This window comes from Scyliorhinus torazame, chromosome 13 (assembly GCF_047496885.1).
Source record: "Scyliorhinus torazame isolate Kashiwa2021f chromosome 13, sScyTor2.1, whole genome shotgun sequence".
NCBI classification, from domain to species: Eukaryota; Metazoa; Chordata; class Chondrichthyes; order Carcharhiniformes; family Scyliorhinidae; genus Scyliorhinus; species Scyliorhinus torazame.
This window is the reverse complement of record NC_092719.1, coordinates 195,531,390-195,643,031: the sequence shown is the minus strand read 5'-3', so window position 1 is coordinate 195,643,031 and position 111,642 is coordinate 195,531,390. Positions and strand designations below refer to the sequence as shown.

Genomic DNA, 111,642 nt, shown 5'->3' with positions numbered 1-111,642 from the left:
CACAGCCTCAACGATAGCCTGGGCCTCCTTTTCAACGGATGAGTACCGAATTTCGGAGGCATGGAGGGTGCGGGAAAAGAATGCCACAGGCCTGCCTGCCTGGTTGAGGGTGGCAGCAAGGGCGACGTCCGATGCGTCACTTTCTACTTGGAAAGGAAGTGCTTCGTCTACAGCGTGCATTGTGGCCTTGGCAATATCAGCTCTAATCCGGGCGAAGGCCTGTTGGGCCTCTGCCGTCAGGGGGAAATGAGTGGACTCTATGAGTGGGCGGGCCTTGTCCGCATAGTTTGGGGCCCACTGAGCGTAATACGAGAAGAATCTCAGGCAGCGTTTGGGGGCCTTGGGGCAGTGGGGGAGGGGAAGCTCCTTGAGGAGGCGCATGCGGTCGGGATCGTGCCCCAGAACTCCGTTCTGGACTACGTAGCCGAGGATGGCTAAGCGGTTTGTACAGAACACAGACTTCTCCTTGTTGTGCGTGAGGTTAAGGAGAGTGGCGGTGCGGAGAAATTTAGCGAGGTTGGCGTCGTGGTCCTGCTGATCATGGCCGCAGATTGTCACATTGTCTAGGTACGGAAACGTGGCCCGCAAGCCGTACCGGTCAACCATTCGGTCCATCTCCCTTTGGAAGACCGAAACCCCATTGGTGACGCCGAAGGGGACCCTAAGGAAGTGATATAGCCGGCCGTCTGCCTCGAAGGCGGTGTACGGCCGGTCCGACTTATGTATGGGGAGCTGGTGGTAAGCGGACTTCAGGTCCACCGTTGAGAAGACCCGGCACTGCGCAATCTGGTTAACCATGTCAGATATGCGTGAGAGGGGGTACGCGTCAAGCTGCGTGTACCTATTGATGGTCTGGCTGTCGTCCACGACCATTCGATTTTTCTCCCCAGACTTAACCACTACCATTTGAGCTCTCCAGGGGCTGTTGCTGGCCTCGATAACTCCCTCCTGAAGCAACCGCTGGACCTCGGACCTGATTAAGGCCTTACTCTGGGCGCTGTACCGTCTGCTCCTGGTGGCGACGGGTTTGCAATCTGGAGTTAGATTGGCAAAGAGGGAAGGAGGATCGACCTTTCGGGTCGCGAGGCCGCACATAGTGAGGGGTGGTAAGGGTCCACCGAATTTTTTTTTTAATAAATATTTTATTGAAAATTTTTGGTCAACCAACACAGTACATTGTGCATCCTTTACACAATATTATAACAACACAAATAACAATGACCTATTTTATGAACAAAAAATGAATAAATAATAAATAACAAAAATGAAAACTAACCCTAATTGGCAACTGCCTTATCACAAGTAACACTCTCCAAAAATATAATTTAACAGTCCAATATATAATTATCTGTCGCAACGACCTATACATATTATACAGTATATGTTAACAACCCTGAGAGTCCTTCTGGTTCCTCCCCCCCCCCCCCCCCCCCCCCGATCCTGGGCTGCTGCTGCTGCCTTCCTTCTTCCATTCCATCTATCTTTCTGCGAGGTATTCGACGAACGGTTGCCACCGCCTGGTGAACCCTTGAGCCGACCCCCTTAGAACGAACTTAAACTCTTCATAAACCCTGCCATGTCATTTATCCAGGTCTCCACCCCCGGGGGCTTGGCTTCTTTCCACATTAACAATATCCTGCGCCGGGCTACTAGGGACGCAAAGGCCAAAACATCGGCCTCTCTCGCCTCCTGCACTCCCGGCTCTTGTGCAACCCCAAATATAGCCAACCCCCAGCTTGGTTCGACCCGGACCCCCACTACTTTTGAAAGCACCTTTGTCACCCCCATCCAAAACCCCTGTAGTGCCGGGCATGACCAAAACATATGGGTATGATTCGCTGGGCTTCTCGAGCATCTCGCACACCTATCCTCCACCCCAAAAAATTTACTGAGCCGTGCTCCAGTCATATGCGCCCTGTGTAATACCTTAAACTGAATCAGGCTTAGCCTGGCACACGAGGACGACGAGTTTACCCTGCTTAGGGCATCTGCCCACAGCCCCTCCTCGATCTCCTCCCCCAGCTCTTCTTCCCATTTCCCTTTTAGTTCATCTACCATAGTCTCCCCTTCGTCCCTCATTTCCCTATATATATCTGACACCTTACCATCCCCCACCCATGTCTTTGAGATCACTCTGTCCTGCACCTCTTGTGTCGGGAACTGCGGGAATTCCCTCACCTGTTGCCTCGCAAAAGCCCTCAGTTGCATATACCTGAATGCATTCCCTTGGGGCAACCCATATTTCTCGGTCAGCGCTCCCAGACTCGCGAACTTCCCATCCACAAACAGATCTTTCAGTTGCGTTATTCCTGCTCTTTGCCACATTCCATATCCCCCATCCATTCCCCCCGGGGCAAACCTATGGTTGTTTCTTATCGGGGACCCCCCTAAGGCTCCAGTCTTTCCCCTATGCCGTCTCCACTGTCCCCAAATCTTCAGTGTAGCCACCACACCGGGCTTGTGGTGTAGTTCCTCGGTGAGAACGGCAATGGGGCTGTCACCATAGCCTGTAGGCTAGTCCCCCTACAGGACGCCCTCTCTAATCTCTTCCACGCCGCTCCCTCCTCCTCTCCCATCCACTTACTCACCATTGAAATATTAGCGGCCCAATAATACTCACTTAGGCTCGGTAGTGCCAGCCCCCCCCCCTATCCCTGCTATCCCTATCCCTTCCTCACTCTCGGGGTCTTCCCGGCCCACACAAAACCCATGATGCTCTTTTCAATCCTTTTAAAAAAAGCCTTCGTGATCACCAACGGGAGGCACTGAAACACAAAGAGGAATCTCGGGAGGACCACCATCTTAACCGCCTGCACCCTCCCTGCCAGTGACAGGGATACCATATCCCATCTCTTGAAATCCTCCTCCATTTGTTCCACCAACCGCGTTAAATTTAACCTATGCAATGTGCCCCAATTCTTGGCTATCTGGATCCCCAGGTAACGAAAGTCCCTTGTTACCTTCCTCAACGGTAGGTCCTCTATTTCTCTACTCTGCTCCCCTGGATGCACCACAAACAACTCACTTTTCCCCATGTTCAATTTATACCCTGAAAAATCCCCAAACTCCCCAAGTATCCGCATTATTTCTGGCATCCCCTCCGCCGGGTCTGCCACGTATAGTAGCAAATCGTCCGCATACAAAGATACCCGGTGCTCTTCTCCTCCTCTAAGTACTCCCCTCCACTTCTTGGAACCCCTCAACGCTCTCGCCAGGGGCTCAATCGCCAGTGCAAACAATAATGGGGACAGAGGGCATCCCTGCCTTGTCCCTCTATGGAGCCGAAAATATGCAGATCCCCGTCCATTCGTGACTACGCTCGCCATCGGGGCCCTATACAACAGCTGCACCCATCTAACATACCCCTCTCCAAAACCAAATCTCCTCAACACCTCCCACAAATAATCCCACTCCACTCTATCAAATGCTTTCTCGGCATCCATCGCCACTACTATCTCCGTTTCCCCCTCTGGTGGGGCCATCATCATTACCCCTAACAGCCTCCGTATATTCGTGTTCAGCTGTCTCCCCTTCACAAACCCAGTTTGGTCCTCATGGACCACCCCCGGGACACCTTCCCCTATTCTTATTGCCATTACCTTGGCCAGGATCTTGGCATCTACATTTAGGAGGGAAATAGGTCTATAGGACCCGCATTGTAGCGGGTCCTTTTCCTTCTTTAAGAGAAGCGATATCGTTGCTTCAGACATAGTCGGGGGCAGCTGTCCCCTTTCCTTTGCCTCATTAAAGGTCCTCGTCAATACCGGGGCGAGCAAGTCCACATATTTTCTATAGAATTCGACTGGGAATCCATCCGGTCCCGGGGCCTTTCCCGCCTGCATGTTCCTAATTCCTTTCACCACTTCTTCTACCTCGATCTGTGCTCCCAGTCCCACCCTTTCCTGCTCTTCCACCTTGGGAAATTCCAGCCGATCCAAGAAGCCCATCATTCTCTCCCTCCCATCCGGGGGTTGAGCTTCATATAATTTTTTATAAAATGTCTTGAACACTCCATTCACTCTCTCCGCTCCCCGCTCCATCTCTCCTTCCTCATCCCTCACTCCCCCTATTTTCCTCGCTGCTCCCCTTTTCCTCAATTGGTGTGCCAGCAACCTGCTCGCCTTCTCCCCATATTCCTACTGTACACCCTGTGCCTTCCTCCATTGTGCCTCTGCAGTGCCCGTAGTCAGCAAGTCAAATTCTACATGTAGCCTTTGCCTTTCCCTGTACAGTCCCTCCTCCGGTGCTTCCGCATATTGTCTGTCCACCCTCAAAAGTTCTTGCAGCAACCGCTCCCGTTCCTTACTCTCCTGCTTCCCTTTATGTGCCCTTATTGATATCAGCTCCCCTCTAACCACCGCCTTCAACGCCCCCCAGACCACTCCCACCTGGACCTCCCCATTATCATTGAGTTCCAGGTACTTTTCAATGCACCCCCTCACCCTTAGACACACCCCCTCATCTGCCATTAGTCCCATGTCCATTCTCCAGGGTGGGCGCCCTCCTGTTTCCTCCCCTATCTGCAAGTCTACCCAGTGTGGAGCGTGATCCGAAATGGCTATAGCCGTATACTCCGTTCCCCTCACCTTCGGGATCAACGCCCTTCCCAGCACAAAAAAGTCTATTCGCGAGTAGACTTTATGGACATAGGAGAAAAATGAGAACTCCTTACTCCTAGGTCTGCTAAATCACCTCCCATCTGCTCCATAAAATCTTTAAGTACCTTGGCTGCTGCTGGCCTCCTTCCAGTCCTGGACTTCGACCTATCCAGCCCTGGTTCCAACACCGTATTAAAATCTCCCCCCATTATCAGCTTTCCCATCTCTAGGTCCGGAATGCGTCCTAGCATACGCCTCATAAAATTGGCATCATCCCAGTTCGGGGCATATACGTTTACCAAAACCACCGTCTCCCCCTGTAGTTTGCCACTCACCATCACGTATCTGCCCCCGTTATCCGCCACTATAGTCTTTGCCTCGAACATTACCCGCTTCCCCACTAATATAGCCACCCCCCTGTTTTTCGCATCTAGCCCCGAATAGAACACCTGCCCCACCCATCCTTTGCGTAGCCTAACCTGGTCTATCAGTTTCAGGTGCGTTTCCTGTAACATAACCACATCTGCCTTAAGTTTCTTAAGGTGTGCGAGTACCCGTGCCCTCTTTATCGGCCCGTTCAGCCCTCTCACGTTCCACGTGATCAGCCGGGTTGGGGGGCTTCCTACCCCCCCCCCCCCCCCTTGTCGATTAGCCATCCCCTTTTTCCAGCTCCTCACCCGGTTCCCACGCAGCTGTATCTCCCCCAGGCGGTGCCCCCCCGCCCATCCCCTCCCATACCAGCTCCCCCCTCTCCCCAGCAGCAGCAACCCAGTAATTCCCCCCTCCCACCCCCCCCGCTAGATCCCCCGCTAGCGTAATTACTCCCCCCATGTTGCTCCCAGAAGTCAGCAAACTCTGGCCGACCTCGGCTTCCCCCCGTGACCTCGGCTCGCACCGTGCGACGCCCCCTCCTTCCTGCTTCTCTATTCCCGCCATGATTATCATAGCGCGGGAACCAAGCCCGCGCTTCTCCCTTGGCCCCGCCCCCAATGGCCAACGCCCCATCTCCTCCACCTCCCCTCCTCCCCCCATCACCACCTGTGGAAGAGAGAAAAGTTACCACATCGCAGGATTCGTACATAAAACTCCTCTTTCCCCCCTTTTTAACCCACCTCTTCGCCCCCCACATTCGCCCCACCACTTTGTTCAAACGTTCTTTTTAATAACCCGCTCATTCCAGTTTTTCTTCCACAATAAAAGTCCACGCTTCATCCGCCGTCTCAAAGTAGTGGTGCCTCCCTCGATATGTGACCCACAGTCTTGCCGGTTGCAGCATTCCAAATTTTATCTTCTTTTTATGAAGCACTGCCTTGGCCCGATTAAAGCTCGCCCTCCTTCTCGCCACCTCCGCACTCCAGTCTTGATAAACGCGGATCACCGCGTTCTCCCATTTACTGCTCCGAGTTTTCTTTGCCCATCTAAGGACCGTTTCTCTATCCTTAAAACGGAGGAATCTCACCACTATGGCTCTGGGAATTTCTCCTGCTCTCGGTCCTCGCGCCATCACTCGGTATGCTCCCTCCACCTTCAATGGACCCGCCGGGGCCTCCGCTCCCACTAACGAGTGCAGCATCGTGCTCACATATGCCCCGACGTCCGCTCCCTCCGCACCTTCAGGAAGACCAAGAATCCTCAGGTTGTTCCTCCTTGCGTTGTTCTCCAGTGCCTCCAACCTTTCCACACATCGTTTCTGATGTGCCTCATGCGTCTCCGTCTTCACCACCAGGCCCTGTATGTCGTCCTCATTCTCGGCTGCCTTTGCCTTCACGACCCGAAGCTTCCGCTCCTGGGTCTTTGTTCCTCCTTTAGCCCTTCGATCGCCTGTAGTATCGGGGCCAACAGCTCTTTCTTCATTTCCTTTTTGAGCTCTTCCACACAGCATTTCAAGAACTCTTGTTGTTCAGGGCCCCATGTTAAACTGCCACCTTCCGACGCCATCTTGGTTTTTGCTTGCCTTCCTTGCCGCTGTTCTAAAGGATCCACTGCAATCCGGCCACTTTCTCCTCTTTTCATCCGTATTCAGGGGGGATTCCCTTCTGGTTTACCGCACAGTGTTTTTAGCCGTCAAAATTGCCGTTGGGGCTCCTATCAAGAGCCCAAAAGTCCGTTTCACCGGGAGCTGCCGAAATGTGCGACTCAGCTGGTCATCGCCGCACCCGGAAGCCCAGAAATTTTTTAAAGCAGGTTTCTTGGACGCTTAAAGAAAAGGCCAAACTACAGTGCAAAGTATGACATTCGTCAGTATTGTTTAAGCTATAGATGTGCAGATCTAAAAACGTGCAGGTTAGGTGGATTGGCCATGCTAAATTGTCCAGGGATGTACAGGTTAGGTTACAGGGATACGGAGGAGGAATGAACCTAGGTAGGTTGCTTTTTCAGAGGGTCGGTGCAGACTTGATGGGCCAAATGGTCTCCTCCTGCACTGAAGGAATTCCATGGTTCTATACATATGTATGCACAATTAAGCTAAGTTAAAACCTCTGGATAGAAGATTCAGTTCTGAACTAAACTAAATTATTTTTTAAATTAATGTCAGCTAATGAGCCTGGCATTTTTAGATGGTTAATAAGGGAATACAAATGATAGGATTTACCCCAAATCTCAACAGAGTGGAGTCAGGGCCCCATGTTAAACTGCCACCTTCCGATGCCATCTTGGTTTTTGCTTGCCTTCCTTGCCGCTGTTCTAAAGGATCCACTGCAATCCGGCCACTTTCTCCTCCTTTTTTCATCCGGATCCGGGGGGGGTTCCCTTCTGGTTTACCGCACAGTGTTTTTAGCCGTCAAAATTGCCGTTGGGGCTCCTATCAAGAGCCCAAAAGTCCGTTTCACCGGGAGCTGCCGAAACGTGCGACTCAGCTGATCATCGCCGCACCCGGAAGTCCTGGGTCCACCGAATTTAAGGGTCAGGCTCTGGAGGTTGCACTGAAAATCCAGGCCAAGGATAAGTGCAGCGCAGAGGTTAGGGAGGGCATAGAGGCGAAAACCGTGGAACTCTACGCCTTGGACTGTGAGTGTGACCGTGCAGTACCCCTGGATCGCTACGCGATGGGATCCAGAGGCCAGGGAGATAGTTTGATTGGTAGGGTGTACCTTAAGGGAGCAGCACCTTACCGTATTTGGATGTACAAAGCTCTCGGTGCTCCCGGAGTCCAGTAGGCAGGAGGTCACGTGGCCGTTGACTTTCACGCTGGTGGATGCGTTGGTCAGAGTGTGTGGTCTGGGCTGGTCGATTACCATGGATGCGAGTCGTGGTTGATCATTGGGTAGTGAGGCGGCCGGTGCGTTGGGGTCCTGAAACGCTGTCGGTCTCCGTGTGCTGCGGGGTAGACAAGATGGCGGCGCCTGGAGGTCCTGGGGGTCACAAAATGGCGACGCCCATGAAACGCACGTTGCGGGGATGGAGCAAGGTGGCGGCGCCCATGAAACGCACGTGTTGTGCGAGGGAGAAGATGGCGGCGACCATTGCTCGCATATGGCCTGGAGAGGATAGCGGCGCCCATTGTCCGTGACCGGGGGGGTGGGGGGTGGGGGCGGCTGTTGCTGCTGAGCGGGCCTGGTGTGGGGGAGAAGATGGCGGCGCCCATTGCCCGCACATGGCCTGGAGAGGATAGCGGCGCCCATTGTCCATGACCGGGGGGGTGGGGGCGAACGCTGCTGCTGAGCGGGACTGGCACACCGCTGCATAGTGGCCCTTCTTCCTGCAGGCCTTACAAAGGGCAGCGCAGGCCGGGCAACGTTGGCGAGGGTGTCTTTGTTGGCCGCAAAAATAGCATCGGGCCCCCCCGGAGATCACCGGCTGGCGCGTAGCGCAGGCGTAATGGGTGGGTAGCGCCCCCGCTGGGGCGGCTGCCTGTGGGGCCCATGAAGCATAGGAGGAGTGGGCCGTGCGGTTGGGGGCTTAGGACTGTACATTGCGCAGGGCAACCGTCATGGAAAACGCTAGTGTTTTAGTCTCTGCGGGGTCGCGCGTGGCCCCTTCTCGGAGCCGCTGCCAGATAACATCGGACCCAATCCCAGTTACAAAAGCGTCCCTCATAAGGAGATCTGAGTGTTCCTTAGCTGCAACGTCCTGGCAGTCCCAGTCCCGAACTAGTGGGATCAGGGCCCTCCAGAAGTCCTCGATTGACTCACCAGGTAGTTGAGTACGCGTTGCGAGCGCATGTCTGGCGAAGAGTGTGTTCGTCTTCTGCTCATAACTCTCTTTGAGTCGAGTCATAGCGTCAGCGTAATTGGGCACATCCTGGATCACCGGGAAGATTTTAGAGCTGAGTCTGGAGTACAAGATTTGAATCTTCTGAGCCTCTGGAACAGGGGTTGGCGCCGCGTTGATATATGCTTCAAAACAAGCTAGCCAGTGCTGAAAGTCCTTTCTGGCATCACTTGCGTGTGGATCCAGCTGCAGTTGATCTAGTTTAATCCGGAGGTCCATCTTCTGAATCAGATACTAATAAAGTGAGGCACGACCTAGTTGGCTGGAGACAAAGTTGAATTCAAACTGAGGCTTTATTAGTACCTGAAGTGTGGCCTCCTACAGCAGCTGACAAAATGGCTGCTAGCTGAAGGCCACGCATATTTATAACCCGGCTCCTGGGCGGAGCTGGCATGCAGGGGCCTAGGTGAACCTGTAGTGCAGGTTCTACCGTACAACCCTTAATAAAGGAACACAGTGGTTTACAACACGTAAACACCATTTCCATATCATTAACAGGCCCGAACCCGGTACTCTCCGGGGCCTCCGCGATTCTCCTCCAATGGGCCGAGTTCACTCATGCTTTCAAAAATCATAAAACAGGGGCAAAATTCTCCCCCAACGGCGCGATGTCTGCCGACTGGCGCCAAAAACGGCGCCAATCAGACGGGCATCGCGCCGGCCCAAAGGTGCGGAATGCTCCGCATCTTTGGGGGCCGAGCCCCAACATTGAGGGGCTAGGCCGACGCCGGAGGGATTTCTGCCCCGCCAGCTGGCGGAAATGGCGTTTGTTGCCCCGCCAGCTGGCGCGGAAATGCGGCGCATGCGCGGGAGTGTCAGCGGCCGCTGACAGTTTCCCGGCGCATGCGCGGGAGCGTCAGCGGCCGCTGACAGTTTCCCGCGCATGCGCAGTGGGGAGAGTCACTTCCGCCTCCGCCATGGTGGAGGCCGTGGCGGAGGCGGAAGGGAAAAAGTGCCCCCACGGCACAGGCCCGCCCGCGGATCGGTGGGCCCCGATCGCGGGCCAGGCCACCGTGGGGGCACCCCCCGGGGTCAGATCGCCCCGCGCCCCCCCCAGGACCCCGGAGCCCGCCCATGCCGCCTGGTCCCGCCGGTAAATAACAGCTTTGATTTACACCGGTGGGACAGGCAATTTCTGGGCGGGACTTCGGCCCATCCGGGCCGGAGAATTGAGCGGGGGGCCCCGCCAACCGGCGCGGCCCGATTCCCGCCCCCGCCCAATCTCCAGTACCGGAGACTTCGGCGGGGGCGGGGGCGGGATTCACGGCGGCCAACGGCCATTATCCGACCCGCTGGGGGGTCGGAGAATGACGCCCATTGTCTTTCTGCAAAGAAAAACCAAGGACGGGATTCACTGATCCTGAGGCTAAGCGTTTCTCGACGGCGTTAACATGGCCTCAGGAGCAGCAATTCTGGCTCCCTTCTCCGCGCCGGCCCCGATGCAACATGGCGTAGGGCTACAGGGGCCGGCGCAGAACAAAAGAGCCCCCCAGGGATTCGGGGGCGGTATTCACGGCGGCCAACGGCCATTCTCCGACCCGGTGGGGGGTCGGAGAATGACGCCCCTGATGTGGAGCTGATGATGGGGAGAGACGGAGGAGGTAGGACATGACGAGAAGTGACTGCAGGCTGCCAGCCCAGACACTGGCCGTGCTGGCTGGGGTGGGGGTGTCCTGCCAGGGCTGGAGAGGTGGGGGGCGGGGGGGGGGGGGAAGAGTAAAACCAGGCCAAGTTGCCAGGGTGACCCCCGCCCCAAGGGGCTGGGGTGATGTCCAGTCCCGGACCGCCGTTACCGCGGCCTGCAAGGCAGCCATCTTGCTGCACACCCCACTAATCACCCACCCTGGCCCCGGTTCTGCAGAGTGACACCAACCATACCTACTGGACCGGGCATGTCGTCAAAGACTCCGGCTGAGTGGAGAGACAGTGCGAGATATCTGCCAGATGATGGAACACTTGGCACCACGGGGGAGGACAGCCGTTCCCGGTGGCCGTCAAGGTGACGGTCGCCCTGAACGTTTATGCCACGGGGTCCTTCCAGGCACGGAGTGGGGATCTGTCTGGGACCTCAACAGACTTCAGTGCACAGGTGCATCCACGCCATCACAGAGGCCTATATGTCCAGGCACCTCAATACATCCACTTCAATGTGGACTGAGCCCACCAGAATGCCCGGTCAGCGGGATTCACCGCCATGGACGGTATGTCCCAGGTCCAGGTGGTGATCGACGGGATTCATGACCCCCTACGTGTACCTGCGGATAACAGGCTGCTAAACACAAACCGAAAGGGGTACCACTCAATGAACGTGCAGCTGATTTGTGACCATCAGCAACGCATCATATGCGTCTGTGCCCGATACCCAGACATTGTGCGTTACTCCTTCATCCTGGCATACTCGACAATTCCTGACAGGTTTTAGATGCTCCCCCAGCTGGGGGTTGGCTCCAGGGTGACAGGGGTTATCCACTGCGGATGTAGCTGATGACGTCTATCCGGAGGCCACAGACTAACGCAGAGACTAGCGACAACAAAGCCCATGCAGCATCCAGGAGCATGATCGAGCGATACGTCGGCCTCCTGAGGATGTGGTTCAGGTGCCGGGACCGCTCGGGGGCCCTCGAGTATGATGCTGACACAGTTGCCCACACTGTGGTGGCCTGTTGCGTCCTCCACAACATCGCACAGCAGAGGGGCGATGTGCCAGGAGGAACGCCAGGCTTTATCCGACAATGTGGGGGAGGGTACTGATGGGCAGGACATGGGGCTCAGCCAGGCACGGGAGGCCGCTTAACGTGTCCCAGGACCAACAGGCACAGGGAACATCACCTTCAGGTTCACCGACTAGGCAGGGGTGGAGGGGGAGGGGGACTGGCTATGGGCATGGACACCGCATCCCAACCCCACAGTCTCTCATTTCCCCCCCCCCGCCACTCCCCGGAAAACCCCCGCTTGCAACTCCCTGTGTGATACATATCTGGGTGTGGGCCCTGGGTTGGCAGTAACAGCGGATCTGGTCCACGGGATGGAGGATGATGACAACCCGCTTTGCGATGAGCTCTGGTGCTCCGCATCGTTTGACAATGTCTGACTCCTGCTCATGGGCATGCGAGCTGGCCATTCCATCTCACGTCCCATCGGATCCCTGGGGGGTCGGTGGTGGGAACGGTCGGGGGGGGGGGGGGGAGGGCGTGGTGGTGAAACCCGGGCCACCCACAGGATCCGCCCATTCCCCCCCTCAACGTTTGCCCATTTCCAAATACCACCCCCCCCCCGACCAGCCCACCCCTCATACCCATCAGACAGAGCACAGAGGCATGTTGTAACGGTGGCAACAGGTGTTTGATGTGAACGGATATATACAGATTTGTGCCCTACCCCTATAAGTAAACTGCCCTACACCCGTGCCAACTTAACTAGTCACGAGGTGGAGATGCTGGCGTTGGACTGGTGTGAGCACAGTAAGAAGTCTTACAACACCAAGTTAAAGTCCAACAGGTTTGTTTCGAATCACTAGCTTTCGGAGCACTGCTTCCTCAGGTGAATGAAGACCTCTTCATTCACCTGAGGAAGGAGCAGTGCTCCGAAAGCTAATGATTCGAACCAAATCTGTTGGATTAACCTGGTGTTGTAAGACTTCTCACTGAACTTAACTAGTGCCTAACATCCTGGCCTTACGGGCCCTAACACTACACCTTGACGGTTCCCCAGTGAAGGTGGCCTGCTGCAATTCCCGCCTTGCGATCTAGGTCCCAGTTGGCGGGCGTCTTCTGGGGCGACCAGGCCTGGATGGCCCCGGCTGCTGCTCGGGTGTCCTAGGTGGCCTGGTGTCGCCTCGTTCTGCTGCTGCCCACCAGATGCACCAAGGACGGGGGGGGGAGTCCGGGGGGGGGGGAGTCCAAGGTGCTGCGGTGTTCCGGCACCTCCCCTGCCGGAGTCACCGGCAAGGGCCCCATCACCTCCTCCTTCCTCGGGGTGCCCGATTGGCCCCGGGCTACTCCATGGGATGGGGATGGCGAGGGAGCTATCCCGAAGCTCCCCCGCCACCTGGCGCTGCCAGTTCCAGAGGCCCGCTCTGCTCTCGACCAGGGTCTGCATGCTCGTGGCCATGGAGCATAGCGAGTGGACCATCTCCGTCTGGGACTACGACACATCACGCTGCGACTGTGCCACCACCTTCTGAGTTTGTGTCACAGCCAGTGACTGCAGCATTTCCCTCTGGGACTGGGCCACCTCGCTCTGTGGCTGCACCATGTTGGCCAGCGCCTGGGTAATACTCCGACGTTCCCAGCCCTGGCCTACTGTGACTGGGCCACAATCAGGAGCGCCACAGCGATTTCCAAGAGGCTCTGGGGCATAGTCGTCTGTGAGGCTGCAACCCTGTCCTGAGCCTTGACTAGTGCCTGCACAGAATGTCCATGTTTTAGACATGCTGATCCAATACCAAAACCGTCGCCCCAATGCCTGCACCACAGACGTGTGGTGTTGGCCTGGGCGGGACGCATTGTCAGCATCACCATCAGCTACTGCAAGTGGTTGGACTCCTCCAACTGTACCTGCAGGTGCTGGATGCTCGCCAGCAACCCCTCATGTAGTCCCTGGCTCTGCGACTGCATCGCCACGATTGATGGAACTGTTTGTTTCAGAAGCTCGAGACCTGTCTGGGATGGCAGCTGGGTCCTGGAGCCGGCCTGCCCTCCAACTGTCCGCCCCCTCTGGTGCTCCTACCTCCACCTGCTGTACCGGATTAGCTGTGTGGTGTGCACCATGAGCCTCTTCACTAAAGTTCCCAACTCGGAATGTCTCCGGGATGGTGGATGCTGGAGGCAGCTTTAACGGGAAATCACTGTCACACTCCGACTCAAGCTCCGGGGTCTCCTGAGTTTCGGGCGGAGGGCTGGTGTCCGAGCTGCTCTCCTCCTTCGTGCTCGGTTCACGGGGAGGGCTAGCGGCTGTGGCACTGGCTGGGGACGGGGAATGCCAGATGGACCCGCCCCATCACCAGCAGGTCCTGCAAGGTACAGGACAAGAAGCATGATTAGACTGGGGGCGGGGGGTGAGGGGGGGTGACACAAAGGCAATGATCATGATACTCTGCGCGATCCAACTGAAAGGTCTCTAAGCGCGGTAGCGAGTGAGAATTGCAGGGTGCTTCCCAACGGCCTACCTGGCCACACCGCCACCAGTACCTAACGCTAATTAGGGTCAGTACTGATGCCCCATGGGCTTCACACTGAAAATGACTGCCCTGCCAGCTTATTCACCTGGACCGCGCCCGACAGCTCACGCTAACGAGGGGAACAACTCCTAAACCGATCCTGCAGAGCAAACCCCAGATAGCACGTAGCCATGCCACTGTGCAGACTCACTCTGCATTTTGGAGATGACGAACTGGCCAGATTGTTGGATGAGGTGGAGTCTAGATGGGTTACTCTGTTCAGCCGAAGGGGTGGAAGGGTCAGCCAGTGCCGCCTGGGAGACAACGGTCATCAACGCGCAAAGTGTCACCAGGTGGATCGCCACCCAGTGCCTCAAGAAGTTCAACGACCTCCACCGGGTTGCACGGGTGAGTTGGCATTGGCCCCTGGCACTGGTTCTGCCTGCCAACCCCATCCACTCCCTCTTCCTGATGACCCTGTGGTTGGCACCGCACGACCCCTCACCCCGAGCACAATACCATGCCTGTACCCTGCCACCCACTAGCACACCCCACCCATTCTCAGCAACGGTGGCTATGCCTGACCCATACCATACCAGCCCCCCCACCGCCATGCATGAAGCGTGCGGCTCACATTCACAATCCCCCCCTCTCTCTATCCCGCAGGAGAGGTTGGCCCATAAAAGATGGGAAAGGGCCCAGATGGGTGGCAGGGTGACAGACATCAGAGTCCTTACCCACTTTGAGGAGATTTTAGAGCTGAGTCTGGAGTTCAAGATTTGAATCTTCTGAGCCTCTGGAACAGGGGTTGGCGCCGCGTTGATATATGCTTCAAAACAAGCTAGCCAGTGCTGAAAGTCCTTTCTGGCATCACTTGCGTGTGGATCCAGCTGCAGTTGATCTAGTTTAATCCGGAGGTCCATCTTCTGAATCAGACACTAATAAAGTGAGGCACGACCTAGTTGGCTGGAGACAAAGTTGAATTCAAACTGAGGCTTTATTAGTACCTGAAGTGTGGCCTCCTACAGCAGCTGACAAAATGGCTGCTAGCTGAAGGCCACGCATATTTATAACCCGGCTCCTGGGCGGAGCTGGCATGCAGGGGCCTAGGTGAACCTGTAGTGCAGGTTCTACCGTACAACCCTTAATAAAGGAACACAGTGGTTTACAACACGTAAACACCATTTCCATATCATTAACAGGCCCGAACCCGGTACTCTCCGGGGCCTCCGCGATTCTCCTCCAATGGGCCGAGTTCACTCATGCTTTCAAAAATCATAAAACATTCTCCCCCAACGGCGCGATGTCTGCCGACTGGCGCCAAAAATGGCGCCAATCAGACGGGCATCGCGCCGGCCCAAAGGGCCCAGACGGGTGGCGGGGTGACAGACATCAGAGTCCTCACCCACTTTGAGGAACGGACCCTGGGGGTTTGGGGGTGTTCGCTGAAGACAGATTGGTCACTGACATCGAGCATGACCTGCACTGCAGAGTTGAGTATCCACCGGCCCCCATCCAAATGACAGGTCACATGTGTGCTGTTCATGCCAGACATAATGATCCTTCCCTTTCACTGACCACATGTCCATTATCCCACATGATCTCCACCTGATGGTGCCGGTCCATCTGGGGTGCTCCACCACGCTACCCCCCCCCCCCCCCCCACCACCACCACCACCCCGGCTTCCAAGGAGCATCGCGGAGGAGAGCTCCGAGGATGTCATCGTTAAGGTGTCACAGCTGTCATCCCCACCTTCCACCAGCGCAGAGACCCATCTCAGTGGGCAAAAGTAGTGGACAGGCTTCTGGGGCACAATCTGGTGATCACCACACAGTTGCTGATGCACATCAGGTAGAGGCAGGAACTTCCAGGGGAGACAGCAGTTGGAAGTCTGCTGCATGCCTAGCTGGGTCCCAATCGGATGTCGAACTTCTGGACCTGGTTATCCTAGAGCTGATGCAGACGCTAGGGTGCAGCCGTGAGATTCAGAGTGAGATGTCAATGACCTCCAGCAGTTCCATAGCTGACTGGATGAGTCCCAAAGGCCACAGGCACAGGAGATGGCGGCGGCAATGCATGACACCGAGGCCAACACTGCTAGGGTAGCGATCAAAGTGGAAAGCCTGCAGCACAACGTCAGCAACAAGAGTGGTGGTGTCCAAGACATTGCGGAGTAAGTGAAGGCCAGGGCTGAGAACCTTGACAGCATGCCCTGGTTGCTGGAGGAGCGTGTCCCTGATGTAGATGGACCTTGCAGAGGCGCTGCGGAGAAATCCCAGTCTCAGGTGGGCATTGCCAAGGTGTTTTGGTGCATGGGGAGACCGTTGAACAGCAATGGCAGGGATTTTTGGAGACCCTGCCAATCTCAGAGAACCCCCTCCATATCAGAGACCCCCATATCAGAGACACCCTATATCAGAGACCCTTCCATCAGTTACCCTTTCCTGGAAGCTAAAGCTCAGTCCAGGCAAAAACATTACCAGACATTTGCAATGACCCTTAAATTCCATTAAACGCAAAGTCCATTCAGTACCTGTGCAATTAAGTTTACAGCCCCTCATGTCTAACATGAGACATTTGTGTGCCCTATGTTCAAAGGATATTTATCACTTATGCTGTAGTATTAAATTACTGAGTCCTCTTCAATTGCTGGAATAAATTCTGTTTGTCCTCATCCTCATCCTTCCAACTATGAAATCTGACAGACATGTAGAAAACAATTTATTTCAGTTGTGGTGTCTTCTAAAGCTGCACCTTTGCTGATGGCAGAAAAGGGCAATGAACGGCAGGTTCTGCCACAAGTGCAAAACAGGAAGATTCCCAATACGGATTTGGGTTGTTGTTTTTGGCATTACCACCTTTTGTCTAGCCACTGGTCATCATGACACCCACAGCATGATGCCAGTTTCATCTTTTGGCAACTAGTGATTCCTAAGTGTCATAATCGATATTTAGGGCCTTCATGTCACATTTGCAAGCATTTTGCGCATCCCACTGGTCATCTAACTCCGACTGCCTCACTTCAGAAAGTCCTCGGGTATGCAAATATCTTCCATTCCAGTCATGCCCAAGCCAACAAAGCCTTCACTGTTTATCATTGAAATTCTATGTCAGCTGTTATATATTTATATCACTGAAATAAAGTTGTTTATTTTATAGAAATTTGGACTAGGGAGATGGGATCCTACAGCAATAACTGACCAGTAACTGATGGAATAGATTGTTACATTCCATGACATGTTGCATGTCAGTGGTCATTTAAGTTTCACAAATGATTCACACATTCAACTCATGTTTAGTAAGTTTTGGTATTTACTGCATTGTCAGAGGTACCATATTGATGAGCTGTTAAACTAATACCACAAATGTTTTTTTAGACCTAAAAAAAAATCACATGGCAATATTCAAAGAGCTGGGAATTCTTCTTCTGTCTCATCCAAAAGCACCCTCCTCCCCCAACTAAAAATTGTCCAATCATGTATGTCCAAAACTGTTTCAAAACCTTCCTGTCCTCAAATTGCTGACATAACAACGTTACATTTCAAAGTAATTCATCGTTCACTGGCTGCTTTAATCATGCGAGTCCCTGACAGGAGTGGTATGTTCATCAACCATGTGGGAGGGAGTCTTTCCAAATTAATATTGCAATTTTCTGAGACTCAAATATATAAGACCTTTGTTCATAAATTAGAATTATTTTCATCTCTTTATCTAACAATTTCTCCTGTGCCTATGTTGCTATTATTTTATTTGTGGTCAGTACTGAATTCTCATTAACACCCAAATGAACACCACTTCTCCATAAACACATTTTCCTGAGTATTACCATTTCTGCTTGCTGTGAATCTTTATTTGCATGATCTACAAAATAGAGCCATCTAAAACTCTCTTAAAGATATGTTTTGTAAGGAAAATACCAAGAATGACTTTCACTCTAAAACATTATTGACTGTCACCAAGTACCATTACTTTGCTTGCATTAGCTTAGCTACTGTCCATGCTTAGTATTCCAAAGGTAAATAAGTATCAACACCCTTTTAGTTTTACTGTGTCTTCGACAGTTGGACAGTTCTTGGAATCCTATTTGTTTCAACATAGCCATATCTTGGAATATAATTCTTAATAACTATTAGAGACTTCACAAATACTGAATCAGTCCATGTCCAAATACAGCAAGACCTGGCAATATTCAGGCTTGGGCTGACAAATGGCAAGTGACATTCGCGCCACATAAGTGCCACACAACGACCATCTCCAACAAAAGAGAATCTAACCATCACCCTTGACATTCAATGGAATTATCATAACTAAATCCCCCACTATCAGCATCCTGTAGGTTATCATTGACCAGAAACTGAACTGAACGGGCTGTATAAAAAGTGTAGTTACAGGGGTATAGTGGTTTGTAATATTACCATTGTATTATACCAGTGGTATTTGCAATCTACAGACTTGGGGCAATGCTTTGGGGACCCAGGTGCACATCCTACCATGGCAGATTGTGAGATTTGAATTCACTAAAAATCTGGAATTAAAAGTCTGATGAGGACCATGAAACCATTGTCAATTGTGGTAAAAACCCATCTGGTTCATTACCGTACCTGGTCTGGCCTATACATGACTCCAGATCAGCAATGTGGTTGACTCTTAATTTGAAGAGTTTCTAGGAATGGGCAATAAATGCTGGCACAGCCAACGATGGCATGACAAAAAAAGAGGTCAGAGACTAGGAATTCTGTGTTGAGTAACTAACCTCCGACTCCACAAAGCTTGTTCAGGCACAAGTCAGGAGTGTTATGGCATACTCTCCACTTGCTTGGTTGAGTGCAGCTCCAACACTCAACAAGCTAGACACCATCCAGAGCAAAGCAGCCGCTAGATTGGCACCCCTTCCACATTCACTCTCTCCACCACAGACGAACAATGGCAGCAGTGTGTACCAAGACTCCTGCTGAGGCAGTCCCTTCCAAACCCACAGCCGCTACCATCTGGAAGGACAAGGGCAGAAGACACATGGGAATACCACAACCTGGAAGTTCCCTTCCAAGTCACTCACCATCCTGGCTTGGAAATATATCTGTTGTTTCACAGTTGCTGAGTCAAAATCTTGGAGCTCACACATCCCCTGCAGTCTAACACCATTCTGGGTGCACCTACACTACAGGGACTGCAGCCCTTCTCACGGGCAATTAAGGATGAACCTTGCACATGGGGCTGAATCTGGCCAGGCATAGCCAGCAACACCCACATCTCATAAATTAATTTTAAAATAACAGAATGTTTGTGCCACATCTGTAGTTACTGAATTTGTAATTTAAAGCAACAGCAAAAAGAAAATCTCGAATGTTTTGGGAATTGAAGTACATGGAAATATCAGCTGTGGTTCAGTAGGTTCATATTCCAATCCAGAACTTGAGCGCAAAAATGACATTGCATTGCAATACTGAGGGCTGCATTTCAAGAGGCACCCGAGATGTTAAACCAAGGCCTTATCTGCTCTTGCTGATGGGTGTAAAAGGTCCCATGACATTATTTCAAAGAAGTTATCCCTGAACCCTTGTCAATATTTATCCCTCCAACTTCCGGGTGCGGCGATGACCAGCTGAGTCGCACGTTTCGGCAGCTCCCGGTGGAACGGACTTTTGGGCTCTTAATAAGAGCCCCAACGGCAACTTTAACGGCTAAAAGTACTGTGCGGTGAACCAGAAGGGAATCCCCCCTGGATACGGATGAAAAAAGGAGAGGAAGGTGGCCGGATTGCGGTGGATCCTTTAGAGCAGCGGCAAAGAAGGCAAGCAAAAACCAAGATGGCGTCGGAAGGTGGCAGTTTAATATGGGGCCCTGACCAACAAGAGTTCCTGCGGCGCTGCGTGGAAGAACTCAAAAAGGAAATGAAGAAGGAGCTGTTGGCCCCGATACTACAGGCGACCGAAGGGCTAAAGGAGGAGCAAAAGACCCAGGGGCAGGAACTCCGGGTCGTGAAGGCAAAGGCTGCCGAGAATGAGGACGACATACAGGACCTGGTGGTGAAGACGGAGATGCACGAGGCACACAATAAACGATGTGTGGAAAGGCTGGAGGCGCTGGAGAACAACGCGAGGAGGAACGACTTAAGGATTCTTGGTCTTCCTGAAGGTGCGGAGGGAGCGGACGTCGGGGCATATGTGAGCACGATGCTGCACTCATTAATGGGAGCGGAGGTCCCGGCGGTCCGCTGGAGGTGGAGGGAGCATACCGAGTGATGGCGCGAGGACCGAGAGCAGGAGAAATTCCTAGAGCCATAGTGATGAGATTCCTCCGTTTTAAGGATAGAGAGATGGTCCTTAGATGGGCAAAGAAAACTCGGAGCAGTAAGTGGGAGAACGCGGTGATCCGCGTATACCAAGACTGGAGTGCGGAGGTGGCGAGAAGGAGGGCGAGCTTTAATCGGGCCAAGGCGGTGCTTCACAAAAAGAAGATAAAATTCGGAATGCTGCAACCGGCAAGACTGTGGGTCACATATCAAGGGAGGCACCACTACTTTGAGACGGCGGATGAGGCGTGGACTTTTATCGTGGAAGAAAAATTGGAATGAGCGGGTTATTAAAAAAGAACGTTTGAAACAAAGTGGTGGGGCGAGTATGGGGGGCGAAGAGGGGGGTAAAAAGGGGGGAAAGAGGAGTTTTATGTTATTAATCCTGCAATGTGGTAACTTTTCTCTCTTCCACAGGAGGTGGGGGGGGGAGGAAAGGAGGTGGAGGAGATGGGGCGTTGGCCATTGGGGGCGGGGCCAAGGGGGAAGCCCGGGCTCGGTTCCCGCGCTATGATAATCATGGCGGGAATAGGGAAGCAGGAAGGAGGGGGCGTCGCACGGTGCGAGCCGAGGTCACGGGGGGAAGCCGAGGTCGGCCAGAGTTGGTGACTTCTGGGAGCAACATGGGGGGTGTAACTACGCGAGTGGGGGATCTAGCGGGGGGGGTGGGAGGGGGGAATTATTGGGCTGCTGCTGCTGGGGAGAGGGGGGAGCTGGTATGGGGTGGGATGGGTGGGGGGCACCGCCTGGGGGGGACACAGCTGCGTGGGAACCGGGTGAGGAGCTGGAAAAAAGGGGATGGCTGATCGACAAGGGGGGGGGGGGGGGTAAAAAGCCCCCCAACCCGGCTGATTACGTGGAACGTGAGAGGGCTGAACGGCCGATAAAGAGGGCACAGGTACTCGCACACCTTAAGAAACTTAAGGCAGACGTGGTTATGTTACAGGAAACGCACTTGAAACTGATAGACCAGGTGAGACTACGCAAAGGTTGGGTGGGGCAGGTGTTCCATTCGGGGCTAGATGCGAAAAACAGGGGGGTGGCTATATTAGTAGGGAAGCGGGTAATGTTTGAGGCAAAGACTATAGTGGCGGATAGCGGGGGCAGATACGTGATGCTGAGTGGCAAACTACAGGGGGAGACGGTGGTTTTGGTAAACGTATATGCCCCGAACTGGGATAATGCCAATTTTATGAGGCATATGCTAGGACGCATCCCGGACCTAGAGGTGGGAAAGTTGGTAATGGGGGGAGATTTCAATACGGTGTTGGAACCAGGGCTGGACAGGTCGAGGTCCAGGACTGGAAGGAGGCCGGCAGCAGCCAAGGTGCTTAAAGATTTTATGGAGCAGATGGGAGGAGTAGACCCGTGGAGATTTAGCAGACCTAGGAGTAAGGAGTTTTCGTTTTTCTCCTATGTGCACAAAGTCTATTCGCGAATAGACTTTTTTGTTTTGGGAAGGGCGTTGATCCCGAAGGTGAGGGGAACGGAGTATACGGCTATAGCCATTTCGGATCACGCTCCACATTGGGTGGACTTGGAGATAGGGGAGGAAACAGAAGGGCGCCCACCCTGGAGAATGGACATGGGACTAATGGCAGATGAGGGGGTGTGTCTAAGGGTGAGGGGGTGCATTGAAAAGTACTTGGAACACAATGATAATGGGGAGGTCCAGGTGGGAGTGGTCTGGGAGGCGCTGAAGGCAGTGGTTAGAGGGGAGCTGATATCAATAAGGGCACATAAAGGAAAGCAGGAGAGTAGGGAACGGGAGCGGTTGCTGCAAGAACTTCTGAGGGTGGACAGGCACTATGCGGAGGCACCAGAGGAGGGACTGTACAGGGAAAGGCAAAGGCTACACGTAGAATTTGACTTGCTGACAACGGGTACTGCAGAGGCACAGTGGAGGAAGGCACAGGGTGTACAGTACGAATATGGGGAGAAGACGAGCAGGTTGCTGGCCCACCAATTGAGGAAAAGGGGAGCAGCGAGGGAAATAGGGGGAGTGAGGGATGAGGAAGGAGAGATGGAGCGGGGAGCGGAGAGAGTGAATGGAGTGTTCAAGGCATTTTATCAAAAATTATACGAAGCTCAACCCCCGGATGGGAGGGAGAGAATGATGGGCTTTCTGGACCGGCTGGAATTTCCCAAGGTGGAGGAGCAGGAAAGGGTGGGACTGGGAGCACAGATTGAAATAGAGGAAATAGTGAAAGGAATTAGGAGCATGCAGACGGGGAAGGCTCCGGGACCGGATGGATTCCCAGTTGAATTTTACAGGAAATATGTGGACTTGCTCGCCCCGCTAATGATGAGGACCTTTAATGAGGCAAAGGAAAGGGGACAGCTGCCCCCGACTATGTCTGAGGCAACGATATCGCTTCTCCTAAAGAAGGAAAAGGACCCGCTGCAATGCGGGTCCTATAGACCTATTTCCCTCCTAAATGTAGACGCTAAGATTCTGGCCAAGGTAATGGCAATGAGGATAGAGGATTGTGTCCTGAGGGTGGTCCATGAGGACCAAACTGGGTTTGTGAAGGGGAGACAGCTGAATACGAATATACGGAGGCTGCTAGGGGTAATGATGATGCCCCCACCAGAGGGGGAAGCGGAGATAGTGGTGGCGATGGATGCCGAGAAAGCATTTGATAGAGTGGAGTGGGATTATCTGTGGGAGGTGCTAAGGAGATTTGGTTTTGGAGATGAATATGTTGGATGGGTGGAGCTGTTGTATAGGGCCCCAGTGGCGAGTGTGGTCACGAATGGACGGGGATCTGCATACTTTCGGCTCCATAGAGGGACAAGGCAGGGATGCCCTCTGTCCCCATTATTGTTTGCACTGGCGATTGAGCCCCTGGCAATAGCATTGCAGGGTTCCAAGAAGTGGAGGGGAGTACTTAGAGGAGGAGAAGAACACCGGGTATCTCTGTATGCGGATGATTTGTTGTTATATGTAGCGGACCCGGCGGAGGGGATGCCAGAGATAATGCGGACACTTCGGGAGTTTGGAGAATTCTCAGGATATAAACTGAACATGGGGAAAAGTGAGTTGTTTGTGGTGCATCCAGGGGAGCAGAGCAGAGAAATAGAGGACATTCCGCTGAGGAAGGTAACAAGGGACTTTCGTTACTTGGGGATCCAGATAGCCAAGAATTGGGGTACATTGCATAGGTTAAATTTAACGCGATTGGTGGAACAAATGGAGGAGGACTTCAAGAGATGGGACATGGTATCCCTGTCACTGGCAGGGAGGGTGCAGGCGGTTAAAATGGTAGTCCTCCCGAGATGTCTCTTTGTGTTTCAGTGCCACCCGGTGGTGATCACGAAGGTTTTTTTCAAAAGGATCGAAAAGAGTATCATGAGTTTTGTGTGGGCCGGGAAGACCCCGAGAGTGAGGAAGGGATTCTTACAGCGTAGTAGGGATAGGGGGGGGCTGGCACTACCGAGCCTAAGTGAGTACTACTGGGCCGCCAATATCTCAATGGTGAGTAAGTGGATGGGAGAAGAGGAGGGAGCGGCGTGGAAGAGATTGGAGAGGGCGTCCTGTAGGGGGACTAGCCTACAAGCTATGGTGACGGCCCCATTGCCGTTCTCACCGAAGAAATACACCACAAGCCCGGTGGTGGTGGTGACTTTGAAAATTTGGGGACAGTGGAGACGGCATAGGGGAAAGACGGGAGCCTTGGTGGGGTCCCCGATAAGAAATAACCATAGGTTTGCCCCGGGGAGAATGGATGGGGGATTTGGAAAATGGCAAAGAGCAGGAGTAACGCAACTGAAAGATCTGTTTGTGGATGGGAAGTTCGCGGGTCTGGGAGCGCTGACCGAGAAATATGGGTTGCCCCAAGGGAATACATTCCGGTATATGCAACTGAGGGCTTTTGCGAGGCAACAGGTGAGGGAATTCCCGCAGCTCCCGACGCATGAGGTGCAGGACAGAGTGATCTCGAAGACATGGGTGGGGGACGGTAAGGTGTCAGATATATATAGGGAAATGAGGGACGAGGGGGAGATTATGGTAGATGAGCTGAAAGGGAAATGGGAAGAGCTGGGGGAGGAGATTGAGGAGGGGCTGTGGGCGGATGCCCTAAGCAGGGTAAACTCATCGTCCTCGTGTGCCAGGCTAAGCCTGATTCAATTTAAGGTGTTACACAGGGCGCATATGACTGGAGCACGGCTCAGTAAATTTTTTGGGGTAGAGAATAGGTGTGCGAGATGCTCGAGAAGCCCAGCGAATCACACCCACATGTTCTGGTCATGTCCGGCACTACAGGGGTTCTGGGTGGGGGTGACAAAGGGGCTTTCGAAAGTAGTGGGGGTCCAGGTCGAACCAAGCTGGGGGTTGGCTATATTTGGGGTTGCACAAGAGCCGGGAGTACAGGAGGCGAGAGAAGCCGATGTTTTGGCCTTTGCGTCCCTAGTAGCCCGGCGCAGGATACTGTTGATGTGGAAGGAAACCAAGCCCCCGGGGGTGGAGACCTGGATAAATGACATGGCAGGGTTTATAAAGCTGGAACGGATTAAGTTCGTCCTAAGGGGATCGGCTCAAGGGTTCACCAGGCGGTGGCAACCGTTCATCGAATACCTCACAGAAAGATAGAGGGAATGGAAAAGAAGAAGGTAGCAGCAGCAGCCCAGGGGGGGGGGGGGGGGGGGGGGGGGGGAGGAACCAGAAGGACTCTCAGGGTTGTTAATATATATGTATAATATGTATAGGTCGTTGCTATAAATAATTGTATATTGGACTGTTAAATCATATTTTTGGAGAGTGTTTATCTGAGACAAGGCAGTTGCCATTTAGTTTTAGTTTTCGTTTTTGTTATATATTATTTATTCTTTGTTTATAAAACAGGTCATTGTTATTTATACTGTTATATTATTGTGTAAAGGATACACAATGTACTGTGATGGTTGACCAAAAATTTTCAATAAAATATTTAAAAAAAATAAAAAATATTTATCCCTCCACCAATATCACACAAAAAACCACACTATCGGGTCATAATCACATTGCTTTTGTGGAAGCTTGATGTGCAAACAGGCTGCCACATTTCCTACACTGCAGTGACTACACTTCAAAAGTACGGTTGATTTTTGGATGTCTAATGGTTGCAAAAGGTACGATAATGCAAGTTTTCCTTGTCTTTTTATGGGGGAAAACAAGAAGTTATAAAAACAACAAAAATCACAAAATCTGATTTGGATTGTGACTGATAAACATTTGTTCAAAAAAAGTCGCACTTTATTACTCCATCTTATATTTACTTATGAGAATCTTCTCTTCACAAGTCAGTCCACAGTGTTCATAATTTATGATGGCAATCCTTTCGAAAGTAAATAATTATGTTTGCTTCTCCAGGTCTATCAATATTATGCAATCTATTCCATAAGGGATAATATTGTTAAATTTTCAACCATCAGTCCCACGCCACAACAGCATCATAATCTTCCACAAAACCATTGTTAAAATTCCCTTTCAGCTTTGAAGAAGTTTCTGCAAAATGATTGAAGGATATTCTTTCAAACTATCTTTATCACACAGGAAAAAGACAATGTTGTCGAGGAGAATACTGAGATTCAGGCTACTAGACTAGAAGGGCTTGAGGTTCATAAGGAGGAGGTGTTAGCAATTCTGGAAAGTGTGAAAATAGATAAGTGCCCTGGCGGATGGGATTTATCCTAGGATTCTCTGGGAAGCTAGGGAGGAGATTGCTGAGCCTTTGCCTTTGAGCTTTAAGTCATCTTTGTCTACAGGAATAGAGCCAGAAGACTGTAGGATAGCAAATGCTGTCCCCCTGTTCAAGAAGGGGAGTAGAGACAACCCAGGTAACTATAGACCAGTGAGCCTTACTTCTGTTGTGGGCAAAATCTTGGAAAGGTTTATAAGAGATAGGATGTATAATCATCTGGAAAGGAATAATTTGATTAGAGATAGTCAACACGGTTTTGTGAAGGGTAGGTCGTGCCTCACAAACGAGTTCTTTGAGACGGTGACCATACAGGTGGATGAGGGTATGCAGTTGATGAGGTGTATATGGATTTCAATAAAGCGTTTGATAAGGTTCCCCATGGTAGGCTACTATAGAAAATACGGAGGCATGGGATTCAGGGTGATTTAGCAGTTTGAATCAGAAATTGGCTAGCTGGAAGAAGACAAAGGGTGGTGGTTGATGGGAAATGTTCAGACTGGAGTCCAGTTACTAGTGGTGTACCACAAGGATCTGTTTTGGGGCCATTGCTGTTTGTCATTTTTATAAATGACCTGGACGAGGGCATAGAAGGATGGGTGAGTAAATTTGCAGATGACACTAAAGTTGGTGGAGTTGTGGACAGTGCGGAAGGATGTTACAAGGATGTTACAAGTTACAGAGGGACATAGATAAGCTGCAGTGCTGGGCTGAGAGGTGGCAAATGGAGTTTAATGCAGAAAAGTGTGAGGTGATTCATTTTGGAAGAAATAACAGGAAGACAGAGTACTGGGCTAATGGTAAGATTCTTGGCAGTGTGGATGAGCAGAGAGATCTCGGTGTCCATGTACATAGATCCCTGAAAGTTGCCACCCAGGTTGAGAGAGTTGTTAAGAAGGTGTCGGGTGTGTTAGCTTTTTATTGGTAGAGGGATTGAGTTTCGGAGCCATGAGGTCATGTTGCAGCTGTACAAAACTCTGGTGCAGCCGCATTTGGAATATTGCGTGCAATTCTGGTCGCCGCATTTTAGGAAGGATGTGGAAGCATTGGAAAGGGTGCAGAGATTTACCAGAATGTTGCCTGGTATGGAGGGATCGTCTTATGAGGAAAGGCTGAGAGACTTGAGGCTGTTTTCGTTAGAGAGGTCAAGAGGTGACTTAATTGAGACATACAAGATGATCAGAGGATTGGATAGGGTGGACAGTGAGAGCCTGTTTCCTCAGATGGTGATGTCTAGCATGAGGGGACATAGCTTTAAATTGAGGGGAGATAGATATGAGAGATGTCAGAGGTAGGTTCTTTACTCAGAGAGTAGTAAGGGTGTGAAATGCCCTGCCTGCAACAGTAGTGGACTCGCCAACACTAAGGGCATTCAAATGGTCATTGGATAGACATATGGACGATAAGGGAATAGTGTAGATGGGCTTTAGAGTGGTTTCACCGGTCGGTGCAACATCGAGGGCCATAGGGCCTGCACTGCGCTGTAATGTTCTATGTTCTAACGTAATCATAATTTCCGAAGTAATCAAAAGAACAATCACAGACTTCTGAAAAGCTCCCAAAGCTCCTGTACTGAATGTCTAGTAGGAAGGACATATTTTAAACAAAATGCTGCTGCGATTGTCTAGTCTACTTCATTTGAGGTATTTACCTGAAAAACAATTTGGCTTAGTTATCAACAGCTTTCACTATAACCTCAAAACATGAAGATGGCACTCACTCACAACAGTTGATCATCGGCAATGGCAGAATGAGACTCTTAAGTGGACATCAAGAGCCCACTTAAGAGACTCAGTTGGCTTTGGGTGGAAAGGCCACCATGAACCTTGCACATGGGGCTGAATCTGGCCAGAGATAGTAAGTAATGGGGTTACCGCCCAACACCCTCCTGTCTGATGAAATGCCGTCCCCAAACCTTGCCTCCAAGAGGGAATTAAATTTTTCTAATTTTTGTTGATACTGAAGGGAACACTTTCCGCTTCGTTACTCCCAGCATCAGTGAGAAATTGCACGCTTTGGCCTGTGATTTTCTATCTGTGCAGATGAATGGATCAAACTCATGGCATGCAGGCACTGAAGCAGAAAATCACCCTCAGATGCCCCAGATATAAAACTGTTTAATTCCTCATCACTCAAAATAAATCTCTTATTCTCTTCAACAGGCTTAAGGTTTTCAGCAATAGCTAGTATTTATATATCATCTTTATTGTAAAAAAAATGCCCACGGTGCTTCACAGGAATTTTGAAAAGCAATATTTAACACCAAGCCACCAAAAGATATGTCAAAGCTTGGTTTTAAGGAGCCTCTTAAAGAAGGAAAGGGTGGTAAAATAGCACAGGGAATTCGAAGGGAATTCAGCTTTGCAAGCTGAAAGCACAGTTGCCAATCGTGACTAATTAAAATTAGGGGTGCTCTTGATAACAGAATCAGAGGAGCACAGATGTCTGAAGACAATTGTGGGACTAAAGGAGATAGGGTAGGGACCATGGAGGAATTTGACAACAATAATGAGCATTTTTAAACTAGAGGCATTGCTTAACTGAGAGCCCGTTTAGATCAGTGAGCACATGTGTGATGGGTGAACAGGACCAGGCGCAAGAACACAGACAAGAGTTTTGGCCGGCCTCAAATTTACATAGGATGCAATGCAGAACGGCCAGGAGTGCAGTCGAACAGTCAAATCTAGAGGCAACACAGGCATTATTGAGGGCTCTGGCAACAGATAAGCTGCGGCAAGATATAGTGAGGCAATGTTATGGAGGTGGAAGTAGACGCTCTCAGTGATGGTGCTAATTAAATGAACACCTCATCTCAGGGTCAAATATGATACCAGGGTTGCAAACAGCTTGGTTCAGCCTTAGAAAGTTGCCAGCACAGGGATGGAGTCAGTGGCTAAGGAATTGAGTTTGTGCTTCGTAATATTCAATTGAAGAAAAGTTCTGCTTATCCAGTACTGGTTGTCAAGACAGTCTGGAAAAGAGCTGGTGATGAGGTAAAGCTGTGTAAAATCAGCGTGCATGTGAAAATTGACACTGGGTGTAATTTCATGCTCCCCAAGGGGCATTAGGGTGACTAGACATGTCAAGTGGGATGCCACAGCCTGTTGTTGAGTGCGGCACCTCTTTTTTGCGCATGCTGTGCCCCTCAATGGCAACAAAGAAGGCACTCAGCGAAAAATACCACCTGCTCTTAACAACACCCCATCGCGGGAGCCCCCTAGTGACTCCACTCGTCCTCTTCGGGGTGCTTCAATGACAATCGTAGAAAACTGGGGAATTGTGAATCGCGATGCAGCCAACAGACTGCCTAATTGAGACTTAATCCTAATGGAGTTCCCGTAAAAGGCCATGGTAGGTTTGCCACCGGCCCTCCTGCCTATGTATGGCCTCACTGCCAAAACCCTTCAATTACGCCCTGTGGTTTATGATGATGTCACTGAGTCAAGGCATGTAGATGAGGAGGGCCGAGGATTCAGAGAAGCTGTACCCACTCATCCATGCTTGAGTGAACCCAGATGTTAACTTATCTTTTTCCGGCACACACATACCGCCTATATATTGCTTGCATCGTTCTTTTCCTTTGGCAGTCACATTTCAGTTACATAGGAAAGCTTGGAAGGAGAAAACACTATTCATTCCATTAAACTTCAGGCCATGTAAAATCTGATCTATCATGCACTCTATCCTCTTCAATGCATTAGCAACAATGGAGAATTGTTTGTTAGTTTGTTTTTTTGAAACTTTTTATTTAAAACAAATTTGTAACATTTCCAGAGAGAAAACAGGCCCTATGCAAAGAGCCTTAACATAGTGAAAACAAACAGTGGGAAAGAATAAACTTGTTAATAATTGGCAGCTCTGTTTACCTTGCCCCACGTGTTCAATTAAACTAACGTGGCTCTAACCCCCCCCCCCCCCCCCCCCCTTGGGTGCCGCTGCTGTCGGTTTCCTGCATTGTTCCCTGAGAGTCTGCAGGCGACCTTCTCCCCCGGGGGATCCCCAGACACCCCCCCCCCCCCCCCTTGCCCACTTAAGTCTTCTCTGCTCTCCTTCCCGGCTGCCCGCCCCCCCCAACCTCCCCTACCCCCCCCGAGGCCCGACCTACCAGGCCAGCCCTGCGCTTGGCCCTAGCCTGCCCCTTCTCCTACTCTCCCTGGGGCCCCCTGACCTACGCTAGCTACGCTGACCCCTGCCCTTGGCGCCTGTCTGTCTCCCACCCGAGCGCTCGGGCCCTCCCCCCACACCAAGGACCCATTAACCTGATTGTATCTCACCGTGCCCTTTCAAGTCCCTTAACCAGCCCCTAGCCCATCCCCCGATCTCCTGCCAAAAGGTACCAAGCGCAGTGCCCCCTTTGCAGGGCCCCTCTCTCTACCACCCACCCCCCCCCCCCCCCCCCCCCACCCCCCCTCTCCCCCCTCTCGATGCTATCCTCCCAAAACACCCTACACAATGCGCCCTCCAGCCCCCGCTCTCTGTCCCGGCTGAAAACAATCTTGGATAGAACATTACAGTACAGGATAATTTAACAAACCGCCGCCACACAAAAGCTCTGAGAGCCAAGAGTCCTTTAGTTCAAGTCCAGCTTCTTCTTTTAATAAAAGTCCACACCTAGTCAGAGCAAATTAGGTTAACAGACCGCCGCCACTGTACAGCACTGAGAAAACTAAGTGCCCATTAGTTCAAGTCCAGCTTCTTTTCTTTAATAAAAGTCCAAACCTGTTCTGGTTTTCTCAAACATAACCCAAAGCTTCGCAGGATACAGCATTACAAACCTCACCTCCTTTTGTAGAGGGCTGCCTTTACCTTGATGAATCCTGCACGCCTCTTGGCCAACTCCGTTCCCAAGTCCTGGTAGATGCGCACCTCACAATTCTCCCATCTGCTGCTCCTCTCCGCCTTGGCCCACCGCAGCATACGTTCCCTGTCAGCAAGCCGGTGAAAGCGGACCACCAAGGCCCTCGGTCAGTCGCCCGTCCTGGGCTTCCTTGCGGGGGCTCGATGCGCCCCATCCAACTCCAGGGGCAGGGGAAGGCCTCCGGCCCCATCGCGCCTCAAACATGCCTTTCACGTATGCACCCACATCCGACCACTTGCAGCCCTCAGGGAGGCCAACGATCCTCAAATTCTGCCTCCTGGCTCTGTTCCCCAGCTCTTCAAGCTGCTCCTGCATCCTCCTCTGGCGGGCATTCAGCTCTTCCAACTCGTGCTCCAACTCCGCCACCGTGTCCGCCTGGCTGGAGAACTTCACCTCGACCTCCCTGAGCGCCTTCTCCTGGACCGCCTGCGCCTCGACCATTCGGTCCATTACCACCCTCATTGGTTCTAACGTGTCCCTCAATTTGGCGAAGCAGTTCTTAAAAAACTCCATCTGCTGCTCCCTTGGTCAGTGAGCCTCCGCTCACTGGTCCCTGCCGTACGCCATGTTTCGCCGCCTGGCTTGGGGTCCCCGCTGCTCCCGCTTCGAGCCCTGCCGCTCCACTCAACCACTTCTGGTCCAGCTGCTCATACCCTGGGGGGGGGGGGACAGGTTGCCAGGTCCCGCAAAAGTCTGTTTAAAAGGTCCGTTTGCCCATCGCAGGCGGGAGCATCCAACCTGCGACCTGCTTCCTTGAGGGCGCCACCGGAAGTCCAACAATGGAGAATTGTTAACTATCCTCTGCGCCCTGTGAACAATTTTTAAAAGCTGGAAAGGAGTGTCAAGATGAGGTTATTATACATGATCAGTAAAGAAATAACAGGTCCTGTGCCAGACAGTAAAAATAGCTTCTGTCTGAGGAACACTATCAGCTACTTAATGAATCAGATAATCAATGTTTTCCTAATTCCTTTGTTCAATACAGATTGAGGTTTATTCTTATTTAAGCATAAAATAATCGCACACACATATGTTTACATTTCAGATACAACAAGAGTAGAAAATAACAGCCTTCTGTTTCCTTTAATTGACATTACTGGATATAATAGAAGTAGGTTTCCGCAGTAATTTGACAACTGTAAAACGTCAAAGTATAATGTGCAATATAAAGGCCATAGTATAGAACAGAAATGCACCAACAGTAAAGCGGTAGGTGTATAACAATACCGGTCAATAAAACACTGGCAAACTAATGCTATCCAGAAAGAAAATACTGAATACAACGAAGTGATTGTGTCTCAATAGTCAAACCACTTACAGAGGACAAAATTCAGAAAAATAATTAGTTTGTAATCCACAGGATTCCATTAATGATTAGTACATCAAAGAAACTAAACGCACCATTTCTGTGAATACCAATAAAATTACAGCTGTGTCCTGCAACAAATATTCATACTGGTTACAATGGCTCAATTTCTAAAGCAAGATGCTAAGGCATCAAGTTGTAGGGATGTGGCATACTTAGCACAAAATGATGTGAACAAAATGATCTGTAAAATTATGTAAATTTCACAGTAAAATCAACTTATTTTATATTTTGTCATTTAGTCTTCCTATTTTTAAAAAAAGATTGAGATTAGATTAATTGAAATCTATAAGCCTTAATCAGAGTCATCACTGCTGTCAAAAAGATTGAGCTGTATTTTGTTTTGTGCTTCTTTTCCAAATAAAGGGTTTGGTAGTTTTGAATAGGAGCTCTGTTGAGTTAGACTTAAAGGACTAAACCATGACTGAAGTTGATGTTCAGATTCCATACCATTCTTCAAATGATTCTCTTGTAAGAAGTTAGGAGGCTGCCGTGGAAGATTTCTCATTGCTGCTTTAGGAATCTCTTTCCTTACGTTCTGCTGTTGTGGGTAATTTTCCTTCTTTACATGTCCCTGCCAGCTCCCACCTCTCACATAGAGACCTTCAAGAGGGTGTCTTCGCTTTTCATAAGAAGCATTGCCAAACACTTTGTTCTCACTCATATTTGTTTGCCTCTGGATGACTGCTTTAATCTTGGGTTTATCCAAAGCAGTTTGTTTCATGATGACATTCATAGTCTTTGCTTTGGTGATGTTTTCCTTTTTCTTATTATGTGTAATGTAGGCGGTTGTCCTTTTAGTGTTTCTTCCAGTTGCTATCTTTCTACCTGGAGTAACCCTACAACCTCTCCTTGTATTGTTATTCTTCATAGTTATGTCCTGCCACATATTCTGACCAAATTTATATTTTACACTTGGATTGAAAGGTATAGGACCCCATTTGTTTTCTTTATCACTGTGATGCATTTTCTGAATACGGTACTGTTCAGGTGCAATGGGAGTACAGGGTGATTTACTCTTTGTGCCATTCTGGTATTCAGCTAATTTGACATCTGCATGGGAAAGTGCTCGGGAAGATAATCCACTTGGCAAAACCTCCTTGTGCACAATCTGATTCACAGGGCTTGTAGATATTATGTGGTTTGAATTTGTTGCAGTCAAACGCAATGAAGTGTCTTCAGCCTTGCCTCTACAACATGAAGACATGGCATTCTGCTCATGAATGAAAGTACACTGCCCCATCCTGGCAGCCTCTGGTAAAGTTTTCTGGGAAACATTCGGATGATTCTTGCTACTACCATTAGGTAATATTTCTGTACCCTCTGCTTTGGTGTCACAAGGCTGGTAATTGTCTGTTAGTGCAGGATGAGGTTGGAATGATGTTTTCCAAACTCTTGTACTTTCATAACAAGCCTGCTTTTTACTGACAATACAAAGCTTCTCATCTGAACAGGGAGTTGTTTGTGTCATATTGTTCTGCACCCGGATAATAGGGTGTGTGTTAGAAGTGAGATTATGGATTTCGGACAGTATTTCTTCAACCTGAAAGCGGTCTTTAAAACAACTGAGCTGTTCGCACATTTTCTGATGTTGCTGACATTGTGAATGTTTTATCCCATCCAGGCACTCCTGCATTTTCTGTAGTTGAGTGTTAAGATTATTCACTTCCATCTCCTTCTGTAAGAGAAAACGTCATGGTGTTTCATGAAAATATGCTCACCACTGTCCTAAACACTATGTACAGTTACATTTTCTGGTGACAATTTTTCTCTGGAACAATGTATCAAACTCTATTATGACTATTTGTCTGTCGCAATAGATGCCCTAGGTGTAACTCCTAACTCTCTGTTTATTGCAACTGCGTACACAAATTATATTTGCTAAATAATAGAAAGGATGCTGAAACTAAGGATAATTATTCTACATGAAAAATGTACTTAACTATCATAGCCAGAGTATCACCTGCGATAGCTTCTCTTACTGCAACCCTACAGTGTTACTTCCGGTGTCATCCAAGAATCTATCCTTGGTCCCCTCCTATTTTGCATCTATATGCTACCCCTCAGCATTATCATCCAAAACACAGCATTAGTTTTTACAGGTTGACACCCAGCTTTACCTCATCACCAACTTTCTCAACACCACCAAGTCCTGTTCTCCCATCATCCCTGCTTGCCGACCTAGATTGAGTCATTGCCTATGTGGGGACCAATTTTAAAATTCTCATATTCGTTTTTAAATCCCTCATGGCCTCATCCTTCCCTATGTCTGTAATTTCATCTAATTCTGGATTTTTGTCAATTGCTCTACCACTAGAGGCCAGGCTGCCTAGACCTTAATTCCTGGAATTCCCTCTCTAAGTTACTCTGCCTCTTTCCCTCTCTTTCCTCCTTTAAGAAGCTCCTCTACATTCAATTCAAATGTATTTGGCAGCAAATGAGTTGTGACTGGAGTGGAGTCAGCCAACACATCAACCTCTGCTGTCACCAAGACTGCCTATAGGGTAGTCTTGGTGACAGCAGAGGTTGATGTGTTGGGTGTTCTGGATCACATACAGGTCACCAACACTTGAAATAGTGCAACACTATTTTATTGCATCATTAACTGTTTAAACATACTCAGACTGTGGGTTAATACGATACTAGCTTTAACTAAAGACCTTTGCCTTGTCCTAACCAGTCGATGCACTCAGCACATGGTGAATGTCTGTGTTGCAGGCTGTGAGCTCTGTCCTCCTAGCTAGCTGCAACTCGAATGAGTGGGAACTCTGATGCTCCCTGTCTTTATAGTGCTTGTGCTCTCACTGGTGATTGGCTGCGGTGTTGTGTGTGTTGTTTGGTCCCACTGTGTGTCCATCAGTGTGTGTCTGCACCATGATATACTGGTGTATATTATCACATCCCCCTTTTATAAAAAATGTACCTGCGTGCTGATAAATAGTGTATGGTGAATGTTCCTGACTACGTGTGTGCAAAATATTTACAGGACTATGTACATAAAAACTAAGCTATTCACATGGGAAGGTGCCTGGTGCAGAAAAACAGTGTGTCACAAGAATCACGAGATGAACACTATATACAAACCACTTGAACGATTAAACGGAAGAACAGAACAAATTAGAAAGTCCATAAGTCCACAAAGTTCACAAATTAAGTCTCTGAGGTGGGCGACAAATTCTGGTTGACCGCCTCAAGGGTGGGTCGGGAGCCGCCGGCTGAGGAGCGGGCTGGAGTGGGTCAGAGTGAGGAGGATGCAGAGTGACCGGAATCTCTGCATAGTCCAGGGCAGGGTCAACAGGAGGGTGTGGCGATGGTGGAGGATCACGTAGCGAGCGCGGAACGAGACATGGGCACGTCGATTGCGGCGCAGAATGCAGCCATCCGGTAGACGAACCAGGAACGAGTGGGGAGCCACCTGCCGGAGAACCACAGCGGTTGCAGACCAGCCACCATCCGGAAGATGGATACGGACGTTGTCATCTGGAGCCAGAGCAGGGAGATCAGCTGCACGGGCGTCATGAGCCGCCTTGTGCTGTGCACGAGGCAGTTGCATTCATTGAAGGACCGGAACGTGGTCGAGCTCTGGGACATGAATGGACGGCACCGTTGTCCTCAGGGTGCGACCCATGAGCAGCTGGGCTGGCGACAGGCCAGTGGACAGTGGGGCCGAGCAATAAGCCAGCAGGGCGAGGTAGAAATCGGACCCAGCATCGGCAGCCTTGCAGAGGAGCCGTTTGACTATGTGGACGCCCTCCTCCGCTTTGCTGTTGGACTGGGGGTACAGGGGACTGGATGTCACATGCATAAAGTTGGACCTCCTGGCAAAGTTGGACCCTTCCTGGCTTGCGAAGCAGAGGCCATTGTCCAACATCACAGTGAGTGGGATGCCGTGTCGAGCAAAGGTGCCCTTGCAGGCACGGATGACTGCAAACGATGTGATGTCGTGTAAACGTACCACTTCCGGGTAATTTGAAAAGTAGTCTACAGTCAAGACATAGTCCCTGCCCAGTGCGTGGAACAGGTCGATGCCGACCCTGGACCAAGGGGACGTGACCAACTCATGGGGCTGTAGGGTCTCACGCGGTTGGGCCGGCTGGAAGCGCTGACAAGTGGGGCAGTTGAGCACTGTGTTGGCGATGTCGTCATTGATGCCGGGCCAGTACAAAGCCTCTCGGGCCCGTCGGCGGCACTTTTCCATGCCAAGATGGCCCTCGTGTAGCTGTTCCAAGACGAGCTGGCGCATGCTGTGCGGGATGACAATGCGGTCCAGTTTCAGGAGAACACCATCGACTACTGCCAGATCGTCTCTGATGTTGTAGAATTGCGGACATTGGCCCTTGAGCCACCCATCTGTTAGGCGGCGAATGACACGCTGCAGCAAAGGGTCAGCCGCTGTCTCGCGCCGAATTTGGACGAGGCGTTCATCCATGGCAGGTAGATTGGAGGCCACGAAGGCCACATGGGCGTCAACCTGACAGACGAATCCCGCTGGGTCACACGGAGTGTTGACTGCCCTGGAGAGAGCGTCGGCAATGATTAGGTCTTTGCCCGGGGTGTACACCAGCTGGAAGTCGTATCGCCAGAGTTTGAGCAGAATACGCTGGAGGCGAGGCGTCATGTCGTTCAAGTCTTTCTGTATTATATTGACCAGCGGGCGATTTGTTCCATGATCCTGTGGAACACTTCTGAAGCCGATATGATCCCAAACGGCATCCTGTTGTAACAATATCTATCAAAGGGGGTGTTAAAGGTACACAGTTTCCTGCTGGATTTGTCGAGCAGGATTTGCCAGAAACCTTTCGAGGCGTCAAGTTTGGTGAAGAGCTTGGCACGAGCCATCTCATATGTGATCTCTTCGCGCTTGGGATTCGGATAATGCTCCCTCATGACATTGCGATTCAGATCCTTGGGGTCAATGCAAATTCTCAGCTCGCCGTAAGGTTTTTTTACGCACACCATGGAACTGACCCAGTCGGTTGGTTTCGTAACTCTGGAGATCACTCCTTGGTCTTGGAGGTCCTGCAGCTGCTGCTTGAGGTGGTCCTTGAGGGGTGCTGGGATTCTGCGAGGTGCATGCACCACAGGTGTGGTGTTCTGTTTGAGTAGGATCTTGTAAGTATATGGGAGCATGCCCATGCCTTCGAAGACGTCGCAGTGCTGGTCGCTGATGGCGTCGAGTTGCACCCTGAAGTCAGTGTCCTGGAAGGCAGACGTGTCATCAGGAGAGAGAGAGAGAGTGAACTCTTTGAACGAGATTCAACAGCTTGCACACCTGTGCGCCAAGCAGGGAGTCCTTCAAGGAGCCCATGATCTCGAAAGGAAGGATGGCTTTCTGTGACTTGTGCGTCACCAATTTGGCACGAGCCAGTAGCAGGAATGTATTGCCATTGTAGTCCAATAGCTGATGGAAGGATGGCTGGTTTGACACGAAGGCTTTGGAAAGCAGACCACGCCATGAGATTGGCGGAGGCACCAGTGTCCAGGCGGAATCGTCAGGGTGGCACACCACTCATCGTCTGGATCGGTGCTGTATACCGACAGCAGCTGGTGTCTTTGCTTCGGGGACAGCCTGTTTTTCGTTACGACACCACTCGAAAAGGCGCCTTCGGGTCCTCGGTGTCACTGCTGTGTGGGAGGTCCGCATCAGGCTCGGTGACCATGGGTTGAATTGCCCGAACATTCTTGCGAGGCTGGCTGAAGCGATACGAATTGGCAGGCTGAGCTGCTTGACAGAAGGCAGCACAGTGGCCAAGTCTTCCACATCATAGGCATTGTTGAGATTTTGCGGGTCATTGCCGCTTTAAGTGGGCGGAGCCACAGTTGCCGCACGTCATGACATCAGCATGTTCGTTGCGCCACCGCGCATGTGCAGTGCGGGCATGCGTGTTGCGCGCCTGCGCATTACGTTCCTCAACGTCGCCGTCCCCTCGTTTGGTGCGTACAAGCGCGGGAGTCCGCAAAAATCGTGCAAAATGGCCGCCCTCATCCAGGCTGAGGCCCTGGAGGTGCTCAATCACTTGGACCCGTTCCACCTCGTGGGGATCTTGCCACGCTGTTTCAGCCGCTTGTATATGGGAAAACCGGCTCGTGGCGTTTTCATGTAAGACACAGGTTTCGATGGCGGTCGCTAGGGTGAGTTGCTTTACTTTTGAGGAGCTGCTGGCTTAGGGGCTCCGACTGAACACCGAAAACGATCTGGTCGCATATCATGGAGTTGGAGGTGGGCCCGTAGCTGCAAGATTGCGCAAGGATGCGGAGGTGCGTGAGAAAGATTTGGAAAGGTTCATCCTTACCCTGCAAATGCTGCTGGAACACATAGCGTTCCAAACTTTCATTCACCTCTATGCTGCAGTGAGTGTCAAACTTGAGGAGGACCGTCTTGAACTTCGTCTTATCTTCGTCACGTGCAAAGGTGAGAGAGTTGAAAATGTGGATGGCATGGTCCCTGGCCGTGGAGAGGAGAAGAGCAATCTTTCTGGTGTCCGAGGTGCCCTCCCTGGCCGTGGCTTCGAGGAAGAGCTGGAAGCGGTGTTTGAAAATCTTCCAGTTGGCCCCGAGGTTGCCGGCGATGCGGAGCGGCGGCGGCGGGCTGATGTTGTCCATGTTGCAGGATGACGGAATGCTGGCGGAAGGCAGATCACTTGCAGGTAGGTCTAAGAAGTGCTAATATCCCACCACTCCTGGTATCATGATGTATTGGGTGTTCTAGATCACATACAGGTCACCAACACTTGAAATAGTGCAACACTATTTTATTGAATCATTAACTGTTTAAACATACTCAGACTGTGGGTTAATACGATACTAGCTTTAACTAAAGACCTTTGCCTTGTCCTAACCAGTCGATGCGCTCAGCACATGGTGAATGTCTGTGTTGCAGGCTGTGAGCTCTGTCCTCCTAGCTAGCTGCAACTCGAATGAGCGGGAACTCTGATGCCCCCTGTCTTTATAGTGCGTGTGCTCTCACTGGTGATTGGCTGCGGTGTTGTGTATGTTGATTGGTCCCACTGTGTGTCCATCAGCATGTGTCTGCACCATGACATACTGGTGTATATTATGGTGGGGGTATGGTGTTGAAAGTTCGCCTTGAGTTCAAATACGATACTAAGATTGCAAACAGTTTGCTTCAGCGTCAGGTGGTTGCCAGGGAGAGTGATGGAGTAGGTAAGCAGGGAATGGAGAACATCTGGTGGGGCCAAAAGAAAATTGCTTCTCCATTCCCAATATTTAATTGGAGAGAATTTGTGCTTTTCCAGCATTGGGTGTCAGACAAGCAGTTTGATTTTGTATTGTTCTGCCACAGTAGTGTAGTGTCCCTATCAAGCTAAATGTTCTCACCTTTGTTGAGTAACAAGCTGAAAACAAATGTTATGGGCCAGGGTATAGAAAACTCCAAGTGTACCATGGAATTCATCTGACCTACAAATGTTTATTTATTTTGGTTACAATGAGCACAAGAGCTTGCCTTTCAGGTGTTAATTAATCAAAAACAAAGTTTATTCTATGAATTTAGTTAACATTTTTAATAAATACACACTGTAATCATTTTTATCAACAACCAACATAAATACCCCACACAGCTACAGTAATCTATGTATCACCCTTAAGCTGTTCCAATTTAATAACAAGATCCCATAAAACCCTTTTCAAAGGTGTGGCCCAGCACCTGGGGCGGGATTCTCCGACCCCCCACCGGGTCAGAGAATGAGGTGGGGGGGGTGTGAATCGCGCTGTGCCGGTCGACGGGCACCGCCCCCCCCCCCGGCGATTCTCCGGCCCACGATGGGCCAAAGTCCCGCTGCTGCTATGCCGGTCCTGCCGGCGTGAATTGAACCAGGTCCCTTACCGGCGGGACCTGCCGGCGTGAGCGGGCTCCGGGGTCCTGGGAGAGGCTCGGGCCGATCTGGCCCCGGTGGGTGCCCCCACGGTGGCCTGGCCCACGATCGGGGCCCACCGATCCGCGGGCGGGCCTTTGCCGTGGGGGCACTCTTTTACTATGCGTCGGCCGTGTAGGTCTCCGCGATGGCCGACGCGTAGGTGACCCCCCTCTGCGCATGCGCGGGGATGACATCAGCAGCCACTGACGCGCATGCGCGGACTCCCGCCAGCCGGCGGAGTCCCTTCGGCCCCGGTTGGCGGTGTACCAAAGACCTTCCATGGCAGGCGGGGAGCCAACCACTCCGGAGCGGGCCTAGCCCCTAAAGGTGCGGGCTTGGCCCCTAAAGGTGAGGAGGAATCCACACCTTTGGGAGTGGCCCAACGCCGGAGTGGTTCACGCCACTCCATCCCATCGGGACCCCCTGCCCCGCCGGGTAGGGGAGAATCCCGCCCCTGGTTTGGATGCTCTTGTGTCCTGTCCAAAACAGCAGGTTTGAATTTCTTCCAGAAAACAATTATTTCTTGTCGTTATCAAGCAGTCTGGAAACAGCTTTTAAAATGCAGATAGAGAAATAAAAACCTTCTTTTGCAACCTGTGCTGTACAAATCAGTTCAAACTCAAAGCGAAAGTAAAACCATCTCAAAAACGAAAGTAAAAACCCAGTACACAGCCCAGCTCCACCCACACAATGACATTACTGAAGCCATGAGATAACATTTCTTAAAGGGAAACTCCCATGACACAAAGTTTAATTATTCTTTGAACTTTGCAAATTGCAACATTTGTCAGTTTCAGATTGTAGCTTAGAAATGCTCAGCATTTTGAGATTGCTTTGCATCTTTAACTGTGAAATCCTAAAAATGGACTATGTTCATTCAGAACTTGATGTTCCTGGAGCCTCACTGTGCTTCTGGAAATACGATCCCAGATGACGTTACCATGAGACAGGTCAGATCCCAGGATGGAATTTGGCTTGTTAAATCCTAACTTTCACTCTTTACTTGGATACATTGAAGCCAGCGACTGAGCAGTCTCAGGACTGCCAATGGATTTTTAACAAAACAATATTTATTAAACAGGGAAACATGAACTACAATGCTTGACTCCTTCACCCCAGCTATGCCATTACAAATATATGCAGATTTGGAAGGATAACACAAGTTTTAAAAAATCTATCTTATACTGTAATGTTCTCAGTAAATACACAGTCCATGTAAAGGAATAGGAGACACCCAAAATAATTCTATGGATCTCTCATCAATTTCCCCAGACGCTTATCAGATGGTGAGCCAAATAGTCTCTCTAAAACTCTGGGCACGATTCTCAGGCCTCGTTGCTCTCTCATTAGAGCAAAACAAGGCCGGTGAAAAGCGGGAGAAGCCAAAAGCAAGAACTGCGTCAGGCACCAAACAGTTAGCTGGCATCAATTAGTGCTCCTGTTGAGAAACGTGAACCTGCGGAAGGGCTTCTACGGGGAGCCGAGGAGGTGAGTAGCCATCTTTGCTCACAGGCAAAGAACCTGGGGGCGCAGGGCTTGCCACCCAAATGCTCGGCGGGGAGGGGGGGGGGGGGGGGGGGAGGGGGACCCTCGGCTGGGGGGAGAGGGGGTGCAGCTCTCTGCAGGGGGACGCAACTGCACATGGCACCACCATGTGAAACCCTAGAACATGTGTACCAGTTCTGGGAACAACCATAGCCCCTGCCTGTCTGCCACACTGACCATCTACAACCACCACTGACTGCCGAGGCCTCTGGCTGTGCAGCTGAAGGCTATTGCTAATTGGGAATTAGTGGATTCCGGGGGTGGGCGGGCCCTGTAGTATGTGGGAGACATTGCCTAGCATCCCAATCACACCTGATACATGGACACTATGAGCACTGCGGGAGGCAGCACCACACACGCAGCAGCCAACATCTGAACACCCAGGGGATGGGACACAGCACTGGGTACACGTCCACGGCTGGATGGTGGATGAGTGCTATAGGGAGGGGAGATACCTGGAGAGATGGGCCATGGGTTCTGAGGTTGGCCCGCATTGTGGAAGAAAGTAACAAAGGCATCATACTAGTTGTGCTCAACAGTTTTTAATGTGTCACAGGTGTCCAACAGTTCCAAACTCTCCCGATGGTGCCACCCACTCTCCCCACCAACCCCTTACCCCCTACCTCCCCCCAGCGTTCTCCCCCTCCCCGGTGTCCTCAGTGATCTTCAACGTGCTTAAACTTCCTAGCTCTACCGCTACATCTACGTGTCTCCCCAGGATGCACATCTGAGGTGGAGGGAGCCAGTTGCTTACCTCGTCCCGTGGCCTTCGATGCCTTTGATAGGCGTCCTCTGCCGGGTGTCCTCTGGGGCCGGAGGGCCCCAGCGCACTTGTCGAGGGTACATGCACAGCCGTGTCCCATGCGCTGACTTCGAGGTACGGCTTCACCAGGGTGGTGGAACTCGGGGGAGCTGGTGACCACCAGCCATACTCCATGGGATGGGTCCGGGTTGGCACCCGGTGCCCTCTCCTCCCATAGGATCCCAGGGTTTACCTCAGGACGGAGGAACAGCTGGTTCAAGCCCTGGCTGCTCCTGCATCATCTGGCTCTGCAAGCACTGACGGCTCCTTAATGTCTCCACCGGGGTGTCGCCACCTTCGGCGATGTTCCTCAGTGACTGGGACAAGCTCTGCAACACCTCGGCAAAGCCCTCCTGCGACTGGGACAAGCTCCGCAGAGCCTTGGCTATTCCCATCTGAGAGTGGGACATGTCCCGCAGCACCTCATCAAGGTCAGCCTGGTACTGGGTCACATCCCCCAGCAAGTCAGACATTATGCCGAGACCCTCAGCCATGGCTGTCACCGACTGCGCAACGCCTTGGACACCTTGTCATGCTGCCGATGTCATGCACCAAGCTCTCCACTGCAGCCGCCACCCTCGCAGTGTTGGGGTCGGTGCCACGCATTGCCAGCATTATCTCCTGCGCCCGTAGCCTCTGGAACTCCTCCAATCAGCTATGGACATGCTGGAGTGTTGCTGACGTCTCGTTCTGAATGTTCCAGCCGCACCCTAACGTCTCCATCAGCTCCAGGTAACCCTGTACCAGAGGCTCAACATCAGGCTGGGCCCCAGCTAGGAACTGGTATCCAGCAGACCTCCGATTGCTGTCCCACCTGGGGGGGTTCCTGCCTCCACCTGATGTGCATCAGCAGCTGTGTGGTGCTCACCAGATTGTGCCCCAGAAGCCTGACCACCAATGTTTCCCCCCCAAGATGTGTGTATTTGTGCTGGCGGAGAGTGGGGATGACAACTGTGATGCATCGATTGTGGCATCCTCGGAGCTCTCTTCTGAGGTGTTCTCCTGGGAGGCAGGAGAAGGAGCAACCCAGGATGGACCGGCGACATCGGCTAGAGGACCTGCGGGAGAATGGGCATGTGGTCAGTGGGAGAGATGGGTCAGTCAGTATGGCAATAACAACTCACATGTCCTCAGGTGTGGCCCAGTGGATCCTCAACTCTGTGGCGTTCGACAATCTTCACAATGGTGACCACTCTGTCCTCAACCACCCCAGTCACCACCAGGGCCCTTTCCTCGAAGATGGCGATGATTCGTATGTCTAGCACCCCTCCGCCAGTCTGCTTCCTCTCCCAGCAATTGTGTTACACATGGAGGGTTACATAAGAACATAAGAACTAGGAACAGGAGTAGGCCACCTGGCCCCTCGAGCCTGCTCCGCCATTTAATGAGATCATGGCTGATCTTTGTGGACTCAGCTCCACTCTCCGGCCCGTACACCATATCCCCGAATCCCTTTATTCTTTAGAAAGGCATCTATCTTTTTCTTAAAAAGGTTTAAAGAAGGAGCCTCAACTGCTTCACTGGGCAAGGAATGCCAGAGATTCACAACCCTTTGGGTGACGAAGTTCCTCCCACACTCCGTCCTAAATCTACCTCCCCTTATTTTGAGGCTATGACCCCTAGTTCTGCTTTCCCCGACCAGTGGAAACAACCTGCCCGCATCTATCCTATCTAGTCCCTTCATAATTTTATATGTCTCAATAAGATCCCCCCCGCATCCTTCTAAACTCCAATGAGTACAGTCCCAGTCTACTCAACCTCTCGGGATAATCTAATCCCCTCAACTCTGGGATCAACCTAGTGAATCTCCTCTGCACTCCCTCCAGTGCCAATATGTCCTTTCTCAGGTAAGGAGACCAAAACTGAACACAATACTCCAGATGCGGCCTCACCAACACCCTATACAATTGCAGCATAACCTCCCTAGTCTTGAACTCCATCCCTCTAGCAATGAAAGACAAAACTCGATTAGCCTTCTTAATCACCTGTTGCATCTGCACACCAACTTTTTGCGGCTCGTGCACCAGCACACCCAGGTCCCTCTGCACAGCAGCATGTTTTAACATCTTACCGTTTAAATAATAATCCATTCTGCTGTTATTCCTCCCAAAATGGATAGCCTCACACTTGGCAACATTGAATTGGTTGGGGGGTGAATGCTCGCGTGGGGGTGGAAAGGTCTTGGGGTGGGCAGGTGATCGTTGGTATCAACTCACCCCTGCTGCCCAGTGTAGGTTGTTGACCTTCTTACTACACTAGAGGCCAGTCCTCCTGGTCATGCACCCCGAACTTACGGCCACCTCCACCTCGCCCCAGGCAGCATTGGCTGCCCTGTGGCTCACCCTCCGGAACTCTCGGGGGAAACATGACATCCCTCTTGGCCTCCACCCCATCAAGGAGCCTCCCCAGGTCTGCATACCCAAATCTTGGGGCCAGTCTTCTCTGAGCCACGGCTGCGAGCTGAGTGGGACTGGCTGTGCAAGTGCTGTTTAAGTGCTGCTCAACCTTGTTAGCGGGGGCCTGGCGAGCGCGGTCCTGGTAAATCAGCTACTGAGCCTTCATTTGCGGTGAGAAGCCCGTGAGGCCTCGTTAGGTGGGCCAATGAACGTTAAATAGCGTTGCCTGCCTCACTGAACCGAGCACCAGGAAGCTCGCGGCAGTTCCCATTCACGGGGGGGGGGGGGGGATCTAAGGAATCACCAGGAGGGTACCCAGGGAAAGATCGAAGAGGCCAGAGGGCCCTCCTGACAGCCATAGGAACAAAAACATTATGAACGGTAGATTATAACATCTACGGCGGAAGGGCTTAAGACGGAGGCCGAATAACAGAAAAAAGGGGGGAGTGGGGGCGGTGAGAAAGGGGGGGGGGGGGGGAGAGTGAGTGCTTAAGAAGGAAAAATATGAGCATTGTAATAATAACCGTTTCAATCATCTCCTTTATTGTGTATAAATGTAAAATTCAATAAAAATATTTATTTACATAACTATTTCCAAGGCTGGGAATCTGTTGTAGCAGTGACAACAAATATGTGTCATTGGTGGACAAAACAGCTAAATCGATACTAACCCCAATCCATGGTCCTGGAAGTAGTTTAGACATCTTGAGAGGATCACAGTGATTTGGCATTGTGACTGACACGGCAAACACGGAGTGATTTTTTGCTTTACCAGTCAATTCCTGGGAACCAATCCTTTTCCCAAAGAAGTTGATTGTTTTTTGGCAATTTCCTGATGACCTTTGGGTGCTTTGACAATCTTTAATAATTGTGGAATAACAATGCAATTGTTGCGAGACACGATATTAGATGCAGATGTAACAATGAGCTCATTATGAGCAGTGTGAAGACCTGGTAGTGTGTGAGTGATTTGTTTGTAGAGGCTCTTTTAATCAGATCTTTTCAGTTTTGCGATTCCATATCTGGCATACAAAATTGTAACACCTCATCTCAGAATCTCTACAGTGCAAAAGGAGGCCATTTGGCCCCACTGAGTCTGTACCAACACTCTGAAAGAGCACCCAGCCTTGGCCCACTCCCCCACTATCCCCGCAATCCCACCTAACCTGCACATCTTTGGACATTAAGGGACAATTTTTTAGCATGGCCAATCCACCTAAAATGCACGTCTTTTTACTGTGGGAGGAAACCAAAGCACAATGTACAAACTCCGCACAGTCAATCACCCAAGGCCGGAATTGAATCCGGGTCCCTAGTGCTTGAGGCAATAGCACTAACCACTGTGCCGCCCTCGTTCTGTTGCTGCTTTTATGTCAGCTAGTTTTAGCCACTTTGGCACTACATTTAGGCTTACATAGTTAGGATTATTTTTTGGCAACTGTTTCCTCATCATTAATAGGACTGTTGGCAACAGATGTGGGGAAAGATATTGAATGAAATTGAGCTTGCCTCGCTGATACTCCAAGGAACTTGTACTCTTGTAGTTTGAGTATCCAATGCTGTATTCGAGTGGGTGGTATGTTTTTGTATTGTTGTTGAACAAGCTTACAAGCAAGGTCTATGATCTGTTATGATTTCAAACTCAAATTTCATACAAATAGACATGGAAATGTGAGATAGCCCATTGGATGATGGGTGCTTCTCTCTCATTTGCGAATAACGTTGCTCTACTAGTGTTAGCGATCATCTTGCCAGGGTTCCCTGCCTTGTCTTTGTACTACTGGGGCACATTGAAATCTACATGCAACTTGCATGTACACCTTTCAGTTTGCCAATACGAATAAAATACGATTCAAGAATAGTTTTGGTATTTATAGGAATTTACATGTCACATTACCCAGATGTGACATTAAATACAGCCTTTGTTTGGACGTCTTTGAATGAGATTGGCATCGCAAACATCCTGAGAATTTTCAGTGGTCTGTCACTGGTATAAGAGAAAAGTTTGTATTCCCTGGATTGCAGATAATGGGGCAATCCTGAATCTTGTTGAACATGTTGCTTTCCATGATATTAACAGATGCTCTGTGTCTATGATAGCATCAACGTCCAAGCTTCCAATGGTCACTGTCACATATGATTGTTTACTGTGACTGAAAGTGAGCACATAAGTATGTTGAGGGTCATCTGCCTCTACTTTGGCAACATTCTCCCACCCTTCTGCTGTGGTTTGCATATGTGCCACCCTTCTGTTGGTAGCGGTATAAGAAGTTGATTTTTCTTTTGAGCAATAAACACGAGCAAACTGGTTGGGTTTTCCACAGGCTTTGCATTGTTAACTGGTAGCAAGACACTCCGTCTGGTGTGGGTAAGTGCTGCCACAATAGAAACATTCTTTGGACAAGTTGCAACTGTTTGTGAGCCAGCTGTTGTTGCTTCGTAGGTGGTTTCCTGCCATATGGGTGTGGTATAATCAGGTATTGCAGCATCCGAGAGGCTGAAGTTCCATTGGTTAAACTTGGGGGTTTACCATTGGCTGTATAGTATGTAGCTCCGCTCTGATAGGCGGGGTATAAGTGTCGGTGCTGTCCCAGCAGCCCTCATTCTGTACCTGATCTGCTGGGGAACTGTTCTAGTCTATTAAAGCCTTCAGTTGTGCTACAACCTCGTTTTAGTAGTTATTGATTGTGCATCAATTTAATAGACTAGACTTAAGTAGAAAGGATGGATCTCCGAATCAAGCCGGAGTGTCTGCAACTCAGTCCCCATGCGGCGAACTCAGTGCCGATTTTCAAACATTGGCTGGCGTGTTTCAAAGGCTACCTTGAGACGGCTGGAGGCACACCCTCGGGGGAGCTGAAACTGCATCTCCTGCACTCAAGGGTAAGCCCTGGGATCTACACCCTCTTCGAGGAGGTATGAGGTCCTCAGAGATCCGCCAGCGTCTTTTAGAGAAAGACACCCTGGGACTTAGGGAGGCACGGGCCCTGGCATGGTCCATGGACGTTGCCTCCAGGAACACACAATCCTACCTGCCCGACCGCGCGGCGGCCCCCTGGGCAGCGTGGAATCCTGCATCGGCAGCCCCACAGACCTTTCCCGTGTCCCCGCAGGCCTGCGCTGTAAGGCGGCCCGCCAACTCCGATGGGCCCCCCTGTTTCTTCTGCGGGCAGGAAAAGCACCCCCGCCAGCGCTGCCCGGCCCGCACATGTAAGATCATTGGTGTGGGAGGTACCTGAAACGTCTATTTTCATTGGTGAAGCCTACCTGCTGGTTCTGCCCAATAAGGCAGAGTATAAGAGCCTGTGTCTCCCCAGCAGCTGCATTCTGTACCTGCACTGCTGGGGGAAACATCTAGTGCAATAAAGCCTTCAATTGTCTCCAATCTCGTCTCAGGAGTTATTGATCGAGCATCAATTTATTGCACTAGATTTTAAAGATTGGAGCTCCGAATCAAGCCGGAGTGCCTGCAACTCAGCCCCCACGCGGCAAACTCAGCGGCAACCTTCAAACACTGGCTGGCGTGCTTCAAAGGGTACCTCAGGACGGCCACGACTGAACCTATGGAGAACCAGAAACTGCAAGTTCTCCACTTGAGGGTGAGCCCAGAGATCTACACCCTCATCGAGGATGCGGACGATTTCGAGGCCGCAATGACCCTGCTGAAAGGACACTATATTCGCCCTGTAAACCAGGTCTACGCCCGACATCTGCTAGCGGTGAGACGACAAATCCCCGGGCAATCGCTGGAGGAGTTCTACCTTGCGCTCCTGGTGTTAGGGAGGAACTGTGACTGCCCGCAGGTTTCGGCCAGCGACCACACAAAACTTTTGATCCGGGACGCATTCGTTGCAGGTAAGCTGTCCTCCCAAATCCACCAGCGATTGCCAGAGAAAAGACACTAGGCCTCAAGGAGGCACGGGCCCTTGCTAGCTCCTTGGTGTGGCCTCCCGAAACGCCCGCGCTTACGTCCCTGACCGCGCGGCAGCCCCTTGGGCAGCATGGAACTCCCCCGTGGCTGACTCCGATGCATCCCCCATCCCCCCACAAGCTTGTGCTGCGAGACTGCCAGGTAACCCCGTGGGGCCCCGCTGCTATTTATGCAGGCAAGCCAAGCACCCCTGGCAGCGCTGCCCAGCCCGCTCATCCATCTGCAAAGGGTGCGGCAAAAAGGGCTATTTTGTGGCAGTATGCCAGGCCCGGACGGTCGCCAAGGTCTCCGGGGGCGAACTGGGACCGCCACCACAACTCTCTCCACTAGCCACGTGCGGCCAGCGGACGCCGTCATCTTCCTTCTCCAGGGCAACGTGCGACCTCCAGGCGCCGCCATCTTGTCCCCCTTGGGACCACGTGCGACGGATGGGCGCCGCCATCTTGTACACCTCCAGCCATGTGCAACCAGTGGGCGCCGCCATCTTGGCTGGACTCTCAGGACCCCGACTCGGATGACCAAACACCGCCCGAGGAAAACATCCAGATTTTGCCACGACTTGCCTCGGTGACCATGGACCAGTCTCGGCCCCGAACGCTGTCGACTGCGACGACGACCGTGCTCATCAACAGGCATAAAACATCCTGCCTGATCGACTCCGGGAGTATAGAGAGCTTCATACACCCCAATACGGTTAGGCGCTGTTCTCTTCCCATTCACCTAGTCAACCCAAAAATCTCCCTGGCCGCCGGGTCTCACGGTCCAGGGAAGGGAGTTTAAAAATTACCGGCTCTACGTCCTTCCTCACCTCTGCGCTGCCACGCAGAGTTAGACTTCCAATGTAACCTCCAGAGCTTAACTTTTAAATTTGGCGGCCCTATACCCCCTCACTATCTGCAGCCTCGCGACCCTCACAAAGTCGATCCGCCTTCCCTGTTTGCAAACCTCACCCCGGATTGCAAACCCATGGCCACCAGGAGCAGACGGTGCAGTGCCCAGGTCCGGACCTTCACTAGGTCGGAACTCCAGCGGTGACTGAAGGAAGGTATTATTGAGGCTTGCAACAGTCCCTGGAGAGCTCAAGCAGTGGTTGTAAAGACCGGGGAGAAGCATAGGATGGTCATCGATTATAGTCAGACCATCAACAGGTATACGCAGCTCGATGCGTACCCTCTCTTCCGCATATCTGATCTGGTCAATCAGATTGCACAATGCAAGGTCTTTTCCATGGTGGATCTAAAGTCTGCCTACCACCAGCTCCCAATCCGCCCCAGCGACCGCAAATACACTGCATTTTAAGCAGATGGGCGGCTCTACCACTTCCTAAGGGTTCCCTTCGGTGTCACAAATGGAGTCTCAGTCTTCCAACGGTAGATGGACCGAATGGTTGACCGGTACGGTTTGCGGGCCACGTTTCCGCACCTCGATATCGTCACCATCAGCAGCCACGACCAGCAGGACCATGACACCAACCTCCAAAAATTCCTCCATACCACAAAAATCCTTAATCTAACATATAACAAGGACAAATGCGTGTTCAGCACCGACCGTCTAGCCATCATCGGCTACGTAGTGCATGATGGAGTTATAGGCCCAGATCCTGAACGCATGCGCCCCCTCATGGAGTTCCCCCTCACTGCTCCAAAACTCCCTGAAACGCTGCCTGGGACATTTTCCGTATTATGCCCAGTGGGTCCCCAACTATGCGGACAAGGCCCACCCACTAATTCAATCCTCAGTTGAAAAGGAGGCCCAGGCCATAGTAGAAGTTGTGCAGCACTGGAGGCATTACCTGGCCGGCAGGAGATTCACTCTCCTCACTGACCAACGGTCGATTGCTTTCATGTTCGATAATGCACAGTGGGGCAAGATAAAGAACGATAAGATCTTACGGTGGAGGATCGAGCTCTCCACCTACAACTATGAGATCTTGTATCATCCCAGGAAGCTAAACGAACCTCCTGATGCCCTATCCCGCGGCATATGTGCCAACGCAAAAGTGGACCGCCTCCGGGCCCTCCACGAGGACCTCTGCCACCCGGGGGGGGGGGGGGGGTCATTCGATTTTTCCATTTCATTAAGACCCAAAACCTGCCCTACTCCATCGAGGAGGTCAGGACCACCATGAATTGCCCAATCTGCGCGGAGTGCAAGCCGCACTTCTACAGGCCAGAGAAAGCGCACCTGTTAAAGGCTTCCTGTCCTTTGAACGCCTCAGTATGGACTTCAAAGGGCCCCTCCCCTCCACCAACCGCAACACGTACTTCCTGAACGTGATTGACGAGTACTCCCGGTTCCATTCGCCATCCCCTGCCCCGACATGACCGCAGCCACTGTCATAAAAGCCCTTCACAGTATCTTTCCCCATTTGGTTTCCCCGCCTACATACACAGCGATACGGGGTCCTCCTTCATGAGCGACGAACTGCGTCAATTCCTGTTCAGCAAGGGCATTGCCTTGAGCAGGACGACCAGTTACAACTCCCGAGAAAACGGGCAGGTGGAGAGGGAGAACAGAATGGTCTGGAAGACCGTCCTACTAGCCCTACGGTCCAGGAGTCTCCCAGTGTCCCGCTGGCAGGAGGTCCTCCCGGATGCTCTCCACTCCATCTGATCACTGCTGTGTACCACGACCAACCAAACCCCTCACGAACGTCTCCCTGTTTTCGCTAGGAAGTCCTCCTCCGGGACCTCTCTCCCAACCTGGCTGGCAGCTCCTGGACCCATCCTGCTCCGCAAACATGTGCGGGCACACAAGTCAGACTCATTGGTCGAGAGGGTCCACCTCCTGAACGCTAACCCTCAATACGCCTACGTGGCGTACCCCGATGGCCGACAGGATACGGTCTCCCTACGGAACCTGGCGCCTGCTGGATCTCCACCCACACCTCCACTACCGACCCCATCCTCCCTCCCACCGGTGCACCCCACAGCCTCCCCCTTCCCAGGTGGATCGGTCCTTCCACTGGTCCCATCTAGGGGTGATGAAGCTACTGAAGAAGCAAAAGCCACGCTCCCGGAGCCACGGATGCCCGAGCCGGCGCTTTCATCACCGCCGAAGCTACGACGATCGCAGAGGACGACCAGGGCCCCCGATCGACTAATTGCTTCACTCTGACTGTAAATTATTACTGTAAATAGTTGCGACATGTAACGAGGCAAAACACTGTGCTAATGTATACCAGGTACCACCATAACCTACACCTCTACCACTGTATAACGCAAGACCACCACACCCGGGGGGTGAATGTGGTAGTCGGTATTAGGAGTATTACGGTACCCTGAATAATGCTGTAAGACCATTGGTGTGGGAGGTACCTGAGACTGCTGTTTTCATTGGTGAAGCCTGCCTGCTGGTTCCGCCCAGTCTGTGTCTCCCCAACAGCTGCATTCTGTACCTGCGCTGCTGGGGGAAACATCTAGTGCAATAAAGCCTTCAATTGTCTCCAATCTCGTCTCAGGAGTTATTGATCGAGCATCAATAAGCCTCCGGTAAGGCTGGTTACATGGAACGTCCATGGGCTTAATAGACTAGTTACCAGCGAATCACATGCTGGGACCAGTGTTCTGGCGAATAGAGTAATTAGGGTGGTCAATAGGACTTTAAACTAAAGATTGGGGGGGGAAGGGAAAGTCAGGGAACCTAGAGGTGAAGTAATCAGCGGGGAGCATAGCTGCTTAGGAATACAAAAAAACACGAACAGACAAAACTCAAGAGTGGTTACGATTGTCCCCATCCCACAAAATATGACACAGTGTATGGAAAGGCTCAGTAAACCAAGGTACACCACACTAAGAAAACAAAAAGGGACAGTCAATAGAGAATTAAAGGTGCTATATTTAAATGCGCGCAGTGTACGGAACAAGGTAGATGAGCTTGTGGCCCAGATTGTGACTGGCAGGTATGATGTGGTAGGCATCACAGAGACATGGTTGCAGGGGGTTCAGGACTGGCATTTAAACATCCAGGGATTCACAACCTATCGAAAAGACAGAGAGGTGGGCAGAGGGGGCGGGGTTGCCTTGTTAATTAGGAATGAAATTAAATCAATAGCACTAAACGACATAGGGTCAGATGATGTGGAGTCTGTGTTGGTAGAGTTGAGGAACCACAAAGGCAAAAAAACCATAATGGGAGTTATGTACAGGCCCCCTAACAGTGGTCAGGACCAGGGGCACAAAATGCACCATGAAATAGAAAGTGCATGTCAGAAAGGCAAGGTCACAGTGATCATGGGGGACTTTAATATGCAGGTGGACTGGGTAAATAATACTGCCAGTGGACCCAAGGAAAGGGAATTCATTGAATGTTTACAGGAGGGCTTTTTGGAACAGCTTGTGATGGAGCCCACGAGGGAACAGGCCATTCTGGACTTAGTGTTATGTAATGAGCCAGACTTGATTAAAGATCTTAAAGTAAGGGAGCACTTAGGAGGCAGTGATCATAATATGGTCGAATTCAATCTCCAATTTGAAAGAAAGAAGGTAGAATCAGATGTAAAGATGTTACAGTTAAATAAAGGTAACTACAGGGGCATGAGGGAGGAACTGACGAAAATCGACTGGGAGCAGAGCCTAGTGGGAAAGACAGTAGAACAGCAATGGCAGGAGTTTCTGGGAGTAATTGAGGTAACAGTACAGAGGTTCATCCCAAAGAAAAGAAAGGTTATCAGAGGGGGGATTAGGCAGCCATGGCTGACAAAGGAAGTGAGGGAATGCATCAAAGCAAAAGAGAAAGCCTATAATGTGGCAAAGAGTAGTGGGAAGTCAAAAGATTGGGAAGGCTACAAAAACAAACAGAGGATAACAAAGAGAGAGATAAGGAAAGAGAGGATCAAATTTGAAGGTAGGCTAGCCAGTAACATTAGGAATGATAGTAAAAGTTTCTTTAAATACATTAAAAACAAACGGGAGGCAAAAGTTGACATTGAGCCGCTCCAAAATGACGCTGGTAATTTTGTGATGGGAGACAAGGAAATAGCTGAGGAACTGAATAAGTACTTTGCGTCAGTCTTCACAGTAGAAGACATGAGTAATATCCCAACAATTCCGGAGAGTCAGGGGGCAGAGTTGAATATGGTAGCCATCACAAAGGAGAAAGTGCTAGAGAAACTAAGGTCTAAAAATTGATAAATCTCCGGGCCCAGATGGGCTACATCCTAGAGTTCTAAAGGAGATAGCTGAAGAAATAGTGGAGGCGTTAGTTATGATCTTTCAAAAATCACTGGAGTCAGGGAAAGTCCCAGAGGATTGGAAAATCGCTTTTGTAACCCCCCTGTTCAAGAAGGGAACAAGGAAAAAGATGGAAAATTATAGGCCAATTAGCCTAACCTCGGTTGTTGGCAAGATTCTAGAATCCATTGTTAAGGATGAGATTTCTAAATTCTTGGAAGTGCAGGGTCGGATTAGGACAAGTCAGCATGGATTTAGTAAGGGGAGGTCGTGCCTGACAAACCTGTTAGAGTTCTTTGAAGAGATAACAAATAAGTTAGACCAAGGAGAGCCAATGGATGTTATCTATCTTGACTTCCAAAAGGCCTTTGATAAGGTGCCTCACGGGAGACTGCTGAGTAAAATAAGGGCCCATGGTATTCGAGGCAAGGTACTAACAGGGATTGACGATTGGCTGTCAGACAGGAGGCAGAGAGCTGGGATAAAAGGTTATTTTTCGGAATGGCAACTGGTGACGAGTGGTGTCCCGCAGGGTTCAGTGTTGGGGCCACAGCTGTTCTCTTTATATATTAACGATCTAGATGACTGGACTGAGGGCATTCTGGCTAAGTTTGCCGATGATACTGTGGTAGTATGTATTAGGGGTCATGTGGGACTGGAAGCCCTAATGTCATTGGCTGACAGATCCCGGGTCCTGGTTGGCCGTTGACCTCTAGCTCCGCCCTGAAGGCGGAGTATAAGAAGCCGGAGTCCTCCCCTGCAGGCCATTCTACTATCGAGCTGCGGGGGAACAGACACGCTTAATAAAGCCTCATCGACTTCATTCTATTCGTCTCTCGGAGTCTTTGTGCACTACAATTTATTAAGCGTGCCTAAAAAGGGCTATGGAGCTCAGGATCATCCCGGAATGCCTGAGGATCAGCCCCCACGCAGTGAACGTGGCAGCAGCCTTCAAGCACTGGCAGACTTGTTTCGAGGCCTACCTCAGAACGGCCACCGGCCGGGTCACAGAAGACCAAAAACTACAGGTCCTGCACTCGAGGTTAAGCACGGAGATTTTCTCCCTCATCAAAGACGCGGAGGATTTCCAGACGGCGTTCACAGCACTGAAAAGTCTCTATGTCCGCCCAGTTAACCAAATCTACGCTCGCTACCAGCTCGCGACGAGACGGCAAAGTCCTGGAGAATCGATTGACGAATTCTACGCCGCGCTGCTGATTTTGGGACGAGCCTGCAGCTGCCCTTCGGTGAACGCAAATGAACACACGGACATGTTAATGCGCGATGCTTTTGTGGCAGGTATGAATTCCTCCCAAATCCGCCAAAGACTTCTAGAAAAAGAGTCGCTAGGACTCTCAGAGGCACGGGCCCTAGCAACCTCCCTAGACGTGGCCGCGCGGAATACCCGCGCCTACGGCCCCGACCGCGCGGCAGCCCATTGGGCTCCGTACGTACCCGTCGCGACAAACCCACCCCCCCCCCCCCCCGGACACCCCACAGGCTTGCGCGGTCCAAACGCCAAGTCGCACCGGGGGCGCCCGCTGCTATTTCTGCGGCCAGGCGAAACACCCCCGGCAGCGCTGCCCGGCCCGCGCAGCAATCTGCAAGAGCTGCGGGAAAAAGGGCCATTTCGCGGTTGTGTGCCGGTCCCGCAAGGTCGCCGCTGTCCCAGGAAGACAGGGAGCCCTGCACGCACTTAAGTTCCCCAACCCCCCCCAGCGCCCCATGTACGACCCGCAGGCGCAGCCACTCTGGGTCCCGACCACCGCGGTCCCGGGAGAACAGGGAGCCCTGCACGCCGCTTACGCTCCCCAACCCACCCCCCCGGCCCCACGTATGACCCGCCGGCGCTACCAATTTGAGTCCCGGCCACCGCTGTCCTCAGAGATGAGGGAGCCCCGCGCGGTCCTAATGCTCCCCAACCCCCCCAGCGCCCCATGTGCGACCCGCAGACGCCGCCATTTTGGGTCCCGGCCACCGTGAGGGGAGGAAGGGCGCCGCCATCTTGGACCACCCCAGACCTGTACGACGCATGGGGGCGGCCATTTTGTCCACCCCGCCGCCATCTTGTGACCCCCCAGCCATGTGCGATGTATGGGGGCAGCCATTTTGTTCATCCCGACGCCATCTTGGACGGCAACAACGGACCCCAGTGTCGACGGCTCCACGGGGTTCGAGGAAGACGCTCCACTACTACAACCACGTCTCGCTTCAATGACGCTGGACCAAGCTCGGCCCCGGACACTCCAGACGACGACGACAACGGTGCTAATAAACGAGCACGAGACACCATGCCTAGTCGACTCCGGGAGCACGGAGAGCTTTATCCACCCCGACACGGTAAGACGCTGTTCCTTGACCACCTATCCCAGCGCACAAAAGATTTCCCTAGCTGCAGGATCCCACTCCGTACAGATCAAAGGTTTCTGCATAGTTACCCTAACGGTGCAGGGGAGGGAGTTCAAAAACTACAAACTACACGTCCTTCCCCAACTCTGCGCCCCCACATTACTGGGATTAGATTTCCAGTGCAATCTACAGAGCCTTACGTTCAAATTCGGCGGCCCAATACCCCCACTCACTATCTGCGGCCTCGCAACCCTCAAGGTGCAACCCCCGTCCTTGTTTGCGAACCTCACCCCGGATTGCAAACCCGTCGCCACTAGGAGCAGACGGTACAGCGCCCAGGACCGGACCCTCATTCGGTCCGAAGTCCAGCGGCTACTAAAGGAAGGCATAATCCAGGCCAGCAATAGTCCCTGGAGAGCACAGGTGGTAGTAGTGAAGACAGGGGAGAAACAAAGGATGGTCATAGACTATAGCCAGACCAACAACAGGTACACACAACTAGACGCGTACCCTCTCCCCCGCATATCCGACATGGTCAATCGGATTGCCCAATACAAAGTCTTCTCCACCGTGGACCTCACGTCCGCCTACCATCAGCTCCCCATCCGCCCAAGTGACCGCAAGTACACAGCCTTCGAGGCAGACGGGCGATTATACCACTTCCTAAGGGTCCCATTTGGCGTCACAAACGGGGTCTCGGTCTTCCAACGAGAGATGGACCGAATGGTTGATCAACACGGGTTGCGGACCACGTTCCCGTATCTCGACAATGTAACCATCTGCGGCCACGACCAGCAGGACCACGACGCCAACCTCCAAAAATTCCTCCAGACCGCCAAAGCCTTGAACCTCACGTACAACGAGGACAAGTGCGTTTTTAGCACCAACCGGCTCGCCATTCTGGGCTACGTAGTGCGCAATGGGATAATAGGCCCCGACCCCGAACGTATGCGCGCCCTCATGGAATTTCCCCTCCCGCACTGCTCAAAAGCCCTGAAACGCTGCCTGGGGTTTTTTTCATGCTACGCCCAGTGGGTCCCCCAGTACGCAGACAAGGCCCGCCCCCTAATACAGACCACGACCTTCCCTCTGTCGACAGAGGCTTGCCAGGCCTTCAGCCGCATCAAAGCGGATATCGCAAAGGCCACGATGCGCGCCATCGATGAGTCCCTCCCCTTCCAGGTCGAGAGCGACGCCTCCGACGTAGCTCTAGCGGCCACCCTTAACCAAGCGGGCAGACCCGTGGCCTTTTTCTCCCGAACCCTCCACGCTTCAGAAATCCGCCACTCCTCAGTGGAAAAGGAAGCCCAAGCCACAGTGGAAGCTGTGCGACATTGGAGGCATTACCTGGCTGGCAGATTCACGCTCCTCACCGACCAACGGTCGGTAGCCTTCATGTTCGATAATGCACTGCGGGGCAAAATCAAAAACGACAAGATCTTAAGGTGGAGGATCGAGCTCTCCACCTTCAACTACGAGATCTTGTATCGTCCCGGAAAGCTGAACGAGTCGTCCGATGCCCTATCCCGCGGCACATGTGCCAACGCACAAATTAACCGCCTCCAAACCCTCCACGAGGACCTCTGCCACCCGGGGGTCACTCGGTTTTTCCACTTTATCAAGTCCCGCAACCTCCCATACTCTTTAGAGGAGGTCCGTACAGTCACAAGGGACTGCCACATCTGCGCAGAATGCAAACCGCATTTTTTCAGGCCGGATGGTGCGCACCTGATTAAGGCTTCCCGCCCCTTTGAACGCCTTAGTCTGGATTTCAAAGGGCCCCTCCCCTCCACCGACCGCAACACATACTTCCTTAATGTGGTGGACGAGTACTCCCGCTTCCCATTCGCCATCCCTTGCTCTGACATGACCGCGGCCACAGTCATAAAAGCCCTGAACACCATCTTCACACTGTTCGGTTGCCCCGCATACGTCCACAGCGACAGGGGGTCCTCTTTCATGAGTGACAAGCTGCGCCAGTTCCTGTTCAGCAAGGGCATAGCCTCAAGCAGGACGACCTGCTACAACCCCCGGGGGAACGGGCAAGTAGAGAGGGAGAATGGCACGGTCTGGAAGACCGTCCTACTGGCCCTACGGTCCAGGGACCTCCCAGTTTCACGGTGGCAGGAGGTCCTCCCGGACGCTCTCCACTCCATCCGGTCGCTATTATGTACGAGCGCTAATCAAACGCCTCATGAGCGTCTCCTTGTCTTCCCTAGGAAGTCCTCCTCTGGAACGTCGCTGCCGACCTGGCTGGCGGCCCCAGGACCCATCTTGCTCCGAAAGCATGTGCAGGCACACAAGGCGGACCCGTTGGTCGAAAGGGTTCACCTCCTTCCACGCGAACCCACAGTACGCTTACGTGGAGTACCCCGACGGCCGACAGGACACGGTCTCCCTGCGGGATCTGGCGCCCGCCGGCAACACACACACCCCCCCGACACCATTCACCCAACCCCCCCCCTTCCTGCCACCGCCGCACCCCGCAACCGTCCCCTTCCCAGGAGGATCGGTTCCCCTCCCCTCAGGCCCGACCAAGAATAAAGCCCAAGCTGAAACCGTAAGGCTCCCGGAGACGACAACACCGGAACAAGCACCACCACCACCACCTGGGCCGAGGCAATCGACACGGACGACCAGACCGCCCGACCGACTCGTGGCGTCGATCTAAATCAATATATGGACTTTTCACAAGAACATTTTGCTTTTTCTCCCGATACCTTCTGTAAATAGTTGAAACAGGACAAAATTGTACATACTGTATTGCCATATGAATGCTTTCCTCCCAGGACCAGCCCTGTACACCCTTACCGCCATGCGAAGTATCATCCGCTGGGTTCATTTTGACAAGGGGTGAATGTGGTAGTATGTATTAGGGGTCATGTGGGACTGGAAGCCCTAATGTCATTGGCTGACAGATCCCGGGTCCTGGTTGGCCGTTGACCTCTAGCTCCGCCCTGAAGGCGGAGTATAAGAAGCCGGAGTCCTCCCCCGCAGGCCATTCTACTATCGAGCTGCGGGGGAACAGACACGCTTAATAAAGCCTCATCGACTTCACTCTATTCGTCTCTCGGAGTCTTTGTGCGCTACAGATACAAAGATAGGTGATGGGGCAGGTAGTATGGAGGAGGTGGGGAGGCTGCAGAAAGATTTAGACAGTTAGGAGAGTGGTCCAAGAAATGGCTGATGAAATTCAACGTGGGCAAGTGCGAGGTCTTGCACTTTGGAAAAAAGAATAGAGGCGTGGACTATTTTCTAAATGGTGACAAAATTCATAATGCTGAAGTGCAAAGGGACTTGGGAGTCCTAGTCCAGGATTCTCTAAAGGTAAACTTGCAGGCTGAGTCCGTAATTAAGAAAGCAAATGCAATGTTGTCATTCATCTCAAGAGGCTTGGAATATAAAATCAGGGATGTATTTCTGAAGCTTTATAAAGCATTAGTTAGGCCCCATTTAGAATACTGTGAGCAATTTTGGGCCCCACACCTCAGGAAGGACATACTGGCACTGGAGCGGATCCAGCGGAGATTCACACGGATGATCCCAGGAATGGTAGGCCTAACATATGATGAACGTCTGAGGATCCTGGGATTATATTCATTGGAGTTTAGGAGGTTGAGGGGAGATCTAATAGAAACTTACAAGATAATGAATGGCTTAGATAGGGTGGATGTAGGGAAGTTGTTTCCATTAGCAGGGGAGACTAGGACCCGGGGGCACAGCCTTAGAATAAAAGGGAGTCACTTTAGAACAGAGATGAGGAGAAATTTCTTCAGCCAGAGAGTGGTGGGTCTGTGGAATTCATTGCCACAGAGGGCGGTGGAGGCCGGGACGTTGAGTGTCTTTAAGACAGAAGTTGATAAATTCTTGATTTCTCGAGGAATTAAGGGCTATGGAGAGAGAGCGGGTAAATGGAATTGAAATCAGCCATGATTGAATGGCGGAGTGGACTCGATGGGCCGAATGGCCTTACTTCCACTCCTATGTCTTATGGTCTTATATGTTCTGGGGCTGTGAAAAGTTGGAGAGATTCTGGTCCGGAGTATTTGCGGCCCTAGCAAGGAGAATGGGAGAGGAGGTGGACCCGGATTCTTTGGTGGTGATATTTGGGGTTTTGGAGAAGCCAGGGCTTATGGAGAGGAGGAAGACCGATGTCGTGGCCTTCGCCTCTGATTGCCCGGTGCCGAATCTTACTGGAGTGGCGGTCAACATTGCCACCAGGGGTAGTGGCCAGGTTGGGCAATCTGTATGACTTCCTGCAGCTAGAAAAGATAAAATATTGGCTAAGGGGCTCAGCAGAGGGGTTTGTGACAAGGTGGGGATGGTTGTTTTGAGGAGTTGTTCGTCGTGGGGCGGGGGGGTTAAAAAGAGGGGAAAAGTTGTACAAACTGTGTAGTTGATTGTTGGGAAGCATGTCTCCTGGGATGTTTATGTGTTGTAACTTTTTTGATATATGTTTGTAATAAAATACATTAAAAAAATATATGTACCAACTTTCAAGCCTCTATTAATACCGCAGCGGGCTGAATTCTAGGAGATGTCCAAGATAATCTATTCTCATGGTTTTTTTTCCCTGTTAACGAAAGGGCACAAATTGAACTAAATGGTACACTTTTAAAGAGGGTGCAGGAACGGGGGCCTGTATTTGTACATACATGAGTATTTGAAGGTGACAGGCCAAATTGAGAAGCTTGTTAAAAAAGCAAATGAGGTCCATGAATTTATAAATAAAGGGCTAGAGTACAAAAGAAGTTATGATGAACCATTATAAAGCACTTGATCGGCTTGTGCTGGAGTATTATGGCCCTCTTGCACCACAAAAAAAGAGTGCAGAGGAGATTTACAAGCCAGTACCATAAAGGAAAGCGTTTAATTAGTTATAAAAAGGAATGAAAGAAGCTGGAATTGTCCTCCTTGTAAGAAAAAAAAGGTTAAGGAATTGAGAGAGGTCTTCTTCAAAATCACAAAGGGCTTGATGGAGATAAGGATAAACTATTTCCACTGGCAGAGGAATCAATAACCAGTGGACACAGACTAAAGGTAATTGGTACAACAGGTGGCATCAGAAAAATTTGTTTTGCACAGCGAGTTAAGATCTGTAATGCACCGCCTGAAAGAGTGGTGGAAACAGTTTCAATAATAAATTTAGAAAGGGAATGGAGAAATACTTAAGAATCCCTACAGTGGAGAAGGAGGCCATTCAGCCCATTGAGTCTGCACCGACCCTCTGAAAGAGTACTCTATCTGTGACCACTTAGAAAGAATAGAATCACTACAGTGCAGAAGGAGGTCATTTGGCCCATCGAGTCCGCACCAACCTTCTGAAAGGTATCCTACCTAGGTTCTGCCCCCCCATCCCCCCACCCCATCCCCTTAACTCAGTAACCCCACCTAACCTAACCTCTAACCGTTGGACACTAAGGGACAATTTTAGCATGGCCAATCCACCTTACCTGCACATCTTTGGACTATGACCCGTGCAAACACGGGGAGAAAGTGCACATTCTACACAGACAGTTACCCAAGGCCGGAATTGAACCTGGGTCTCTGGCGCTGTGAAGCAGCAGTGCTAACCACTGTGTCATCGTGTCACCCACTTGGAAGTGGAAAAATCTTCAGAGCTATGAGGAGAGAATAATGGAATGGGACTAATTGGAAATCTCTTTTAAAGAATCATGTTATAACCTGCCTACTTACCATTGGCTGGGGACTAATGACTATCCCACAATCCTGTGGGAGTATGAGCTTCCCCAATGAGGGGGGCGGAGAAACCACTAGTAAACTTCTAATATAAATAAAGCTGGCCAGTTCAGGAACAAGAGGAAGGAGTATGTAGCAAGGGAAGTTACTGCTACTGTTATGTATATATGTTATAGTAAATAAATGTTATTACTTTGTATCCTTAAAACTCGTGCTGGATTCTTCGTGGCCCTTACAAAAAATCAGAACAAGCAAAATGCACCCAGTTGGTGCTGTATCACTCTGTGAAGTTCTTCTCCAATAAAAATACAGCTCATCTTGTACAGCAGGGCTACGAACCCAAGTTAAATAGTGGCACTCTTCCTGCCACGGAAACCACAATAGGAAGAGAGGCAGACAGGTTTAAGGGAGGAAATTCCAGCGATAGGAGTCTAAGCAGCTGAAGGCACAGCCTCCTGCAATGAAGCAATTAAAATCACGGATGCATAAGAAGTCAGAATGAGATAACCACAGATATTTCAAGAGAGTTGAGGTGCTGGAGAAGTTTATAGCGATAGGGAGGGGTGAGGCCATGGTGAGGTTTGGACATGAGAATTTTAAAGTTGAGGTGTTGCTTAATCGGGAGCAATGTAGGTTAGTGAGCACAGAGGTGATAAGTCAACAGGACTTGGTATAAATTAGATTAGGGGCAGCAGAGTTTCAGATGAGCTCAAGTTTAATGAGGGTACAATATTGGAGGTCAACCAGGAGTGTGTTAGAATAGTCAAGTCTGGGCAGCACGGTGGCACAGTGGGTTAGTCCTGTTGCCTCACGGCGCCGAGGTCCCGGGTTCGATCCCGGCTCTGGGTCACTGTCCGTGTGGAGTTTGCACATTCTCCCTGTGTTTGCGTGGGTTTCTCCCCCACAACCCAAGATGTGCAGGCTAGGTGGATTGGCCAAGCTAAATTGCCCCTTAATTGGATATAAATGAATTGGGTACTCTAAAAAAAATTTTTTTTAATAGTCAAGTATAAAGGTAAAAAAGGTGTCAAAAAGGGTTTCGGCAGAAAATAAGCTCACTCAGCCTTTGGCCAGCCTTTTGTGCTGTGAGACAATGGTTTGCGTTTTAGCCAACTCTGTGTTGAACGTCACCTAGTATGGTTCAGGGGCCTCATTCTGACATGACAATCTCTGCTTTAATTGCTTTAGATGAAGGCAGTGGACTGAAACGTTGCTGGATTCACCGGCCTCCGTTTACTCTGGCCCCTCCTCTTTGTCAGAAGAGCTTTCTGTTTCTCCTTGTCTCTTCCAATGCCCTTCCAAAAAGTCAGCCTGCAGAGGTCATAGCCATCACCGATGATTCCCAGTTGTCAGCATTAATATCCACTAATTTCATAACTCATTTGTAAGTATCCTTGTAACAGAGGATTATATGTCTAGCAGGTCTTGATCTGGCTAGTTTGAGGTATAGAAGATCCTTGAGAATACAGCCGTCATCCATCTGATGAATGTGGCTGAGCCACTGCAGACATCATTGGCTTAGGAATGCGTGTATGCTGATGGAAGGAGTATGCTCCAAGACCTCTGAGTTGGCGACCTTGTCCTGCCAAGATGTATGTCTGAGGCAGCGAAGGTGGAAACTGTTCAGCCTTTTCTCTTGCCTAGCATATGTTGTCCAAGTCCCACCACAGTAGAGGAGTGCGCTGAGGAAACAGGCTTGGTAGTCTCTCAGTCACGTTGTTGTTCCACAATCACTCACTCAGCTTGGGCATAATGGCTACAGCTTTTGCGCTTGTGTGTTGATTTGAACATCAAGTGACAGATTGCTAATGATTCTGGAGCCCAGATATATGAAGCTATCTACAACCTCCAGCATCACATTGTCAATGCTGATAGGTGGCAGCATCACAACATCTAGACCTTGACATTTGTATTCCTGATGCTCAGGTCAAGCGAAACTCTTTGCAGGTGTGACAGAATCGATCCATTTACACTGAGCGTGTTGCTCAGTATGGAATGCTACCTCAGCATCGTCAGTATAGAGCGAATCTTGAAGAAGAATTGGCATACCTTTGACGTAGATCTCATACAAGCTAGTTCAAACAACTTTCTGTCAGGTCTGGTATGTAAAAGCATTGGCTACCCTCCAATCCATTGGAACTCTTCCAGAATCTATAGAACGTTGGAAAATAATTACCAATGCGCCCACTATTTCTAGAGTCAATTCCTTAAGTAATCTGGGATGCAGAGCATCAGGCGCTGAGGATTTATCAGGTTTTAATTCCATCAATTTTCCAAATACAATTTCCTGACTAATAAGAATTTCCTTCAGTTCCTCCTTCATGCTAGACCCTCTGTTCCCTGGTATATCTGGAAGGTCATTTGTGTCCTCCTTAGTGAATATAGATCCAAAGTATTTGTTCAACTGGTCAGCCATCTCTTTGTTGCCCATTATGAATTCACCTGATTCTACCTGTAAGGGACCAACGTGGTCTTCATCAGTCCTTTTTCTCTTCACATATCTATAGAAGCTTTTGCAGTCAGTATTTATGTTTTCTGCAAGCTTACTCTTGTATTCTATTTTCCCCTTCCGAATTAAACCCTTTGTCCTCCTCTGCAAATTTTAAATTTCTCCAGTCCTCAGGCTTGCTGTTTTTTCTATCCAATTTATATGCCTCCTCTTTGGCTTTAACACTATCCCTGATTTCCCTTGTTAGCCATGGTTGAGCTAATTAATCCTCTCTCATTGCACAATACCCAGTCTAGGACGGCCTGCTCTGTAGTTGGTTCCTCGACATATTGGTTGAGAAAACCATCCCGTATACATTCAAGGAAATCCTCCTCCATCGCATTTGCTACCAGTTTGATTAGCCCAATCAATTTGCAGATTGAAGTCACCCATAATAACTGTTGTACCCTTACTGCACGCATCTCTAATTTCCTGTTTGATGCTATCCCCAACCTCACAACTACTGTCTGGTGGTCTGTACACAACTCCCACTAATAATTTTTGCCCTTTGGTATTCCGCAGTTCCACCCACATAGAATCCATATCATCCAGGCTAATGTACTTCCTTACTATTATGTTAATCTCCTCTTTAACCAGCAACGCTACCCCACCTCCCTTTCCTTTCCTTGTTTCTTTCCTGAATATTGAATACCCCTGAATGTTGAATTCCCATCCTTGGTCACCCTGGAGCCAGGTCTCTGTGATTCCAATTACATCATATCCGTTAATGATTGTCAGCGCAGTTAATTCATCAACCTTATTACAAATGCTCTTCGCATTGAGACACAGAGCCTTCTGACTTGTTTTTTTGACATTTATTGCCCTTTTAGAATTATAATGTAATGTGGCTCTTTTAGATTTTTGCCTTTGGTTTCTTTGCTTTCCACTTTTCCCTTTATTGCCTTTTGTTTCTGTCCCCACCTTACTTCCATCTGACCTCCTGCATTGGTTTCCATCTCCCTGCCATATTAGTTTAAACCCTCCCCAACAGCACGAGCAAACATTCCCCCTAAGACATTGGTTCCAGTCCTGCCCAGGTGCAGATCGTCTGGTTTGTACTGGTCCCACCTCCCCCAGAACAGGTTCCAATGTCCCAGGAATTTGAATCCCTCCCTCTTGCACCATCCCTCAAGTCACGTATTCATCTTAGCTATCCTGCCATTCCTACTCTGACTAGCACGTGGCACTGGTAGCAATCCTACGATTACTACCTTGAGGTCCTGCTTTTTAGTTTAACATCTACTCCCTAAATTCAGCTTGTAGGACCTCATCCCATTGTTTACCAATATCATTGGTGCCTCTATGCACCACGACAGCTGGCTGTTCATCCTCCCCTTCCAGAATGCCCTGCAGCCGCTCCGAGACATCTTTGACCCTTGCACCAGGGAGGCAACACACCATTCTGGAGCCGCAGAAACAACTATCTATTCCCCTTACAATTGAATCCCCTATCACAATAGCACTGCCACTCTTTTTCCTGCTTTCCTGTGCAGCAGAGTCAGCCATGGTACCATGAACCTGGCTGGTGCCACCTTCCCCTGGTGAGCTATCTCCACCAACAGTATCCAGATGACTGCAGGGGAAAGAAAGAGACAATGCTGGAAAATCTCAGCAGGTCTGACAGCATCTGCAGGGAGAGAAAAGAGCTAACGTTTCAAGTCCGATGACTCTTTGTCAAAGCTAACAGACAGAGAAAGTGGGAAATATTTATACTGTGGAGTGAGAATGAAAGATGAGTCATAGCCACAGAAACCCATGGAAACCGGGTGCTAATGGCCACAGAAACCAAGGGGAAAGAGTGCTAATGGCAGACCCCAGAGAGAACAAAAGACGTGAAAGGCCAAACAACAGAGAAACTAACATCAGAGGGGACTGGAGATGTGGGGGGGGGGGGGGGAGGGGAAGGGGGAAGCAAAGAGGCGAAAGGGTAAGGAAAGGTGGATAAGATGGGGGGGGGGGGTTAATATGTATTAAGAAGGACAAGGAATAAATAAATGGTAACAGGGAGTTAAAATGAAATGGGATGAAAACAAATGGGTTGATGTGGGGAAGAGATAATCATCTGAAGTTGTTGAATTTGATGTTGAGACCAGAAGGCTGTAGCATGCCTAACCGGAAGATGAGATGTTGTTCCTCCAGTTTGCGTTGAGCTTCACTGGAACATTGCAGCAGGCCAAGGACAGACAAGTGGGCATGGGAGCAGGGTCTTTTCTTAAAATGGCAAGCAACGGGAAGGTCAGGAACCTGAATGCGCACAGACCAAAGATGCTCAGCAAAGCGATCACCCAGTCTGCGTTTGGTCTCTCCGATGACTGCAGGGACCCCTTGCACTGCCTTCCTACTCTTCCTCTGTCTGGTGGTCACCCATTCCCTAGCTTCCTCGGTAATTTTTATTCTGCGGTGTGACCGACTTACAGAAAGTGCTAGCCACGATTTCTTCAGCATCGCAGATGCTCCGAAGTGAATCCACCTGCAGCTCCAGAACCATTAAGCGGAAACAGAAGATAGACCTGTCTCTTAGTAAAGAGTGATCTGTAACAGTTCACCACATAATTATTAGATACTTAGCAAAAAACAAATTCTGACCAGCAGCATGTCTATGAGCCACTTTCAAGCATCCACCAATAACATTCAGGCGGATTGCTAGCAGATGTAAGAGGTCAAATTTTCTATAATGATCACATTATTTTCATTTCATAAGTCACACAACATTAAAAATCTGATAGAGCTTAATGCATTGGTGCATCAAAACACTGCATCACATGCCTTATGAATCACTCAGTTTTTTGGGCACCGGCTACGCGCATCTCCTAAGTCTCCATACTGGGTAAAATGGTAGCACCAGAGCCAGGAGGCACATCATAAACACTTGAAGATGGAAACAATTTATTTAAAACCCATTCTCTAATAATGCTTCAGCGCTTCAAACACTACACATTGAATTTGCACGGCACTAACCGGTAGGAAGGTCTCCATACTAACCTGAATGTTGAGCCAGAAGGAGAAAAGTGCTCCAACATTCAAATTTGGTAAAAGCAGTCCCTCCCATGCTAGTGACAAAGCACCCTGACCTGACCACTGATCGTCCCTCTTCCTCATTTACCTGACAACCTAGCTAGTGTTACAGTAGTTCACAATTCAACAACATTTCACCAGGTGAGCTGTCTCTGAATCACCGCGGCTCAGCCACTTCATTGTACTGAGGCCTGAGGCTCTCACCAGGCATGGTAATTGCACCCTGTATCCCTCTGTGTGCACTCAATTTCTAAACCGCAGAGTGATAGGACACAGGTGTAATCCAGCAGTTCCCAACACAATAGTTCTGATCTAAGTCTGGATTTTAGAGATAAAGTGGCAAATCAAAAAACTTGATCACTAAAAAAAGGATGAAATAATGAAGGATAAGTCAATCTTGGAAATTGTACTGAATCCGTTAATTGTTGACTATCATAGAAGGTTTGCAAATAGCTAGATGGTATAGGTATATGGATTGCCTAATCACAGTTGGTGAATAGTATGCCAAGAATAAAGTGAGAATGCAACTTTTTATTACAAAATACAAAACTGATAAATCAAAAATCTATAAAAGTATGTAGTACTGCAAGTGAAAAATACGCTCTCAGATCCTTTTAATTCTAATTAGCAATTCTGAGGCATGCTTTTGTTTAAATGAGATAAAAATAAAATGTTCAATGCGCATTGTCATAGGTTCCCTCATTTACATCAAGTAATTGCTGAAATTTATGGACTTAAATACCGAAAAAAAGCACTCAACATGATTAGAACAATAGGCAAACCCAACCTATTTTCAATTAAAGCAGCGTAAGTGGAAACATTGCCAAATGACTTATATAATTATGCATATTTTACATGACCAAAATGATCATAAAAATAATGACAGATAAATTAGTTTCTTCAGTCTATTTAATTTTTGATAATTGCATGTTTGTCACAATAAGTATAGCTGGATTCTTCTGTTGGCAGGAGGAATAAATCTTGCTGTTCTCCAAATCTCAAAAGACAATGTGGAAGACAAGGCTCAAAAACAAACAAAAAACACGAATTGGATTTCAAAGAATAGTGAAAAGTCATTAACTCAATTTAGGATTACGTTCTAACAACAACTGCTGAACATAAAATTATGGGCGCAATTCAGCAGACTCCAGTTAAAGTCTGCTGAACGGTGGGATTAGCGGAGTAGTTCTTGCCGGCTGCAGCACCGAGAAACATCCCGCTATCCAATGGAACTTTGCCATTTGTTTTTGGCCTTGGGGAGTTTCTCCCCACCAAGGCCGCACCGAGAGGGATTCCATTTAGGAAGATTGCCCCGATCTTTTCACCCCCTCTTCAGCTCTCTCCCCCCCCACATTCTTTTAGTCTTGGCACTCATCCACACAATCGCAATAATACAATGTCAGGGGAAACAACAACTTTATACTGTATGAGAAGAGTGCTTATTGGTTGGCAAGAGGTCTTTGATTTGTAGAGACGTTTCCATAGAGAATGCACCAGTTAATGTGACTGACAGTTAACCGACAAGTATTGTTTGAAAATTTAAACTAAGTAGCTTGACTCCAATTGGTCAAGGCATTGCCTTGAGGAATGAAGCAACGAATGCTGTCATTTATTTTATTCAGCTGAAACAGGCGCAATGTGCGTATATCTTATTTCTGTCTGCCAAGCACAGGGCTCCATGTGTTAATATATGTAGCTTCCAGCAGATGGAAAAGCGTCACATTTGAATATCAGATTGTATGATTGTCAGTCAGGCCGGCAGTGTGCCTGTTTCAGCTAAACAAAATAAATGATTGTCTTTGGCTGGTTATTCCTCAGGGCAATACTTTGACCAGAGTCAAGCTGCGTGGTTTAAACTTTCAAACAATGCTGGCAATTAGCTGTCAGTCACCATTAACTTGTGCATTTTCCATGCCAATTAGAATCCACTTCCCAACCAATAAGCACCCTCCTCTGAGAATAGAAATGTATTGCTTTCCCTGACGTTGGTATTCTTGCGATTGTCCTGATCAGTGCAAGACACAAAACTTTGACAGAACATCTTCTTTCAGCAATGTTCAAGTTTTGTATGTACACTAAATGGCTATAAAATTATGTATAAGAGATCAAAAAACCCCAATTTGTTTCAATCCACCGTATATTTATTTGTATTATGAACAAAAATTAACTTACAGCTACAAGTCTCTTGTCCATTTCCAGAATTTGCTCGGTACTGCTTTTGGTCTCCAAGGCACTCACTATTGATTTGTAGTGTGAGTTTATGTTCTCCTGCACTGTAAAGGGGGCAGGAGGGGGAAATAACATGTGAAGTGTAGAAAAATGCACAAAATTGTAGAATAGTCATAATTCTTTGCATGAGGGTCAGGTAACTTGGAAATTTAAGATGGGGTAGTCAGGGTGGGGTACTGGAAATTAGTATTAAATGTGGGTTACTAAAGACTGCTAGGTTAATGCAATCTAAGTCATTTCAAGTCTTGTCAAGAAAATGTTTGCCTGTATCAGTATGTTGGAAGCAACATAAAAAACTTACAGGAATTTCTGGCTTAGCAATTACACATTAAGTATTCTTGCAAGTCTTTCTGAAAAATATTCTGAAATTTAACGGTCAATTTTCATTTGACGTGGGCGGCATGTGGCACAGTGGTTAGCACTGGGACTGCGGCGCTGAGGACCCGGGTTCGAATCCCGGCCCTGGGTCACAGTCCGTGTGGAGTTTGCACATTCTCCCCATGTCTGGTGGGTTTCATCCCCACAACCCAAAGATGTGCAGGTTAGGTGGATTACCCCTTAATTGGAAAAAAAAATAATTGGGTACTCTAAATTTTTTTTTTTTTTAATTCATTTGACTACAATGGCTTGACTTTCATAGTTTCCCATTTGTCTGAACATTACTTTTATGTTTTTAGGAAATAGCTGTCCATTAATATTTCAAAATGTACTTAGTTCATGAACTAACTTGTCTTTTTTAGCCTGTACAGGAAATAAATAGGACTTTGTCTACTGCATAGTGGTTCACCTAGTGGCTATGTAATCATATGTAAAACTTACTCACAATTTATCAAAAGACCCATTTGAAAAGTGCCTGAATTGGTGGTGATTTTTAAAATAAAATCCAAGTTTAAATTTTCATAAAATAATTATTGCATTGGGCATTTTTGAAGTTAACCTTTGGATGTCAATAGTGCACATAATCATAAAACAAACTGGAATCCAATACCAAATTCAGTATTAGATGAGCCAATGAGTTAAAGCTCCGTCTATTCCAATTATAGAGAGAGATTGAATTCATTTGTTGATTCTTGCATAATCTACTTGAATATTTTAACTCCAAGTTGGTCACAAGTTTTCAATTTCAGCAGAAAAGTGGACAGTAGCAGGTCAACCTGATGATTTTCCTTCAATAGAATGTGACACATCAAAATTCATGCCATAATGAAAGATGTTAATTTCAATGGTTGGTTAGAAAGGTGCTGCACATTTGGAACATATTACATGTCAGTTGGCATGAAATAAAAAACCTTGTGCTTGTTTTTGCAACGGTGGTTTGTTTGCTACTACAGAGATTGGAGTCCAAACTGCATGTCTTCCATACTCTGTTTCTATGGCTGCACCCTATTAGAAGGCTGCATTTAATGTATGGTTCATCAAACCTTGGATTTTTAAAAACAGCATCCTGTGCTTATTGTGGTTATTATCAAATTGGATTGTACTGGGTTTCATTAACACTTTCCATTTGTTTTAAAATTTAATGGAATGAAAATCATACATGTCTCTAACAATGAGCGGGTGATCCATTTCATAAAATTACTGACAAAGTTAAAAGTATGTGTGTGTGTAAGGGGGGTGGGGGTTCGTTCTTTCCAGCACTTTCTACAAAACATTATTTGAAAAGCCTATTGACACAGTAGACTTACTTGTTTTCAACATACTTTCCAATCCCTCGAGAACCAATTTGTTGTGTAGTTCTGCCTTCTTTTCAAGATTATTAAAGCACATTATAATCTTTAAAATATAAAAGTAATTAGTCATAGGCATAGAGTAATTCATGAATACGTTAGCAAGTGATTGATTTAATCTGTCCAATACTTTACTGCATGCATTATTATCCTGCTAATTTTAGTGGGTTAACTTCCTTGTTTAAAAGTGCATGAAGAAATGCATTATGATTGCATTGAACATTTGCATGCTGATACCACCAATATTGAGTTCTAGGCTTTTGTTCGCTATCACTTTCTAAATGTCATATGCAAAGAGTGGCATTTATAAATGCAACAATCAAGTCATAAACAAATTCTCAAAAACACTCACAGGCTTGTGAGTTATCATAATCACTATTAATACTGATGATGTGGAGATGCCGGCGTTGGACTGGGGTGAGCACAGTAAGAAGTCTTACAACACCAGGTTAAAGTCCAACAGATTTGTTACAAATCACTAGCTTTCGGAGCGCAGCTCCTTCCTCAGGTGAATGAAGAGATATGTGCCAGAAACATATATATAGACAAATTCAAAGATGCCAGACAATGCTTGGAATGCGAGCATTAGCAGGTGATTAAATCTTTACAGATCCAGAGATGGGGTAACCCCAGGTTAAAGAGGTGTGAATTGTGTCAAGCCAGGACAGTTGGTAGGATTTTGCAGGCCAGATGGTGGGGGATGAATGTAATGCGACATGAATCCCAGGTCCCGGTTGAGGCCGCACTCATGTGTGCGGAACTTGGCTATAAGTTTCTGCTCGGCGATTCTGCGTTGTCGCGCACCTGAAGGCCGCCTTGGAGAACGCTTACATGGAGATCAGAGACTGAATGCCCTTGATTGCTGAAGTGTTCCCCGACTGGAAGGGAACATTCCTGCCGGGTGATTGTCGCGCGATGTCCGTTCATTCGTTGTCGCAGCGTCTGCATGGTCTCGCCAATGTACCACGCTTTGGGACATCCTTTTCTGCAGCGTATGAGGTAGGCAACGTTGGCCGAGTCGCACGAGTATGTACCGCGTACCTGGTGGGTGGTGTTCTCACGTGTAATGGTGGTATCCTTGTCAATGATCTGGCACGTCTTGCAGAGATTGCCATGGCAGGGTTGTGTGGTGTCGTGGTCACTGTTCTGAACAGCCTTCAGAACAGTGACCACGACACCATCTGGCCTGCAAAATCCTACCAACTGTCCTGGCTTGACACAATTCACACCTCTTTAATCTGGGGTTACCCCATCTCTGGATCTGTAAAGATTTAATCACCTGCTAATGCTCGCATTCCAAGCATTGTCTGGCATCTTTGAATTTGTCTATATATATGTTTCTGGAACATACCTCTTCATTCACCTGAGGAAGGAGCTGCGCTCCGAAAGCTAGTGATTTGAAACAAACCTGTTGGACTTTAACCTGGTGTTGTAAGACTTCTTACTATTAATATTGAGTAAATTCCATGTTTTGTGCATCCCTTAACTACAGCAGTAAGAGCAGTCATTCTTCAAATGAATGGCATTGATATATGATACCCAAAGCAAAAATGCCCTGTTTTAACATGTTTTGATAACATTAAGTTCAGGACAAGTATGCAACAGGAGAAATGTCAGACTCTTCCAAAATATGTGGCATTCATAAGACACCATTACCTGAGGCCTGTGGCCCAGTGAGCATCTGTACATTCCTGAGTATCTTTCTCAACAACAGTAAATAATTGTGGTCTATGAAGGCCAAAATGATCCAAAATCATTAGCAATGGTTTCTGCATATCAATGCATTGTTCCTGGAGAGAGGACATAATTGGTTTTCTAGACTTTTTACCAACTTGTATCATTTTGTCTTTAATGTCAACACTAAACCCTAGTGTCGCTTAGAAAATAGCTTACAATTAGTTACATGTGAGAGGTAAGAACCTTATCAGGCAGGCTATTTTTCTGCTAAAGTAATAATTCTGCTGTTGAGACAATAGTAGTATAAGGTTTACAACTATATGTCCTAAAAAGATCTGGCACAATGTGGTGTGGTGTGCTTCATTCTGCAATATACATCAACTGGGAGAGGTGTATGTTCATTTGCAGATGAGAATCAACAAGCAATCTCAACATAGAAGAATAGTGAGGATGTAACAGAAGCACAGTACTACATGAAATAATTCATCAGGTTTTTTCAAGACTTCTCCTCATAGAACCATAGAATCCCTACAGCGAAGACCACTGGGCCACTGTGATGCCTTGAACCTGCTATCTTGTATAATTGCAAATTCTATTTTGTGAAAAAACGGCACTTTAACAACCGGTATTTACAATCCAGTCTATCTAGAAAACATGAATTTAAGAAAAAATGTCAAAAGATTAAATTATCTTACTGTAAATTCACTAATGTATGTTCAAAGAGGGTATGGACCTGGCTACTAGCCATAAGGATTTCTGGCTGCTGTTCTCCAGCAGCAACTAGAAAGACTTGGGGCCAAAAATCTCTTGTGTCCCTGAAATAAATGTCAGTAGTTTACGCTGTCAGTGGGGTTTGCTTTGCTGCTTAGTCCACTCAATTCTGCAAGGTGTGAACATCCAGACACAAGGCACCAGAAGCTTGGGGTTCTGCTGGAAAGTAGTGCACTTTGTATGTAATCAGAGGGAATTGAGTCTGAAGAATGTCCCTTACTGCTCATTGCCATGACAGCACTTGGTCTGAACCTACTGCAAGTGCAGGTTTTGATCTGATCCTTGAAGGAAGCTTTGGCATTTAGACAATGGGGTTAGAAAATGAGTGTGATTGGTCTCCATCCTGTCTTTTTGTTTGCCCAGAGTCTAGATGGGACACAGGTCAGAAAGATCAGCCTCATGAGCTTTTTAAATCTTTAATTACCTGAAAAAGCACTTGGTATGAAAAGGTAGATTTTCCTCTTTGCTGTGCTCTAAGAATTGGTGTTCCACTGCCATACTAAAGTGAAAAACAGGCCAGAAACAAATCATCACATCTCTGCCTCTAGAGGCTGCACTGGTATGCCAACTTGTAGTAGAGACTGATTCGGGTATTATGAGGTTATTAAGATGAGAAGAAGCATTTATGGCCTCCCACCTCATTTTATATACAGCAGGATGCCTGCCAAAAGGGTCTGAGTTGAGTCTCCTACAGACCAGAGGTTTTAGAGGACTCCTGGACGTACAGTGAAGGAATAACGACAGGGTACCTTTCCTCACTCCCTAGAACTGCGTAACTTCTACAACACGGAAACAGGCCATTCCACCCAACAGGTTAATCCTGAGGTTTATGATCCACCTGAGCCTTCTTGCCCCTTAGTTCCTCTCACCCTATATCAAAATAATCTTTAAGCATTATAGCTGCTGCTCCCTAATGGTGTGACTCGAACCACAGTTATAGGCCTCTCTCGTCATATAGCTACTCTCCTGTTTTCTGTCTGGTTTACTGGCACAGGGCCCAGTCAGTAAGTGCTATGGAATAGATATGAATCATGAAGTTTGCATGCTGTTTTGTTAAGTGTAGCCGACCTGGGCTGTTATATATTGGTCAGGCAACTAATGGATAACAGTTAGAAAATAAGCCATAATTTTCTCTAAAGGTGTAAAATATATCCTTCTGGATCCAATCCCAAAGTGATTAGAATAATAGCCAGCCCTACTGCCTATTACACCATGGGTTCACATGTCACTGATGCGGTTGGAGTGAATGTTGAAAGTGTCTCCCACAAGACCTGAAAGACGTACTTGTTAGGAGAATTGGACATTCTGAATTCTCCCTCAGTGTACCCAAACAGGCGCCAGAGTGTGGCGACTCGGGGATTTTCACAGTAACTTCATTGCAGTATTAATGTAAGCCTACTTGTGACACTAATAATGATGATTATTATTATAATAAAATTAGTGTTGCAAAAAAATGTTCAAACTTGACATTTACATACCCCTTCAATGCTGTCTTGGAGCTTAGAAATCCAGCTATTAAAGAGCTCACTAAAATAATAATAAATAAAACACATTTTTGTATTCAAACATATTGAAGAAAGAATCAAAATGCATTTGTTTGCTATTTTTCCTGCAATAACTACCTCTCTTCTTTGTCTTTTGCTTTTCTCCTCCTAATCTCAAACTGCTCCAGAAAGCCTTTGGGTTTCCCAGCACAAGATTGAGTCAATGAACGAGTCTCTTTGCTTTCTGCAGCAAATAAGTACGGCTTAGCCTGATATTTCTCATAGAACTTCGATTCACTCTATAAAATAAGAGAAATAGCTTAGCTTGGTATTTCTCTTGGATTTTGATCCTTCTCTCTATCTAAAACAAATCACAAAATCACAGAACCTTTTTAGGTTAGAAGTAGGCCATTCAGCCCATCAAGTCTGCGCTGGCTCTCTGGAAGAGCATTCTATCTAGTCCCACTTCCCTGCCTCATCCCCATAACCTTGCATGTTCTTTCTTTTCAGGTAGCAATTCAATTCCCTTTTGAACGCCACGATTAAACCCCCTCCACCAACCCCTCAGAAAGTTTGTTCCAAACTCCAACCATTCTCTGGCTGAAAACATTTTTTCTCACATCACTTCTACTCCTTTTGCCCATTATTTTGAATCTGTGCCCTCTAGTTCTTGATGTATTCTTGAGACGATACAATTTCTCAATTGAATACAACTGTGCTCTTATAATTCACACAATCTCAATTCAATACCTAAATCATAATAGAGCTTGTTTAATGGGCACTCAACAACAGGTGACAACATTTTTACTCTGAAATCCCAGTATAATGATATACGTTCAAATTATGGATATTGGCACTTGTAAATTACATGGGCAATCCTGATTCATATCCTTATACTTCGGAATGCGTTCTTTTACTCCACTATGGAATATTTATCTTCTTTTTTTAAAAAATATTTTATTGAAAATTTTTGGTCAACCATCACAGTACATTGTTTATCCTTTACACAATAATACAACAGTATAAATAACAATGACCTGTTTTATAAACAAAGAATAAATAATATATAACAAAAACTAAAACTAAATGGCAACTGCCTTGTCTCAGATAAACACTCTCCAAAAATATGATTTAACAGTCCAATATACAATTATTTATAGCAACGACCTATACATATTATACATATATATTAACAACCCTGAGAGTCCTTCTGGTTCCTCCCCCCACCCACCCTCTCTCCCCCCCCCCCCCCCCCCCGGGCTGCTGCTGCTACCTTCTTCTTTTCCATTCCCTCTATCTTTCTGTGAGGTATTCGACGAACGGTTGCCACCGCCTGGTGAACCCTTGAGCCGATCCCCTTAGGACGAACTTAATCCGTTCCAGCTTTATAAACCCTGCCATGTCATTTATCCAGGTCTCCACCCCCGGGGGCTTGGCTTCCTTCCACATCAACAGTATCCTGCGCCGGGCTACTAGGGACGCAAAGGCCAAAACATCGGCCTCTCTCGCCTCCTGTACTCCCGGCTCTTGTGCAACCCCAAATATAGCCAACCCCCAGCTTGGTTCGACCTGGACCCCCACTACTTTCGAAAGCACCTTTGTCACCCCCATCCAGAACCCCTGTAGTGCCGGACATGACCAGAACATGTGGGTGTGATTCGCTGGGCTTCTCGAGCATCTCGCACACCTATCCTCTACCCCAAAAAATTTACTGAGCCGTGCTCCAGTCATATGCGCCCTGTGTAACACCTTAAATTGAATCAGGCTTAGCCTGGCACACGAGGACGATGAGTTTACCCTACTTAGGGCATCCGCCCACAGCCCCTCCTCAATCTCCTCCCCCAGCTCTTCTTCCCATTTCCCTTTCAGCTCATCTACCATAATCTCCCCCTCGTCCCTCATTTCCCTATATATATCTGACACCTTACCGTCCCCCACCCATGTCTTCGAGATCACTCTGTCCTGCACCTTATGCGTCGGGAGCTGCGGGAATTCCCTCACCTGTTGCCTCGCAAAAGCCCTCAGTTGCATATACCGGAATGCATTCCCTTGGGGCAACCCATATTTCTCGGTCAGCGCTCCCAGACTTGCGAACTTCCCATCCACAAACAGATCTTTCAGTTGCGTCACTCCTGCTCTTTGCCATATTCCAAATCCCCCATCCATTCTCCCCGGGGCAAACCTATGGTTATTTCTGATCGGGGACCCCACCAAGGCTCCCGTCTTTCCCCTATGCCGTCTCCACTGTCCCCAAATTTTCAAAGTCGCCACCACCACCGGGCTTGTGGTGTATTTCTTCGGTGAGAACGGCAATGGGGCCGTCACCATAGCTTGTAGGCTAGTCCCCCTACAGGACGCCCTCTCCAATCTCTTCCACGCCGCTCCCTCCTCTTCTCCCATCCACTTACTCACCATTGAGATATTGGCGGCCCAGCAGTACTCACTTAGGCTTGGTAATGTCAGCACCCCCCTACCCCTACTACGCTGTAAGAATCCCTTCCTCATTCTCGGGGTCTTCCCGGCCCACACAAAACTCATGATACTCTTTTCGATCCTTTTGAAAAAAGCCTTCGTGATCACCACCGGGAGGCACTGAAACACAAAGAGGAATCTCAGGAGGACTACCATTTTAACCGCCTGCACCCTCCCTGCCAGTGACAGGGATACCAGGTCCCATCTCTGGAAGTCCTCCTCCATTTGTTCCACTAATCGCGTTAGATTTAACCTATGCAATGTATCCCAATTCTTGGCTATCTGGATCCCCAAGTAACGAAAGTCCCTTGTTACCTTCCTCAGCGGAAAGTCCTCTATTTCTCTGCTCTGCTCCCCTGGATGCACCACAAACAACTCACTTTTCCCCATGTTCAGTTTATATCCTGAGAATTCTCCAAACTCCCGAAGTGTCCGCATTATCTCTGGCATCCCCTCCGCCGGGTCCGCTACATATAGCAACAAATCATCCGCATATAGAGATACCCGGTGTTCTTCTCCTCCTCTAAGTACTCCCCTCCACTTCTTGGAACCCCTCAATGCTATTGCCAGGGGCTCAATCGCCAGTGCAAACAATAATGGGGATAGAGGGCATCCCTGCCTTGTCCCTCTATGGAGCCGAAAGTATGCAGATCCCCGTCCATTCGTGACCACACTCGCCACTGGGGCCCTATACAACAGCTGCACCCATCCAACATACTCATCTCCAAAACCAAATCTCCTCAGCACCTCCCACAGATAATCCCACTCCACTCTATCAAATGCTTTCTCGGCATCCATCGCCACCACTATCTCCGCTTCCCCCTCTGGTGGGGGCATCATCATTACCACTAGCAGCCTCCGTATATTCGTATTCAGCTGTCTCCCCTTCACAAACCCAGTTTGGTCCTCATGGACCACCCTCGGGACACAATCCTCTATCCTCATTGCTATTACCTTGGCCAGAATCTTAGCGTCTACATTTAGGAGGGAAATAGGTCTATAGGACCCGCATTGCAGCGGGTCCTTTTCCTTCTTTAGGAGAAGCGATATCGTTGCCTCTGACATAGTCGGGGGCAGCTGTCCCCTTTCCTTTGCCTCATTAAAGGTCCTCATCAGTAGCGGGGCGAGCAAGTCCATATATTTCCTGTAAAATTCAACTGGGAATCCATCCGGTCCCGGAGCCTTCCCTGCCTGCATGCTCCTAATTCCTTTCACTACTTCCTCTATTTCAATCTGTGCTTCCAGTCCCACCCTTTCCTGCTCCTCCACCTTGGGAAATTCCAGCCGGTCCAGAAAGCCCATCATTCTCTCCCTCCCATCCGGGGGTTGAGCTTCGTATAATTTTTTATAAAATGCCTTGAACACTCCATTCACTCTCTCCGCTCTCCGCTCCATCTCTCCTTCCTCATCCCTCACTCCCCCTATTTCCCTCGCTGCTCCTCTTTTCCTCAATTGGTGGGCCAGCAACCTGCTCGCCTTCTCCCCATATTCGTACTGTACCTGTGCCTTCCTCCACTGTGCCTCTGCAGTACCCGTTGTCAGCAAGTCAAATTCTACGTGTAGCCTTTGCCTTTCCCTGTACAGTCCCTCCTCCGGTGCCTCCGCATATTGCCTGTCCACCCTCAGAAGTTCTTGCAGCAACCGCTCCCGTTCCCTACTCTCCTGCTTTCCTTTATGTGCCCTTATTGATATCAGCTCCCCTCGAACCACTGCCTTCAGCGCCTCCCAGACCACTCCCACCTGGACCTCCCCATTATCATTGAGTTCCAAGTACTTTTCAATGCACCCCCTCACCCTTAGACACCCCCCCTCATCTGCCATTAGTCCCATGTCCATTCTCCAGGGTGGGCGCCCTTCTGTTTCCTCCCCTATCTCCAAGTCCACCCAATGTGGAGCGTGATCCGAAATGGCTATAGCCGTATACTCCGTTCCCCTCACCTTCGGGATCAACGCTCTTCCCAAAACAAAAAAGTCTATTCGCGAATAGACTTTGTGGACATAGGAGAAAAACGAAAACTCCTTACTCCTAGGTCTGCTAAATCTCCACGGGTCTGCTCCTCCCATCTGCTCCATAAAATCTTTAAGCACCTTGGCTGCTGCTGGCCTCCTTCCAGTCCTGGACCTCGACCTGTCCAGCCCTGGTTCCAACACCGTATTGAAATCTCCCCCCATTACCAACTTTCCCACCTCTAGGTCCGGGATGCGTCCTAGCATACGCCTCATAAAATTGGCATCATCCCAGTTCGGGGCATATACGTTTACCAAAACCACCGTCTCCCCCTGTAGTTTGCCACTCACCATCACGTATCTGCCCCCGCTATCCGCCACTATAGTCTTTGCCTCAAACATTACCCGCTTCCCTACTAATATAGCCACCCCCCTGTTTTTCGCATCTAGCCCCGAATGGAACACCTGCCCCACCCAACCTTTGCGTAGTCTCACCTGGTCTATCAGTTTCAAGTGCGTTTCCTGTAACATAACCACGTCTGCCTTAAGTTTCTTAAGGTGTGCGAGTACCCGTGCCCTCTTTATCGGCCCGTTCAGCCCTCTCACGTTCCACGTGATCAGCCGGGTTGGGGGGCTTTTTACCCCACCCCCCCTTGTCGATTAGCCATCCCCTTTTTCCAGCTCCTCACCCGGTTCCCACGCAGCGGTGTCCCCCCCAGGCGGTGCCCCCCCGCCCATCCCACCCCATACCAGCTCCCCCCTCTCCCCAGCAGCAGCAGCCCAATAATTCCCCCCTCCCCCCCCCCCCCCCCCGCTAGATCCCCCACTAGCGTAGTTACACCCCCCATGTTGCTCCCAGAAGTCAGCAAACTCTGGCCGACCTCGGCTTCCCCCCGTGACCTCGGCTCGCACCGTGCGACGCCCCCTCCTTCCTGCTTCCCTATTCCTGCCATGATTATCATAGCGCGGGAACCGAGCCCGCGCTTCCCCCTTGGCCCCGCCCCCAATGGCCAACGCCCCATCTCCTCCACCTCCTTTCCTCCCCCCACCACCTCCTGTGGAAGAAAGAAAAGTTACTACATCGCAGGATTAATAACATAAAACTCCTCTTCCCCCCTTTTTTACCCCCCTCTTCGCCCCCCCATACTCGCCCCACCACTTTGTTTCAAACGTTCTTTTTTTAATAACCCGCTCATTCCAATTTTTCTTCCACGATAAAAGTCCACGCCTCATCCGCCGTCTCAAAGTAGTGGTGCCTCCCTTGATATGTGACCCACAGTCTTGCCGGTTGCAGCATTCCGAATTTTATCTTCTTTTTGTGAAGCACCGCCTAGGCCCGATTAAAGCTCGCCCTCCTTCTCGCCACCTCCGCACTCCAGTCTTGGTATACACGGATCACCGCGTTCTCCCACTTACTGCTCCGAGGTTTCTTTGCCCATCTAAGGACCATCTCTCTATCCTTAAAACGGAGGAATCTCACCACTATGGCTCTAGGAATTTCTCCTGCTCTCGGTCCTCGCGCCATCACTCGGTATGCTCCCTCCACCTCCAGCGGACCCGCCGGGGCCTCCGCTCCCATTAACGAGTGCAGCATCGTGCTCACATATGCCCCGACGTCCGCTCCCTCCGCACCTTCAGGAAGATCAAGAATCCTTAGGTCGTTCCTCCTCGCGTTGTTCTCCAGCGCCTCCAGCCTTTCCACACATCGTTTATGGTGTGTCTCGTGCATCTCCGTCTTCACCACCAGGCCCTGTATGTCGTCCTCATTCTCGGCAGCCTTTGCCTTCACGACCCGGAGTTCCTGCTCCTGGGTCTTTTGCTCCTCCTTTAGCCCTTCGATTGCCTGTAGTATCGGGGCCAACAGCTCCTTCTTCATTTCCTTTTTCAGTTCTTTCACGCAGCGTTTCAAAAACTCGTGTTGTTCAGGGCCCCATATTAAACTGCCACCTTCCGACGCCATCTTGGTTTTTGCTTGCCTTCCTTGCCGCTGCTCTAAAGGATCCACCGCAATCCTGCCACCTTCCTCTACTTTTTTCATCCGTATCCAGGGGGGATTCCCTTCTGGTTCACTGCACAGTACTTTTAGCCGTTAAAATTGCCGTTGGGGCTCTTATTAAGAGCCCAAAAGTCCGTTCCACCGGGAGCTGCCGAAACGTGCGACTCAGCTGGTCATCGCCGCACCCGGAAGTTCCAAATATTTATCTTCTAACGTGAAAAACTATTTACCTCCGATCTTGCCAAATTCTATTCCATATATTTCATAAATCTGTGTAAAATATTTATTTGTGACAAAAATACCTTGCTTCATAGCTGCCATCAATTTTTTATTTGACATTTAAGTATCTGGGGACATCTCTGAACTGCACAATCTATCTTTCATTTATTGATAAAAACATTGTTAATTATTTCCTCCACTTTCATTTATATGATCTTCCTGTGCTATAAACGATCCATAGTCAAGAGATCAAAAAGGTGACTTGCTCTTGGGTCTCTTTTAATGTCATCTGTAACTGATTGCTAGAAGGTCTAACAGAGAGCAACCTGAGCTGATTTCCTCTCTGATTTCCCCTTTTAGAGATATAATGCATTTTTGTCATCTATTCACAGTTACATGGCTATAACCAGAAATCTCAATTTTCAGGACATCAGATTCAAAGGTTGTGTTCTATCACTGCAGAAAATAGGGAGCGGCGACATATTACACCACAAGTCAAACCCATTTCCAATAAATTAAGTACTGTATCAGACAGATAAATCAAGACAGGATCTGAATAGTCTGATAATATGCAATAGGAAACTCTCCTACACACTGTCACCCAAATATCTTGTGACTCATCAGTAAATTTCTGATATGTCATCCTCAAATTCCAGTGACGTGCATTGTTTGTGCTATCGTGACAACAAGCAACAACTTACATTTATGTAACAACTTTAATGTAGAAAAGTGGGGAGAAAAAAAATCAAAATTAATAAAGGAATAGATGCCTAGAGTTGATGGCAGAATTAGAAATGACTAAAAGCTTGGTTTAAAAGATGATTTTTGAGAATGGGTTTATGGATGAAGAGAGAAGTGAAGAGGCCGAAGACTGTAAGTAGGGAGTCTAAGAGGCAGGTGGTAAAAGAAAGGAGGAGCATAGAAGAATGGAGAAGGAGGACTCAAGGATACAGAAGGCAGGTAGAAGGCTGGAAGAGGTTGCAGAAGTATGATGGATGAGGCTTTGTAGGGATTTGAAGATGCAAACAAGGATTTTAATTATTTAATTCAACACGCTGGTAGTCAAGGTGCCAGTACCTCTATTACTTTTCTTAACTCAGCTCATGTCACACAAACTTTAAATAAAAATGTCTATGCTTGTCCTATAATGGCTGTCTGTGAACTCTGCATTTTATTTTCATTACACCTCATGTACCAGAAGAGGAAGGTTCAGACACCAGCTCAGAGAGTTCAGAGTCGTCTTACTTCAATCTGTTGTGAGTTTTGTTGGGAATTCTTCAGTGTTCTTGAAGGCAGGTTGAAATCCTGTGATTCTGAATTCTCAGGACAGAATTGTGATCCAAAAAGAAACTGAGAATCAGTCAAGCTGGAGTAGTCACTGGGAGCACTATTCCGAGTTGAAGCTTTAGTCATCCTGTATCAAAATAATTCATGATAAGTAAACATTACATAGACAAGCAAGATGAGTGGAAATGCGCAGGTACGTCGGTAATTCTGAACCATGTGCTCCCATTTCTAAGTAGCATTATGTCGCTTACAGGAAATGATATCGGACACTCTTTTTGGCTTGTACTGGAGGAAACCATCAAACCTGTCCAGGCAAAGGAATCATTGCTTGAAGTGTCCAAATATCTGCTCAATGAAGCTTTAAATTGAGACACAAATCTGTAGATTGACTAACAAGAGTAGGTTCCTGAGAAGCATCATAAAACAACTGGAAGGGATCGCCCTGGTCCCCAAACGACCAGCATGCTGTGCAGGGCAATATGGGGACGGAACATTACTGCCTATGTGCCATGATATCTGCCAAGAGAGTAAACACAGACCTACATGAGATTCCCCTGGTGATCATGCCACATTAATGGAGTGAAAGGTCTTTCAATTCAAAGAAGGGGGTCATCTGAAGGAGCTCATAAAGCAATATGAGGGCTGTCAGAAACGCCTTGGATGGGGGAGAAGTCTGCAATCTGTGCAAGTGCCGAATCCTATTCTACAATTTTTGATTGTCCATGAGAAAAGTAATGGAATTGCTTATTCGAACAACAATGGCACCACTTTTAAAGAAACCATGAACTGCAGACTCGCTGAAATTCTCAATTGCAGCCTGGAAGGAGCAAAAGGTAAAAATATTGACACTACCATAAACTTGACCTCAAAAAGGACATCAGTAGTTTTTGGTTTGTAGCAATTGGTTGTAGAACTTGTTTCAAAAGGCAACAAAAGTCTGTAACAGCCTTCCTAGAGAAACGCAGCCTCTCTATGCACTTATCCTTGGATAAACTCAGCCAGTGTCGTCCTAGGCCTATATATTGTTGAAAAAACTTTGTGAGCCCACCTTCTTTTTATCTGATCAGCAACTATATTTCTTCCATTCACCTGTTTCTCAGATTGTTCTCCTTCTTATTATTCTAACTTAAGTGGAACCATTAGATTGCCCCAAATGTAGAAATTGTGTAATGCCAGATGCCACTTAAAAGTTCTGAGATTGTACGCCCAGTGCAAGCAATTATTAATAATTTAAATAGCAACAAAATGCCATTTAATGCCAGCAAAATACCTATTCAATTTTTTTAGCTGAAAATAAATGTGTTGCCCTGCAGATATTAAATTCTTGATCTGTACTGAATATCAATTCCACAGAATATACTGTACAGAAATAAGCTATTTGACCCACTGTGGTGGGGAATGTGGTGATACACCACTGTACTTCCCTAGTATTGTACATAGTTGTGTGTAACGTGGCCCTGTAATCCTGTGTATGGTACTGTGTAGTGTACTGCAGCTCTGTAGAGGTTCGGTCACCTGTATGTAACCTGACCTGGCCACGGAGAGCTCCGCCTTAGCCACTCCCCCGAGAGTTCAGTATAAGACCAACTTCTGTGACCAGGACCCATTTTGTCTGGCGTCGTCTGTGTCAGGTAAGCTTCCTATGTAGTGTATTAAAGCCTTAGTTAAAGTCTCACATGTCTTTGTGGTTCTTGACGCTTAGTGCATCACCCACCAGGTCTACATCAATGTTTATGCTTCAGACAAGTGTGCTCCCACCCCTCTTCATCTTGCCTTATCAATGTGATCTGCTATTCCTTGCTCCCTCATGAGTTTACCTTGTCTCCCATTAATGATTTATGGTTGGGCTGAGGAAATAGTTGGAAACACATCAGCCACAAAGGATGGCCATTGGGGCGCGATTCAATGGAAAGGTTTCTGAGTGTGGTAGTGAGTCGGAACGGCCGCGAGCTTCCCGACACTCGAAGCGGCGAGGCATCACCGATATCAAATGTTAATTGGTCCACTCCCCTATACCCCCCATTTCCCCACCGCATTCCTCAATCCCCGCATCTCTCCCCCGCTCTCTCAGCAATGAACGAAGTGTATGGCTCACGGGGCCCCCTCTGTGTCCCCACAGGAGAAGTTGGTCCACAACAGACAGGAGAGGCCCAGATGAGCAATGGGGTGCCGGACATCAGAATCCTCACCCCCTATATGGAACGGCCTTGGAGGTCGTGAGGGTGGCCGAGGACAGATCGGTCACCGACATAAGAGTTTGGCGTGCGGCGCAGAGGTGAGGATCCAACGGTCGCCAACCAGATGACCAGTCACAGGTCAGTTGTTAATGCCATACAGAATGACCCCTCCCTCCCACTGACTACATGTCCATTATCCCGTAGGATCTCCATCAGCTGGAGGTCTGCTGGATCCCAGGAACCAGCAGTGTCCCAGTCAGAGGCTGAGCCTCTGGACCAGGTTAACCCTGAGCTGATGCAGTCGATAGGGTGCTGCCATGATATTCAGAGGGGGATGTCAGCGACACTCCAGCAGGTCCATAGCCGAATGGAGGAGTGTCAGAGGCTATGGGTGCAGGAAATAGAGGCAGCAATGCGTGCAACAGAGGCCAACACTGATAGGGTTGCAACCGCAGTGGAGAGCCTCGTGCATGACATCAGCAGCATGAGATGCAGATGTCCAAGGCGTGCCTCAGTCAGTGACAGCCATGGCTGAGAGCCTCGACAACATGTCCGACCCGCCAGGGACGTGTCCCAGTCTCAGGTGGGCCTTTATGAGGCAATACGTAGCGTGTCGCAGTCTCAGATGGGCATTGCCGAAGCACTTCAGAGCATGTCCCAGTCACAGGTGGGCATTGCCAGGGTGCTCCAGAGCGTGTGCCAGTCACTGAGGAGCATCGCTAAGGGCATCAACACCATGCTTCAGACATTGGGGGCCGCCAGGGCTGTCAGAATGGAGTTGCTGGGTTACGGGGATAGGGTGCAGGTGTGGCCTTAGGTCGGGTGCTCTTCAAGGGCATAGACACGATGGGCTGAATGGCCTCCTTCTGCACTGTAAAAAAAAAATTCTATGAGGTCGAGGATCACTTAGAGGGCAAGGACGGTGGTGGGAGGGGGAGAAGGGGGAGGATGGGGTGAGGGGGAAGAGGTGGTAGGAAAGGTTGGGAGGGGTGGGGTAGTGGGGGGTGGGCTCTATCGGAGGCAAGGGACAGTTGGGGACACATATGTACACCATTAAAAACATTGCACCGGAGAAATATGACGCCTCTGACACTTTCTTCCACAATGCGGGCTGACCACCAATCCCCTGCCCCAACCCTCCAGTCATGGTGGTCCTGGATCTCACTCGAGCACGACGCAGCTGTAAAATTGTGCCACTAGTGTTACGAATTAGTTGTGGAAAGTATTTTGCTTATATTTTCTTAAGAATGTTTTGATTTTTAAGTAAAAAGAATTGATCACAGAGTTTCTAATCCATTCCTGTGTATACTTTGAACTTTTGGATGGTGGCTGGGGCAATCCAGGCTTCTAGCTCTCAAAGGGAACCTTGGAAGCAGACCTGGCAAATTACGTACTTTAAAAAAATGTGTTCATAAAATGTGGGTGTTGCTGGTAAGGCACCATTTGTTATTCATTCCTAATTGCCCTTCAACTGAATGTCAAGTTAGGCAATTTCAGAGAACAGTTAAGAGTTGATTACATTGATGTGGCTCTGGAGTCACATGAAGGCCAGACCAGGTAAGGATGGTGGATTTCCTTTCCTTAAGAAGGTTAGTGATCAAGATGGGATTTTATGACAATCGCTAAGAGTTTCATGGTTAGCATTACTGAGGCTAGCTTTCGATTCCCGATTTATTAATTCAATTCAAATTTTGCCATCTGCTGTGGTAAGATTATGAACCCAAGTTCTCACTGCATTAGCCTACGCTTCTGAGTTATAGTCCAATGATAAATTTTGAGGGCATGTAGGGGAGGGAAAAGACGTGTCTTAAAGTGATTTTATTAGGTGATTCGATTTTTATTTATTGAATTCTAGGCTGTAAGTTGTGTTCTCCTTGCTATGGCTGCTAGCTTTTGCTCTTAGCCAACAGGTACTGGTGAATGACCATTTACATGTACTTTTTAAAAAAATATTTTTTATTCTCCTTTGTTTTCACATTTTCTCCCAAATTTACACCCAAGAATAAACAATAATCAGTAATAAATGTAATGTCAATCCCCATAGCAATAAAACAATCCCATCCTCCCACCAAACCCCAGACATTAGCCCGCATGTTAACATAAACAAATGACAAAAAGGAATCAGGAATCACCCATAGTCACCATTAACACATACAGTCCCTCTCCCCCCAAACCTCCCAGCAACCCCCTCCGCCCTAATGTTCGATGTGATCCAATTCTCGAAAGTGCATAATGAATAATGGCCATGAATTGTAGAACCCCTCCATCCTTCCCCTCAGTTCAAATTTGATCTTTTCAAGCATCAAGAATTCCAGCAGGTCCCCCAGCCACGACAGGGCACAGGGTGGAGAGGTTGATTTCCACTCTAACAGGATCCGCCTTCGGGCGATCAACGAGGCAAAGGCTACAACATCTGCCTCTGCATCCGTTTCCAACCCCGGCTGATTCGACACCCCGAATATGGCCTCCCGAGGGCCCGGGTCCAGTTTCACGTGTACCACTTTAGAGATTACCCTAAAAACCTCCTTCCAGTAATCCTCCAGCTTTGGACAGGACCAAAACATATGAACGTGGTTTGCCCCCCCCCCCCCCCCCCCCCACCCCACCCCCCGCAACATTCACACACATCTTCTACCCCCTCAAAGAGCCGGCTCATCCTCGCCCTTGTAAGGTGCGCTCTACACACCACCTTCAGCTGTATCCACTCCAACCTCGCACACGAGGTGGAGGCGTTCACCCTCCGGAGCACCTCACACCAGAACCCCTCCTACATACACTCTCCCAACTCTTCCTCCCACTTTGCCTTGATCCCTTCTAGCGGCGCCTTCGCCTCCTCCAAAATAGCCCCGTAAACCGCCAATACCACCCCCTTCTCTGGTCCCACTGTCGTCAGCACCTCCTCCAACAATGTGGAAGCCGGCTCTACTGGGAAGCTCTGTATCTCCTTTCTGGCAAAGTCTCGAACCTGCATGTTGTGGTGAATGTATGGCTGTAACAATTCACCATGTACATATCTGTATTACGCTGTTGCCCATGTGGGCTCCACCTATAGACCATTGTAAGATATTACCTATGATGTAGCATGTTGGGGCCTGTGTGGAATCCGCCCCTGGCTCCTCCCCTTGAGGGGAGGTATCAGAGCAGTTGCGGCTCCCACTAACAGATCAGTCGCAGGCAGGCACTGTTCTAGTTGATTAAAGCCACAGTTTACTTCTACTCCTGGTTTCGTGTGAATTGATGGTCGCATCAATTTAATCAACTACAACGCCACTGTGGAATCGGCCCTCAAACCTGACCGACTGGAACTCGATCCGCAGGCCGTGGAGGCAAAAGAGATATTTTCGCACTGGCTCCACTGTTTCAAGGCCTACTACGTCGCCTCCTCCTCGACTTCCATTACCGACGAACAGAAGCTGAGTCTCCTCCACGCACGGGTGAGCCATCGAATCTCTGATCAACTCGAGGAAGCCTCCACCTACGCAGACGCCCTCGCGATGCTAGAGCGCCTCTACGTAAGGCCCATGAACGAGGTATACGCGCGGCACCTCCTCACCACTCGCCGCCAGCGTCCCGGCGAATCACTGGAAGAGTACCTACACGACCTCAAAGTCCTTGCACGAAGCTGCAATTACCAGGCCGTTACGGCCACTCAACATATGGACCTCGCCATCCGAGACACCTATGTGGCTGGAGTCACGTCCAACAACGTGAGACAGTGCCTACTCGAAAGATGCCCTAGACCTGGAAGAGACGGTAAAATTAGCCTCCTCTCTGGAAGTAGCGTTCCAAACCCTTAACATGTTCCCGTCCGATCACGCGACCCCCTCGTGGACCCCCGACCAAAGAATACCCCAGGCCTGTGCGGCGCGGCTGCCCGCCCACCATGGGGGGCTACCCTGTTATTTCTGCGGCCAGCCTCAACACCCCCGGCAGCGCTGCCCGGTCCGGAACACCAACTGCAGCGACTGCGGGTGAAAAGGACATTTTGCTAAAATTTGCCTGGCCAGGTCCAAAAACGCTAAATCGCAGGCCCGACCCTCAGACTCATAGGCCCCCAGATCCCGCAGTGTGGCAGCGTGTCTGCCGGCTCCGCGTCCCCGGACGCGTCATCGGCCTTGTGTTGTCCATGGGGGCAGCCATCTTCTAGCCCGCACAGCGTGTGCGACTCAAGGGGCCGCCATCTTCCTCACCGCCCGCCACATGCGACCGACGGGGGCCGCCATCTTGGCTGCCATCTGCAACGCCGACCAACACGTGCGACCAACGGGGGCTACCCGCAACTCAGCGCAGTCGCACTCAGTGCAGGTCCAGGGGTGCACTACCGCAACTCTCGTAATACAGGGCGCCAAGTACGCCAACTTTAAATTATATGTAATCCCTGACCTCTGCGCTCCTCTCCTATTGGGACTGGATTTCCAATGTAACCTCAAGAGCCTAAGCCTGAAGTTCAGCGGGCCCCTACCTCCACTCACGTATGTAGCCTCGCGACCCTTAGGGTTGACCCTCCCCCATTCTTCGCAAATCTCACCGCCGACTGCAAACCAGTCGCCACCAGACGTAGGCGGACAGCATCCAGGATAGGACTTATATTAGGTCCGAGGTCCAGCGACTCTTGCGGGAGGGAATCATCGAGGCCAGCAATAGCCCCTGGAGAGCCCAGGTGGTGGTCGTCAGGACCGGGGAAAAGAACCGGATGGTTGTAGATTACAGCCAAACCATAAACCGGTACACGCACCTCGATGCGTACCCCCTTCGCCGAATCGCAGACACGATTAATCAGATCGCGCACTACCGGGTGTTCTCCACGGTGGATCTGAAGTCTACGTACCATCCGCTCCCAATCCACCCGGGGGACCGCCACTACACGGCTTTTGAGGCAGACGGCCACCTCTTCCACTTCCTCCGGGTCTCCTTTGGCGTCACGAACGGGATCTCGGTCTTCCAAAGAACGATGGACCGAATGGTGGACCAGTACGGGCTGCGGGCCACATTTCCGTACTTGGACAATGTCACCATCTGCGGCCATGATCAGCAGGACCACGATGCCAATCTCCAGAGATTTCTCCAAACCGCCTGAACCCTTAACCTCACTTACAAGGAGAAATGCGTTTTCCGCACAACCAGACTAGCTATCCTCGGCTACGTATGCGCCCCCTCCTGCAACTCCCCCTTCCCCAAGGTCCTGAAAAGGTGCGTCGAGTTCTTTTCATATTACGCCCAGTGGGTCCCCAACTTTGCGGACAAAGCCCGCCCACTAATCAAGGCCACCATCTTCCCACTGGCGGCTGAGGCCCGCCAGGCCTTCAGCTGCATCAAGGCAGATATCGCCAAAGCCGCGATGCGCACGGTGGACGAGTCCGTGCCCTTCCAGGTGGAGAGCGACGCATCAGAGGTCGCCCACGCCACTACCCTCAATCAGGCAGGCAGGCCAGTAGCGTTTATTTCACGAACCCTCACCACCTCCGAAATTCGACACTCCTCAGTCGAAAAGGAAGCCCAAGCCATCGTGGAAGCCGTGCGGCACTGGAGGCACTACCCCGCTGGTAGGAAGTTTATCCTCGTCACCAACCAACAATCAGTAGCCTTCATGTTCGATAATACGCTGCGGAGCAAGATCAAGAATGGTAAGATCTTGAGGTGGAGGATCAAACTCTCCACCTATAATTATGATATAGTATATCGTCCTAGGAAGCTCAACGAACCCCTAGATGCCCTGTCCCGCGGCACATGCGCCAGCGCGCAAGATGGCCGACTACGTGCTATCCTTGATGACCTCTGCCACCCGGGGGTCACCCGGCTTCTCCACTACATCAAGGCCCGCAACCTGCCCTACTCCACTGAGGACGTCAGAGCCATGACCAGGGACTGCCAAATCTGTGCGCCGCACTTCTATTGACCGGATAAGGCCCACCTGGTAAAGGCAACCTGGCCCTTTGAGCGCCTCAGTATCGATTTCAAAGGGCCCCTCCCCTCCAACAACCGCAACACATATTTCCTCAACATCATCGACGAGTTCTCCCGCTTCCCCTTTGCAATCCCTTGCCCCGACATGACCACGGCCACCGTCATTAAAGCCCTACACAGTGTCTTCACCCTGTTTGGTTTCCCCACGTACGTTCACAGTGACCGGGGCTCGTCGTTCATGAGCAACGAACTGCGTCAGTACCTGCTCAGTCAGGGCATTGCCTCGAGCAGGACTACCAGTTATAACCCATGGGGAAATGGGCAGGTGGAGAGGGAGAACGCGATGGTCTGGAAGACCGTCCTCCTGGCCCTAAGGTCTAGGAATCTCCCAGTTCCCCACTGGCAGGAGGTCCTCCCCGACGCTCTCCACTCTATTAGGTCCCTACTTTACACGGCCACAGACGGGACTCTTCATGACCGCCTATTTGTTTTCCCTAGGAAATCCACCCCAGGGGTCTCGCTTCCACCCTGGCTGAAGACACCAGGGCCCGTCCTGCTCCGCAAACACGTTAGGAGCCATAAGTCCGACCCCCTGGTCGAGAGGGTCCAGCTCCAGTACTCCAACCCCCAGTACGCATACATCGAACACCCGACAGGATACGGTCTCCTTCCGGGGCCTGGCACCCGCAGGTTCCACTACCACCGCCACCTCATCTTACCCCACCCAACCTACGCTGACCAGCGCCCCCTCCCTTACATGGCACCCGCACCCCCTCCCGCCCGCCATTCCCCCTGGACCGACCTACAGGAATGAAGCCCCAGAAGACACGCTCCCGGAGTCCACGTCTGTGCCCGCACCGGCGACTTCACTACCGATGCCAGCACGGCTGAGTTCGACACCTGGGCCAGCTGCAATACCAGAGCTTCGGCGATCACAGCGCACAATCCGTGCGCCAGACAGGCTGAATTTATGAACCCTTCACCCCCGCCGGACTTCATTTTTTTAACAGAGGGTGAATGTATTGCTGTAACAATTCACCATGTACATATCTGTATTATGCTGTTGCCCATGTGGGCTCCACCTATGGACCATTGTAAGGTATTACCTATGATGTAGCATGTTGGGGCCTGTGTGGGCTCCGTCCCTGGCTCCACCCCTTGAGGGGAGGTATAAGAGCAGTCGACCTGTAGGCGGCTCCCACTAACAGATCAGTCGCAGGTAGGCACTGTTCTAGTTGATTAAAGTCACAGTTTACTTCTACTCCTGGTTTCGTGTGAATTGATGGTCGCATCACATGTATCTAAATATTTCCCCCTGCTCCAGCCCATACTTCGCTTCCAGCTCCTTCAATCCCGCAAAACGACCCCCAAGAAAAGCATTTAGATGTAAAGGAACCTTTGGTATTACCTGACTCAATTCGCCTTTATCCTCCCCATAACATCAAAACAAACATCATAAAGCAGTTTGGTCCACATGCAACAAGACCTGGACAGCAATCAGACTTGGGCGACTAAGTAGCAAGTAACAAGTGTGCTACAGAGTGTCAGGTAATGGCTATCTTCACCCAAGAGAGAGTCTAGCTACCTCTCCTTGACATTCAACAAAATTATCATCATTGAATTCCCCACCATTACTATTGACCAGGAACTTAACTGGGCATATGCGCTTCCAAATTTGGGCGGCATGGTGGCACAGTGGTTAGCACTGCTGCCTCACAGCACCGGGGACCCCGGTTCAATTCTGGCCTTGGGTGACTGTCTTTGTGGAGCTTGCACTTTCTCTGCTTGGGTTTCCTCTGGATGCTCCAGTTTCCTCCCACAGTCCCACAATCCACCTGTGCAGGCTAGGTGGATTGGCCATGCTAAATTAGCCCTTAGAGTCCAAAATGTAAAGGATAGCGAAGAGGGATGGGCCTAGGTAGGGTGCTCTCCCAAGGGTCGGTGTAGACTCGATGGACTGAATGGCCTCTTTCTGCACTGTAGGGATTCTATTCTATGAAGTAGGTCATTCGGTCCCTTGAACCTGTACCCCCATTCTACAAGGTCATGGCTCTTATAATTGTAATCTCAACTCCACCTTCGCACCAACCTAACCCACCACCCCTATAACCTTTCACCTTGTTTAACAAGAATCTATCTACCTCTGCATCTTTTTGAGGAAGAGAGGGTGGATTTTCTGGCCCCAATGCTGGCAGGCAGGACAGGAACATTTTGAGGGTCGTTGACTTATAATGGCTCTACAAAGTTTCCTATCACATCTGCAACGACATCTGCTAGTGTTGGACTGTAAAATCCCACCAAAAGTTCCAAAAACAAAGCTCAAAGAGTTCTGTGGCTACAAAATCAGACCAGATAAGTGGCATTCAATTATACTGACGGAAGCTAGGCAGGAAATCAGGCAGGCTCTGGTCTCAATCTTCCAATCCTTCTTATTTACAGTTGTGGTGCCATAAAACTGGAGAAGTGTAAATTCTATAAACAAGTTCAAAGAAGGTGCAAGGGTAAGCCCAGCAATTACAGAACATTGGTGGTGGGTAAGCTTCAAGAAATGATAGGGCCAAAATTAACTGTCATATGGACAAATGTGGATTAATTCAGGAAAGTCAGCTTGAATTTGTGAAGGCTTAATCGTGTTCAACTAAGTTGCTTTAGTTTATTGATAAGGTAACAGAAAGAGTTGATGAGGGTTATGTGGTTGTTACGGTGCACATAGATTTCAAAATAACTTTTGACAACATGGCCAGGATTCTCCGATCCCCCGACGGGTCGGAGAATCGGCAGGGGGGCACACACGCGAATCCCGCCACGCCGCTCCGACGCTGGGCCGCTGATTCTCCGGCGACCAGAGTATCGGCGCCAATCGCACCAGCACCAATCGTCACCACGGCATCGGTTGGGGGCCGTTGAAAACCTCCCCGCCCCCCCCCCGGCGATTCTCTGCACTCGACGGGCTGAGTGCCCACCGAGTCCCGCCGGCGTCGTTTGCATATGGTCCTACCCGGCGGGACCTCAGCGCTCTGGCTGCGGGAGCCATCCTGGTGGGGGGGCAGGGGGAGCCAACTCCAGGGGTAGCCTCCATGGTGGCCAGGCCTGCAATTGGGGGCAACCGATCGGCGGGCAGGCTCATTCCGCGGCAGGCCCCTGTTGGACTCTGCCATATTGCCCGGGGGCCGGCGCGGAGACGGCCGTGGCGCACAAGCGCGGGCCCATGCCGGCCGTGACACTTGCATGCACGGACCCGCGCCGCCCGTGGCAGGCCGCTTTCGGCATCAGAGCAGTGCACAGCACTCTGGTGCCGTTCTAGCGCCCTAGGAAGGGGTGAATGCCTGGGCCTGGAGGCCCGTTGACACAAGCATCGCTCGCGCTGGTTTTGACGCCAGCATCAACACTTGGCCAGGATTTCGGAGAATCCCGGCCCATGCCACTTAACAGGTTTGGCAGCCATGTTAGAGCCCATGGAACAAAAGGGACAATAGAGCATTGATATAAATTGGTAACAGTGAAGAGTTTTGCGGACTGGAAGAAATATGTAGTGGGATTCTGTGGGGTTGGTGTTAGGACCATTGCTTTTCGCGATCTATACTATTGACCTAGACTTGGGTATTAGGCCACAATTTCAAAGTTTACAGATGAGTACCATGAACTGTGAGAATTACAGAGATAAACCTCAAGAGGACACAGACAAGCTAATGTAATAGACATACAAATGCAGATGAAATTTAATGTAAAGAAAAATGAAGGAAGAAAGAATGAGCAGAGGCAATGTAAAGGATACAATTCTTAAAGGTGTGCAGAAACAAAGAGACCTGGGACTGCATGTGCACAAATCATTGTGGTGAACCACTGTAATAGGAAATGTAAGGTAGGACCTGCACTACAGGTTCGCCGGTAGCTCCTGCTGGCTGACTCCGCCCACGGAGAACTGTAAATATGCATGACCTCCAGTGCCCTGCCATTTCGCCAGCTGCAGCAGGAGGCCACGCATCTGACTGTAATAAAGCCACAGTTGTACCCAACTTTAGTCTTTGTGCAATTGATCGTGCATCAATTTATTACAGTCAGATTTTCCACAGAATGGATATCAGAATTAAGCCCGATCACCTGCAGCTGGATCCGCACCCGCCCGACGCCAGAAAATACTTTACTCACTGGCTAGCATGTTTTGAGGCCTACATCAAGGCTGCGGAACCCGAGCCAACAGAGGCTCAGAAGATAAACGTCCTGTACTCCAGACTGAGCTCCAGCGTGTTCCCGTTGATCCAAGCCGCCACGAATTACACAAAAGCAATGGAACTCCTTAAGGAACACTACGCGCAGAAGGCGAACACGCTCTTCGCCAGGCATGCACTCATCACCCGCTCGCAACTACCTGGTGAGTCCATCGAAGTCTTCTGGTGGGCCGTAATTCCACTCGTCCGGGACTGTGACTGTCAGGCCATTACAGCCGCCGAACACGCAAATCTCCTCATGCGCGATGCCTTCGTGACGGGGATTGCGTCAGACCGCATCCGAGAACGATTACTGGAAGGGGCCACGTTCGAACTGGCGGAGACGAAAACCTTGCCGCTCTCCATGACGGTCGCATCCCGTAACGTACAATCGTACCCCTCCCGCCGCGCTGCCCACCCCTCTACTCCTTCCTACCCCTCCTAGACCCCGCCGACGACCTCCTCAGCCGGGGCCCTGCCTTCCCAATACGCCTGCGCCGCACGTCGATCCGGGCACCCCAGGGGTCCCCGCTGCTACTTCTGCGGTCAGCAGAAGCACCCCCGCCAACACGGCCCGGCCCGCATTGTAGTTTGTAAAACCTGCAGTAAAAAGGGCCACTTCGCAGCTGTGTGCCAGGCCCATGCAGTCGCTGCAATCGCGCCCACTATCGCCCCCTCCCCCACGCCAGACACACAATGGGAGCCGCCATCTTCTCCTCCCGGGTCCATGTGCGACCAATGGGCGCTGCCATCTTGTCCCCCTTCAGCCACGTGCGCCCCATGGGCGCCACCATCTTGTCCCGACACCGCAATGTGCGCACCATGGGCGCCGCCATCTTGTCCCGACCCTGCAATGTGCGCACCATGGGCGCCGCCATCTTGTCCCCCCACAGGGTCTCCGGACATCCCAACATCGGAACCGCACACGCCCGCCACCCGAAGCATCCGATGGATACCCACAGCTCGCTTCGATGACGCTGGACCGATCTCGCCCGCACAACCTGGCCACCGCGTCGACGACGGTTAAAATCAACGGCCACGCGACCTCGTGCCTGCTGGACTCCGGGAGCACCGAAAGCTTCGTTCACCCAGATACAGTAAGGCGCTGCTCCCTCGTAGTCCACCCTGCCAATCAAAGGATCTCCCAAGCATCCGGATCCCACTCCGTCCCGATCCGAGGCTTTTGTACAGTCACCCTCACGGTCCAGGGCGTAGAATTTAGTAACTTCCGCCTCTATGTCCTTCCTAATCTCTGTGCTGCACTCCTGTTGGGCCTGGACTTCCAGCGCAACCTCCAGAGCCTCACCCTCAAATTCGGCGGGCCCTTACCCCCCTTATCGCTTGCGGCCTCCCGACCCTCAAGGTCAATCCCCCCTCCCTTTTTGCCAATCTAACTGCGGATTGCAAGCCCATTGCCACTAGGAGCAGACTGTACAGCACCCAGGACAAGACCTTCATCAGGTCCGAAATCCAGCGGCTGCTTAAGGAGGATATTATCGAGGCCAGCAACAGCCCATGGAGAGCCCAAGTGGTAGTGGTTAAAACTGGGGAGAAACACAGGATGGTCGTGGACTACAGCCAGACCATCAATCGGTACACGCAGCTCGACACGTACCCCCTCCCACGCATATCTGATATGGTCAATCAGATTGCGCAGTACCGGGTCTTCTCAACAATTGACCTGAAATCCGCCTACCACCAGCTCCCCATCCTGAAGTCGGACCGGCCATACACTGCCTTTGAGGTGGACTGTCGCCTCTACCACTTCCTGAGGGTCCCTTTCGGTGTCACAAATGGGGTCTCGGTGTTCCAAAGAGAGATGGACCGAATGGTCGACCAGTACGGTTTGCGGGCCACCTTTCCGTACTTAGGTAATGTCACCATTGTGGTGTTGGGTGCTCTGGTGCACAGATGAGCCAACACAGTTGTATGTGGTACAACTCTATTTTATTTTAATTCTTATAATACAGTTCGTTCTGGATACTCTGCACGTGCTGTCTCCCTGAGTGTGTTTGGTGGCAGATGTGTCCTGGTCCTCCTCTGCAGCTAATACTGACCACCAGGGGTCGTGTCTGTGCTTTTATATCTTTCTGTCATTGGTTGTGGTGTTGTGTGTTCTGATTTGTCTGTTGGTGTGTCTATCATGATGTGTGTGTTTGAATATCATGACAACCATCTGCGGCCATGACCAGCGGACCAGCAGGACCACGATGCCAACCTCGTTAAATTACTCCGCACTGCCACTCTTCTCAACCTGACCTACAAAAAAGAGAAGTGTGTGTTAAGCACAACCCAGTTAGCCATTCTCGGCTATATAGTACAAAACGGACTTCTCGGGCCAGACCCCGACCGCATGCGCCCCCTCATGGAACTTCCCCTCCCCCACTGCCCCAAGGCCCTCAAACGTTGCCTGGGGTTCTTTTCCTACTACGCTCAGTGGGTCCCAAACTATGCGGACAAGGCCCGCCCACTCATTCAGTCCACCCAATTCCCCCTCGCGGCCAAGGCACAACACGCTTTCGCCCGCATCAGAGCAGACATCGCCAAGGCCGGGATGCGCGCAGTGGACGAGTTACTGCCTTTCCAAGTAGAAAGCGACGCTTCAGACGTCGCCCTTGCCGCCACTCTAAACCAGGCAGGCAGACCCGTGGCATTCTTTTCCCACACCCTTCATGCCTCTGAAATTCGACACTCATCCGTCGAAAAGGAGGCCCAGGCTATCGTTGAAGCTGTGTGGCATTGAAGGCATTACCTGGCCGGTAAGAGATTCACTCTCCCTACGGACCAACGGTCGGTAGCCTTCATGTTCAATAACACACAGCGGGGCAAGATCAAAAATGATAAAATCTTGCGGTGGAGAATCGAGCTCTCCACCTATAATTACGAGATCTTGTATCGCCCCGGTAAACTCAACGAGCCCCCAGACGCCCTCTCCCGAGGTACATGTGCCAGCACACAAGTGGACCAACTCCGGGCCCTACACGACAACTTTTGTCACCCGGGGGTCACTCGATTGTACCATCTGGTCAAAGCTCGCAATCTGCCCTATGCCATCGAGGAAGTAAGGACAGTCACCAGCGACTGCCAGGTCTGTGTGGAGTGCAAGCCACACTTCTACCGGCCAGACCGTGCGTGCCTGGTGAAGGCTTCCCACCCCTTTGAACGCCTCAGCGTGGATTTCAAAGGGCCCCTCCCCTCCACCGACCGTAACACGTACATTCTCAGCGTGGTCGATGAGTACTCCAGAATCCCCTTCGCCATCCCATGTCCCGATATGACATCTGCCACCGTCATCAAGGCCCTCTGCACCATCTTCGCTCTGTTCGGTTTCCCCGCTTACATCCACAGTGACAGGGGATCCTCATCCATGAACGATGAGCTGCGTCAGTTCCTGCTCAGCAGGGGGATAGCCTCCAGCAGGACGACCAGCTACAACCCCCGGGGAAACGGGCAAGTAGAACGGGAGAATGGGACGGTTTGGAAGGCCGTCCAGCTGGCCCTACGGTCCAGGAACCTCCCAGCCTCTCGCTGGCAGGAGGTCCTCCCTGACGCTCTACACTCCCGACTTGGCTCACTGCTCCAGGACCGGTCCTTCTCCGTAGGCACGTCCGACTCCACAAAGCGGACCCTTTGGTGGACAGGGTTCACCTGCTCCACGCCAACCCTCAATATGCCTACGTTGAGTTCCCCGACGGCTGCCAAGATACTGTCTCACTCAGGGACCTGGCACCGTCAGGTTCTACCCCAACACACACCCCCACCAATGCCCCCCCCCCCCCCCACCTCCCACCGCGCCGCCAATATTGACTCCACCAGAGCACACAGCCCCCCCCCCCCCTTTTCCGCACAAGAGGACGAAGAGGACTTCTGCAAGCTCCCGGGGTTCCCCGATGACTGGCCAGCATCAGCACCGCCACCACCGCCATCGGTGCCACCTCCACCACCGCCAGCACCGACTTCGCCGCCACCGTTACGCTGCTCCCAACGAAGCACCAAAGCACCGGACCGGCTGAACCTTTGACGGACTCCAGACCGTCAACATGGACTTTTCGTTCCGTACCACTGTACGTAATTGCACTAATTGTATATAGTTTCACGTCACCCCCGCCGGACTCATTTTTAACAGGGGGTGAATGTGGTGAACCACTGTAATAGGAGATGTAAGGTAGGTCCTGCACTACAGGTTCGGCGGTAGCTCATGCCGGCTGGCTCCGCCCACGGAGAACTGTATAAATATGCATGACCTCCAGTGCCCTGCCATTTCGTCAGCTGCAGCAGGAGGCCACACAGCTGACTGTAATAAAGCCACAGTTGTACCCAACTTTAGTCTTTGTGCAATTGATCGTGCATCAATCATTGAAAGTGACAGGGAAATTTGAGAAAGTGGGGCTGGATTTTCCGGTCGCCGATGCCGAAATTGCATTCGGCGAACGGCCGGCGAATCACATTTCCCGACCGAATGAGGGGCGGCGCGCTTTCGTGATGCTCCGCCCCGCCAAAGCGGCGTGCTCGGAGAGTAGGCCGCCCGCCGTATCGACGGCCTCAGAATATTGCCTGAGGCACGTCCTCCGACCGGCCGAGTTTCCAACGGCGTGGTACATGTGTGGCCTCACCTGTCGAGAACTCAGCATGGCGGCTGCGGCGCCGCCAAAGTCGGCGGAGGGCCGATCCGCGGGCAGGGGGAACTTTATTTGGGGCTGGAGACTATTTTGCGGGCTGCGTCCCTGGGCTGCATTAGCCATGAAGCACAGCCGCATGCGCGGCCACGTACTCGGCAATTCTCCGGGGCATATCGGCAGCTAGAGCCGGGTGCTCTACGCTGCCGTCCTGCTAGCCCCTAACAAAACGGGGAATCATTGGCCGTTTTGCGCCAGTTTTCCCAGTTCCCACGCCGGCATGGGGACATTGGGCGGGATTCTCTAACCCTCCCCGCCGAAATCGTGCTCGGTGCGACCGATGAATCGGCGGCAGTCGCGCATGCGCGATCGACACGGCGCCGGTTGGGGACCGTTGAAAATGACCCCCGCGGCGATTCTCCGCGCTCGATGGGCCTAGTGCCCGCCGAGTTCCGCCGGCGTGGTTCACATGTTGTCCCACCCAGTGGGACCTCGGCATTCTGGCTGCGGGGGCCGTCCTGGTGGGGAGGCGGGGGGGATCCGACTCCGGGGGGGGGGGGGGGCCTCCACGGTGGCCAGGTCCGCGATCGGTGGCTACCGATCAGTGGGCACGCTCTTTCTGGGAGGGGGGCCTATATTCCTCTTCCCGTCTCTGACTATGATGGCTCCCACCTATCACCAGTACTCTGGGTTCACCCACCAAGATCCACCAGTCGATACCACCAACCCTGGCCTCAAAAACACTCATCCCACCTGCTCCGGATGCTCATCTCACCACCCCCAACCCCCTCCTTCCCCACTCTCCCGCCCTCCCCTGGACATACTTCCTTTCCCTTCATCGGACACGCTTCCCCCTCCCTTCCCTGGTGGGGCAGCACGGTAGCATAGTGGTTAGCACTATGGCTTCACAGCGCCAGAGTCCCAGGATCGATTCCCGGCTTGGGTCACTGCCTGTGCGGAGTCTGAATGTTCTCCCCATGTCTGGTTTCCTCCAGGTGCTCCAGTTTCTTCCCACAACTCCCGAAAGACATGTTATTAGTTAATTTGGACATTCTGAATTCTCCCGAATAGGTCCTGGAATGTGGCGACTAGGGGCTTTTCACAGTAATTTCATTGCAGTGTTAATGTAAGCCTACTTGTGACAATAAAGATTATTATTATTGGATACTCCTCTCCTCTCTCCCCCTTCCTAAACCTACTCTTTCCCTCCCTTCCTTAAATACTCTCCTTTCCCCTCCCTTCCCTGGACACATATTTCTCCTTATGCAGTCATGTATGAATAGGAAGAACAGCTATCTCTGGTCCTCCAGGATGTCCTTTGCCTGGAAGGTGAGGTGGGAATATCATATCTAGATGGAGACCGAGCAACAGGCTTAACACACTAAAAGTATCATTTCAATTCATTCACACATCCACTGAGGTGTCAATGATGCAGGCTGCAGGCAACCCTGCCTTGGTAATGGCTCTCATCCAGATGTGGAGAAGGAGGGCCTATCGCAGATTGGCACAGGGCGAGGAGGAGCAAGGGCCTGAGCCACAAGAGGCAGTGAGGGCTCTGCAATGTGAAGATGCTGGTGAAACTGGACCATCATGGGTGTAGCGCTGGCACTGGTCTTATCCAGAAATGAGCAAAAGGAAATCCTGGTGGCGCCCTTTTATGTCATGCGATGCAATTGCTCACATCTGCCAGCTTCTCCAGTGTGAGCTGCGACCGCAAGGACTATGGATGAGTAATAAAGAGCTCCTGGCCTACATTCAGTGAATGGTTGTCCAGGCGTCCATTAAATCTGATACCAGGACGTTGGTCTCCATGATTTAACAGCTGTGCGGATGACTTCCTGCCTACCCTACCATGAGATTCACTGAGCTATTCGCGAATGCATAATTAATTCACTGAATAGCAGAAGATTGTGCATATTCAGCTGACCGGCTGCCCAATGAGAAACATTCGAACTTTCCCACCCACCACTTAAGACTCCAGAATGGAAGATTCTACCCTAGCCTTGCAAATCAACTTTTCTTGACATTCCCTGCTGGAGAGAACTATTAAAAAAGAATATTATGAGAAGAAGCATGGCATACATTACTGGTTCTAAGATGAGTTTGTGCAACTGCATCCAGATATACCTGTGCACAACAACATAAGAACACTGATCTGGCTCATTGTATTTACAAAGGCAGGATGGACAATGCTAACAATAGATTTCGAAATGCTGCAAAAACTGGATTTTCATTGCACTTGGCTAGAAAGTTTATGTTATATTATCATCTACTTCTTGACAATGATACTTTAAGAATTTTCAGCCAAGCTCTAAAATACGTTAAAGTGACAATATTGAATTTTTCTTTAATTGCTACTTACCCGGGTCCTGTGGGAATGCTTAACATCTCTCTAATGTTCCATAGGTTTGAGTTCATCTTCATAATATCTGCTTAAAAGAGAATAAGACTGAAGGAAATAAATGTTCCTGTACTACTGATGTTCATGTGTTTCTATGTTTACAGCTAACTGGTTGTATACAGCATTTGAACATTAAGAAGTTAAGATAATGCAAATAAACCATGAAAGTCAATTTAAAATTTATCTCATGACTTAACATTCTTATATTAGCATCGAAGATACTATAACTGCCGGTGTTGATGAGGATGTTCAATGAGGCAAGGGAAAGAAGGGTGCTGCCCCCGACGCTGTCACAAGCAATGATTTCGCTGATTCTTAAGCGGGACAAGTACCCGGAGCTATAGGTCGACATCCCTGTTAAATGTGGATGCCAAGTTGCTAGCCAAAATCTTGTCCTCCAGGATTGAGGATTGTGTTCTGGACGTTATTGGGGAGGACCTGACGGGGTTTGTTACGGGCAGGCAGTTGGTGGCCAATGTAAAAAGGCTGTTAAATGTGATCATGATGCCCCCCCGAAGATAGGGAGGTGAAGGTAGTGATCGCAATGGATGCAGAAAAGGGTTTTGATCGGGTAGAATGGGACTATCTGTGGGAGGTACTGGGATGGTTTGGATTCGGGCGGGGCTTTATTGCTGTAGGTCAGGTTGCTGTATCAGGCTCCTGTGGCAAGTGTACGGACGAATAGGACTACATCGGACTATTTTAAACAGCACCGGGGGACGAGACAGGGATACCCCTCTCCCCACTGTTGTTTGCGCTAACTATAGAGCCGTTGGCAATTGCTCTGAGAGCCTCGAAGGGCTGGAGAGGTCTGGTCCGGGGGGAGGGGCACAGGGTTTCGCTCTATGTGGATGACCAGCTTCTGTACGTTTCAGACCCAATAGAGGGGATGGAAGAAATCATGAGGGCTTATGGGAAATTTGGCCGGTTTTCGGGGTATAAGCTTAATATGAGAAAGAGTAAGATGTTTGTGGTCCAGGCGGGACACGCTTCCGTTGTCTTTGGCTGGGAGGGTGCAAATGGTGAAGATGACGGTCCTCCCGAGATTCCTATTTGTATTTCAGCGTCTCCCCATTTTTATTCCGCGGTCCTTTTTTAAGCGGGTCAACAGAGTGATCATGGGCTTTGTCGAAGTAAGGAAGGTAATGCTTGAGAGGAGTCGGGGAGAGGGCGGGCTGGCGCTGCCAAATTTTAGCAACAATTGCTGGGTGGCTAATATAGCCATGATTAGGAAGTGGGTGGTGGGGGAGGGGTCGGCATGGGTGCGCATGGAGGCAGCTTCATGTAAGGGCACCAGTTTGGGGGCGTTGGTAACTGCGCCTCTGCCGTTCCCGCAAGCACGGTACTCCACCAGGCCAGTGGTGGTGGCGGCACTGAGAGTTTGGGGCCAGTGGAGGCGGCATGTGGGAGCAGTGGGAGCATCGGTTTGTGCCCCAATCTGTGATAATCACCGGTTTGCCGCGGGGAGTATGGATGGGGGGGGTTCCGGTTATGGTAGACAGCGGGGATTGAGAGGATGGGGGATATGTTCATAGAGGGGAGCTTTCCGAGTGTGAGGGCGTTAGAGGAAAAGTTTGGGTTGGCGAGGGGAAACGCAGTCAGGTATCTGCAGGTGCGGGACTTCCTACGTAAACAACCTTCCTGCTCCTACCGCTAAGGGGGATTCAGGACAGGGTAGTTTCCAGAGGGTGGGTAGGAGCAGGGAGCAGGGGGGTGGGGGGGGGGGGTAGTAGTTTAGAGTAGGGAGTCAATAAGGGTGGGACCTGTATGAGAGGTAAATGGCTTTTGCACTATGTTTATGGTTTCATGTATATTGTTTATTTTGTTGTTGTTACTATACCAAAAATACCTCAAAAAATGTTTATTAAAAAAAAAAGGAAGATACTATAACTTCAAATTTGCATTTATTTCTGTGCTTTGTTTCTGGCTCCAATTTATATAATCACAGCTTCTGTTACACTGCAGTTTTCTATTGTGACTTCCTCTTGACTGTAATAGAACTGAATATCAGGTACTCAGTATGATAGGCTGTCCCTCTGAATTCTTGGCCTTAGAATCTTCTTTGCTCTGTAATTGCAGGGGCGGTTCTCAGAGACGTTTGTGACGATGAGGTGAGCAGAGATTGCAATGTGAGTTTCACTGTTGGCGTTATACTCTCAAGTTTGTGAGGGTCAAGAAGAAGGATGTCCAGAATTGGAGACATGCGAACGCTGTTGATGCTTCACTGAACTTAACAGACTGTGTATGGCACATTTTCAGTCGGAAACCTTGTGTGTCTCAAAGACATCTGACAATCACACAGACTGTGTGAGCATACATGACTTGCCTTCAATGTGTAACGTTCTATAATTATCTTCTAGTCCTACTCCTGTCTTCAACACCACTAGCATTGTGACTGTCTCCTCTACTACAGCTGATGAGGTTTCCACCACAAATGAAGAAACTGCGACTACCACTGAGATTCCAACAACTGCCCCTGTGTATTCATCCTCCAGTTTTGATCCAGCCGGGTTCATTGAAGGGATTGTCTTAGTTCTGGGAGCTGAGGTAGTATTTTTCTTTGCAGTCAAATTCTTCAAAGCACGTGGTGGAACCTACCAAACTCTGATATAATCACAGGAATGGAAGAAATGGTCTTGAAGTGGCCAAAAAATCTGCACAGTTCCCCAGCAAACATTGCTAAATGAAGTTCTCCTCACTAATGCCACATTTGTATTGCATTTCAGTGGAGGTGTTTTAAGATGCTGTTTGTCTTTGACATGGTGGATTTAATTGGCTGCAAATGCTGGAGTACGTATAGAACTAATGATCTGTCCTGTGGCCCTCTGTACTGTATTGAGAATATATTGTACAAGGAGATTTAATGAAAAGATCTGCTTAATAGTTTGGACCAGACTATACTTTGAAGCTTCACTGGACTCAGCATCATTTCAGATTTACAGCAAAGGATATGCAGGCACGCATTTCTTTCAGAACAATAATAATAATAATCTTTACTATTGTCACAAGTAGGCTTACATTAACACTGCAATGAAGTTACTGTGAAAAGTCCTTAGTTGCTCCACTCTGGTGCCTGTTCGGGTACACTGACTGAGAATTTAGAATGTCCAATTCACCTAACAAGCACATCTTTCAGGACGTGTGGGAAGAAAACGGACCACTCAGAGGAAACCCACGCAGACACGGGGAGAACGTGCAGACTCCGCACAGACAGTGACCCAAGTCGGAATCGTACCTGGGACCCTGATGCTGTGAAGCAACAGTGCTAACTGTCAATAAGGCAGTTCTTTCACTTCAGCAAGCAGGAGATAGACAGAGAGTGTTCCTTTCACTTCCAAGGTCTAAACGCTTCTGCAAGTTCTCTCAGAAAGCATCATGCAGGAACCAATCACTAATCTTTGTCAGGCAGAACACTGTCCCTGGCCAACCCACCGGTAGCCAGTTAACCACTCGAACTGACCCTCTCCACAACCAGTTCCTAAGATTCATCCGGTGCCAGAGTCTGGCTTCCCCTCTCCAAAATACTATACCTGGAAATGCAGTGTCCTGGCAAGCATGCTGTTTCATCTTTTTTTTTTAAATATTTTTATTCAAACAAGAGTTCCATTATAACAAAATAATACAACAGACCCCAAACTACAAACTACACTCATCCAATCTCCAGTCCACCCTGTCCCCCTTCCCCTCAACCTCCCATAATGAAGCAAAATCATAACAAAAAGACAATCCCCCCCTCCCTCAACAGCTGATTGTCACCAGTTCCCTAATAAAAGGCTGCCACCAATCCCCTCATGGTATACTTGATCTTCTCAAGATACAAAAATTCCATCAGATCATCCAGCCAAGCCAAGGCCTTAGATAGCACTGGGGACCCCCAACTAAGCAGAACTCACCTCAGGGTTATTACTGAGGCAAAGGCGAGGACATCTGCCTTCATTTTCCCATCTGCAGCACCGGCGAGTCCGAAACTCCAAAAATGGCCATCAACGGGCTCCAGTTGAAAATCCCAAAAGAGACCCAGAAACTAACAAGCTTGGGGCATGGCCAAAACATGTGCTTATGATTTGCCAACCCCCTAGAGCACCACTCACACCTATTCCCTTGCCTTGTTTGTCCTGCCCAAGTGCACCACCTCACACTTCTCCAGATTGAATTTCATTTGCCACTGATCAGTCGCCTATATCCTCCTGTAATCAAAGGCTATCCTCCTCCCACCCCACCGATTTTTGTAACATCTGCAACTTACTGATCAACTCTCCTACATTAATACCTAAATCATTTGTATAAACCACAAACAGCCAACACCCATCACTTTCTGCTTCCTGCTACTCAGTCAATTTGGATCCAATTTGCCAAATTTCCTTGGACTCTTGCCTTCGCTATCAGTCCATGTGGAACCTAATCAAAAGACATAACCTCCCTCAAAACCATGCTGACTGTTCATAATTAATCCCTGCCTCTCCAAATGCAGATTAATTCTGTCTCTCAGAATTGTTTCCAATAGATTTCCCACCACTGAGGTTAGCTCAGACTGGCCTGTATTTTCCTGGTTTACTCCTTCCTCCTTTCTTGAAAATGGTACTACATTGGCTATCCTCCAGATTCACCTTTTGAGACAATCCAATAGTGCCTCAGCCTGCACCAGCTCCAAGTCCACCCAAGATGGCTGCCATACCCCCTATAAAGCCAACACAAAAACAAAGAAACCGTCACACAGTCAGCAGTCTATCCACCGCCCCCGCCACCCCCCAGCTCCAACCCACCCTGAATACCAACCAAACAACCAGCAGAAGAACAACATGCTATCACATGCAGAGGTCTTACAGGATAGGGATAATCCACTACCCCATGAAGCTTGCAGAATACAAGCTCCCCCAAGAAAAGGGCGGGGGACCCTTAAATAAGTTCATGTACCTTTGTATAAATAGAGTCGGCCAGACAGATACTGATTAGGGAAGATCCAGTAGGGAACCACTGGAGATGTATATAATATTTAATGTGTTAAATAAAATAGGTGTCGGTTTTTTATCTACAACTCAGTGTGGACTCCTCTCATTGGCCCTGACAAAACAAAAGCCCCCCTCCCCCCCTTCCCTGACTGCAATCCCAAAGACAACCAGAAAGAAAAAGCTTTAGCTAATTACCTAAAGAAAAACAACCTAACAAGCTGCAGATATCCCTCTTCCCTGCTCCCATTAGCTATACTGGTAGCAGGGCGACCCCCGCACAGGGTAAAATCAAAGACACCTAAACAGTATACCAGCAATCAGCCCCCCCACCCATACCAAACTTTAATATAGAACAATGGAGGAAAATAAACACCCAACCCTCATCCCCCAAACACCAACAGTACAATATACAAACCCCAACTTGGTCCAGAAAAGATACCGACCAACAAAGCCCCATAGCAACCCCATGCCCTTCCCCACAGTACAAAAATCCCACAATAAATATAGATGAATCTAACAGTGAACGAATGACAAACTCCTTAGTCCTTGAGCACTTTATTTCATCACCAGGCCTTGGTTATTGACAAACTCATCCGCATCCTCCGGGACATCAAAGTAATAATTTCTGTCCTTGAAGGTCACCCGAAGACAAGCCAGGTACACCACACCAAATCTCACATTGCTCTAGTACAGCGTAGCTTTGACCTTAATGAACACTGCATGTTTTCTCGCCAGCTCTGCCCCAACGTCCTGGTATATTCTGATGGCACGGCCCTCTCATCTCAGAACCCATTCGTTGTCCAGGTATCTATGAAACCTGACGATAATCACCGGTGGTGGCTTCCCAGATCTAGGCATCTGCCTCAGCAATCGATGGGCCCAGTTCAATTCAGGAGCCAGCAAGACCCCCTCCTCTACTAACTTTCCAAACATATGGGGTGGGATTCTCCGACCCCCCCCCCGCCAGGTGGGAGATTCGCAGGGGGGCGGCGTGAATCCTGCCCCCGCCGACCTCCCAATTCTCCCGCCCCCAAAAACTGGCCCGGCATGAGTCGCACCGCCCACCTCGGAGAATGGCGGGGTCCGGCGCGACTCAATGGGCGCCGGGGCTGCCTGAAATCTCCGGCCCGCGATGGCCCCATGTCCCGCCCGTCTGTTGTTGGTCCCGCCGGCGTAAATTAGAGTAGGTCCCTTACCGGCAGGACCTGGCGGCGCGTGCAGGCACCGGGGTTCTTGGGTGGGCGCAGGGGGATCTGGCCCCGTGAGGTGCCCCCACGGTGGCCTGGCCCGCGATCAGGGCCCACCGATCCGCGGGCGGGCCTGTGCCGTGGGGGCACTCTATTGTTCCGCACCGGAGGCCATGGTCGTGCGCCATTCCCGGTGCGGAAGCGAATCCCTCTACGCATGCGCGGGCTTATGCCAGCATGCTCCCGTGCATGCACCGGAGGCACTTCGGCGGCAGTTGGCGTGGCGCCAAGCCCCTTTCTCGCCAGCCGGCGGGGCGCCAACCACTCCGGGGCGGGCCTAGCCCCTGAAGGTGCAGAGGATTCCGCACCTTTGGGGCGGCCCGACGCCGGAGTGGTTCACGCCACTCCGTCCTGCCGGGACCCCCCGCCCCGCCAGGTAGAGGAGAATCCCGCCCATGGTCCGCAGAGTTTGAGCCGTCCAGACCCTCCGGGCCAACCACCATGTGAGGAGTGGTCCTGTACAGAAACAAGAATCTTGCCAGCCAGGTATCCATCGTGCCCACAGACTGCTTCTTCAGCCCCCATTTTACTGTCTGTACGGCTCTCTCAACTAAACCATTTGTTGCCGAGTGGTAAAGGGCGGTGCAGATCCATTGCACTTTGCAAAAGCGGCAAACGCTTCACTCGTAAATGAGGCTCCATTATCAGTGACGGGCACCTCGGGTAAGCCATAGGCCAAAAAAGTAGTACATAGGCGTTCTTTGGTGGCTTGGGATGTGACAGGCATCATCCTGTAGACCTACAGCCACTTTGAGTGGGTGCCCACAATGATCAAACATCAATCCCAAAAAACGGATGGGCAAAATCAACATGAACGCCAGCCCAAGGGTGACCTGGCACTCTCAAGGATGTAAAGGCGCTGCCGCGGGGAGCTTCTGATGTTCCTGACAAACGGAGCAGTCCTCGGCCAACGCCTCGATTGCCGTACCCAACCCTGGCATCAAACGTAGTTTTTGGCCAACATCTTCATTTTGGATGCCCCGCACAAACATCCTTCAAAACCAAAGCTTGCCCTTTTGCAGGGATAACGATCCTCATGTCAATTAGTAGGATACCCTCCTCCACAGTTAGTTCTGAGAACTTGGGAGAAAATGCCTTCAACTCTTCAGGAAGCTGTTACCACTGCCCATTGTTCACCACCAGCTGACACACCTTAGCCAGCACAGGGTCGGTCTGCATCCACCCACAGAGAAAGCAGTCACATTCAAAGAGTCCATAAAGTTGAGGAACGCGATGACTTCGTCTCCACCATGAGTAGGTCAGAAGCCACAATGGCAGGGGAAAGCAATTCAATGTATCCGCATCTGTAATTTGTGTCCCTGGACAGTGTTCAGAAAGGGCTAACAACAAAGCCCAGCGCTGGATCCATACAGATGCCTTGTTCTCACAAAAGATGCCGAGTAGTGGATTGTGGTCATTTATGATGACAAAATGGCGACTGAGACATATTGGTGAAAATGTTTGACGCCAAAAGCCATAGCCAGGCACTCCTTCTCAATATATGCATAGTTCTTCTCAGCAGCCACAGTGCCAGGGAGGCAAACACGATTGGACGGTCACAGCCATCACCCATACGATGGGACAGGACCACTCCTGTGTCATATGGTGAGGTATCACATGTCACACATACAATGGTTTGGACTAGTCGAAATGAGTCAGCAGTTTTGAACCCAAACCCAGGGGTGGCGAATCTTCAATAGCAAATGGGGAGGCGGGTTACCAGGATCGAAGGCCAGGGTTGGAATGAAATACTCATAATAATTTATGAGACCTAAAAAAGGGAGCTCCATGGCGTCTCATGGTGTGGGAGCCATCTTTATCGCCTGTACCTTATCTGCAACCAGGTGTACCCCTTTGTGATCAACCCGGTAGCCCAAATACATAATCTCCTTGGCGTGAAAGATGCATTTCTCCCAGTGCAGGTGGACTGCATACTCAGAGAACCTCTGCAGCACCGCCTCGAGGTTTCGCAGATGCTTCTCCCCCGTGGCCCCCATGATCAAAACATCATCGAGATAGACAGCAACATGTAGCAAGCTGCACAAAATGCCTTGCATCATGCATTGAAATACAGCACATGCCAAGGACACGCCAAACAGAAGCCATGTGTATTTGTACAGACCCTTGTGCGTGTTGACAGTGACATACTTCCTCTCAAGGCCTTATCCAAACTTAGCTGCAAATAAGCATTGCTCATGTCGAGTTTGGTAAACATTGTATAGATCCTCTATACTGGGCACAGGTAATGGTCTAACCTAGAAGCCTTGCTCACCATTTTGTACTTGCTCACCAACTTGTAATCACCACAAAGGCGAACCGTCTGATCCAACTTCACCACCGGAGCCACCAGCGCCGCCCAGCCGGTGAAACGCACTGGCCAGATGATCCCCAAATTTTCTAACTGTCAAAGCACTGTCTCGACCTTCCCGACGATGGCGTAAGAGATCTGTCGGACCTGAAAATATCAGGATTGGGCTTCCACGTCCACCTGGATAATAGCCACGGCACACTTAATATTACCGACGCCCACCCGAAAATCTTTGGGGAACTAAGCATAAGCCCCGTCCCAGTTGAAAAACATATTGCCAATCAATCTTCTAGTGGCACAGCCAATCACAGCCCAACAAGCTAGGGCTATCGCCCTGCACCATGATGATGGGAAGGTTCAGGGACTGACCGCCTTAAACCAGTGCAGTGAGCATAGACGCCACTATATGCAAGTTTCACCCGTATACGTAGCCAACCGAGCTGCAGAGCCTGTCACCGACAAGGTACTCACTCCCTGCTTGATCTGGTCAAAGGTGTGTTGCGCCACTACCGAAACAGCCGCTCCAATGTCCAACTCCAAGCAAATGTCCATTGACCTGCACCGTAATACAGATCAGGGCTAT

General features: G+C 50.0%; 1 protein-coding gene and 1 pseudogene across 1 annotated transcript; one reads left to right on the top strand and one right to left on the bottom strand.

Annotated features, from left to right (window-relative positions):
• Nucleotides 1–32,419: 32,419 nt before the first annotated feature.
• ccdc36 (coiled-coil domain containing 36) lies at nucleotides 32,420–102,572 on the bottom strand. The gene is made up of 7 exons (XM_072470897.1): nucleotides 102,517–102,572; nucleotides 83,208–83,376; nucleotides 75,467–75,627; nucleotides 75,323–75,371; nucleotides 71,355–71,442; nucleotides 69,613–69,713; nucleotides 32,420–33,844 (listed from the first exon to the last, which is right to left on the bottom strand). Exons 1-7 carry the CDS (start codon nucleotides 102,570–102,572, stop codon nucleotides 32,462–32,464), a joined length of 2,007 nt encoding a protein of 668 aa, XP_072326998.1. The 3' UTR covers nucleotides 32,420–32,461.
• A 2,089-nt stretch (nucleotides 102,573–104,661) lies between these two features.
• On the top strand, nucleotides 104,662–105,168 carry LOC140387752 (sialomucin core protein 24-like; annotated as a pseudogene).
• Nucleotides 105,169–111,642: the final 6,474 nt, after the last annotated feature.

Coding starts and splice junctions, on each gene's coding strand:
- ccdc36 (XM_072470897.1), bottom strand. CDS start 102,572: ATGAACTCAAACCTATGGAACATTAGAGAGATGTTAAGCATTCCCACA. Junction 75,372..75,466: donor GCAAAAGACAAAGAAGAGAG/GTAGTTATTGCA, acceptor TTATTATTTTAG/TGAGCTCTTTAATAGCTGGA. Junction 33,845..69,612: donor TGGACAAGAGACTTGTAGCT/GTAAGTTAATTT, acceptor TTTCTCTTACAG/AAGGAGATGGAAGTGAATAA.